Source organism: Sipha flava, unplaced genomic scaffold (assembly GCF_003268045.1).
Source record: "Sipha flava isolate LNK unplaced genomic scaffold, YSA_version1 234_pilon_pilon, whole genome shotgun sequence".
Classification (NCBI taxonomy): domain Eukaryota; kingdom Metazoa; phylum Arthropoda; class Insecta; order Hemiptera; family Aphididae; genus Sipha; species Sipha flava.
This window is the reverse complement of record NW_020272875.1, coordinates 465,796-609,974: the sequence shown is the minus strand read 5'-3', so window position 1 is coordinate 609,974 and position 144,179 is coordinate 465,796. Positions and strand designations below refer to the sequence as shown.

The 144,179-nt window shown below is 37.3% G+C and overlaps 1 protein-coding gene across 1 annotated transcript; it reads right to left on the bottom strand.

Annotated features, from left to right (window-relative positions):
- Nucleotides 1–39,545: 39,545 nt before the first annotated feature.
- LOC112683749 lies at nucleotides 39,546–140,419 on the bottom strand. The gene is made up of 3 exons (XM_025554908.1): nucleotides 140,231–140,419; nucleotides 137,949–138,108; nucleotides 39,546–39,745 (listed from the first exon to the last, which is right to left on the bottom strand). The coding sequence occupies exons 1-3, from the start codon at nucleotides 140,417–140,419 to the stop codon at nucleotides 39,660–39,662; spliced, it is 435 nt and encodes a 144-aa protein (XP_025410693.1). The 3' UTR covers nucleotides 39,546–39,659.
- Nucleotides 140,420–144,179: the final 3,760 nt, after the last annotated feature.

The window sequence follows — 144,179 nt, the reverse complement described above, 5'->3', positions numbered from 1 at the left end:
TATTTAGAACGAGTACGTTACGCGATAAATATTCCCATTGTCGAAATGCCATTTCCGTTTTCCGTACCTTCGTATAAGTCTAACTGGATATTTCAATCATCTTTCAATAAAAAAAAAAAAAAAATACTCACACGAACGAAAAATAGCAGAAAATAATTATTGTAAGTGTAATATCGCTAGAGGGTGTTTATTATGTACAGGTGTGTACGTACATCAAATGAGTTGTTCGGCGGGTTGGTACAGCGGTATACGTCGTAAGAATAGGAAAAAAATTAATATAATACAAAAACGAAGAGGCGAAAATTGGAAATTACAAATTCCATTTGATTACACCCGAGGCAGCAACGGTCTATACTATGCACGAGAGGAGCGGTTTCAATCAAAAAAAAAAAGAAAAAAAACTTTTTTCGACGGCTAATTTCCAATTCTGATGTCGATTACTATTTATTTTTTATTTTTATTATGATTATTATTTTTTTTTTTAATCATTCCAATTTCTTCCCGCCGTAGTCGTCGTTTCGGCTAGAATTAAACTCCAATCACACTACCATCACCTCGGCGGCAGCGGCAGGCAGGCGACAGGACAGTTTTCTCTCTCTTTCTCTCTCTCTCTCACTCACTCTCCCGCTCGCTTGCGCGCATATATACTAATCGGCCGCGGGTGGAACATTTTTCGCCATCAAAAACTCGTTAAAGAACGACAGATTCGATTTTAATGGCCAAGGTAATAATATCTTCGGCGATATTATAATAACGATAACAATAACGATATTAAACGTTACTCCCTCGGGTGATTAATACGGTTTAAATTTTTTTTTATTTTTCATCCCGTCTTTTTCTCCTGCTCCTACCTCCCCCTGCCGCACCCGATACTGCCGACGATCGCTGCACTCTTTCCGCGGGCGCGGGCGAGATTAAAAACTCGGAATACAATTTTTTTCTTCCCTTACCTCCCTCCCCACCTACGCTCCCGGTCTACACGCGGACTTTACGGACTTAACGACGCGCGTTCCGGTTCGATCCAATTCCGCAGTAAAATGACTCGTGATAATAATAATAGCAATATTATTAATAATAATAATACGTCGTACAATGTATAACAATAATAACGGTGTCGGTAACACGGCGGTGTTTTCGGTTTGCATCACGCGAGTGACAACAACATCAACAACTCCATCGCCCGTGTACGGTGTTGTGAGACGCGAGCGGGTGAGCGATTGAGCGGCGCGCGCGCGCGTGTGTGGATTAAATGGGCAACGATTTTTCACCGGAGCAGAAAAGGAAAATAATATATACGTATGGAAAATAATAAGGAAAAAAGGGGCCTCCTCGCCGACGCGCGGTTATTACTTTTTTGTTGTTTCGGTTTGCATTTTTTTTTTCTTTCTTCTTTTCTTTTAAATAAAGCGGCTTCGGAACGCGCCACCACCACCACCACCGTCACGACCGCTAACACCACGCGCGACGGGGTGGCAATAAAGACGTCGAACGCGCGTCCCACCCCCGGACCCTGTGTTTTTCTGTCGCGCGCGCGTGAATTCACCGCAAGAATATATACGTCCACAATCTACACGCATACACATATACCAGTATATATGCGCGTATAATAATATAAATATTCAACCACCGCGCGCTCGGCGCATTATCGTGTGCGGCAAATGACTGGCAATAAACGGAAACGACGTGACGACTTTCCTGTAACCGATTTGGAGAATGATTTTCTCCAGCTCCGCTCCGCGTCCTCATCGCACAAGAAACGCGCGCCCGACATTATGCGTTTCGCTCGATTATTATTTGAGAGACGGCGTACGCACATTCTCGATGCCGTGCACACGACGTGCGTGCGTGCGTGCGTGCGTTTTTCATTTTATTTTATTTTTTTCCCGTTCGTATTGAAATTTCGATTGCAGTCGATATCCTGCGTGCATTAGGGAGAGGGTCTGTGGTCCGAAGAACAGACCGCGGGTACGTGTTTTATACGGGGTGCCTGCTATAAAATATAAATGTCGCATACATCGCACTATCATTGGCGCCGATTTGTCAAATTTTTCGTTTCGTGTACGCACGATGGTCCGCTGATTCGTGGCCGATACTTACATACAATTACATCCCAGAGCGTATTTTTACATAAAAAGTACGTGGCAGTGATAACCGAATGCTACCCAGTGGTGGATGATCGTGCCCCTGATCAACACGACTGTCACGGTTGGAGTTGATTTTCCTTCTTTGTTCTTCTGATAGACAATTTTTTTGAAGTGCCTTCCAGTGAAAATTTCTTAAAATATGGTTTACAATGTATGTACATCGAACGTGTACGACGAAATACTTTATCGTTCAAACAGTTTTCAAGTTTCATTATTATTATTTTTTTTTTAATTTATCACCGCGTTTTAATAAATAACAATCGTATTACAAAATGTACCGGAAAAATATACGCGTTAATGTCTCGCGCGCGCTATTACGTGTAGTTATGCTTACATTTGTACGTTGCGCCGGATAAAATATTATAAAAATAGAATGTACAGTGGGACACGCGTGTAAATCCAATGCAAGCACGTGACGAGAATCGTACGCGCGACGGATACGATTCAAACTTCCGATTGTATTGCCGATTTGTGGTTCGCTCGAAAAGTTCAACAGCAATTATCATAATTTTTGCGTACAAATCGCCGGCAGATCATTATGCATTCTCGATTACACGTTACGTGTACAGGACAGGATTGTAAAAGTTGTTTTTCGGATGAACGTTTGCGTACGCGGTAAAAGGAATCGTTTATCGGCCGAGCAAAGGAATTTTGCGTGACACATTTTACTATAGTAGTCAAAAATATACATTCTAAAAAAAAAAAATAAAAATTATTACTTTACTTTGGTCATTAAAAATTGTTTTCCAGACTTACTTATCATTCCCTTTCGATCTTAAACAATAAGTTGTACTGTAACTATAAAAGTTTCATTCGATGTGTATGTACCTATATAATGGTTATGTATTTTTGTACCTGTCATTAAACGGCGTTTAAACGTATTTCATTTCAGTTGATATACATAGTCTTACAGTATTAAACTAACTAACTACTACTAATATTATGTTAGTAATTCGTAGTAATATTAAAATAATTTGCTTTCAAGGCAATCGCATGTAAATTTAATCAATGATGTAAATTACGCAATTACATTTTTGCAGTTAAATATTTCAGATTAAATTTTATTTTTAGTAATTATTTTCGTACTGTTTAATGTTATATTTATACCTCACAATAATTTCTGTATCACGGAGTATTTTTCATATATTTTGTGCATATTTTCGGTTTACACAACCAACTCACAAACGTCACTAGAACACGAGTTTATTCCTAACTTTTATTTAATTTTTTTTTACCCTCAAAAACTAAATCGGACGTTCAACCAATATTGCTAAATATTAACGATAAATGTTAAAATCGGAACTTTTGATCGATTAAGAAAATAATCATTTCGGATTACCATTCAGATTTCGATGTGTACTGTGAATAATTAAAGCGTACATCAAATAATTGTAGCAAGGCTGATTGAAATATTAGTTAATTATACATTGTGCAACTTTCGGATGGTTCTTTGCGAATCATACGTACCAATGATTCATTGTCGGGTATATTTTACATCTAGTGAAACATATTAAAATATCAATATAAGATACGCGCATTATATTGAACCATAGCCTACACGTATAGATATACATAATTAGTTTTGATTTTCGTTTAATTGATGTAATATTTGGAATACCCAGTTATTTATAGTGTAGAATAAATTGATTAATATGAATAATGGCGCTTATTCATTTTAGTTAATGCAGAAGTTCCATAACGATGACGAATGTACTACAAGATTCATGAAGCCCATATAGTCCGATCGCATTCACCATGAAAATAACAAGCGTACACGTATTATACATTTTTAAAAACGCATTTTACTAGCGGTCAACCATAAATTGCAATTAATATCAAATGTCTGTTAGCCAAAAAAAAAAAAAAAAAAAAACTGAAAATAAATAACTCTGCATTAAAATTTATAATTCAGAAATCATGAGGTTGAATTGAAATTTAAAAATAAAATAATGCATACAGCATTAAAACGAATTTGATTTGCGGGCGAAATCATGACACATACGTGTGGATAATAAATAGTTTTATATTCAGTCTTAATTAAATTTTTTCCTATTGTTAAGCTCTACAATTTTAATAAATTATTATACTTTTATAGATTTAAACTAAATAAAATTTAAAAAAAAGATAACAACTATAAAAAGATTGATTTGAAATTACATTACAAAGTTATACAGTATCGCATTTTTAGTTTTATACATGTATTTTACCCTTTGATGAGAACTAATTATGTTTTTAGAAAACATAATTATGATCTCAAATTTCCTATCAATTCTCTCACATATCTTGTTTTGAAAACCTTTATAAATTGTCAATAAATGAAGATTAACCAAAATTAAAGCTTTAAATATTGAGTTTAATATTTTATATTATATTATATATATACATAGTTAAATGTTTAGATTTGTTTACAATTAAAATATTAATAATACTTTCATTTAAAACATAAAAACAAATTTTGATTGATAATGTGACAACATTTATTTCATAATGATTTATCTAAATTAATACAATTGAAAACACATTTCAACTATTATAATGAATTTCAATGTTAAAAAATAGAAATATCTTAAAATATGTAAATAATTTGGGAAGGTATTATAGTTTAAGCATATAAATTTACGTCAGTGTTGTCAAATATTCTTATTTTCGTCAATAAAATAAATCAACACATTTCTGATTTCGATCTTAAATCCCAACAAAAAAATAATCCAACATTAAAATCTAAAAGTAATAATTTACTGGTACTATTACATTATATCAAAATAAGAGATGTCTTATAACGAATGGAATAGGTGCTTTTATTTATTGTTACATCTGTCGGAGAAATTAACTCGAATATAACGGATTTTTTCAAGTTGGTTTTTTAAAATGGTAATTTTTTTTTTTAATTTTCAAACTGTTAAAAATCGTTTTAAATAATTATCCTAATATTATAAAATAAACGCTGAAAGTCAGATTATAGAGCAGAATAAAATCGATTTATTACTAAGAATTCCAAATAACTAAAAACTGCGAACATTTATTTCATCCTTTTTGAGATAGTTTACTATAAAACTAAAAATGTTATCTGGTTTTGCAATATGAAATTAATATTTTAACTTTAAACACTTAAATATTAACAAAAATGTCATGCATATACGTGATTTTATAAGTTTTCTTTTTTGGCAACTCTATGAGTAGGCAACCCACATTTTTTTCTTGCGGTTCGTCATATATAATACATATCATTTAAAAGTGGCATATATATTTTTTTTTAAAGAGTTTAAATTTTAAATGTAACCAAATTTATTGTTTTAACAAATAATAAATAATTTTCTTAGATTAAAATTTAAAAATAATATTATAAGAAAATTTGTAAACTTGAAAGTTTCATAAATAAGATTATCTATAAATAATTTCTAAAAACCATAAAATAATCAGACATTTTAGTCGCCTAAATTGTTTTACAAACACCGCTTAAACAACAATATAAAAGTACTGTGGACGTACAATTTGTCCCTTCAATACAGTTTTCGATAAAAAATTAATTTTATTATTACAGACTGAAATGTACACATGACTATGGCATTTAAACTGTATTAAGTTTAACATAAAATGTTTTAACTTAAAAGTTATAAATATTCGTGCCACAATTAATTGTATATTAATTTACATGAATTTACGTTTGTAGATTAGTCATCGATTTTAAACAATATTTACTTATATTCCGGTTATCTGTCAAATTCTAGTATTTCATTACGTTCCGAATCGGTATGTAATAATATTTCGCGAAATATTTTGGAAAAAGCCAATTATCAAATAAAATCAAACAATGAATATATTATTTGGGAAGGAAAATTATAAAATAAAACATACTTCCACTCAAGTACTTGATAAGAAAAAAATAATTCAATGTCAATTAACTATCTAGCCAACCGTTCGGAGAAATGGTCAAGATAAACTTTTAAGAGAAAAAAAACATCTCTTGAACTTCGCCGTCGTTCAGGTTGTTTTAAAATCGTATATAGATTGTTCTAAACGACGATTTAATCGTTATTAACATATGTATACTACTCCATAAATATAACTTCATAATGTTACAGTTCAATACCGTTAATCGGTAATGCGCATTTAAAACTTTAATCGAACATGAAATTAAGAACATTAGGTACAGTCAAAGCCACCTGAAATCCACTGATCGCCGTGGGCTTAAAACGTACCCAAACGGATTAATAACCAGCATCAAACACTGAACGCGACGATGGAATTTCCTCACTCATTGTTGTTGCATTCTTGTAATTATCATTATTTTTTTATTTTTTTCCCGTGCACATCAAAAACTATAATACACTGTAGTTAATAGGTGTATAATTATTGGCCCTGTTCCGACGAAAGGGTTACCTCGATTGTGCAACACCGACGTTTTACCTACGTATTCTATCGCACAAATAACTTCCCCGTTCTTGTCACTAATGTCTTTGTTATGTTTATTTTCTTAAACATTTTTATATTTCCATCATCGAAATCATACGTATCTATAACGTTTGTCGTTTTGTAACTTTTAACGTAATAACGTGATAACCTAAAAACAACAAACGATTTGAAGATATGATAAAATGTGTTGTTTCCACCCACTTACAACAAATTTTGCGACCGTCAAGTTTAGTTAGATTTTACATTTTTTTGACTTTTTTTTCACTAATCTGACAATACGAAGATTTTTATAGGTTATATTTACTCTGTCTTACGGTGTTACGAAGTGCATACGCACATTCCATCTATCGTAAACGTCCGTCACAGTCGAAGGAAAACTGCTGAGCTATCTTATTGTTTTGTAAATACTGTACCATACATGCAATTGCGGGTTCGCATGGTGGACCATAAGTTTAAAAAATGGGACAAAATAATTAAATAAATAAAAATTGAATATCCTAAATCTAATTTTTGGAATTTGATAGTAAACATGTTTATCTATTAATTATAATTATTGGTAGCCAACATGTTATAACGTTATTATTATACCAACGATAATTATCTTCATTTTGCGCTTAATTGAATGCGATAGTATTAAAGTTATCGTACCCTTGTGTTAATTCGTTGATCAATGTCAGTAAGTTCGTGTTCTGATTGTATGGTTTAATATTTCAAACATTTGGAAAACCTATCAGGTAAAGCAAGTAAGATAACATATTATTATGATTTATTTAAATTTAATATTTACTAATTATATATAAATTCTTCGTAAAATGTTCAAATTTTTTAAATTAAAATTCAAATATTTATAATGTAAAATTAATTTTAAAAAGTAGCACAAAATCGCACAACCAAATCTATTAGACACTATAGTAAAATTAGTCATTCATTTTATTTTGTAATTTCTAGCTGCAACTACCTGCAACTTTTATTCAAAATAAAGTTTTCTTTAATATCAATTGTAAAAATTGCAATATTTTTTTTGTATTTTTAGTATTTGTTTAAACTTTTCAACTTGTTATAGCCCCGAAGCAATGTGACAAACAGTTCCGAGGCCGTCGTCGGTTAAAAAAAAAAAACTTGTAAAATGGACGTACACATAATATCTCGTAGAGATTTATATACTTAAATTATGGAACTAAAATGTAAAAATAATTATAATATTAACAATATTTATGAATTTGTTAAAAATACACCTAAAAATCTCAAAAAATCAGTACAAGTTTATCAAAATGAATTTTAAAAACGTTGGAAAAAATGTTTAGGTATTGAGTAACGCTTTGAAAATGTATATAGTTCTTGGTTGGATCAGAATTTTGAAGTTTCCGTTTTCGATGTTAATAATATGTGTTCGAATGTTGGATGTCCAAAAACTAATTTTTCTGAAGCAATCACTAAAACTAAACTAAGAAGAACAAATATTTTAAGGAAATTTATAGGTGTAGATGAACTTACTTTTGTTATGTAAATTAGTTGAAAGAAATTTGATTAAAATGAATAATCTAAATTGCTATAAGAGACAACACCTATTCAAGCTTAAAAAAATTGGGACTCTTATATAAAAAACAGTACTTTTCTGTTTGAACTTTTGGCCTTAATGATTAATGCGAGATTTACTAAATCGCAATACATGTTAATTGGATTAAATACTTAACATAAAACTGCTAATATTTATCCCCCTTATAATAAAATTATTGAAACTAAGGCTCGATGTTATTCCAAAAATAAGAGTATGTTAATTACCGAAAAAAGTGCTGAAGTTAAACTTCAAGCCTTATTAAAACATACTGTACGATTAATTTATTTTGTATTAAAATACTGTTAAAACTAATTCAAAATATTAAACTAATCTTTTAAAATTATATTTCATAAATAATTAGGCATTATTTTACTTTTTTTACAATTTTTTACGTTATTTAAATTTCTGGACCACAGTGTTTCGATAAAAGAATATTCTGAACTTAAACCGTTCTGAGAGATCCACTAAATAGGCGAGTAGCTGCACGCTCGCTTATTATTTTTCCTGTACCAATTACGTTTTACAATAAATGTGCACGTGTTTTTATTTCTCTTTTCTCTTTCTTTCTGCACACAACTAAACAGTAAACGTCAATGTCTAAAATTTTAAATTACTTGTTCTACACACTATCTCTTCTGTATAAATATATATATAGAAATAGATGTTGGTGTATCTGAGGTTAATAGATTTAAAAAAAAATACTGAATCGATTTTTACGTGGTTTTTTGCAATACACGTTATCTGGAATAGGTTTAAAACCATTCGAGATTCTTTGATAGTCCGATTACCATCCCAAAATAACCGGTTTTAGATATTTTTGATACCTTGGTAACACGGATGAAAAAAAAAAATAACATTTATTACATAAACTATTAGTACATTTATTTTGTGAGCAATTGTGTCGATTTTAGGCAGATTTTATTCTCTTTTTTATCTATAAGAACGTATGACACTTGGGTGTTGACTATTGTCAATCCACATCGTGTTAGTTATAGGCATCAACAATAAATCTTTAAAAAATAATATATATTCTTTACTCAAAATCCTCTAACCAAATCACCGTATGGTGCATATTTATATTGATCTCGTACACTTTGTCTCTTGGCAACCCGTGAAATGGGCAGTTTACTTAACCGAGTTGTGATAGGTATTCATAAATAAAATTTAGCCATATTTTACTTTTCGCATTTTTCCTCGACGAATTATAGATTCTTGATCACGTGCAAACCGTCAATTTTTATATCTGCCGATGTAAATAGATAAACACAAACAGAACAATAATGCATAACAATGTCGTATAACAGTAACAAAGCATTTCCGGGTCGGCTAGTATTTTAAATAAATGTTTTTAACCTGTGACATATTGGAACTTTGTAGTTAAACACGAGAGCGTAAAAATATTCTGAAAATGTGATCTACACGCATCACATGTAAATGATAAATTTTTTCCTGTACGTTGATTATTATCCGATTCCATTCGTAGTTAATTGCGTTTTCGAATACGATTTAATCACACGCTTTTAAACGTGGTACACATGATTTTCGTACTCCGTTGAACGCTTTTGGTAAAAGTGTAGTTTATTTCTCGAATAACGCACAGGCGTACGGACACATATGTTCAACGGACATGTAGTAGTTATGTTTAATAAAATCATAGGAAAACACACTGATTCTTGTACTGGTATTGCGGTTACAGCCGCGAACAACAGCTGACAACCCGATTTCCTCCTACTACCGTCTTGCGCGCACTTATTGATGTCGTAAACCGATTGTACCGTTGATCGTACACCGCTGATTTTCTCACGTCCAAGGGTTCGTCCGTGTATGGCCATCGCTACAACGTAACGTCTCGTTCGCGCCGAAAACCTAATCGATGAGTACCTGCGGGCGTAGCCCGTCTCGTCCGAAAATGACCCTGCCCGTTTCGCTCAGGTACCCGTCTAGCTCAAATTTTATTACAAGATTCTTGTTTCGCCCAAACTAGTTTAGATAAATTTAAAATTATGTTGGAAATTTTTTATAAATATTGTGTAAATTTGATTTTTTAGTAATACGTTTTTATAAATATTGTGGACTAAATATTAAATTTTACCATTTTTGTGAACTCAAAAGCAATTTTTTTGGAGAACAAACAGTATCGTCTCCTCGTGGAGTTGTCTAGATAACGCTAAATTATACTCAAATATTACAATACTATATAATTTGAAATAATCATAGCCATCTTAATTTTAAATGCATCTAAACTAATCTGGGCGAAACGAGTCCCGCCCGTACCTGCGACGAAAATCATTGTACAAAACGATTTTCAACCTTTACTTGTAGCTCACTTACGTGCGCCCGTGGAAGGCTTGCACGTTGTTCGCGCGCATCAGACCGGTCGGCCGGCGACCAGTCGAACGCGCGAGGGAGTTGGACCGACACGGATGCAGTTGGAAAACGGACTTGCTATTATTCCGGGTTGATCCGGCGTTTGTTCCGGGCCGATCGCGGTGAGTGCACGTGCACGGATGTGATTTTCATCGTGTGGCAGGTCCGAAAAAAAACGTTACCGTCGGCCGGCGTGGTGGAAGACTTCAAAACGCAAACAGAAACGTCACGGTGCCGATAATCCTCTCCGACGCCACCTGCGGAGCCGACGACTGGATTCGAAAATAAAACTCAAAACACTCGACACGAGCACGCGCGCGCTTGTTTGCTCAGTGTCCGGTAAACGAGCGTACAAACCGGCATATCCGCCGTGCATTTGTTTAGTTTTCCTTCGAGAACGCATCCGTTTCGGTTACACCGTGATCTCCGGACGGTAATAAGAAACGTAATAATGCATCTCGGGACCACTACTAAATCGCGGTGTCGAACGAAAATAGAAAAAAAAATCTATAAACTGAATCGTGCGTGTGGATCAAATTTGACGTAAACGTGTTATTCGTGAAACAATTGTGTACATAACCTTGTTCGACACTGTGTTTAAATATACCCACAAAGTGTACATTATAATGTTTCGCGAGTGTAACTATAATTGTAAGTTCCGCAGGGCGTTGGTATTATACATGCATATTCGTGAAATTGCTGATTTCATAGAATTGGTTATTTTTCTGTCAATTTTGTGAAATCAACAACGCCAAGTACACTAATTCGATAATACGGCCACCGATCCGATTTCACGAAAAGGGCAACATTTAATTGCCAATCTCATAAGTCAGTCGGCCATTTTTCGTTTCGTGAATTTCATACAATCTGCAGATCTACGTCTTTACAGATTCCGTGAATTTAACGTGAATTCACCGTTGGTGTTGATGAAATTTCTTGAAATTGGTAATCCTTCTAATTCGATGTAAAATATATTTATAAATGTGCGAACTCTGGAATCAACTATGAAACCTGATTGGCTAACTAAAAATATCCTAGATTCTTAACGAAGAGAATAGTTTATTGATTTTTATTAAATATGTTTTTTTGTCTACACTTTTTCAAATAGCATAGGTATTTGTGCTAAAAGTTTCACGATCATTTTTCTGATAATTTTAACTATAGTTTCAAGCCATTTAATCACTCGAATATTCAAATATTAAAATTTACAATCGGAGTGTTACGATTTGAAATATGATGTAATCGTTTATTTTCACGAATATTGAATTGTTTTTTTTCTTTTTATCTCCTTAAGACTGCACTGTTGTTATTTTTTGGACGTAATGACAATTAATCGTTGGCTTCAAATATTTGTACAATACAAAAAAAATATCTGTGACTTCGTAAAACCTGTGATATCACAATTTCGGATCTAAAGATAATTTTATTTGAGCCTAAAGTAAATTTGAGGGTGACGACAAATAGCTCCCCGCCAAATTGTTGTTCATAGTTCATTCTAGCCTACGTATAATTATATTATATACGTAAGTAAATATATATAACAATAACCAACGTTTTCTGATCTCCACACACACACACACATTTACACACACACATGCATACGCACAAAAACATACATTCGTATAATTCTTTTATACACACATTCGGAAATTTACAGCTTTCCGACTTAAAAGCTCGACCGTTTCCGGAATACACACTCCGAACACGGATACCCTCTTAAGAGCTAAACGCTCGTCGACGCACTCGACGTCTAACAGCTCCGGGTTTTCGTTGCTCCTTTCGCGCGACGTACGTACGAAGATATATTATACAGGTTAGGATATATCGTGTTATATAGGTGTGTGTGCGTGCGTGTGTGCTATATACTTATGTGCGATGCGTATATAGACAATGTATAAGTGTTTCGGTTTGTCGAGGGCCGGCCGGACCGGATATACCGTCGCCATCGCAGGGCCCGGTGCTGCAGCAGGAGGAGGTACCGAAAGTGTGAACGCTGGTTGATCGATTTACCGGAGACATGCTTTGAGCGCTGCGAAATCACATAAATCTTGGAAGCTCTTTCTGCTCTCGTTCTCCAGCCTTATTCTCTTATTTCTGCCATTTCCCTCCCTACACCTTTCTTTTTCCACTGAAGCACTTGTACACGTCTACAAATATTTATGTATATACATACACATACGCGTGCGCGCGCGCGCACACAAACACAGCCATTCGGACTCCACCAAACCGGGAATGGCCGTGACAGTTCACGAACACGAGTGGAAATGTCATTTCTTTTCTTTGTAAAAACCAACAGAAACACATACCGGACGCAACTGTTGAAAAAAAAATCCCGAAAGAATTATAACCCATTTCGTATATAGGATACGCTCACCCGAAACGTTGTCCGGGAGATGCATCGCATGTACGCTATACGTCCGTTTTTAACAATCTCAAGCGCTATCATTGTATTTCAAAAAATTACGTCACAACATTTTTTCGCTCTCAACAATTTTAATTTTAATCACATGGGATAGCAACAGTTAGCGGATTGCAGAATTTTTTTTACCGAAAACATTAACAATTTTGTTTTGACGAAAAAAAATTAAAGTTCATAGACATTTGGGCATGTAAAAATAATGGCTTAAGCTTTATGAAACATATTTATTAGTATTGAGTACGAAAAGCTTATAAGTAAATTAAAAGCTACTCGTGCAAGTTAGTGATGAGTAAAATTGGCTCAGAAAATGACAAAGCAATGACTCTGCAAGATCAAGATCAAGATTACCGTAATCTTGGTTTGCTTATCACTAGTGTACTATTATTTATACAAACTAAGTTTGAGCTCAACAACAAACGATCCTCATTATGAGATAACAACCTTTCAACCCTTCGTCAAAAATAAATGACATTTCCCCGGGTCTAATTAACTGCAATAAATTCACCTCAATCGATTTTAAACGAAACGTGTTGCGGTGTAAATGTCAAATGCGTCGATACGATTTCTCGACGCTCGTTTGCTTGTCCGGAAGCGACGATGACGCGAGCGTGTACGATATCACAATAATAATTGTAATCGCTATGGTGTTGTTCTTTAACCATCGTAGCCGTGACACGGACCACGTGGGCGCTGTGAAGGCGCAAAATCTATGCTGATAGTTGCGACGGTCGATGTTTGATCGTAATAACGGTTTAATAATTTAAATAACACCCGTAAGAATGTAGTCGAGATGAACGAATCAATGACTGATCCGTAATTCGGATCTGGATTCAATCCATTTTATCTGGGGTTTCGGATACTATTTGTGAATTGGCTTCTAGACAAAGCGAAAAAATATAAACAATCGTAAAATAACGAACGATCCATGTTTAAAGTTCCTGTACCCTAACAGACGATAGGAAAATATATTTTGTCATTTTTGAACGATCACTGCAAATTACCATGGTTCAAGACTCATGAGATATCAAATAGTTCATTTATTTAACCAATAAAATCAATCTGTTTCCTTATTTTTTCCGGATCGAATTTGCCTGGTAATCTTTGTGCGCGCGGCGTCGACCCAGAATCTTGTTACTATTTACTTGGTAATTTATTGTTTGAGATTGGACTTTCGGAAAAAATGAAATTATTTTTAAGTTTGTTCTCCGTCGCAGTTCCTATTTAATATTTAAGAACATAAGAGTATACTTGTGGTGAAATATTAACGATCACGGGTGTCAGGATGGATCATTATGATTCGGGATACACGGATAATAGCTCAGCACTACCGTATAGCATGCAATGGGTGTATGCGCACTTTTGAAAATAAATCGTTATTCCGTTGAAACGGGCATGAGCCGAATTGTTGTACATAATCGGACGCTGATCACAGCCGGAATCGAATCTTCGCGCTTGTGTTGTGCTTAATCCGTTTTGTTCGCGCGTTTCGAATAATCGCACCGGACGTCTGTGCACGGGGTCCTGGCCGAGGAGACGTATAGCGGATCGCCGTAACATCATGACGATTGTGGCCGCCCTTTGCAGTGTTACCCAGTGCCGTAGCAACCAAACATTGCGCCCGGGGCGAAAAATCAAAATGCGCCCTTATGTATATATAATTTAAAAATATTACGCTTGTTAGATATTGTTTTCAATGATTGTTTTAATTAATACGAAGGATGTTAAAGATTTTGTAAACGAAATATACTACAGTGACCGTTGTAATTTTTAACATTTAATGCATTTAAACATTTCGTTTTTGCGCTTTCCCAGAAATTTCACCCGGCCGTAGGCACTTCTCGCCACCCCCTAGCTCCGGCCCCGGTGTTATCTATTTATAAATCGTGTGGATTTTCGGGTACAACGCGAACATGTTTATCGTGCGCACACCTCGTCATCCACCCGACACGTTCGTTTGCCTACAACTGTTCCGGTAGGTTTTTCTGCCAAGTCCGTGATTAATTTCTTCACGTCCGAATCTCTTCCGCGTTCGAACGTTTTTGGATGTGTACATGTCCCGACACGCGGCTCGCTACGTTTTATGTGCAGTGTGCGTAGTGTTCTGTTGAATCGTTTTCGGCCGACGTAAACGCGCGTTAGGAGACGAGTGCTTGTCCTATGGCTGCACAGTAATGGTTCCCGGGACGGATTACGGGAGAACCGGGCTCGGATGTGTGTTACGCTATGTACGTATTGAAATACGTCAAACGAGAGAGAGAGAGGAAACGAAACTTATCATGCGCGTAAGTAAATAAATAATGGAGCGGACCACCGAAATCGGTTAATCCTGCGCGTGCCGTTTCGCGTTGGTACTGGTTTTACGTTTCGGGGTTATTTTTAAACGCGTTCAGATCGCGCCGGCCGCGGTCACGACGTTCGACGGTGCGATGCGACGCGATCGAATTTAATTAACGTTCTCTCATGGGCGTATATTAGGGGGGCGAAGGGGCGATCGCCCCCCTGAATCCGTATTTAAGGATTTTATTTTATGTGAGATACACATTTCAAATTTTTTTTAATTTGGATCATATTATAATAAAATGAAATTACGCGTGACTGTGAATACTGAGTTGGGCTTTTTGTCGGGTTCATACTTAGTGAAAAATCAAATAAAATACAAGGTTAACTTTCAAAACACAGATAGTTGTTGAAAAAGAACTACACAAATACGATTCTAAGTGGATCCGGCATTAGATTAAGAAAAAAAAAATCACAAATATTAAAGATTTATCTGATTTAAATATTACCAAAAATTTTACTTGTACATTTTGAGCCTGAATTAAAGAAAAAATTTGAGTCGCCGCCCCCTATAAGTCTAAATACGCCCCTGCGTTCTCTACGCGTACCGAACGCGACGGCCACTATGACGTGATTACGACACTCAGTGATGTCGTCGTCACTCGACGGCCATAAAATCAAAACGCGAACGAAACGACGTTTCAGAAAGATCAACTCCGCAGCGGTCGCATCGTTTCGAACGAATCCATACGAATGCGTCCGTGAGAGAGAGCGCTTAAAAAAAAATTCCGTTTTCGATATCCTCGTATTGTAGTGTTATATAATAAAGACCCAAGAATCCGGATAGGACAGGTCCTAAGATTGTGTGCAGTACGATACACTTTATATAATACGAAATGTTAAGTGTGTAGTACAAAATTAAAAAGTGTGTTGTGGTTCTATTCTCTATATTATGGTATTTGTTTTTAATTTTATATTTTTTTATTACATTATTTTATAAATTTTTAAAATTCCCGCATGTATCACCGGCAAAATCTAAAGTACCAACTATTTTAACTGTTTTACTCATTACTGTTAACGTTTGAAAGGGGAGTATTACAAAATCCTTAAGTGTGCAGTACGAAAAGGTACATATTTTAGCCTTTGGGATACGATCCACGAGAAACGGTGAAAAATTGATATTTATCGTTTAAAAAAAAAAACAATATTAAATCAATTATTATTAAATATAATAAATCATTATGGATTTTTAATTTATATTTGGATTATGGATTTATATTTTATCGAAACGCATTTATATACGTAGGAATGCATCGTTCTGGACGATTTGAAAAAAAAAATGTTCAAGTCACGAATATCCGAGACGTAGTGGTCGTATACAAAAAATCCGTGAAGAATAACTGTCATCCGAATCGTATAATATTCATAATATTTATGTGATAGTGTTTTTTATCACGTCGAATATTGTTGGCCACGTGCAACCGCTGAGTCCGACTGCGCGCAGTCGTCTAAGCGAAACGAAAATCACGGTCGCACGTCGGCACCGCAGGACGTTGTCGCTAGATGGCTCTGCGCGTATACGGTCAGTCATATTTTAAGAATCTGAGAAAAAACGATTTTCATTTACAACGTACGGGTTGATAATAGACGGTTTCGTCGGCAGATTTTTGCGACATTTATTTTTGAGGGTTCTCTTTTTTTTTTCTTCTACTTCTTGTCATTACTTTTATTCGAGTGCAATAATATAATGTGTTCGGTTTTTTTTTTTTTTACATTATATTCGATTGAATTTCGTCAATCGAAAAACAGCTGTATCCCCGTCGCGAAGAAAACCGTCCAACCCTTCATAATCCGAGAAAAATACGTCTTCGCCGTACTACCACGTCGATTGTGTCACTTCAGAGGTCGGTCAACCGTTTAAGTCCCCTGATCAGTCAAAACATCGTCTGGTGTTTTTAAGATCGGCGTAGTAGATAAACCGTACAGGACCAAATAAAGGTAAAAAAAATAATGTATAAGACGCTAAAGAAAATTCAACGATTATAATAACGTGTATAAGCGAATGAATAATAAAAAATAATAAAAATGGCACAATACCTAGTGATTTACCGCCGAAAAAGCAATCCCACAAGTGTTAATATACGACAAAAAGAAAACGAAATAAAAGAATAATAGTTCGATAGATTTTTTGAATGAGCGCCATTGTCCTCATGGATGTTGGGGGAGTTTTCGAACTCTTGTTCGAAATGGATTTTACTTTTCAACCCTTCGAGTGACGACAAAGCTGCAAAGAAAAATTGTTCGTCGTCGAAACCGAAAATCACTGATCCGTTTTTGTACTGCAGCGACGTGTATTCATTGTCTAGATTTTCGTTTATTAAGTTTCAAAAATTAATAAATCGTACAATTTCATACGTTATTAAAGTGAAAGATACAGTCGAATGCAGCCGTTTAAATTTGCGATTATTTCAGTGAAGCATATAATACTTACCACTATAATATTTAGTTCGTGACCGAATTTTTTTTTCTTTTTTTTTACTATTTATTCTTTGGCGATGACTTCTAAGAACAAGCGAAATTCTAAAATTTATAAAATGCATAAAGCATACCGATTTTATAATTTATGTTATTACGTTTTGTATAATAATGTTTCAATTAAATCACAAATAAAATATATTGTCGTGAACAATAATTGAAAGTTATTTGACGATTATAACATTTAAGTATAATACGACAAGAATACTAACCGACATTTTAATTCTACAAGTAAAAAATAATATACATCTAGAAAAAGAACACTTATTAATGTAATTCATTTTAATGTTCATCTAAATTGGGTTAAGGGTTAAGATGTTTTATGATTTTTTTTTTTTATGATAATACACATGTCATTAATTTAGCGATGCAGTTAAACAAAACATAATGTAAAATATGCGGCAGTTATTGTCATGTGATATATTTAAACAATTTTTTTATAACATTGCGAGGACAAGAGGTGCACGAGGGAGAAATTTAATTAAATTATGGCTTTTTGCCACATCGTGAAACTTTTAGTATTTATTGAGTATAGCTTGTTAATATTAATTTTACATTTTGAAAGCATTTTTGTTTTGTTTTATTTATATTTAGTACATTGACTTTTATCATTTATAAAAAAAAAGAAATCATAATAATTATTATATATAGAAATATTGACAATCACGACGAAGTAATTAAAATAGATTTAACCGTTGCATTTTTATTAGGGATGGACCGATATCACTTTTAACTGATAACCGATAAAGTGATATGTTATGAAAATTTAAAAGCTAACCGATATATTTGAAACTTTGAATTTTTCATTTATAAGTATGAACCGATATAATAAAAAAAAAAAACCGATAATACTTACTGATAACTAAAGACTGGATTTAATTGCATTAAAAATATTTTAAAATTGCACTAAAAAGACACCAAAATCGCAATGAAAATTGATCGAAATTGCAATATAAATATGTTAAAATTGCAATGAAAAATACATTAAAATTATATAGTAAAATCATATAAAATATATTCATTAATTACTTATTTAAATAATGTTATAGACATTAATATAATATTTACAAAATATATCATTTTTTTAATTAAAATTTAAAATTATATACATTTCTGAATTGTGTTCTTGAAAATTGTATCGTCAGTTACTTAAAATATGTTTATATAATGAAAAAGTACGTTCAACGTCTACACTAGTTATTGATGCATATTTAAAATAATTTAAAAAAATTGGTGTTATATCTAAATTAACATTTTGATTCCTTGTCATAACTTTAGAGTAAGTTTTAATAGTCTTATACCCTTCATTTTTTTCCTAAGACATACTTTAATCTATCTTAAACTATTTACCTATTGAAATCTTGTATATTTATCGAAATATTTTCAATTTCACCAAATATGTTTTAATTATAAAGTAATTAACTATTTGATTCTTTAAACTTGTGATTTTTGTGGATAACTCAGATAAATATAATTTTAAAAATGCTAAACTAGATTTAACTACATTTAAAAATTTATGTCGTAGTTATATTTTTATTTTAAAGTTACTTTAGAAATAATAATTTATATATTATATCACGTAAAGTATACAAAATTACAATAATTGCAAAAATTACAAAATCGTTGAAAATTCAATAAATTGCATTATTAAATTAAATAAGAAGACTGAATTAATCCGATTCGTAAATATATTTGATGACATTAGATTCACCTAGTATCAATAAAAACTTTCAATATCTATTAAATCCGGTCTTTACTGATAACCATTAATGTTCATAATTTAATATTAATAAACAGTAATAAATGGTAAATAGTGAACATAATAAGTACTAAGTTGTAATACTAGTAATAGTAATATTATAATTGATAATATTAGTATTTTTTATTAATTATTATTAATTATTATATATTATATACATAATAATATGATATTAAATAAGGTATGTCTGCAGTTCATCAGTCACGCTTTTACCACTAGTGGTTAACGGAAAAAATCTTAAAAAATGATAAAATATATTTTCTTTTCCGAGGAATATACAACTAATTGCACAGCAAACTATTCTTACATGAGAACATCAACATTGTTGTAAATACATTTGAAATTATTATATTATGCATATAATGATAAAATAAACCGATACCATTAAAACCGATATTGCTAATATCAGCCGATAATCAATATCGGTTTGCATATCGACCCAGCCCTAATTTTTATACACATAAATTAACGCCTTTTCCTATAAAATTTCAAAATGCATTGTTATATAAGTTTTTGTCCTTAAAAATGTATAAATTATAATAAATTGTTATTTGTGTACTTATATTTTCCATCGTGTTTGATGTCAGTTATTTCGTTAAACGTATTTTAAAATCATCAATTTATAATCTACAAATATATGAGTGATTCATTATATTTTAGGATTTTTTTTTCAATTATTTCAAAAATAATTTTTACAAAGTGTAAGTTGAAAAAAATTACATATTTATATTTGGTACATCTGAACTTATGGATATTAAAACCGTAGTATTGTTTCTTATGCATTGAAAATATATAATATTCACCGAGATAGAAAAGAGGAAAAATTAATATTTTAATACAATTTTAATAGAAAAAAGTATACGAGCAATTATTTTATATTTCTAATTAAATATAAATAATCTAATGCGTGTAACACTGTATATTGTATAGCTAAATTAGTACTTTTATACTCATAAAAACACAAAAAAGCATATAAAAATTACATTTTAATTTACTTTCCGAATTATCCTGAACGATATCGAACCGGAATATTTCCAAGTGTTATACATAATATTTTTATTTATAACTGTGGAGTTTTATTTGAATATAAATGTATTTAATTTATTTGAATTTGTTAGCATAGACCATTTATAACCCGCCCTGTTTAACTAATAAACGTTTCCTTGGACATATTTACTATTGCGCATAAATCATAAAACGAAATTACTTTGATTATTAACATTTAATTCAAAACATCTTGGAGATTAAACCGCTTTAAGCACCCATACTGCCGGTTAACTATAATAAGTCTTGTCGGTGTTGACATATGCAACCCTAATTGTTTTTTACGAAGACGAGCGTGCGTGTTGAACCTATTTTATTTTGGTATAAACCATTCTGTAATATCCGAGAATAACCTTGATGCAGTAACAACGAGTAATGGCATCGACGAAGGGTCGTATCACTCGTTTTGTGTACGATATGTGTTTACGTATGTTATAAATAAAAATTTCGATTTTTTTCCCATATTATAAGTAACAAATATTTAGTAATTTGTAACGTGAAATGTGAAATTTTCAATCAAAAATGTAATCCTTAAAATAATCGTTCAGGGTTGGGATCTCGTGAATTAAACTATAAATTTCAGGTTTCATAGGACTAAAAATTGGTTATAAATTTTCTAAAAAATAAAAAGTCAATATTTATAATTCTAGACGCTGGGTTAACGCAGTTTTATGTGTTTTTCTCGAAGATAATTTCGCAACATAATACGTTGAAGTGTGTAGTCTTAACATATTTTCACTGGATAATCGGTTGTGTAATGTTGCTCTAGTTTAATATTTAACCGATTTTTCGAAACACTGTTGAGTATATTTTGGGGTGTGAGGAAAAGAATACCGCTTTTGCGTAATACACGAAATTGGTATTACATATTATGTCAGTCATCATATAAAAGCTGTGCCTGATCGCGAAAACCACAAATGGTATAACTGTCGTCTGCAAAGTCCTTCAACTTAGAACAGGATGTGGCATCCATGAGCTGCTTAGGGCCTTGGAAGTATGAAGTTCTTGGTAAAGTTTCTTCTTATTTTCCCCACGATCTTCCCTTGACACTTTACGTGCATCTAATTATCAAAACGCATACTTTTTTGCAAATTTAAAATATCATAACGCGCATTTCGTTGTTTTTAATTAGTATACAAATCCTAGCGACTATAATATATACGAATTCATGTGTTTGGACGGCGTCTGGCGCGGGTGTAAACGTGAGCGCAACCGGTCTATTTGATTTGGGAGTCGCGGCCGCCGCCGTTTTCTACTGATCGCAACGCCGGCTAATCGACAGACAAATTATGAATTAAATCGAGAACGTCGTCGACATCCAAACAAACGTAATGTAACCGTAAGTGTACCAGCCGAGTTAACCAAACACTGTCGGCCGCAGTCGATAATGTATTACGCGAAAATAAAAACATTCCGTGCGCTGCAATTGTAACGCCGCAACACGCGCGTTCAATACGTTCTGACGGCAGGCTCGGTTGGATTATTATACGTGGTGATATCTCTTTATGATATTGCAATGTATGTTGCTCGAGGAACGACGAGATTTTCGCCTCGTACATCATTTATCGCTCCCCTTACCCCTCGGTGCCACCGGAGCTCAAGTTTACACACTCTCGCGCTCGCACGCACACGCAGAAGGAACATGCGCGACGACGAGAATCCATCCGAATTGAATGATAGGGTCCGATCAATCTTCGGACGATCACGCGCACACCAACAGCACTATTACAACAACCCTTTCGGTCCTTGCCAAACGGATAGGGACGGACGGTACACTCGAAAAACAACGCGCGGGAACAACACGGCGACACGACCGCGTCTTTAGATTGTCACGGCCGATCCATTCACGTCAGCGGCAAACGGAATTGCGTTTGATTTTTCTTGTCCCTCCTCTTGCGTGGTTATTAACCTCCCCCTCGGCCGCCGTCCGATCGGCTCATAAGTCACAGGAAATTAAATTAAACTTCCCTCCGCGGCCGAGAACGCGTACAAAAACACGCGCGCACACACAAACAGGACGCTGCGGCAGCCCCTCCGAAGAAATCGCGGGAAAACCTTCTATAAATAATAACACAAACGTATTATAGGTCTATACGCCGGTGTGTGTATGGAATACCAGTAGCGAATTCATAACTCGATTCGAAGGGGGAGGCGAATACGTCGACGTGCATCTTTACTGCGTCACCCGACGGTTATGGAATAGGGAAATCGTCGGGAGCTACGCGTTTCACAACACCACGTATTTTTATTCCAACAACAGGCGGTATCGGTACGCGATTTACAATTGGGTTCACATAGTCGATTATTCAATTTTTGGTCGTCACGAAGTGCATTCACAAGACGAATCCGCGAGACGAGACCCGAAAAGTTTGGAAACTTAAGAACTACCCAATGTTTGATGGCGCAGACGAATTATTTCGACTATGCGTCCAGAAAAGTGCGCGAAAACTCATCGTCTTGTATTTTACGTGCAATAGTGAGTTGCAACACCGTAGTGCGTATGTGACGATATAATCGCAACAACAAACAGATACGGTCAGTAATGCGAGGGGCGAAGAAAACGGGTGGGCTTTTCTCGGAATCGTTCTTGTGCGTTTCCCCTCCGACGCCGTTAACGCGAATGCACTTCGATTGTTCTAGATCATGTTTTATAATGTGTTCACGGTAATGCGCGAATACGGTATTACGCATGGAGGGCGCACGCATTGCGCTAACACGCTTCTGTTAAATATATCATCGAATATTTCGTATTAAATATATCAATTTATGCATCATTACGTTCGGTAACACCGATTTTCTACGGATTTTTCCAGAACACGTTGCAGCCACCGCGGTACGCGCGCGAACGAAGAAAACGTCGATAAGTACATTATTTGTCGTCGAGCGTGGGATTACGAACAGTGACAGGCACATATTTAATCAGTCGACGTAAATACGTTAAAATGTTTACACCGTCGTCCGCTTGACAACAACGAACGTAACGTGAAAAGAAACTATATATTGATTGACATACAATGTGGATAATAATATTATTTTTTACGAAAACCGGCATTACAAAGACAAGGAGGAGTCGGTAGTGTGTGGCAAGAGCTCGAGAACACGGGAATTGAAGGAAATTATTTAAGGCAGAAAAAAAGGATACGGGGGAGGCGTTCGAACGCACTATTGTTTTCGTTTTCGACGGCCACGAACGAGTTGACGACTTCAGATCAAACGGTGGTGAACTCTGGTGTGCACGAACGTCTGCGTGTGACGAATGAATACGAGAGCGCAAGAATTCTAGGGACGTCGGCCCGGTGGCGATCGACAATTCCGTCCTCGTTCGGAACGCGGTGCCAGTAGTGGGGAGGAGGGTGGTTCAGCGGTCGACGACGTGCGAGGATCAGGGCCAAGCGATCGACGGCCGTTGAAGCGCGGGTGCAGGAGCGCAGGACACGCGCGGAAGGGTGGACGGCGGCGGCGGTGTATCACGCAGGTTTCACGAATGAATGGAAAATTGGCAGTCTTCTCCGGCAGCGCGTGGGCAACTTTTAAAGCAAACATTTCCCTTTAAATCTTATGAATATTCAATATCGCATCGGGTCCCCTCGTGCCCCGACCGCGCCGAACCGAATAACGGTTCCCGACGTTGATTAGCAATACCGAGAGCCCTTCGCCTCCGACCGTCGCGTAAGCTTATTTGTCTTCGTCTGTATACGTAAAAAGCACCGCCGAATTAAACCGAATTATCTCCAACGGAAAATGTACATATACGTGTATAAGTTGTACGCGAGTATAAAAAAAAAAGGAATACGCCAGTGGTTCCCGAGGGTAGTGCGGTTTTTCTTCGTCTTTTTTTTTTTTTTTTAAATTTATTTCGCTTGTTAAATGACGTACATTTGATAATTCAATCATTCGCCGTCGTCCGGCCGACGTGAATTTATGTACGCACACACAAAAAGAAAACCCTAAGAAAATAATCCCTTTTGATAAACGAATTATAATTTTTTCCATCGTCGTTATAGGAACGTTCTATTCGGATGGAGATTTTTAGAACGACTTTTTTTTCAATCGAGATCTTGTACCCGGAATTACCTGGGTACAGGACCCTGTACCGCTACGTTTCGTTATTTGTACAGAAATAATTAATTCCTAGTATGTGTTGGATTTTCGTTTGGATATACGTTGTATAATGTACGAAGTGCACGAATCGTTTCGTAATTCAAATACTCTCATTTACTGCAAATAATTCGTTTTTCACTGATAATTATAGTCAGTATCAGAAATATCATGTAATAAATGTTGTGTATACATTTATTTCTGGAACAGTTGATAAAAAAAAAAAAAAAACAGAATAATTTGCAAAAATCATTTAAATATTTATTTTATCTGTTTCTGTTGATCATTATTTGGAGACTTAAACATCGAAATGTGAGTTCTCAAGTGTACGTAGGTACGTTACACACATCAGGGGTCACTTATTAATATTTTTGAAAGGCCAAATTGGGAATTTTGAACATTTTAGAGGTCCGTCAAATTTCCAAGCAAATATTTTTAACATACTATATTATAATGCAAACATTTTTCAGAAAACGATTTATGTGAAAATTCGTTATGACGTTTAATATTGAAAAATGTAAAAACGGAATCTGTCCGGTGTCAAATTATACAAACCGGCAATGTCCCTGAGCGGTCCGGTAATATAAAACAATATAATCCTGTGCACTTTGGCAGATACTGTCCATTTTCAAATTCAACTTTTCTTATCTATAATCATATGGTAACAAAGTAAACGAGGAACCAAATTAACACGAACCAAGTAACGATGTGATACGACGGAAATTTTGTTAACGCTGGTCGGCGGTAATTGACGAACTGATGACGACGTGTAATCAGCACGTTTAATCAGCACGTTTCAGCGATCACGCATTCACACTTTAAGATATGCTCGGCAACCAGTATAGTATCTGATTCCGCCCGCAAAAACCTACGTATTCTATTATCGATTTTTTCTTTTTTTCCTCGCATGTGGACCGCTGATGTACAGGCTGATTCTCGAGCTCCGTACACCGAACACAGACTATTAATTTTATAGAGGATAAAATAAATCTCGTTAAAACTAATTGTTTTATACTTAAGTGTACGTATGTATATAAATGCAAAATTGAATTGTTACATCTACGAACATTTTAAACGTGCTGTAGGTATTTTCCAACAAGATCAAGGGATGTATGTATGAATATGACAGTTTTGCTCGCAGTTTCTCTCGTGGAGTCTGAATGCACACGTATACAGTTATTGTCGTTTTTTTTTTTTTGTTTTTTTGCGTTTCAGTTGTCACTTTTTCGGGGAAAAAATCCAAAGTTATAACTCACGGTTTTGCGACGGTTCAAACGGTTTAATCTCTTTTGAAAAATAAAAGGATAAATAATAATAATAATAATGTAGAAGACGCGCCGATGTATACATATACGTATAAACGCGCGTACACGGTTCGTTGTCATACGCGCGTTTAGTATATATATAATACGATAGTAATGATAACAATATATACCATATATATGTGTACGGTATGCGTTTGTATATCGTTGGAAAAGAGCAGCCGGCGAAGGAGTATAGCAAATCGGATGAAAAAAAAAATAAAAAAAAACGGGTTCACTTGGATTTTCATGTATATTAAAAAACATAAATAACCGCTCGGTACTTATGCACGTATAACTAGGAACGAGGGTGGAAATCTCAAGGTCCAGGTGTTCGCGACTAGCTAGTTTTATGCGCGCAAACGTATTATACATATATAATCACGTGACGTACAATATGGAGCGAATTTTTTCTTCACCCTCGTACCACACCACCGCAGTGCGTTTTTTTTTCTGTCTTAACTCCCCATTGTCAACGGTTCATATCACATACTCGCGTATAACTATTATTATTATTATTATTATTATTATAAGTATATAGAAGGTGTACGTTCTGTGTATATATACATATTATTTTTTTATCCGCCACCGCTTTCCCTGGAAACATATATATTATATATTGCCGACAATGTTTCTTTCTTACCGTCGATGACACTCGAACGACTTTTATAGAGGAACCTTTCTCTATACCCATACATACATACATAGGACGCGCGTAGGTACATTATATGGGATTTCGGGTGACAATAGGGCACACACACACACACACACACACACACACACACGTACATAGGTATACGCCGCATGATGAATATCTGTTTCCCCTCCAGTACAATATATTTTACGCGTCTGAATAAGAATATATTATTATATGGTTTTTTTTCTCTCTCTCTCCTTTTTTTCCCGTTGTATCATTCGCGTGGGAGAAAAATATACTATTTGAGTTATCCGCCGTGCAGCCGCGGTGTGCGTGATCGTATAAATTATGGGTGGCAAGCCGTCTATTTCCCTCTCAGCAGTTTCTTTCCAGTTATCCTCGCGACGACGAGTAATCGACACAAAGTATGCGCGTTCGTAATGGCTAATCCAATCACGTTTATTGCGCTCGGACGTTAAGCTCCTGTCTTTAGATACTCGCGCTGCAGGACCTAACTCGCGACGTTTCCGAAATAATAAGAATCGCCTTCATTTGTTTTAAACCTCCCCATTAAGTGCCGGTGCAGAAACTGTCGCGTCGTCGATACGTACAAACGACGAGTAATATATATATATATATATATATATATATTATACCGGACGGCAGTGTTCAATGGGCCGCGAAACCTTCTTCGGCGATGGTTCATTATATATATTATATTGAGGAAAAAGAGGAAGAGCGACGACCCGTGTGTTATAAAACATCCTCGGGTTGTCTTTTCAAAGCTATATACTACGGCCGACGCGTATTTATGGCATAGACAATTATTTCACGTAGGAACGAGCCCACAGGATGCAAATACTCGTATTAGAGGGGGATAGAGGAGGGTAAGGATATTAGAATAGCAGTTGATCTAATTTTAAACTATTTACTTAATTACTCATACCAAGCTATTTTGTGGTAGCACTTGGTCCAAAGTAAGAAATCGAACGTTACTCAATGGTCTATTATTATTTGGAATCGTTGGGATAAAATACTGTTATGGAATATTGTACCGCGTTTCAGTGAACTACCTACATTATCTTCGCAGTTAAATCAGTCTAGTGTGTGATAGATCCAATTAAAAAGACGAGAGCGCTGTTTGAAAACATTCTAGTTCAACGACAATGCCTGTGAGCGGAAAAATGTCAAATCCGACTCAGCTTGCGGTCACTACACATGTGCGAGTCATAATAATTACATAATATAGCAGCTGCTTTTTACGAAATTCAATTTGAATTACTGATTCGTATATTATATCGCATACTTAGCGCAGATACACGTGTGTATGTGTGCGCGCGCGCTCCGAGTACCTATCATTGTCGTCGGTCGACAAATGAGCAAGTGCGTGAACGTGCGCAAGATACGACGTGTGTTCATGAATAATCGCGTCGTCGAGTGTTATACATATTATAATAATAGTAACACAAGAGCTTGTATATCTATTTTTTTTTCTTGGGCGTACGTACATCATTATTATCTAACGATGAACGAGCAAAAAATAAAAAATAAATAAAAAAAATCGTCGGGTGAAGTGTTTGGAAATTTTAAGATTTTCGCGATGGCTCTCGTAGAATGGTTTAATAATAATAATAATAATAATAATAATAATAATAATAGTAATGATACATGAGCGTTCGCGTTTACATGACATAATAAAGTGATACGCCTTATTATCATAATAGTTCCGGGTGACAATGATAACTGTTAGTGTATCTGTTAATTATTTATAATAATTAATAAGCACGCGTACGCCGCGGCCGTTTCGAAATGGTGTAATTTTGTTTTGTATGAATATTACAATAATACTGCAAATTAATTAGAACATGATATATGCATTTACTATGTGTACATTACGTACGGTGAGTGTAATGGCTTGTTTCAACGTACTTGCATATCTTATAGATACAAATGTGCACTGCGCACAATACGTACATGTATACGGACAGGCGATGACGGTTTTGAATAAAAAAACATTCGTATCAAAAGTAATGTATCAACTGATTTATTGAAATTATTATTTTCGCATTCATATCACTTGTTCGCTAACGGTTTTTACTGGTTTACCGAATGTTTTATTATGTCAATATTGAAAATGTTTTCATGACTCCCAGACTTGGTAAATGTATGCTGGGATGAGAGAGACTTAATCGATTTATTCATTATAAATTAAACAAGCATCGGTAAACAGCTAAATGTCAACAAATCGGTTACGTAATGATCGAAACAAACGAATTATCCTTACACGACTGTGTACTCATATGCATACGTACAAGTAAGAATTTAAATTTTAATAGGCGGACGCACGATCAAGCTAACAACCGTTGTTTAACCATGTTGTTAACAGCACGCGCGTATGATGAAGAGATACTTGCGTTTTAGGAACAAAAAATAACCGCATTTATATTTATTTATCGATGCTCGATACATTAAGCTATCCGTAACGCGCTCGGTCGCGTCTTCTACTGCGCGGCACACCAATGCACGACTGTTGCGAGCACCTTGTATCAGCACAATGTATAACGTACGCATGCAGCGCGATCAAAAGCCATATTATAATTTAATATAATTATACATTGTTAGACCATTTATTTTGAACGGAGAGAGTTATTAAAGTCGTCTGCGTGCGCTGTGAAAATAACGTTGGCGTTCATTAGCGCTGACGAATGTATGCGTGAGTGCGTGTGTGTGTGTGTATGTGTGTGTGTGTGTGTGTATGTGTTTGTGTATTTATGTATTCGTGTGTGTGTGTGTTTTCATGTGTGTGTGGTGGTAGCGGCAACGGGTGGGCGAATAACTGAACGGTCGCCAACCGGATAGAATCTGCCTTCTACTCCAACAGCGGTCTAGTCTCGCCGCCGTCGCTGCCAACATTGAAAACGGCTCGCGGTCAAGTCCGTCCCCTCGTAGACACGTCGAATGCGTATTATAAGTTCGTATGTTTCTAAATTCAGCAGATTAGTGATCCGCTGGATTTGATCGTTCCTGGTCGCGTGTAACTGACGATCGAATTGTCGGCGGTGAAGTATTTTAGCGAATTGCTTCATCGCTCGTCAGTAACCTAATATCAATATTCGGACGGTCAGATAAAAGATATAAGATTGGTTTGATTGTTCATATCAAAACGATAATCTCTTGAATTGTCTGATATCAGTAGTCAATATAATTTCCTATTTCACGTAACGAAATTACCAAGTGCCAACAAAAATGTATTTCTCTCTTATGTTATGTTTTTGATATATTTATTTAATATTGTGATTGCATGAACTCTCACCTCCAGCACAGCCTTTGGGTTTAGAGGTGATCCAACAAAAATTTATTATTTAGTAATTTAACTTGTATACATTGTTTGTTGGAGAATTAATAAATATTATTATTATATTATTATTATAAATGCTCGAATTAGGTATTTCTGAATTCGTGTTAAACTACTGGACAAGTTAATATATAATATATTGTTTGCTGAATTAAGGAACATAAGAATTTTATGTGTATAAAGGTTCAGTCGGGCGGGAAGTTAAATCCGTGCGACGTGCGAGGGGACGACGAAGAGAGGAAAAATAACACCGATTACAATGACGATTTGTAAACGTCTCCTATGAGTCCTGTGTCCCGCGATCCGATACACATATATATATATATATGTTTTCCGACCAGGTGAACGACATACATGTTCAAAACGCAGCGTTACACTTCCAAAGACAAATGGCCACCGAAGCATTGTATATTTTCTTGAGTGTCTGTGTGTGCGTGTGAGTGTGTATGTGTGCGTATGTGTGTGTATCCTAAAACGCGATTTATTTCGCTTTCGAAATATCAACGCGAGCATTTTCGCAGACACGGACAAAGAGAGTTGTGAGACGAGGATGAGAGGCAGTATGTGGACGAATAGAGGTTACCTCTAACGGGCGTATCCTACTTGGATTCCAGATAATATTTATAATAAAGATGAACAACTAATGGTGTCCGATTATAAAAACAGTAACATACGAGTTCGGTTCGAATGTATAAACTATAAATTACTAGTTCGGTCCGACCGCTACGAGAATAAAATCTGTAACTTACATGTATTGATACACTTGATAATATTAAAGAATTAATAGATTTGAGTTTGTAAAAGCTCTATCATTTAAATTTTTACCAATACTGTAAATTTTTAAATTTTTTAATCATTTAATTTATTTAATTTCCATATACCAGTATTCTAATTTTCAATTAATCATTATATACTATACATTAGAAATTTAAAAAAAAAAAAAAAATCATACCCGTGTTCTAATTTATAGGTAACTAACAGTCCTAAGTCTGTAAAAATGAGAATCGAAATTTTTTTTTTGTATGGACCCTACTATAGTAGTACTTGTAAAATCATGGGACCTAAATAGAGCAGTACCTAAAAATCACTGGGACCTAACTAGACAGGCGCATGTAAGTTCCGCCACGAGTACCTTTTTTTACTATAAGCTATGCGAGAAAAAAAAAACAGGTAAAATTGGGTTCACGTAAACTCCGCTAGTGAAGAAAATCAAATAGTAGTATAAAATGAATATGATATATTATTAAAAAAAATTATAATATAATATAATATCATATCGTTCACATTAAATATTTAAATCATAGTAAAAAAATCATAATAAACAATCGTTATACCTAATATTATAAAATCATATTTTTCATAATATTAATTAAAAGTTCTCCACACTAAATATTTTAATCACAGTAAAAAAAAATCATAATAAATAATTGTTATACCTAATGATCAAAAAATATATAGTTATGTCAAATATGTAAACTAAAATGATGAGATACAATTTGTAAATATTCTAAGTCTTGTATTACTTCATAAGTGTACCTATTTATATCATCCTGTAACACTGTAATTTTTTTATTTCGAATTTTTTAACTTATTTACTTGAGATGAAAATATTGATGAATAATATGAAAATATTATAAAATGTGGTGTACCTCAAGGTACTACACTATCTCCGGTTCTCTTTAACATCCATTTAAACGATATAAAATCGCTTAAGTTAAATAGCAAAATAGTGTGTTATGCAGACGACACCGTACTGATCAATATTGGTAGTTCTTGGAATGAAGTATTGCAAAATATCGAAATCGACCTTAAATTTATCCATAATTGGTTAAACAATAACAGTTTATTTCTAAATCTTAATATATCAACCATCTTACTCCACTCACTGCCTGAAAAAACTTTACCACCCATACACAATATAAAAATCCACGAATCCAACTGTATTATATTGGAAAGTTGTGATTGTAACTCGGTTAGCATTGTTAAAAACTGTAAGTATTTAGGCATAGAAATGTGCTCTGGTATGAAATGGATAACCAGATTACATCTGTCAAAAATAAACTGAAAAAAATGAAACGCATAATGAAAGAATTACGTGAAATATTGCCTCTCAAAGATAGTAGAACTATATACCTAACACTATTCGAGTCAATAGTATCGTATGAAATAACCGGATGGGGTTGTGCCTATAACAGTGCCCTTCTACCGCTGCAAAAATGCCAAAACACTATACTCAGGATCGAAAATAAAAAAAAATTGGAAATATCAAACTGAAAAACTATTCGAAGACATTAATGTCCTCAATATAGAACTCTTATACATAAAACAATCACCATATATCTGAAAAAACATAATCAACTGGATTCTATAAATCATGGGGTTAACACTAGATATGCAGCTAGTAAATTTTCCTTAGATTGGCCCCCAAAATCTAGTTGCCAAAAAGTTTACCATTTTTTGGGAACACATATACTTAATTAGATGCCCAATGATTTGGTTAATTTACCGCTACCCATCTTCAAAAAAAAAAAAAAAAAATTAACCACTGGCTAAGATATGAATATGTGTGTAAAACTTAAAACTGTATATAATATTGTATGCAGGACCGGCGCTACAAATTGCGGGGCCCCGTGCAAAATAGTTGAAATAAAATAATACACAACAATTAATATTTAATATATACTCTTTATTTTTTAATTATATTTATAAAATAAATGTATACAATAAAATAATATATTATATTATTTATTATATATTTTAGAACGATTTTTTTCTTTACTTTTTGCTAGGATCTGTAGTTTAAAATATTATATTTTTATTAATAATGTAATATTCTCTAAATTATAATATTTATTCAGTAATGATTTGTTTTCCGCGGGGCTCTGTGCAGGTGCACCGGTTGAATTGCCGTTGCGCCGTCCCTGATTGTATGTAACATATTAATTAATGCCTGTAATATTATTGGAATCATCTATGTAATGAATTTATGAAAAACTCCTTAATAGTCTTTTTAAAATGTAATATGTACTTTAAAACAATAATAATTATTTGTAATCTAAGATAACCCTGGGCCTCCACACGAGTTTTTCTCGGTGAGGCCCAGTGATAATTTGTTATCAATTTAAATAAAATAAATAAGTAAATAAAAGATATGCCATTTAGTTTTATAGAAGTATGGGTTTGAAATTCGGTAAGAATTTTACTAAAAATATGAACATTCGGTTTACTTTTATAAAATTTTATAATAAAATTAATTTCTTAGATGACTACGAAAAGATTCACAGGCAAAACACAAAAAAAAAAAACTGGCGGAGTTTACATATAAATGTTACGGCTAAAGCCCGAAACATGGCTAAAGTGCACATTATCCGGATATTATGCACTCTAGCCACACTGGTTGGATAAGGTAAACAATTAACAATTAAAATCATAGTTTTGTACACATTACCCGGCTAAAACAACTTTATCCATCGTGTTATGGCATATAAGTTAAAAATTAAATATTGATTTACTATATTTGATGCAATATTAAATTTATTTTCATCATATACTATTAATACTATTTATTAAACAACATTTTTTTATTACTATTTATTTAAACACGGTAAACTTTGATGACATTTTGAATTGCATAGAACACCCGATGCTTTGCATTTGCATTTATTTGTTTTGCAATTTCATTTATACGCACAACGCTGATAACCCTGACCACCTAACAATGACATATTTTTTGCGATTTCTCTTAATGATTTTTTTTACTTTTGACATCTCGACTACTTTAATAAATGGCTCAGGACAAACATCAAATTGAGACCTTGTGTAATATTGTCCAATTGCCACATACACCTTACACACACACCTGGAAGTCCACCCACAAACTTTTCATCCTCACTACCAACAAATACGCTCGATAGTCCATACACGTACTTATACATCCACTCGTCTCTCATCCATCTCACACATTTCACTGTAATATATTAAATATATATAAAATAACAATATATGATTATATTATTGGGATTTTTTTTTCCATCTTGGCCTACAGCCTTTTTTGTAAAACCACGTTTTCAATCAATTTTGTATTGGTCTTTTGGTAAGTGTCGTTTTACACAGTTATATTGCCATTTTGTTATAGTTCCCATTGTTTCAACGACTATTTTGAATAACGTGACTTAATTCATTGTCGTCGTCCAACGCTATAGACTTGTGAATTTCACCGTGAATAAGTGTTGACAAACGAGTTCGTGTGCTGGTCAATTTTATACCCTTTTGTTGTATTCATTCTTAAGTAATTACAGCGTTCAACTATTTGATTAAATATCGTAAAAAACAAAAAAAAGTCCAGATTAATTACGGTAAATAACTAAAGATTTCTGAGATAGCCTTAGGATTTTTATTTAAATAAAATAATAGATACTTATCTATTTTTTATTTTTATTAATCTTATCTGATTAAATCTAAATACATCACTTTAAATAATAGTAAAAATTGTTAAACACCTGTGCGTCCGAGCTGTCTCGTTCGGGCGCCGTATAACATAGATGACGTGTCGAATTAAAAAGCTGGTGTTTAGTAAGAAATGTATGCTGATAACACCCCCAGGTAATGCATTCCATGTAATGCATTAACTGGAGGCGCCACCAGTAGCTACAGTGTCTTAGAACCGTTAGATAAGGAGCCACGTCATCTTTTTTCTGTTTCTTGCAAATATTCTTTAAGAAATTCGAAAGAAGATGCGGTTCGATTCTCGGTCAGGTTTTTTGTGATTTTTTTAAAAAAAAATTTTTTTGTCACGCCCATTTATTTATTTTTATTATTTATTGATCAGACCAATTACATTAATTAAAATATTACTTATTACCTTAGTTTTCTCACTAATCACCACCTTAACTTTTGAATGATTAATGTCATTATATCACTCAGTCGGAACATAAATTTAATACTTAAAACCGATCAATACTCATATGTGACTATGTTGTAGATGGCAGATTTCATCCCATGCGCCAGGGATGTGACCAATATAATGAATTTAATATAATAAAGACACAGCCCCTGCATTCATGCAAACACTGAACCACAGTCATGAAAGAAGTTTGCAACATAGAATGAAAACCACATTAAATTACAATTGATGCTGATAAATGAAAACCCTGAAACATGGCAATGAAGTTTTGTAGAACAACACTTATTAAACATCAAAATAAAGGAAAAAAATGGCTGTAGAAATAACAACACACGTAAACAAATTAGAGGTGCATACTACGAAAAAAGACATGATACGAAAGATTAATTGTACATCTGAAAAAAAAGACTGGTAATCTCAGTGCCTCGTGACTCTTAACTATAAGAACAATTGATAATTATAAAGAAAACACGAAAAAAAACAGACAGTTCCGCGCAATGATTAACAACCATTCTGAGTCCGTCTTCGATACTAGTGCACTGATCTTTCTTGAACACTTTTATTCCATCTTTTCGCACAGTCCATTCGTTGCGTTTTGAACGGACTTTTGGACACTTGCCGACTTCCTTGTAGTGGAATTATAATGTATCTTAGTTTTCAGAAGTTAATGATTATTAGATGCATTATGTAAACATATGTACTTTTTGTAACATAACTTCTTTCAAAACATTTTTTAAAAAAAATTATCATTTTCATTTTCACATGTATAGGTAAGTAACAATATTATTTTCATTTTCTCGTTAAATTTTTTAGCAAGAAATTGGACTATACACTTACGATATTTAATACGTCTAATAAACGTTAAAAACAATTTGAACATTAATGATTATTTTCTTTTGTTCTAAAAATTACCCGATAATGAAAGAAAATCGAGCTATTCAAATTTTTATGTGATGCATAGTGAGTTGAGTTACTGCAGCATTGGTCGGCGATAGCAATGTGTCTCAGTGTGTGACCGGCCAGTAACGCAGTTGCGTTGTTAATCATTGCGCGGAACTGTCTGTTTTTTTTTTTCGTGTTTTCTTTATAATTATCAATTGTTCTTATAGTTAAGAGTCACGAGGCACTGAGATTAACAGTCTTTTTTTTTCAGATATACAATTAATCTTTCGTATCATGTCTTTTTTCGTAGTATGCACCTCTAATTTGTTTACGTGTGTTGTTATTTCTACAGCCATTTTTTTCCTTTATTTTGATGTTTAATAAGTGTTGTTCTACAAAACTTCATTGCCATGTTTCAGGGTTTTCATTTATCAGCATCAATTGTAATTTAATGTGGTTTTCATTCTATGTTGCAAACTTCTTTCATGACTGTGGTTCAGTGTTTGCATGAATGCAGGGGCTGTGTCTTTATTATATTAAATTCATTATATTGGTCACATCCCTGGCGCATGGGATGAAATCTGCCATCTACAACATAGTCACATATGAGTATTGATCGGTTTTAAGTATTAAATTTATGTTCCGACTGAGTGATATAATGACATTAATCATTCAAAAGTTAAGGTGGTGATTAGTGAGAAAACTAAGGTAATAAGTAATATTTTAATTAATGTAATTGGTCTGATCAATAAATAATAAAAATAAATAAATGGGCGTGACAAAAAAATTTTTTTTTAAAAAAATCACAAAAAACCTGACCGAGAATCGAACCGCATCTTCTTTCGAATTTCTTAAAGAATATTTGCAAGAAACAGAAAAAAGATGACGTGGCTCCTTATCTAACGGTTCTAAGACACTGTAGCTACTGGTGGCGCCTCCAGTTAATGCATTACATGGAATGCATTACCTGGGGGTGTTATCAGCATACATTTCTTACTAAACACCAGCTTTTTAATTCGACACGTCATCTATGTTATACGGCGCCCGAACGAGACAGCTCGGACGCACAGGTGTTTAACAATTTTTACTATTATTTAAAGTGATGTATTTAGATTTAATCAGATAAGATTAATAAAAATAAAAAATAGATAAGTATCTATTATTTTATTTAAATAAAAATCCTAAGGCTATCTCAGAAATCTTTAGTTATTTACCGTAATTAATCTGGACTTTTTTTTTGTTTTTTACGATATTTAATCAAATAGTTGAACGCTGTAATTACTTAAGAATGAATACAACAAAAGGGTATAAAATTGACCAGCACACGAACTCGTTTGTCAACACTTATTCACATTGAAATTCCGGTCCGGTCCGGTCCGACTTTGGTCCACTGGTAAAATTTGAAGTCCGGTCCGGTTCTTAAAATAATGGACCGTGCAGAATATCCGGGTAATGTGCACTTTAGCTATGTTTCGGACTTTAACCGTAACATACACATTACAGGTAAGAAAAAGAAACTGGTGGAGTTTACATTAGACCTTTTATTAGCTTTTTATCTTAACCGATGTTCTGGTGGAGTTTACAATCGCCCAACTAGACTAAATAAAGGTCTTCGGGACCCAACTAATAAACGCCGCCTCTAACGCGCTTTTATTGCGAGCTACAATCGGTAACCGGTTAAAAGTCGCCGAGATAAGTATAATATAGATTAATTATACTTTTCGTAATCACCTTTTTTTCTTAAACGGTCCCATTCATGACAGTGCAACGACGATGGCGATGATGTTTTATCTTTTTTTAAATACTTATTACACGACGGAAGTTGCACGCGCTGCAGAAACCGAATACATATTCGTCGTATCCATTTACACCTATGCACGTGTATTTATATATATGTACACGATTCGTTGGATATCGTAGACTTGTGAGTGTGATTTTGTTGAATCGGGTCACGTTTTCGTTCAAAATGTTGAAAACTTATTTGTTTCGTATTTGTATACGTCGCAATATCATGCCGCGAGTGTATATGTATAATACACATGGTATATGCCGCCACGCGGGATATGTAGAGCATTTGAAATAGAAATTATGGAATACTTTTTACATTGAATAATGAGTGTACGAGGCAACGAGTGGTACACACACACATACACACACACACGTGTATGTGATGTAAAAAATGAATAATTTATCGTCACAATATCTAAGTATATGCAGCATGTTTTACAATTTTTCACGAAATGAGTTAATCGTATATATTTTTTTTAACATATACGTGCGCATTTATTTCAACAGTATTTCACGGAATTTTCTGAATATGGTACGCTTATATGTCAGAGGCAATCACCAATTTCGGTCGGAATTATACGAATTAATAACATTTATTTTCGATGAACGTATGAAACGCATTACTTTCACGTTTTTTCAGAAGTATTATTGTTATCAGTTGATATATAAAGGTACTTCACTAATTAATTGAAAACGTAACATTCAAATTAAACTGTAAAATTTGTATTCATTCTCCTCCTCCCTTCTGTTAAATATAATAACAAAGTAATCTTTTTTATTAATTAATTAGAATTAAAAAAAAAAAAAAACTGTATTAATCTTCTTACTTATTCAACTTTATAAACTTCAAGTTTGACTTATATTATTGACAATATTGTACAACTTTTTCACTTGTAAAATTGAATACTCAAAATATATCCTGTCGACATACTTTTCAATTTCTTTCTAAACAGGTGTACTTATTGCGGGCACCGATTCGACCTAATTATTTAATGATGCAATAATCGATACAAGACCCATTTAGTGATTTGCTTTACATCACAGATTATTATCGAATTACTACTTTTATTAATTTTATTTCAATACGAATTGTGTCGGCAGCAGAGATTGAAAACAACTTTTATCATTTCTCAGCACACCACGAGCTGTACATTTTTTAACGTAATTATTTTATGAAAATGATTACTTCCTTCTTTATGTTATTGTACACGTATGCATGACAAGCATATTGTTCGAAATCTATACCACATATGTAATATCTCTAAAATATTTAAAACTTATACTGAAACGAAAAATAGGTATACTCTCATCTCACATGATTACACTATAATAATATTTTTGCAAATTGACTGCGACCAGTAAAATAATCTATAAATATAACACCGGTATACCATAGATTGATCTACTTAAAAAACAAAAAATAAGGCAATAATGTGTGACCCATCGTTTTACGCAACTTGTTTATTATTTTAAGTTCAAAACGGAAAATATACAACCAGGAATCATATGATAACATATAGCTAACATGCAGTGGCGGTTTTACGGGAGAAAGGGTTAAGGGGGCCAAATCCCCCCCAGGTCACGCGCTTAGACTATAATAAATTATATTTTATATACGGATGTACGTTTATATATAAATCTGGTGATTTTAAACGTATGTCCGTATATTTGAGTGTTACAGATATTGCCTATTAAGGTACTGATATTTTACTTAATTAATGGTTAACATTTTTTATCTTCATATATTATAAGATAATGAAAAAAGACCCCCCTCCCAAAAATAATTAAAAAAAACTGCCACGGTTAACATGTCTTATCGTTGGCAGCCATTGAAAGAAGAATATATAGGGATAAGCCAATACGGGGTACTTGCTCCTCATCCCCGTGAAAACAATTGGATTTTATAAGGCTCATAGGTATTAAAAGTATGACGCGTTGTACTTAGTCGGTTATACATTATAAAATCAATGTTTTATAAAATGTAATACATAAACCATAATATATATTGCACATCCATACAATGAATGTGCTTATGGTAATATGGTAATTAAACGTATAACCTTACCTTCGGGTGCAGTGATGGTCTTGACCGTGGAGCGCAAAAACTTGTTTGGCGCGTTGGGTTGTCACGAAAAACTTTACATCAACTTGTTCATTGTGTACGGACGGTTAATGTTAATTAATAACAATTATCCTTAGGTCTCGTATCACCGTTAAGTCTTGACACCAGGGAAATATGTTCGCTGCTAACTCTACGGTTCACAGCTGGAAATAAGTGTATATATACCACGTGAGAAGTATGATAATGTAATATTGTATGAAACAGTTTTATCGCTATAAATATGTATACAAAACACGATTGACGTATTTAGTTGGGGTGCTTGGGGTACTCACTACCACTAAACTCATTATTAACATCACCAATTTAACTTATGTAATAACGTTATTTTATTCAAAAATGTTGCAATCATTATTGTATGAAATTACATTTCATGAAATTGTATTCAGCAGGGTGAAGTTAGAGTTTCTCACAAGCTAATAAAGTAATTAATATTTTAATAATCTAGATACATAATTAGTTGAATTCGATAGAATTGTATTACATTTTTTATTCTAAAAAAACAAGAACACGGCTGATCTCGGTTATCTGATATAAACCAGTATATAATGTCTCAATATAATCGTATATATTTTACATTTTATGCTATTGGGGTAACGAAAACGGTCGAAGCAAGACGAATAGTAGGTAAACACGAAATAATTAAATTCAATTTAAAATCGTTACCAATTGAATATCGAAAATAACTAAGCCCTAACTTGTTTAATTGAAACAATAAAAAGCATTATAATATTAGTAATCGTTACTAAAAGACTAATAATTGAATTTCTGTTCGATTTAAGAGTTCCAGTTTAAATTATATTACGGAAGTGAAAGAACTTAAAGAAACTAAAAGGTTTGGTTGCTTAACGTTTTACTAACATCGATAACGATTTAAGGGTAAACACAAGTGTTTGTGTAACCCTGTATTTTCCAGGCTCGCGGGGGTATCGTAGTGCTCCCAGCGTTTTAGATCTAAATACGCATCCGATATCAACAGGTGATTTTTACATTGACCCGCGTGGGAAATGTCTGTGTACCGACGAAAAACCGCGTCTTAAACGTCAAACGATCGCCTTCGCCGGTAACGGCCTGCGCGGTTGAACAAGGTGAACGTCTAAAGGTTCGCAACGAATCGTATGAAACGGATTGATTCACAGTTAGGTTAGAGCTAAAAACATATCTAAGAGTTAAAAAGTAAAAAATGTTAGTGCTGTGACTTCCGAGTCCCGGTTATTATGTACGATGACGTGCACGTACGCAAAACGGCTATTGGTGTTTACAATCTCGTAGGGAGTCGGCGAAAGAAAAATAGATAAATACGTAATTCGTATACCATTCGTCCAGCAGCAGCCGTCTAAAATTACACTGCTCGTATTTTCGATGATTCGTAATAATATGTTTTCGCGTGAGTCGTTCGTACCAGTTCGAATGTGTTTCGTCGTGCACTGAGACCCGGCGTGGCGTGTGCACGCGAGTGGTGGCTACAGTAATCGAAAATCCAATACGAAACAAAAAAAAAAAAAAATGATTCGTTGGCGTTTCGCAAACATCGATTTGTCGCGTGTAAAATATTCTGATTTCAATAATAGCGGTGGCTGTACGATGTTTCACGCGTTTACTTGTGCGCATATTTTATATAGAGGTATTAAACGATGTGGTCGATCTTAACGCGCGTACCGTTGTGTTGTTGTTGTCATTATAAGTATTGTACGCCCCCGATTGACCTCTATAATGTTCGCGGACATTGTCAATATTTGGAAAAGCGAAAAAGGTATTCTGACGGTCGGTGGCGGGGGAGGGGGATGAAAAAACGACTGGAAAAACGCTGACACGTGTCTCATCTCTGCGCGTCGTGCGCACACACCGCGTAAACAGTATTACACCACGGTTTACGTGCACGTCGCGTTTACAAATACCCTTTTTCGGTCAACAGCCGTTTGAAATCCGCCGCTTGTATGAGCTTGTATCCGAGTGAGAATTACGAACGTGATCGATCGTATCATCATCGTTTTACCATATCGCGACGGTTTTTTTCTTTTTTCTTGCCGCGAGGGGAGAAAACGAGAAACAAAACCTTCGTGATCACGGTGTTTCGAACGAGAACACTTTTCGTATCGCACTGTTGCTCCTAGTTTTTTATTTACAGCGCGTTTGACGGCAGCCAGTCCGTCGGCGTCGAATTGACGCACGTGTGTAGTAGCGATGCGATAACAAGATGTTCCGATGGCGGGAACACCGAACGCACACACGCAGGCCCAGCTCAAGGCATAGCCGACATAGGTCCACGCCTATAGCGGCATTTATAATTTTTAAACTATGGATAATTTTTAAAAAATATTACATTTACTAGTACCTAATCATAGCAAATTATGTGTGATAAAAAATAAGACTCAAAAATCCGTTTTGTTTTATTTAAATTATTAGTGGTTTTTTACTAGTCTACGAATGTATTAATCTAATAAATTGTTAACTTTACATAAATAAATATAATTAACTCAGAATTAAGTCTATTTTAGTATTTTTAATGTAAAAATAGTATTTGGTGTAGTATTTACATGTAAGGGGCGGCAAAACTTAAGTTTGCCTAGGTATAAGCAAACGTTTGAGCCGGGTCTGCACGCACGTACGTGCGCGCGGACGGTCGGCCGGGGAGAACGGTCTGGGGGGCGAGAGAAGGCCACTACGCTTTTATGTTATCCCGTCACCGAAAAAATGTTATTGGACATAATAAACGACGTCGATGCTATCCGGGCTATAAAATATTATCAAGTTATTTATTTTTTTCTCTCCTTTTTTTTTCCTTCTCTTATTACGTTACCGCGTTACAACCTTGTGTCGACGAATAAAAAAATATTAATCTACGGACCGTACGTGTGTATACGTTCAACCGCCGCCTTAGCCATCTCAGTGTATCCACGTCAATTGGCTGTCACCCCGACTCGGAGTCCCCGGGGCATATTTTTCTGTGTGTGTGTGTTTTTTTTTCCCCATTTTTAATTTCTTACGTCCGTTTGTGTGCACTGCACGTTCATACGGAGTTGTACACGGCGCGGGAGAAAAGGTTATGCTGCTGGTCGTCGGCAAATAGTTCTGTACGCGTTCCGATGTTCGGCGAGTACAAGCCCGCGGTAAACAATAAAAATAATTATGGAACGAAAAAAATAAATTTTCTAAACGAACGGCGACACGGCCGATTCCGTAACATCGGACGGCGAGTCTCCGGTAGTACCGTTTCGATCGCTGCGCGGTCAGGCTAACCCTAACCCCGTTCATTTCTCCGCGAGAACAAGACGTTGCCGTGAAAACACGTGTCCGAAGATCGGGTCGGCCGATTGTGCGGTCGTGCACGCGTCGCTCGAAAAATACAGGGTCCTATTGTTCGGGGAACACACGTACGGCCGCGAGATCTGCGCGACCGATATAATAATTATTCCAAATACGTCGATTGTGGGGAGCGAGCACTGGGAACAATGTGTTTTTTGTCATTTTCACCTCGATGGAATGCAAAAACGATAAATGAATTGAAAAAAATAAAAAAAACGGATACCAATACCGACGGCGATCGGGCGCGCACACAGCTGAAGACGCGCCGGGATCGAGTCCGTACGTGCACGTGTGATAACAGTATACCCGTACGTTCATTTGCATATGCACGTCGTTACGTCGTTGACGTACGCGGTCGGCGGTGTACGAGAAGACGGAACACAAAAGAAGAATGAAAAAAAAATCGATATTTGTGCAGACGACATTTTTTTTTCTTTATAAAAACTTCTCAGGAGAAACGGGCGCAATGTGGGTGAATGAATTTTTGTCGATATTGCTCAAAATTTCGTGCGACTGTACACATGTGCCTGCATAATAAAGCCATCGTAGATAACATCGAAAAGCGTTCATATTTATTGCTCTTCCGATTTTTGTTTTTTGCCCGCCGACACGTTTTCGGTAAACTGGTTTGTAAACATAAAAATGTTCAATACATCGAATTTATTCGATTTACGTATATAATATAATATGCAACGCGTGCACTGACTTAACTTTATAGCATTGGATATTATAAAACGGCATTGTATACTTTGAATACGAACCACTGTAAGTGAACTGGTTTTTTTAAAAAGTTCATCAACGAATGTAACACGTATTATTATGTAGTCGGTCGACTCGGAAAAAGCGAATTTGCATCATTTTGGTTTTTATCGATCTAAAATGCATTGGAAATTATGACGGAAACGGTAATTATTCATCAGACTTCAAACTTAAAATATATAACCATGTCGAAAATTAAATTTCAGTAAATACCGTATCGTATGTAAAATATAGTGTGACCTTGAAATAGATTGAGTTTTGTTACGTGTTGTATGTAAACCACGAGTACAAATATCAGAAAACGTTTCCAAACTTATTATTGGCACTCTTATCCCAATAAATCATGTACATTACATATATTATGCTGCTGAGAGTTAAAACGCTACCATGGCGATATCAATTGACGAAATCGAGAACAAACATTACGTGATTGATGGAAATTACTCGTGGTCTTGACACACTAAACATAACCTACGCCCTAAACGTTCAAAAGCTCCTCGAAGATTATGATTTCTAAGATTTCGATTGCTATTCAATTACTAAACCTGTCGCTTACACTTGACTGTAGGTTTTACTACGCTTTCAACGAGTCTATATTGCGCTTCTCATACCATGGATGGCTTTAATTTATTTTTGAAAATTTACCGTATCAACAGGAACAAAAAAAAAAAAAATAAAAATAATATCTATATGGCCGTACCGAAATAATTAGCACGTTATGAATTTGATTGCGTATACTGTTGAGATTTTGTTCAATAAATTACCTCGAGTTTCAAAAAATATTAGTAATTAAACAACAACGTGACAACGACAATAGGTAACGCATCTTTATTACACCGATGATGTATACAAAATGTATGAAACACGAGCGATGATGATTGTTAATACGGAATATTATATTAACATAATGCATGGGCGTTAATTTCGTTAACAATCGAATTGATCGAGATTTAATAGGCAACCGTATAAATGCAGCGTGCGTGAATGAAACGATTTTTTTTTTTTACATAACTTTAAACGCATCTATGTAAACATATATATAATGTAATATGCAAACGACACGTACGTCGAACTCGTATGCAAGCGAGGAGATGTTACGAGAACACCCCATTTCATTCACAGTTTTCTATTGTTGAAACATTAACTGCGGTCGGTGTCTCGGACACAATGCCATACGTACCTAGAAACGCGTATAATATTATGTATGATTTTTTTTTATCGCGACTCAAGGTGAAACGTAAAAACTAGTCGTACGGGAAGTATCGTATACGCGTTCAAGTTGATGTGGTCTTAAGACGGTCCGATGCTCGCAGGAGTCGCGGGCGAAGACGTAGGACGATCTTATTCATTCGGGCCGGCGGTATACAGACGAGTGGAAAGAAATACCGTACGACGCGTGGCGCGTACTTAAAAATATTATAACATAGATGTGCTCGCGGTGGTAGTCGGAGAACGCGATAATTAATTAAGCGAATAATAGAATATTCGAGACGGTAAACAAATACAAAGAGATGTGTGTAATAATAATAATAATAACACGAGAACGGTGTGCTGTTAGTGCAACACATATTATACGGACAGCAAAGTTTTTCTTAGGAAAGAATCGTTTTCTAAAATGTTACGAAATCACGTTGTTCTCGAGCCGCATGATCAACCAATTTTTTTTTTTTTTTTTTAGCCGTCGTTCATTCCATCCCCTTACTAAAGTCCTGGAATTTTCGTTCCGTCGTATGAACATAACGTTTAGACATTTTTGGTATTTGACACACGCAACACGCATAAAGATGAAACCGAACAAAAGAAAAGCACGAAGACGTCGTTTAGATAAACCTATAACGTCCCTGATCTAACTTCATGCATATATGTGTACGAATGTATGCAATACGTTGATGATAAAGCCAGATAGTTATAAAATCAGTAGACAGAATGTAGGAAGTCATAATAAACTTCTAATTTTAAGGAACGTGAAAGAATTTTCGAAATATATAGACGATTGAAAACGGTGTGTTTGTTGTGGTGTTAAAGTCTAATAGAAGAAGAACAATTATGAGATCGGTAAATCAACCAATAATTTTGACGTTCGGATTACGAAACGGTCAATTACGCCAACTGTAGTTCGGATAAAATATTATCTCTATAGAGGATTTGTATAACGGGGGTTCGGATAATCGAGGTTCTATCGTATTCAAATAATACTATTCGATTGTGCGCGGAGTCCATGGATATAATACGTATAATATAGTATATATGGCTGCGAGATTGTATTTATTTTCGTAGCCTAGCTGCCCACACTCGAAAAATAGATATCATTCGCAATGAAAGCCTCATATTTACACAGCTAAACGACAACTCTTTATATAATATATGCATAATATTTTACCGGGTGATTTTTTCCTCTTTGGAAATTCGTAATAATCGCCTAACGCACATTTTTAAGAAGAAAAAAGAAAATTAAATTTTTTATGGACCAATGACTTTTGAAGTGAGTGTTCTCTTCTAGTCTGTTCAACAATGTAATTAAAAGTAGCTAACAAAGTTGACATTTTTTATTTCCATTAATGAAAATAATTTTTTCTACGTTCATTATATCGATACGCGTACAAATTGAATGCTTATATATTTATAATTTCAGTTAATTTTGATGGTTATACTTTAAATGTGCAAAGATTGGTTTACCGATATTATTGGAGGTATATCTCTTACTAACTGATTATTATTCGTTAGATATCTCATACGGTTTTTTTTTTTTTACTATAAACTCATAAAAATTAAAATCGGTTGTTGGACGCAAATTCGCTGAAAAATGGGCAATGTGTTACTTTTCGTATAATTTTCCCCTGTATAATATATATATATATATATGTAAATAGCAAACATCCGAATTCGACGTACGAGACTGAAAATGATTAAATCGTAATTTTTCTTGCGTAGGATTAGTCTGCGATACGGGCAGCCAGCTCTAGATGTTGAACATAAAATTTCCGTTTTACATAAATTCACAATTAATTTTGAATCACTAAGACTTGTCAATTCGTTTTCGATGCGGCGGCTACGGCATTCTTCTATAACGACGATGACGATTGTATTGGATATTTTAAACGATCTTGCGTGCAATATTTTTCTATCTCCAGTCGTCGTTTCGCTAGCCCGGAGGCAATCGTTTTTATTTTTCGTTTGTGCGCATTCGATGCATTCATCGGTTTACAATCTTCATCACATCGTAACCGCCCACTTAAACGTGCGTTGGTACGGAATACCCGAACGATACGCCACGCGCAGTGCCCTGTACGCGTACTACAGAGCGCGATTCGCGTTGAACGCAACAATTATGCGTAAGAGTACAACGTTTTCATTAACCTGTGTTTTGTAACGCGTTGAAGCCCGCGTTTTTATTAATTTATTTAAAACGGTATGGTTTTCGATCTCCTCTTGTTGGTTTTTTTTTTCTTAATTATTAGTTTTACGAGATGATTAAACGCCCCGCGGGGTAGTGTGCCGGAGTGTCGTGCGGGTACGCGCGCGGAAGAAGGTCGTTTGGACGTGTTAGGAAATTGGAGGGAACCCGTAATCGAATCAAAGGCAAACGTCGTCGGGGGTTAATGAGATTGTTAGATTAAGAAAACTCCTCCGGTGGCCGCCGTTGCGAAAATCGTTACCTCGCAAACGCACGCGGTCGGTGCTGGGTAGCGAACCCTTATTGAAAAACGTGTTTTCCCGTCTCACGATTATTGTCGCGGAAACTAAAAAACAAAACCGAAAACCGTTTCGATATCCGCGCGCGCGTACGACAATCGTATTTCGGTCGCCCGCAGTGACCGCGGGCAGCGACGTAGGAAGACAGCGTCCTCTATAAACCTAGAAAAAGTTACCTGTCTAACCAATTAAAATTTGATGTCATGATATTTTTTTAACCTTTAATTTTACTAATATTTTTAAGTATACAATTTCAACTTGTAAGTTATTATTACAGTGTTAATTTTAAACTTTGAAAATTTGCTTTTCTCGCTTTATGACTGGTAAATTAATCGATAGTTTCTTCATATGAAATTTTTTATTTAAATACCCTATTTACATAATATCATCATTGAATTCACAAGTAGTGTGTACAAACAGACAACATCTACGTATTTCAAAAAGTATAATGGAAAAATTTCGATTTAATTGTAGGATAAAAATACGATTTTTGCACAATTTTGTGCCCCTGGCGTAGGTACAGTTCGTCATATCCTTGCTACGCCACTGGCCGCGGGACTCGGCACCGGACCTGAATATAGGCGCACGCATTCACCTACCTGTACGCGCGACGGGTTCGATGATTTTAAGCGCTGTGAGTACGGTATTTGATGTATTACAACAAGCGAGTGACACCGAAAACGAGCCGTACAATAATAAAATGTGTTCGGCGAACAAAGATATCCCTGTACAGTACCTACACGTATATATCGTCCTAGTCTACCGCGAGCGTATTTCTTTTAAATAATAATAATTGTATAAATTCAAATGGAAATGATAAATGCGACTTCAGCCTCAAAAACTTTATGTTTTTGTTCGTGTTCATTTGTACAATGAAATATAAATTAGGTGCGGAAGACATTGCCAGTGGAACGCACAAAGGAATACGACTGTTATTTAAATCCGTATACGTACACGCATTATGTTATGATGTCTTTTTTAAAAATCGTCTATTTTAATTTATTTTTTGAAAAGTGTCGCGGAGACATTGTTTTACAATACGATTTGTTCCAAAAACAATATATACCAGCGCGTTATATAATAACACGGTTATTTTTGAAATTACCTCCAAGACTATCTATACACAATACACGCACACACACACACAAATCATTTATACACAGATACGTACATAATATGACGTAAAGTCATTTTTTCAGGTACTGAATACACACACACACACACACACACACATATGATGGACGCGCGCGCGTACAGAGTTTTAATTGTTCCAGTAATTGATGCGTATTGAAATAGTATTTCAACAAAAAGGCGTCCCTCGCAACGACCGAGTACAATGTGTATATTTATCTGAACGTACACCTTTGACTGTTTACCACCTACACAATGTACGCGCATAATGCACCGTGGATAAGTGTGTTTAGGTACGACCGTATACCACGGCATTATGTTATGTATGACAGGCGGTCGTTTACTGGTCGTAAATAATACGTTTAAGTAATGTACGCGTCGGTACGTCGACGTAATGTACGCGTGCAGTGTAACTGGGGTGGCTGAACGTTTTTTTCGTGGGTTTAATGTCCCGAATTCGGTCGTCAAACAAATTCAAGCGGTACGATGAGTCTTTGAGTCAGCCCAACAAGGACTACTCTGATAAATCTTAAATTATGATTCACGTACGAAATATCGCTGTTTTTTCGAGAAAAAACAAAAATCCAAACGTGCAGACTGACCGGTTTGGTTTTGATCTATCAAAATCGTCCACACTCGAGGGTTCAAATGTCGCGTTGAGATTAATAGAATGAGGGTTTAGCATGAAAAAAATAATCATCACAATACTGTATTCCAAAACGGAACTCGGATTCTTGCAAATAGAGGTGTACGGTTAATGGTTTAAAAATTAAAAAACAATTTAGAAATATAAACAAGCGGTATGGGTCGAGTGTCAATATTGCGCGGCGGCGGCAAGCAGAAAATAAATTCCGACCCTGGAACACTCCGCATTCACGTACTCCACAATTTTCTCACATCTCCGCTAAACTAATTATATGTTACGATTCGATCGTGTAAAATTAAATCATAAACTGTTGTCTTTCGTAAAATGTTTTTTATATTTTCAAATTTCACTTTCAGGTCGACTGTAGACGATGTTACATTATCGTTTTGACGTGATAAATCTATAATCACCATTGACGACGCTAGCACACAAAAATCCGTTTTCGAAACCAGAGGTTTGCAGTGGTCTCTGTTGTTGTAAGACTTTTGAAAATCTGTGTACAAAATTGAAATTTGGTTATTTGAGAAATGTACACGAAAATCAATCCGTGATTACATTTCAGTGTTCGAGTAAACTTTGAGGTTTTTTAAATAACAGTAATCGAAATGTCCAGAGTGATTGAACAGATTACTTTTCCGATCTGTTAGAAAACCAATTATAATAAAGCGAGGTTTCTCTAATAAACTGCTCAACTACACCGTTCACGAGTGTGAAGTATTTTGAGCAAGAATGGGTTACACAGAAGTCTCAGTTTCTAAACGTACAAGACTACAATTCCCGAGAGTCCAAAACTTTTAATAATTTAAATTGTTCTTTGTCGTTTACTCGAACAATTGGCATTTTCCACAAAACCTTGCTCGATTCGATTTTTACTTTTTTATGTTTTCACTAACCGCTAACCTAAACCAACGGTAGAAAATAATGATATTATATTTGAGTTATTTTACAGTCTTTGACATAGCCTTCGATCATGTCTAAATACATATCAATTGTTGTAATATGCATATATTAGAATAGTATATAAACAAAACCCATGATTTTAAACGAGCCTACGAATTCTAGATTATTTTTGGTTCGTGTTAACTACGGCAAACGTGTTGCTTTATCGGATTTTTGAATCCTATTAATAGTATTTTTTAATCATAAGTTTATCTTTTTTGCTTATAAATTCACGACCCATTATCGTGTTTAATCTGCAGACGACCTGTTATTAATTAATATCTTAAGTTTATTCAATTACCGTCTTGATTTCTTAATTAAATAACTACTTTACTCATAAATGTAGTATTAAGGAAATAAAGAAATAAATGTCTCGCTATCTATACGATTTGATATCTCGGTGAAACAGTTGGAAAAAATTCGTGTATAGTCTGACTCGACTCTCCATCATAAATGAACCATGAATCAAATTATATTCTATTTTTATACAATTCTTGATCAGATTTTCATATTCATGTATGATTTCCGCTATATCTTATTTTGAATATCTAACTGCCTCGATGTGTTACTGTCCACAATGGAATTTATATCCAAAATTTCAGTCATTGTGCACTTCTAACCTAACCCGTAAGCTGAATATGTGCTTCGTTTGCACTGAACAATGTATTTATCGAATCTAAACAAATATATGCCACACATTTTATATTCAATATTTTGTATAGTGGAATGTTTATGTGATAAACCATAGGGTCATTAATCTATAACCGACACCTGAAAGCCGGAGCGTATAGGTTTTTTATTATATAATTAAGAAATAAAAAATGCAACACCATTGGTGGTAAAAATTAATATATATTTTAATTAGTTTCAAATATATATTCATTTTCACTATAATAATCGTTGGTTTTTTGGAGAAAAATTCAACCTAGCGTAAAACCTCCACCTTAAAATATATGTAAAAGAGAAAACATTACTTGACCAAACCAATACTGAAGACCGTAACTCGAAGAGAAAAGCTGTAAATACCTATAAGTTTAAAATGAATGTTTTTGACTATTTAACAACCGCTCGTTCGTTTTTAATGCTTTTTAGGTTTGAAATAATTTTTTTAGTCGTTGTTGATAACTACGATGATAAAACGGTCGCGGCGGTGGTGGATCATGTGGAGTAAAAGGAAGTGGTGTAATTTAGAATCGGCATTTATGCTGCGGCGTTATATTAGACATTTCATAAGTGCATACTATACAAGTTTACTAAGCGCGTAATTTGGGGGGGTTGAACTCCCCCTCCCCTGAAATTCGGAGACATTATTAAATATGTTTTTATTGAGTACAAGTGTGAACATTTACAACCTTAACCTCCCCCCACCAGCCCCCCTAAACATTTTTTTGTGTACGCTGGTGACGTTGACTATTGTTATGCAGCGTAAAGGCACGGGGAGCCGGTGACGATTTACACGGAAAACGAATAAAAATTTGAATATCTTCCAAACAGGCTTTTCGACTTTTTACGCGTCCCGTCGCGGTCCGCGCGAACCGGAGATCCGATTACACACGTCGTCCACCAGACACGATATATATTTATCATTTAATGTTTTCGTCGTCGTCGCCGTCGTCGTGAAAGTCCATGGCCAGCGTTTTCATGGTATTCCGATATCGCAGACGAACCCGTCAAAAACAATCGGTCGCTCCGCGGGAGACGACGGCCCTGCACCGTCATTAGTTTTCTTAATTTATATAAGCGGGTTAGGAGGCAACGTTGGACCGTGCACATAACGTACCCCCGTCGGTATTCCATGTGCGCATTACCCACATGCGTGCGCTGTATGATGTACGCACGGCGTGTACACAAGAGCGTATGTATGTTTTTATGCATTCGATTTATCGTGCGATCGTTAGTCGTCTGCGCGTACCGTGAGCCCCCTGTAGAATTCGATACGTCGTATAATATATATTAAAGGACGAACGTCTATAGTTCTGTGTACGTGCGGGCAACACAACGCTTTGGGTCATAAACTTCAGAGGAAAATGAAAAAAAAAATAAAAAAAATAATAATAATAATAAAAACTCAAACACTCGCTACTAACGCGTCGGGTAGCTGCTGCTGCTGCCGTTGCTGTGTACGGCGTGTGTTTGCATGTACAAACGTGTGTAAGGTGTAGGTGAGTGTTTACGGTGTACGTTGTCAATGCATATTTGGACGGAGAAATTAATTCCGTAAATTCGTGGGTAATTTATTCGTGAGACTGCACCACCACCACCGTCATGCGTACCCGCCTGCGCGCTGCAGTTAACCGGCGCCACCTGACCGACAGCGCAACGTATATTATGATAATACAATGCGTAAACAATATGAGACAAAGACTTCGAACTAGTCGGATTACCTATAAGTTTATGTTTTCACAAAGACGTCATTGTTATAGACGATGAACTTAAATTGTCATTATTATCATCATCATCATCACGAGTACATGTATAGATGATTTTTTTTTTTTCATTACTACGTTTTAATGCATCGATATTGGATGGAAGTGATTAGATTTATCACAAAAATTGTCCCCGAAAGCGACGAATAAAAACGTCTCAGTTCCACCGGCGTATCACGGAGCTACAGCCGATAATATTCATCTTGCTCGTTTTAATGATTATTAAAACTCGTAGGCAAACGGTATCAACTACAGAGGTGATTGGATGCAATGATTTACTGTCAGTTCATGACACGCACAATGTAGCAATTCAGACGTATAATATTTTTTCAAAATACACCGACCTTAAAGAAAACATTTAAAAATCAAATCCGAATTCGCCAGGTGAAATCGATTTTATCTCCCTGAATATTTTGTTGTTAAATATAAATAAATAATAGTCAACAGATTTTCGATCGAGGCGACAAAAAAAAAAAAATGAAAACACAAGATAGATTAGCCCAATAGTACACGTGAATAACGTCATCACGAATTCAAAACTGTATTCAAAACTTTTGAAACAACTGCATCACTATATGATCGCATTGATCGATACGAAATCAAAATAGTTCTAAATTACTAGTCATGTCGAGCGTGTGATGTATTGTGTACGTAGACGCAGCATACCGTCGCATTTAATTCCTTGGAAGTAATTTGCCCTTAGTGTCGAGTCATGTGCATTTATCTAGTCGTCCTCGCGCGATTCTTCATCGCAACGGTCCGCCCCATCATCCTCCGCACGGATCGACGTTTTACCTGCACGTTCGACTGAAATATCGACGGAAAATGTACACGTCATTCGGTGCTTTCGACGGTCGGAATCTTTTTCCGGTCCGACAACGGTAATATTATACTCGTGCGTGTCCTCAGGCCGTACAATATACTGTAAGCGTCGGAATGCCGGATTCGTGAGAATAGCGAGACGTTCGAACCACGGAAAATATTTAATATACAAAACCGCAAATACCGACGTATTTACAACATATTGCGCACGACACGATGGTCGTCATCTCGTTTGAAGTACTACACTGTTAATATTATTATTATCAAAACATATTCCCGCGGTGCATAACGCGTGTCTACATGTGTTCACAATGATGTGTGTGCGCGCACGTATGTATTTACACAACAATATAAAGTAAACTTTCCAGGCATTGTTGGTACAACCCGAATTTCGCGTGATAACAATAAAAATCAAATGACGAATCACTGCTCCGTGTACACCACACGCGTGCGGTATTGCCTAGATGAAGACGGTTTCCGTCGACCCGCAGGATAATGCGACAATGTAGTGCGTCGTTTTTCAACATTTTAACCGTCGCCGCACCCCGAGATAGGTAAAAATCAAGTCGATCGAATCACACTTGTAATAGAGCACGTGCCGGGTTATCGGTTTAACCGGCTACGGATATTTCATAGCTCACGGACAAATATAACTATGGCGAATGGAAAGAAATCCTTTTTAAGTACGTTACATTTTTTTTTTTTTTTTAATCAGATAAATATAACTAAAATAATTTTTTCTTGCACAAGCGTTTGATTATATTTCTCTCTCAAGCAACCTCAAGGTTGGGAAACGATCGCATATGTACCGAAATGCAGATCCGAACGTTTTTTGTGTGTACACTGCAGCCATAATAGTAGTAGTAATAGTTCACTCAGTATGTAAAATGTATATATAACGAGTCTTTTGTTAAAACCGCGTACTATCCGTAATGCGACTTCGCAGCGCCTACATTCGCGCGGAGATATTTGTGTTCACCTGGCGTTCACGAGTAAACGCGTCGCGTCGAATTTAAAAGACGGTTAAATTATTACGTTAAAATCGAACGCGCATAATATTGTTTTTGTTTTAATGAAATTAAACGAGAAAAACGAGAGAATATTCGTTTAAGGAATAAATAATAATGTACCACTCTGTATAATCAGCCCATTGTTTAAAGCGGACGCGCGGTGCAGGAGGTGTACACGGAGCAGGACGCGAGTGTGATGACGAGCAGAGGCCGATGGAAATGCCAAAAACCGAGTAATGAGTCCATTGTGTTAAAGGATTGGAAAATTGTTCAGGTGGGAGGCACCGTCGTCGGCGTTTTGTTCGCTGCGGCAGCAGCCGCCGTCCTTCCCAATTAAATTCCAATTTCGCAACCCTTTCAATAATACGAAAGCGCGCGTGTATACTGCTGATGTGCTATGCAAAGTGTTCGAGGGATTTGACGACGGCGGCAGAGGTGAGAAAAAATAATAATAATAATAATAATAATAATTCAAAACCTTAAGACAACCGTTCATTGTGAATGTAAAATCGTGGGCGCGAATACAACAAAAACGATTTTTCGTCTATTGTCTGCGGAGAAGAAGGGGTGGCTTTTATACATACCTATACGTATATATATATTAAACATTAAAAAAAAAAAAAAATAAATAAAATAAAAATAAAAATAAAAATTGTTCGTTGTACACGTCGTTACAAGACGTTTCCGGTACGAGTGAAGTCGACCAGATACACACACACTCATACATACATACACACGAGCGTATACAGGAATAATATGAAAATACGATATACAATAAAATATTGTATCCAACAACAATAATAATAATGATAATAATAACAGTAATAGTAATAATAAAACGATGTGTTCTTAATTAGAAATCATTTCCCATTTCAATTTACCAATGTCTGTCCGTTTCCTGGACAAACAGTGTGCACTGTACTACACGTACAAACACACGGAATACAGCGCATGGGCTGCAACAAGCGCGTGTGTGCACCGACAATCGTTACGCCGCGGCTGTTACGGTCAGGTCGACGGGTTAGTTCTTCTCCATGGACGTTATTCGATCCGAACAATGGACCCCGTCGACTTGTGGCATTTCACATGATTCCGTGCGGGGGCACACGTTACGCGCGGCGTAACAATAAACGATAATAATAACAATAATAATAATAAAAAACGCAATGACAGCCGGTGGGAATCGCGTTTGATTTGCCGTCCAAAACGTTTATCGAATCCCATTCACTCGCCTATTGCGCGCCGTGTAAACGCGCGTCAATAACGATATTACACGTGAAATGTTTACCGCGCGTACACTCCCGGCCTGCCCACACGTGAACGCGTGAGAAGTCGTATTCTCGGGAATTACCGAGCGGCTCCGCGTTTCTGATCCGTTTCCGCGTCCCGTTCGCCGAATCAGTTGGTCGTTTTGACGCCCTACGCGCACAGGCACATATTGTCAGCAAGCGCGCCCGCAGGATAAAAACCCACCCGGGGCATGATTAAAATTCTAAGGGCCAAAATTACGTGTACCTAAAAACGGATGAGAACAAAATCAAATACCATAGAAATCGGTATTCGGGAGAATTTACGGTTTTAAGCGATATGCAGTCGTGTGTAAACATTGTAAACTAATAAACACGTTCAAGATTATACATTTTAGATTATCTAAAGATGTAATAAATTTTACTGAACTTCATAAATGGATCTCAACAAAATTATGTTATAATTAATATGCGTGGCTTTAAATTAACAAGTTCAGTTTTGAAACAAACATTTCCAGTAGGGGCAATGCCCCCCCTGCAAACGCAACACACGTTCGTATCGTGTACTTCATTACAACGATTTAAACACGTCCACGAGAGCGATAGCTGTCCCGTACGGATGCTGTTTACACTTTCCGTACCGTAATACGCTGCGTACTCCGTACGGGAGGAAAATCGTGGCCGCTATTAAAGTTACGCTTTTTTATCCTTTTTTTATTTTGCAGTTTTTGTTATTGAACCGTATTACGTTAATAAACACTGCATTCGTTCGTATTATATGTGTATAGGTTTAAGTTTTGTGTTTGATTAAAAAAAAAAAAATTACAAAAAATTCACGTGTATACTTTTATCGATACACATCCAAAAAAAATATACATCTTTCCAAAAACACAGCGATCAGATACAAACTTGTATCGTATTAATATAAATACATCAATTGATATGAATATAAAAGGTAATTAGAATCATTGCACTAAATTCGTTAATTATATTGTAAAATAAATATTTAAAAACAATATGCGTCCGGTGTTGAAGAACGAGATACGAACTTGTCACAAGTACGAATTTTCTGCTGTAGGACAAACAAAAATTTGGGTTCAGCCGCTACAGTATTAATTACAACATTATTGCAGAGATAGATCGAACGAGGATTTGTTGTTTTAACTATCCCAGTATTCTACGAAGATCGTAACATTTACGTTCGGTGTCGTTTTTCGTGTGCTTTTCGTCGGTTTACGGAATAAAATCGTCATTCTCGTGATCGAATGATCGAAAAATGTTCTTTAATAAGTTTTGAAATGTGAATCGGAAACGTCAACACGCTTACGAGTACCGCGTCAGTAAATCTTCGCACGGAACGTATGGCAACGGTACGCAATGCGTTCGAATTAAAGCATTCGCGAAGTTCGTGGTCAGTGCCAGGGCTGGGGTGCTTTGATTCAATTCGATTGTAACAGAGGTACGGCGACGTCGTAATACACCGTCACGTGTTTTATTTATTTGGTTTTTTTTTTCTTTTCACATACATATAATGTTACGTAAATAAATGTGCACAAGTACACATGTGTATGTATACTTTTAATAATACAGTAGAATATTTGGAATAGTGTAATGCTCCTCGGGGAGACGTCACGGGCGCGCAGTGCTCCGTGCAGCAAACAACGCGGCGCATACACGTCATAGCAGCGGCGGTCCTTGCTCCTTAGGATGACATATTATGTTTGGCGGTACACGGCAGGATCGTCCGCCCGTCCGCTCTAGTCACAGGTCAAAAAAATTTCACCGGCGCGCGAGATTGTTTTTACGGGAATTGAAAAGGAATAACGCGCGCGCTGGAGGAATCCAATAACGTGCATTCCCCGAGATTTACATACGCGCGCGCACACGTACATGTTTACACGGTGCTCGCAATCCTCACGCGTCACAATGGGCCGGCCGGGCGAGGGACGTTCGACCGCAGAAGTCATATCGCGTTTTATTGGGTCGGATATATATTACCGACGGGTTTATTTTTATTGTGTTCCTTTCTCCGGGTCTTCGCCCTCCGGTCCCTTTATTCCCGCGCCGCCCGTTTCCTCCGTCCCCTGTCATTTGAATAAAATCTAAAGGGTCGGTTTTGTCAAACGTCCACTTTGTGTCCGTTCGGGTTAAGGGCGCCGTCCATCCGTCGGGTCACCGCGACCACCGCCGCATTCAGTCACCGAACATACCGTATGTATACGTGCGCGCGTGTGTGTGTTAGGACATGAATGTCCGTTCACTTGCTGGGGGTTCTGCTCTGGCATCTTCGTCCTTCGTAATATATACATACGCACGGCGCTTAAAAGACACACATTCAAGACTATGACCCGTAAACAACAACGACAACAACAATGACCGCGCGGAATAGTGATGGTGAGGGGGTAGGAGGAAACAATAAAGTTTGTCCTTTTCGAATATCCCGAGGAAAAAAATGTCCGAAAAAGTCGTATGCCGACGTAGTGTCTATAGTATACAACGTATACACTGTATACGTTTACGTCGATTTCATGAAATTTTGCGAATCATGATTTAGGGAGACGTTTTTTTTCACCAGACGAACGCACGAATTCCACGGCATTTCGACGCCCTCTCGTCCCGAGACCGGTTTAGAGTCTACGCGTGCGTCTTAAATTCCTCCCCATCAGTCGAACAGTCGATGCATTCCAGCTCAAAAACGGTTCATATTTCGCGAAATATTTTCATTAAGTGCAAAAAGTGCAGATTTATCGGCGACGACAATATTATTTATTTATTTATTGAATACAATTTAAATTTCAACAATTTTACATTATTACCGTTACAGCTAAAGATAGTTGGTCACCCCCGACCCAATGGCTGATTGGAGATGAGACTTATAATTAATTAAGTTCCAAATACATGCATGAAAAATTAAATTTACTTACAAATAAGTATAAATATAATAAACATTATTGATAAAATGTGTATAATAAAAATCTTAATCGAGTGACAAAATATATGTTACTGAGTATTTTTGTATCTATCTTCGTAAATTTGTAAGATATATTTGATTTTGATAATCATAATTTTTTTCACTATTATAATTATTATTATAACGCTGTTTAAAAATTAATGTAAAATTTTAATTTTATTAAATATTTCGTCTATTTTAAAAATTATCCAAGGATAAACTATAAAAAAAAAAAAATCTTAAATGTTAGAGACCAAGGTGTTTGGATTTATTGATAGTCATTGTTTTAGATATAATTAGTTATATTATTAAATAATTAATTTTTTTTAAACAAAACAATTGTTTACTTTACAATTATGAATAAGAAAATTAATTATTTAATTAATCAAAGGCCTTGCATATTTCATGTCACCGAAAGTTCTACGTCATTACAGTTGCCGAATTCACGAACTCGGTAATGGTGTTGCTTATTTCGCAAATCTATACATTTTCTACCGATTTTATTCACACTTCTGGTATTACAACTATAATACCTAATACATACGAGTAGTTATTACTGCAGAACAAGGTTATAATCAGTGCTTAATTTGGAAAAAAAAACCATTTACGAAATGTGTAGGTATACGTAAGTTCTAGTTTTTGATATATCGGTGTATGATAAATGATGATATTCAAATAACAGCATTGACAATTTTTGTTTGCATACACAATCGCGTACCTATTGCTGTTACATAAAACGTATGTATCTTATTTATTTTTATTATTATTAAAAAAAAGATTTCAGCCTCTTTAGACGAAAACGTACATACTATATTTATATTTTGAAATTATAGTTGAAACTTTGAAAGCGAGTATAGCAAGTAATGGTATATTTGTTGATTTTTGGTAAGATGTTTCGAGGATGTCTAAAGGTTGACCATAGTTATTTTCAGTTTTTAATTAGGTAGAGATGTAAAATTTGTATGTCATACAGAGTACCTCTACTATTTATTTCCCAAAATCAAGCACTGATTATTACAATGTTCTATCTATAACACATATCCTGTATCACCTTCGCATGCATAAAAATATTTTATAAATCCGTATGCACTGTATCATCGCACAATCAAAATAATGAGGAATCATAATTTTAAGTTTCAAAAATATTCCAAACACCAAAATTCCGCATGCGATAAAACAACTGTTGCAAAATAAATATTGATAACCATAATTTGTTGATATTGGGAAATAACATAATTTTATACTATCTACCTAAATGTTTACATGACAAATAAATTGTATGATCGACGTATTAACAGCTAGAGACGGAAACTATGTTTATTGATTGCTTATTATAATATTTAAATTTTGGGACAATTTGTATGTCTTTATGTGTAAACATTTAAATTATTCATTTTTGCGTTTTAAAAAATGAATATTATTAATCTCTTTTGAACTTAAAATTCAAAGTTTATTTATTAAAAAAGTTTCCGCAAAGCCGTAATATTCGTTTTTTATTTTTATTCAACGGTATTAGGTAAAGTATCCTTTCTAATATCGACACACTTTGATGAATGAAAAATACGATTTCGAAATCAACTACGCATACGTGTTGTGATTTTATTATTTGCATATTTACGATTTCCAACACAAAGTACATTATTAGTAGTGTATTAAATTATACGTACGGTTACGCGACGCAGCTTATCTATATTATCTTAACGATTAATCGTTTTACCATTCAAATCAAGTGATACGTAAAGGTTTTTATCATTTTTTTTTCTTTTACAATGTTGCATACTCGAAGTTTCTAATTTCTCATCATGTTGTTAACTATATTATTTATTGCGAACAAACAAAATTTTAATGTTGGCACATCATAATATCTTGACGAATAAACATCCGATTGGAGTACTGAAAATAAAAAAATATATTGTACCGAATAATTATTTAGATAAAACCACCTGTTATAATCCTATTTGTAATCATATGGGCATGAAGCAAGTTTCATACCAATTATACCGAAAATTTGATACGGTCAATCGGAAATGACCTAATAATAATCACGTAACTAAACGGATATGCATTGTTATTCATTATTTAACATGAGCAATGACACAGGATATTCATAAAAAAAGGGAAAAATAATTCAAGGCCTTATTTGTGATTGTTCGATTTCGGTACACGCTTAAACGGCCCCGCGTATGCAATTACGGTGTGTACAAGTTTCGAGTTTAAAAACAGTCCGAACAAAATAATGAACAAGGCAACTTTTGTTGGTACACATTTCGTTACGACCCGAGTCAATAATGTATAGATATATTATGTTGTATGGCTAATGATCGAGTTCGTTTGGTGTATTTACCTCATGATTACAAAGTAATTTATGCTTCGGAAAATAACTTACGATATACTTTCGAGGTGAAATGAAATTAAAATACGACCAAGTTGAAAACTTGAACCAGAGTTGTAATTAATAAAGACATGTACTGCATGTTTAGACTGAGTAATTATATATGTAATTATATTTATTTACAAACGTGTGTATTGCTAGCAGCTCCGTTAGTCTATAACGTGTCCTTATAGTTCCGTCAAAAAGGATATTACACCGAGTTCATTACATCGTACAACACTTTGATATAATATTTAGTATCAGCAGTATTGCGAAATTACACAAGTTGTATAAATAAATATTTCTCTGCTTCGTCAATCATTAAGGATAAATTTTTTATTGTTCCGATAGACTGAAGTTACTGAAAATCTACAAAAAAAAAAAAAAAAAAAAACCGCATTAATATTATAAAATAACAGTGAATAAAGTAATATATGACACTGTGCATAGATGGTCTTTGGTTTTTTCAAAACGCTTTCAAATCGAAACTTTATGTACAGAAATTAATGAACATCATCATTATCTAATCGAATGAATCTCGTGGATTTTGAAAAAAAAAAAACGGTAGGAATTTGTGCATATCATTTGTCGAAGAACAAACGCCATGGGATGCCGGTCACCGAAAAGTCTACGCACACGCACACACGCGTACATGGGACGGGCACATGGAATTATCGTTGTCTACATCACAATGCGTACGCTGTCACGAACAGCACCAAGTCGACGGCGACCGTCCATTGTAAACGCGTATAAACGATTAAATTAATACGATATTGAAATGGAAAACAAATTATAAAGATAACACAATAAAATACAAATAATAATAATAATAAACGTTTTCGAAAACCAGAGAAGAAAGTGTCTTTTCATATGCTCGTATATATGAACACGTAGCGATAAAACGTTCAACGGCGCGCAATGCATTTATATTATTTTAATATTTCGATAAACATAAAAATACGTCACTATTATTGTCTCGCGCGTTTTCGTTGAATTATAAAAAGAAATAATTAAAAGTATTTAGACATTTCGTGTTGCGCGTATAGGAAAGCTTTGTAAAACTACAGCGGACCGAGGTCGAAACAATTACCAAAAACGATATCAACAAATATCGGCGTGGTGGTCGGAGGAGCTTAGCAAGAACGATGGACATTGTCGTGCGCACGTCACACGATATCAACTCGGCTGCAACATTTCGACGGCGTCTGAGAAAAAACGAAAACCGTAAAAAACGTCGTGCATAATTACCGGCGCATCCGTTATTGTAATAGGTATCCCGTGCAGCGTTTTTCGACAATGTTATCGCACCGCTGCAGAGTGTTGTATTTGTTCACGTGTGTGCTGCTCGTGTATTTTCCGAACACAATCAAAAAACGATATTCTCCGTATGCGAATTTTATTACACCGCTGTACGAGATATTTTATTGTGATCGCATTACGACATTATAACGAACAGTCTCCGGGTCGTTACGTCTATACACCAAAGTTTAATCCGGGCTACTTGTGGAGGGTTAAACTTTGGCAATATACACGAATTTACATAAAACCCATGCCGAACACGGCGGAGCAGCACCGAGAACCGTTAAAAATAAAAAAGGTTTTTTTTTTTTTAATATGTATAATAACCTTGCGGAGTGTTATTTGCAGCAAGTGCGCAAGACATACATTACACTAGTTCCTTACGGGTTTACCTACACACCGTTCCGGGATACTTTTTTTTTTTCCTCCCTCGTAATATGCTTCAGCAATAATGTACGAGCAGGAACACCGGTGCCTTGAACAACAACACCAACTTCCCTCGTCAAAAAGCGACATGTCTATACCGACGGCTACTCGCATCCCAATGACGAATTGCCTCTTACGTTGAACGCGACGTGCTTTAAATATTTATCGAGTGCTACTGTAACTTACAACGATATCGATGACGTATGAGATTTTTTGCTTTGAATCTTGGACGGTTAAACACGTTCAATCCGGATTTCGCGTTTCCGAAATCGATATCTCGAATCGTCCGATGATCAGATAATATGGATTTCGTACACAGGGCCGACAAGAACTTCTGAGGGCCCCGGGGCTGCGGAGGTTCCTTTTGCAATTGTTTGACCAAGACGCACCTTGGTCTTGACCACTTGCACATGCTTTGATACAACAAAAACGTTGTATACAGAGCACTCTCGGACATACGGGCCCCGGGGCTCTAACACTCCCTGCTCCACCCTCTCGCTGGCCCTGTTCGTACATTTCAAAACAGCGACTCGGGCAAATGTTCGTCTTCGGACAGCGATAGTTACTTATTAGACGTTTGTTTTCGATCGCATTGGATTATCACGTACAAAAATGTACGTCTCCCCGCACCACCGCTCATCGACCAAACGACTTGTTATAGCGTATGGTGTTTGTACGCTTTTTTTTACCATTGTTATTACTATTATTGTTACTATACAATTATATCGTACTACGTTCATTGTTTTCGTACGGCTTTTATCAAAATCCTTTCAGTCATCGATTGCGCACCTCTCGCCGTTGGCCGCCCCAGTAATTGTTTCGTGCGGCGTTCTAATAAAAATTATCAAAACTTTCATACCAGAAATTATGCACGACGACGATATATGTGTACAAATGAAATGCTCGTAATGTGTGTGTGTGTGTGTGTGTGTGTGTATGTGTACGGTGGACGTCTTCATCGACGTTCGGTGCCAGTCGTAAGGTATCGCTAATAGCCAAAAAACGAAAAAAAAAAACGACGTGAAAAATTATTATCACTACGCTAAAGCAATAATAAACGTAACCGGTGTTTTGCTTAACTCCGTCTACGGTCTTTTATTTTTTTTTTATTAATGAGCTACGTAATAAGAAACGGGGAAAAAAAATACGCGCAGCCGTTCGTTGTTTCAACGTCTGCACCGGCAATACGCACATATATCCATCGCTGATATACGTGTACACAATGTATATTTTAAAACAGTCCATTAATCCGCCGTATTCATTTATGTTTTATTTTATTTGTTTTTATTGTTTTGAGGCACGCGATACGTATTGCGTTATGAATATACGAATACGCGTAACACGAAATAATAATAAAGGTCAATCGCACTCTCGCATCGGAAACCGAAATCCTCATCGATTCCGTAAAAAACAACTCTTTCTCCGCCGATCCCTGTCTCGACAACGCGTTACGTGTACCGTTATATAATGCTTCTATTGTTTATGAAGGGTGTTCGGACCAATGCATCTATAGATCTATTCGATAATTTCTAAATTATTTTAAACGAATAATACCATTATACCATGGAATAATCGTTTACGTTTATTTTATTTTCGGATTTTTAGATTTAAATTAAAAATTCTATTCTATTGTTTTGTATAAAATCGAAACTTCATTAGAACCTAAGGCCGAAACCGATGATAATGGATACTAATATCTGTGATAATGATTATTAGCTCACAATATTTTTAAAAATTTACAAAATAGCTATTTTAGCATTTTTTTATTTTATTTTTAACAGTATAATGAAAAATAAAATTTTAATTTCGATGTGAATTAAAAAAAAAAAAAAAAAACTATTATAAATAAGCGTTATATCAATATATATATATAATTAAAAAGGAAAAAATAATGAATAAAACTAGTTATTTAATCTACTAAACTATACTGATACATTCTTTACATATTACAATATCGCATGCCGTTTTAAATATTTACGATAACGGAAAATCATTGAAAACAGTATCCCTAAATTTGATTGGCCAAATCATTGTGTAGTTCAGAAAGTGCATCCACACACGTATGTTGTACGTGCACAATTTAAAGTATTAAATTGTACTAGAAGCTCTCGGTATATTTCCTACACCAATAAATCCGCATTACTTCGCATGCGTTCGTCAACTGTAAGTCGGATCATTTTCGACGTTATCACAACGCTAAATTATTATTTTTACACGCCGACACACCCGAGTCGCCTTTATTCGCACCCAAACCGGTCATAAAGTGACAATATTTTCTTAATTTTTATGCATTCGAATGCAATTTCACAGACGCAATGGTGATTTGCATTTTAATTGGATCTTTCGAATGGTTTTAATTTATATAGGTACATGTACATAATAATGTGTGTGCGTAGAAACATTACTCTCGAACAAAGACGTGCTTTTATACAATTCGTTTTAAGACTAAAAAAAGTAAATTACAACTATAACAATTAAATTTACTCGGAATTAAGTGCTAGACTTTTGAGTATCGTGTTTATCAGATGTTAAAACTGCTCGCGTATAATTATCGTGACGAATTCAATTTGAATTAATTATGTAATCTTTTTTTTTTCATTTCTGCTATTATGAAGTCCACGTATCGTATGCTGCTTTTTAGCGCTGGGTTATTCATCGCGAAATAGTCTAAACGTCATTACGTATCCGTCGCCGTATTGAACGGAAGAAAAATGTTTACAAAAGTACGCGTTAGTTCGATCGTGTAAAAAAAAAAAACAACCTAACCTGTGCATAACGGTTGATGTCTATATTGTGCGCACGTAACACCGTAATCGCACATAATGTTGTGCGTACACATATGTTTCAAATTTTCGTTCAAAACTTAATAATAATAATTGCGTCTGGTGAAAATCTCACAGCCGATACGCACCGCCGTGTGCCGGCGCTGCGCGTGCGGTTTGTTTGTTCGTATCGTCCCCGTACACCGGGGCGGCGGCGGTGGTGGTTTGCTGACGGGGTGGTTACGACGCGGAATTCCCCCGTCCCCATAAGTCAGGATATCCGAGTTTTATTAATCATCGAACGGCGGCGGCGGCGGTGTTTTGCTCGGCGCGTCATTCTCGGCAAAATAATAAAATAGATGATAAATTATGTCTATTAACATCGACCGAAAGTGGCGCGCAAGGGTGCGGGCGAGAGGCGAGGGCGGGATTTGACGTGACAATGGTTGGCCTCGCGGGCACGGCGGCGGCGGTGCGCGTGGCTGAAGACGTTTTGTCAGCTTGATCGAGCGTGTGCGGTATAAGATTATTATTAATGTCATTAATCAGGTGACACGGCCAATTAATGTTTTAGGTTAGGTTTCTCGTAACGTCATCACAATCCGGTCCACCCTCCGCGCGCTCGGGGGCGGATTGAAAGGACCGGATATTCGCGGGATGCCCCGCCGCCGCCGCCACCGCCCCGTCATCTAGCGACTTTAAACTCGTTATCGCGACGATCTATTATGCTCCAACGGAACTCATTAACTCCTCTTCTTCTTCCGGACAAGTTTTCCATAAAGACGCTAACCAGCCTTTCACCCCCTCCCCCATAGCCTCCGCAGCCCCGGCCCGCTGTCGACGACACGGAGTTTGTCCGGTGCGCGAGCGCGCGTGTGTTTCGCCTGACGGGGTGGCGTTCGCGGACAAGTTTCTGATAAATCCTACCGGCGGCAACAATGGACGAGAATACCGTACGCAGGTATAAGTCACGGGTGTGGGATAAGACGATCGGGTTTCGAGCGCGGCCAACGTTCCGTAGAGGTTTAACGTCATTGTGCGCTACCGTAATATTGAATGTTGCCGCGCATGTTTTTTTTGGCGACGAAAACAGGTAACGGATCTACGCGATCTAACCGTGTAAATAAGTGTATTTCATGAATTTTCGTCAAATCTTCGTGGTCATGAGTCCTTTGTATCACAAGGTCCAGCGTTCGAAAAATAATACGATTCTATTGATCGGCAGAAATGGCTATAAGTTTTGGGTTTTATTTATACAACAAAAAAATAATATATTTTCAACGAAAGACATATTTTTATTTAAACTCTTCGTAATAGAGCACTTTGCTAAAAGCGGTCATGCATAAATAATACACTTTACAAACAAAATGTAATGTAAAATATGTGCACTGTTTAAATTGTATGCATATATTAAAAACACGATGATGTTTTTTTTCATTTGTAACAGCAGTGAATGATTATTATTTCTGTAGTGTTACACATTTTTCTGATAAATCGACTGCCATAGACATTACCGATTCGTGTACATTTAACCGATCTGAGTATATATTTCACGCGACGCTGTGTTCGAAAATATTATACGATAATTGTTAAAAATACTAAAAACCGTGTTGCCAGTAAATCGTACTATATAAACATAGAGAACGCGAATTGATTAATGTGTCCTTTATGTTTAGTATAATTCCGAACCCTAATGCGACAAAACTACATGAAGCCATCAAATACGTATTGATCAGTTTGCTATAAGAAATTGTTGTAGTTCTCATAGGTACGATAAGTATAGTTTTATATTTTAGAATGTTTGTATTGCAGTAAGCTAATATGTTTTAATGGAAAGTATTGTTTACAATGTACACTCGTCATTGATCGATATACAGCGCGCGTAACTAGGAATAGAGGAATAAACACATTGTTTGAAAACAAAACAACAATTAGATGACTAATAAACGAGTATACGCGATATGCGTGAGTGAGAATGAATTGAATATACCTCTGTAGCATAATAACCCCGAATACGTTTGATTATTTAAATTACATAAATAATGGCATTTAGTGGCTGTTTAAGTGGATCGGTTTACCAGAAGATAATCGTCATTGTTTATGCGACTCTTTCGAAAACAAAATTATTACGTACTTCACTTCGGTTCGTAGGATGATATGACGGCCGCGCGATACACAATGCGAGTAAATTATCTGGTCAATCGGAGCCAGTTAAATCGTATTGTGACCGGAAAAAAACGTACAGTTAACGTATATCATTTAATCATGTATAATAGTTATTTATTTTTTGTAAGAGATTTGTGTTTCAAGAAAAAAAAGTCGAATATAAGCCATCGAATGGTACTAATACATATTTATGTATATAGGTATTGCGGAGACATTAGTATAGTCTGAAGGTCTGTACAATTATCTCGTGACGATTTAAATTGTCGGCACTTCGTGGTCGGACGACACCGTAAGATATTACGGTTTAGTTGTATAAATATATAATCGCAGTGAGGTGGATGGGATCGAAAAAGAAAGAAAAAAATGTTGCGTTTTAGACAATACTATATTTTATTTTCCGGCGGCGTATCAACTGTATAAAATCTCCAATACAGTTGTGGCGGAACCGAATAGAAAATTCTGACCGAGACTGGTCTCCGTATTGCTCAAGGGTCGTTTAAAACTACTGGAACATGTGTACATATAAAAATACAACAAATTTTTAAACGACATAAACGGACTTAAACGGACCGTGTAGCGACATGGGATGGACGAAGAGCAATAAAGTTTTCACTTCCTATTTTCTCCCAATCACCCTCTTCCTCTCTGGTTATTTTTAAATTTATTTACATCAATTTGTACGAAAAATGGCGTGGTCAAGCACAAGTGCAATCGGTAAAAACTAAAAACCACCGTTTTTCGATGTTATTATTAGTTCAGGCTCGTAAGCGTTCACGTACACATAGCGAACTCAAGAGCACGGTGTCGACGGTGTCGGCGCAGCAGTTGTTCAATTGTTGCCGTGGCTACAAATTACACGCCGCCGCCGCCAAGTCTTTTGGCATAATTATGCTCGGCCGAACTCTCACTCGCCGCGCGTTTTCCTTTCTCTTGCGTACACATGCACACCGCGCCGCGGAAGCAACAGCGGCACCAGCAGTGGAGTAGTGTATATACTACCGCGTGTACGCGAGAGAGCAAATCCCGAAAGCAAATTGGAATTGTTTTCTGATTAAATATTTAATTAAATCATTCCACCGACCCCTCCCCCACTCATCCGTTCCTACTGAACGGCGTCTCTTCCTCGGCGCACGGTACACGGTCGCTTCGGTAATCGTTAACCTTTGAACGGGATCGTACCCCTATCCTGCTACTGCCACCGCTGTTGCTGCCGGTCGCCCGCCACTGCGTTGCGCACTGCAAATACGGACGTGTACGCGCGGACCCGGGTTTTTCATATTTTCTCCGCCAAGTTTTTCTCCGTCTTCGGCCTCGCGTCAACCCTTCGCGCGAGACGACCGAAACGCGTTCGCCAGGACGATCGTCTCGGTTAGGCCTATCATTGCATATCATTATCCGACAGTGGATCTAAAAATTAATAATCTCTTTTCACCTCGGGACACGCGCATAAATCATTATAACAATTTCGTGGGGGAAAAAAAAAACTTTTAAATTACCTTTACCATTACTCTTCCGACACCACCGCGAAAGCCCACACGCGTCCGAACATGCGTGCACCAGTATAATTGGCACATTGTGCGTCCAGGGATTTTAGAAAATTTTAACTTTCGATCATTGATCGAGACCCTAGGCGTACCTGTATTTCAGGGGGTGTTTACATTACTTCTGGGCACTATCTCAACAAAACGTGTTGGTATATTTACTTAATCGTAATGTATAAACAATTAAATTAAATAAGTTTAGTTTTTGTACGCAGGCCTGCGATCGAAACAATAAATACGCATGCGACGATTTAAAATGAACAATACGGATAAAACAGCATAGGCGGACATCGGGAGAGGGGTCCCAAATATTTTAATAGCTCCCCCTCCTGAATCCGTATTTAAGGAATCTATTGTATATGAGATACACATTTCAAATTTTTTTAATGTGGATCATTTTATAACGGAATCAAATTACGCGAAGTTGTGAATACTGAATTAGGCTTTTTGTCAGGTCCATACTTAGTGAAAAATCAAATAAAACACAAGTGTAACTTTCAAAACACAGACAGGTGTTAAAAAAGAACTACACAAAAGTTGATTCTAAGTGAATACGGCATTAGATAAAAAAAAAAATATATAACACAAATATTAAAGATTCACCTAATTTAAATATTATCAACATTTTTACTTGTAAATTTTGAGCTTGAATTAAAGAAAAAATTTGATTCGCTCCTTCCCTAGAAGTAAGACTAAATACACCCCTGCACGCGCGTTTCCGACGATATTGACCATCGGAGTATCACGCGGCGTTCGCTCGTTATGCGAATAAACTGCTGCCGGTTCGTTTGGTTACGAGTCCGCGTCAACGTTAACCGCCTTGAAGATGGTATTCGATATGTGCGGTCACGTCGTGTCACGCATTGTACACGAGAATACGCTCGAAATCTGTCCGAGGGGTATTTAACAGATTTTTCGTAACGTACACGAGTTGTGCCGAACAGCTTGAGCGTCACTAGAGTCCACATTTTGGTGTAGTAAAGTTTATTTTTAGAAAATGAAAAAATAATTTTTGCAGGTTTGAAACGACGACTGGCTTGTTCAATTGACTAACTCTTCTTCTCCACTTCTCTGTATGACGTAAAGTGTATACATTGTCTTATCATCCGAATCGGACTTACCACAAAACATATTTATCTTGGGTACAATTACAATAGTAGAAAATCGATAATATTCGTACGTACTTGAATAATAAAAATCGAATATATTTTTAAAATCTATGACATTTTTTGGGGTAGCAAAAAGATATTCTTGCTACCCCACGATAAATTTTGGGGTAACAAAGATACCCTTCGACACCCCTTAGTGACGCCTATGCCGTACTAAGCGTGTCCGAAGTTTTCCCACGCGTTCCTGTGCGCACGGGGAATGTTGCGCGCAAGTCCCGGCTCGCGCGTAACGGATGAACAGGAGGCGAGGAAAGCACCGGGTTTTGCGAATAAAGAGGCAGCGAATACATCGAAAACGTTTCCGTCGTCTCCTCGCGAAATATTTTTGAACAGAAAGTCGTATCGTCCGCGGTCCCTCTCAGCCCCTTTGAATCGCTCCTCTTTCTCGGGCGTGCACAGATCCGCGTTCGATCGCAATTGAGAACGTTGTTTTTTATTTTGTTCAATACGTGACCAGACGGTATTCGTGGGGGGGGACCTGTAAAAGCAAAATGTAAACGACGGGAAATGAAATCACGCGAATGAAAGTCAGAACAGAAACCTATTGTTCGGGTACTGTTTACATACATAAACGGATTGGCACCTGTGGGGAGGGGGATGTACCGTGCATGTGTGTACTGTGTGCCAACAAGGGGCGTTCTACGAGTGTGCCGCACGATAGACTTTAATCGGTAGCCCGGTAAAACGGTTTTGCAGTCGCGGCGGCGAAAAGTTCTCTGGCGGACGGAAAGCCGCGCGGGGTAAAACTACAAAAATACGTGGTATCCAAACACACATAAACGCGTAAATATACCCCCGTTGTGTATTATACACTGCGCAGATAAAGATCCGTATTCGCAAAATAAACGATAAAACGTATTATGAACAATATTATTATTACAATAAACGCACATCGATGTCAAAAGTGTTTATGGCGGATATCGTGACGGCGATGCGTGCACACGGTTATTTTTTTAAAATTTTTTTTTGCGAATTATTCAGCTCGCGCGACCGAAAAACAGCCGTGCCGAAGGGGTTATAATATTAAACACGTACACACACACACATATATAATAGCTGCGCCGTGGCGGGACCGAGTAATTTCCGGAATCAAAACATCTGGTGGCCTTTTAATTCGGTTCGCACGACCGTCCGACCGTAACGATACGTGGTGGCGTCAAACCCGATGTGTACGCCATACGCGGACGGTTTTGTTATCAAATTATTAAAAATAAAATTCGCGATCCGTAACATCCCTTGGAAAGTGCCGCGTACTGCGCGTGCGGTAGATTTGTCGCCGCGTACAATCCGTACGCCGTCCACAGTCCCGTCCGTTCAATCACTCGCAGCATTTTCTGTTCTTTCCGGGATCCCGTCGGAGACGTATCTTATTAAAAAAACGCCTCGTTCAAAACTGCCCGCTGGCTGTTTCTGCGTGCTAAGGCGTCAGTAAACATGCGCGCGCGCGTGTGTGCGTGTGCTTTGACGGCTTTCGGAATATTCATTAAAATACGAAACGAGTAAAAAGACTGACGAACGATCGAAATCGAAATGTCGGTCGACGGGGTCGGCGGAAGGGTTGAAAAGATGCTCGAGAAGCGTGTACGGGGCGAGCTCCGGAAGCGGAGGTGTCGTTGAAATGTTAGAAGTCACCGAGTGGAGATGGGGGGGAGGAGGAGGAGGAGGAAGAAAGGACGGACGGTTTTTCGACGTAGAGAAAATTATACGGCGACGATGAGCTCCTCCGCCACCGCTGCCGTAACCGAAGCCGATCTTGTGCTCGCGCGTATCTCTCTCGCGCGCACACGCCACTCTGTACTTGAAATACAGCCGGAGCTGTGCGTGTTGTTGTGTACAGTTTCCCGGACGACGGTGACGATTAAAATGATACTCTGTCAGTCGTTATATTATCCCGGCGAAGCGTTAGCGGTGAAAAGTTCACCCCGTTTTATTTAATCTCGACGAAAGTGCGTCTTATACGGCATATATATATATTCGACACTCGATTAAAAATTTCTCAAAGAGAGTTTGTGCACACCATTATGCATAATACCGCTCGCAACACGCGCCGGCTTGCGCTGTCGAGTAGCAACAGTCTTCTCGTCTTCTCGATCAGCCCATGATAATAATAATAATAATGCATTTTTCGTTTTCGTTAACAATATCGACTTTAAAACCGTTCCCGATCATACGTGCATCGATGTGCCGTTTTTTTTTCTTTTCTATCACACGGGGGTGGACTAATTGACGGATTAATAACATGCATCTCGGGCAAGAGCTGTGCGAACGTTCTTTTTTTTTTTTTTTTTTTTTGTCCGCAATATTTCTATTTCCCCTTTTCGTATCGTAGCGTTAGCCGTGTTATTAACTCGAGTTACAAATCAAACTGCATGTCATTGGATTTCGAGAACGATCCCGTACACGTTTCACTGTCATTCATGCTACTCACTCGTACTCACTCGTGGTCAGCTATCTTGGCTTTAGGTTGTCTTCTATTCGAAATGTTCGTTCCAGAATCAAGGTGAAAACAATAATCATAAGTATTATTAAGAATAGTTTATTATATATCAATAAATACGTTACATATAAAAGTGATAAAAATACGAGTTACGTTAAAAGAAATTAAAGTTTAGCGTGCTGTTTACACCAGACGAGAATTTTTTAAATCTAAACCGGCCGTAAATATTCACATATAAATTACTCCTGGCAAGCATTTTATTTTTAATCGTATTATTTGTTATATTTAATAGCACTTTGTTATTATTTTAAGGGTATAAACCACAAAATTATTTTAAATCATTATTTTTTTTTTCGAAATAGAAACGAAACAATTTTAAAATACTATATTGTCATAATATGTGCACATGATACACCACGTTTATCCATTTTCCTGCGTTCACCATAAGTAAGGTACAATGAGAAAATACGGTAGCCCGTCCTGTGAGATGTTCATGTGATGATATGTATGCCCTATTTGTAAACATTGTCGTTGTACGCATTGGATAACTAACCTTACGAAATATGCCGCCGTACGTTTTTCGGTGCGGTCCCGTTAATCGTATTAAAATTTGAATCGTATAATGAACCAAAGAAATTATAATGTGATAGGGATTTTCAAAGCAAATAGTATAATGAAGAGACTATTGCGCGACGGAAGAGGGAAACGTCGTTGCCGCTGGATCTGCGTGTTTTCGACAAACGAATTAGTCTTAGGGGAAAAGTCATTACGAACATAATAATAATATATACTTTTATATTCGACAAACTGATTAAAGAAAAAACAACAACGGAATATGTCAATTGCATGGCAGTCGTCGCCGAACGCGCGTATTCAAGTGCGGAATATTATTGCTGTGGGTAACGGCGGCGGAGGCGGGTGCAGCGGTACGTGAAAAGAATAAGTCACCAGCGTTTGCGGCGGTATACACGGTATAGCGATTTGAAAACGAATCAAAAGTGTATTTTTCAATAACGTAGTCGGGGCATAATTAGAGGGGGAATTGAACGCACTATAAGAAAAAAATATAATAACAAATAAATAAATGAATAAAAAAAAATTAATGAACGAAATAAAATAAAAAAAACGAAGAAAAGTTTGTTCGAACTTAATGGCACGTTAACGACAAAACATTCGTCGAGTTGCTGCGTTCGCTTAGTCGAACACAATACGGAGCCATTCAATTATGTTTCAATTTCCCCGAGCGAATTCTGCGCGTTCGGAATACTGTAAATAACTTTTACTTTTGCGGCACACACACGCGCACGCTCGTCGTCGCCGCCGCAACCGATAGGGATGCGAAATGAGCATCGAACGGTAAAATACGTGGGATATATTATGTCGTCCCGTATTTTGTGTGCGAGCGTCTGCCCGCGCGTGTGTGCCCGTGTACGCATATGTATACGTACACAATTATTGCGCGCGGAGGGGAGAATCTCAGCTGCAGACGGACACGTTTTTCCTTTTTTTTTTCTCCTCCGTACACCAAACATGCACACAAAACATCGTTCCACGTCAATAACTCCTTCGGCCCCCTTCAGGGAAAAAATATCTTCATTATATTATTATAGATTTTTGAACTCATCCAATTGAAAATAAAAAAGGATGAATTGGACGTCACTTGTGCGGGAGGTATTTTTTTATTTATTTTTTTTTTAATTCGAAAACTGTAGAAACCCAGACGCAAACATGACGCCTAAAGGGATCATATCTGAGTTATTAATTTGAAAAAAAAAATAATAGTAATAAAAGTACGTATACATAAAAATGAACGTACGTGCGCGGCTGTTGAAAAGAGATCTGGCCGCGCTCGTATAGGGTTGTTCGTCCACGCGTAAAAAGTGAACGCGCGGGCTGGAAACGGCTGCGCAACAACGGTTATGTTATTGTTGCAGTTGTAAATCGATTTACGCGCAGCACTTAGAAACGTCTAAGCGATATAATTGATATACAATATCTTCCCTGCACACGTATACACGCGTGTTGGTACGGTTAAATTTTATTAAACTCGTTCCCGCGCGTCGTTCCCTATTGTAGAACAGTACGTTATAAATCGTGCGGAGACCGTACACTTGTACATAGCGCAGTAGCCGAGTGCATTTTCGTTTTATTAACTAATGAGTATATCGTAGGGTCATAAAGATGCACGATGCATAATTACTACTGTTGTGTACATGCGCGCGCGCTGCAAACGCTAATGCACTGTGTACACATTGAAATCGGGTATAAAATAAGTTGTTAACGCAGTAGCCGGGACTGCGTTTAAGATTTGTTGAAAACATAAAAACCTAACCGAAATGCATGTACGCACTCGTTTACGTACTCGTCAGACTCACTACGTAGGACGGCTTTGATGTAAACGCATTTGTAATTTGCTGAAATCGGACTCGAGTCAATATATATATATATATATATATATATATATATATACGTTTTATGCACCTGTAAGGCGTATAAATATATTATTAATTGCATCGTATACACATCTGCAGCATTGACCGGGACGGGGGGGACGTATAATGTATATATTACGATATAATCCAAAACAAATCCGTAAAGTCAATACGCACAAAGCGACTTTCGCCGACTTAATTCGTGCTCAGCATAAATCATGCGCTCGACTAGTCCGAACAAACAGAAGTATATGGGAAATATAAACGGAGAGAGATCGATGTGCACCGAGTGCGACCGTACGACGTATTATATTTATACGAGGTAGCTCTACGGAAACACTGTCTCTGCACGAAATAATGTTAATGCTTTTTTGAGAAGTTAAACCGAACAAAATCGTCTTGAATGAAGACGGGCATATACATACCGTAAACTTTGCTCAAGACCATTTTTAAAGGACCACTTCACTAGAACGTCTTATGCGGTGATTGAGAAAAAAAATAAAACTAATGAAATATCGAGTTTATTTTTTTATAATTGAATATAATATATCGGTTAAGTTAATTTTGTAAATTTTAATTACGTACATTTATGTTTATTAAAGTTATCTATTTTTGTTTGCTGAAGATCCTGACAATGCATTTAAGCAAGAAACTTTTCGATTTTATAGGCATATTCGGACATTTTTTTGGAATTTTATACAGAAAACAATACTTTTCGAATTTCTGATAGATGTAGCAACAGTAATGGTAAGAATCGATACTGGATTGTCTGAATCTTCTTCTTCGTGATCATCTTAAACTTCATAATACGATGAAAAACTATTATTACTACTATTACATATTAATTATATATATGCAAGTATATTATTATATTTTTTATTTATATAAATTACGGGTGATCATCCGAAATTCAAACAATTCAGGCGCAATATACGCCGTTATAATAATGTATTTCAGATGACCTTTTTAAAGAATAAGCAAGTCGTTGAACGTGGTTTATTGCGTACATTTAAAATTCAAAGGCAAGTGTATCGCTTAACTGGGAGCTTGCTATCACCTCGACCCGATGATTACAAAGACGATCGCGTTGAGTATGTTATGGTTATCACGCTGTATCATCATTGATACAACCTGTTTCGCGTAACGGTATTATTTGCCTTGTTGTCTAATGTTTACCACTCGATGACTTATACGTGTGTCACGGGATCCAAATTCCCGTTCCTGATGAAATTATGCTTTTCAAAATGGTCGAAGATGTGACAAAAGTTCGGAGACTTGACCTCCCTGATTTTCAACACCAAGCAGCGCAACATTCCATGTCTGTTCAACAGATACGAACACGACTCGAACACGGTGGAGTATAGAGTATCACGGGTAACCCGAGCGACCAATGATGACTGGCCCTGAACGCTATGAGATATGAGGGATCTTGCTACGGAAGCCACTGACCCCGATCCCCGAATCCCAACAGGCATCCAGTTGAAACACCTAGTGTTACTCGGGTACGTTGCAGAACCCGCAGAGAGGACTATCAGTTGACGCGTAAACGTTCGGAAATTTTTTTTTTTATTCATCCCATTCATGATGCATGTCGATAAATTATTTGAACTTATAGTAAAGCATCATACCTATAACATGTATTATACTTCTTTACGCTTTACTTTCATTCCGTCCGTATTCAAGTAAATAATAGAAAATGAAATCAATAAAAATGTTATAATTATAATATGCATTTTTCAGCATAACCGAGAAGACGTAGGCGGGAGTTAATTTATTTGCGTTTTTTTTTTTTTTTTTTTTGATACGTGCGGCCCAATTTAGTCCTCTAACTAGGATTAAACCCAGATATTTTGTTTCGACAAAAGCACAAATTGGGATATTATTTGAAGTGGCTGGTGGACATGATTTACTTTTAAGGGTGAATGTGGTGTGCGAAGATTAGAACTCGTTTATTTTTTTTTTCCTGCGTTTGGCCCAAAAACAAATGTTGTTCAGATGATATTGGATCATACGAGAGACTGTAATTGGATTTTCGTTAGAAGCGGTAATAGCGACGTAAATTCCGATGAATAATTTTTTGGGGATATCATGCGTAAATATATTGCATAAGAAAGGAGCTATGTCGCTCTCTTGAGAGAAGCCGGCTTTAATAATAAAATATTTCGATCGATTAGAGTTTTAACGAACTACTAGATTCATAATAATAATAAAAACTTTCTCCATGAATACAACAAAGTAATAAAATAAAACAAAAATTAGTATATTGTTAATATTTCTAAATAAATAAATAAATGCTTAGCCTTGGAGTATTATTACAATCTTGACATAAGTATGATAACACACTAGACTAAAAATGTATTTATTCATTTGTTTCTATACATAAAATATTTATTTCATTTTGTTTTTTAAACCTTCCTCTTCAATCACTGTGTCAATTAAAAAAAAAAAAACCCGCATCGAAATCCGTTGCGTAGTTGTACAGATCTAAGCATGCGACTTTGTTTTATACTATTTACAGATAATTTATTATAATCAACATAGGATTTTGTAATTATTGTAATTATTTTGTATTTTAATACTTGTTAAAATGCTTCAGGTAGTGCAATAAAATAAATACGATAGATACACGTAAACGAGTAAAATGTTCAATTTTATTTTCGCCCAGTTACTGAACTCTATCGTAATCTGCTGAACAAAAAAGCGTCTCATCCAATTTGACGGAGAAAATCCGAGCCTCCTAACAGGTAGTTTTTACATCGAATGGTGTGCAGGAAACGTCTAGAGACCGACGGAAAACAGAGTCTTACGCGGGAGAACGTCGCGAGTTATATCTATTCGTACGTATATCATTCGATCAACTGCAAACGCGGCGATTATGTAACACCTGCAGGTTTCACCATTCAAAAAAGCATTTTCCCCGGAAATCATCTGTCGGCGTAGAGAGCATGTACTCTTAACGGTTATATTTTATTATTGATACAAGTCATAAATATATATCCGTTAAAGATTTATATAGCTCCGCGGAAGTGGTTCGCTCGTTATACTTCCAACAGTGGGGTAGAACGTGCAATAATAATTCGTTGTCGGCATTAATGTCCTGTGTACACGTTATCTAACCTGTAACGAGACAGATACCGGAGGAGACGAAATAATAATAACGATAATAATGCACGAACGCGTCTTTCAAAATCAAACGTCGTTGGACGCACCTCTAACCCATTACGTTGCGCGACGGTGATGACGACGATGGAATAATAATAATCTCATCCGTGTTTATAGTACGCGCCGCAGCCACCCCAGCGACGGTCGGTTATATTCTAATAGCTGAACACTGCGAAAACGGTGGTCTACACCGACGACGAGCTGTAGTTGACGTATTACGGCGTGTGCGCGGTGTCGGGGTCGCGCGACGTTCGCAAAAGCCCCGGCCTTTCTTGCGGCCGTCGCCGTGCATTATTACGTATAGGATAATAATAATCGTAATAATTATTCGATTCCCGTCGCGGAATCGTCCGCAAAAGTGACGTGAACGTACACTACCGTGGCTGTGGTGGTGGGCATATGTGTGTTATTAATTTCGATTCCGACAGTGTACAGTAATATATGGTTCGGCGGAAGGTCTCGGCGGGGCAAGACGACATAACCGCATCTATTGTCCGAACACACGCGAAACGCTACGATTTCTGCCACCGAATGATTACACCGCAATTTCCGCCTCGTTTTCCAATTCGGGATTGTCACCACCGAACGTATTTGCATTCCACCGCTTTCTTCAACAATGAACGAACATATCCTGCGTTCCCTTCGGACCGCTTTTCCTGACGATAGTAATAATAATAACAATAATAATGATGCGTGTGTATACGCGAGCGTACGATTTCGCAACAACACACGCGCGTTGCTGAAGTCCAGCTGACGATAAAAAGGAGCTCTGTCTGTGTTCGATATGCAGAGTCGGCCGAGAAAACAGGAACGTTTTGAATAACGGAATTGAAGAAAAGTGTACTTATATAAATGTATTGTTAAAAACAGAATTTACATAACGTTACACTTACCGAATAAGACATGTTGCGGTAAAGATAGAATTTATTTGTATACGTCTCTGAAGTAGAATGCTCACATTTTGTGCATTGCTCTTTCACCTCCAAAATTCAAATAGCGCAGAAACTGAAGCCCATCGAACCACCTATTGTTACGTTTCGATGAAAAACCGTATTTAGGTACGTTTCCGGTTTCGTTTCATTTGTCGACTACTTATTAATATCGGATGGGGCTCATATGATTATATTATATGGTTTATACGTATACACGTACAAATAATGGACAGCATCTGACAGACATGCATTTTAATACTACCTATACTTTTATAATGTCACGTGGACACAATAATACGATATGTGCGTGTGTAAATTATGTACATTTAAAGGGCCGAATATATTAATTCGCTCTCTGTCCAATGAATTTCCCAAACGAATATCTAGTCGAGTTCACAACGTAGACAATTAAATAGTATTATTATCATCCCGTCTGTGTATTGTAAAAGACGGCCACTACACGGGTATTTTTTTTTTGATCTGCGTTAGAGTTGCTACTTCTTCGTCATCTCGGTCAAGATAAAATTCAATCGATATTCGAGAACCACTTAAAATGTATATCTATTTCACAGTGTATCGATAGGATATCAGAGGAAATTTGAGCACGTTTATTGTCCTCTATGTTAATGATATATCTACATATAGTATAGGGTTACCAGATTTTGAAAGCACTGAATCGGAACTTATCGAAATGATCTACTTTACTTTGTTTTGTTTACATGTAGCGAAAAAGATGATGATTGTTCGATACCTATTTATCGACGATCGTCATCGAATTCGGGTATTTTTTCTGATGTAAACTCCGTTCCGGGACATTTGTTGGTCCCAAGATGTCTCAAGTAGATCACGAGACCGGTAGTGTTTCGGCAACTCGTGCCGACCGTATTACATACGTTTACACGGACATCAGCATCATCACCTGCACAAGGTTGATCTCGAACAGTCGTCCGGGGGAGGAAGGGATTCTGAAATATATATTATAATTTCATTCGGCACGATCAATTCAGTTCAGTGTGTTAGAAAAACCGAGACGGTGCTGCGTCGAATACACGGATTTCCGCGACCGATATGTGCACCCCCCCACTGACCAAAGTGGACCATTCCCATATTCGTCTTACTATCATATTATATGTGTATATATGCACACGCCCGCGCGCACAGCGGCGAAAGGGTTGGTGGCTGCCGCCGGTGAGCATTTAATATCGTCCGGGTTCTGAATTACGATCCGCCGGCGTTCACATTAGTTTTTGAGGTTAGGTCCCCCGTCTCCCGTTTGATTTATCGCCGCCGGTGGTCAACGGTACACGATTTTCCAAAAGGGCCATGCACTGTACATGTATATACACACGTTGGCACTGTACACACACACTGCGGCAGCCATATTACTACTACTACTACTACTACTAGTATATATCCTTCTATCCCCTCGAACGTTTCCTTATTAATTCGTAATTGATCCCGGTCCGGTAATTAAGCGCACCTGGGGGACCTGGCGGCGGCCCATCGCAGGATTAACGCGCACGCTTTCGCCGGACCTTAAGCGCGAAACCATTCGCACCCTTTCCCGCCCATCGTTCCCGATGCTCGGCCTGCCCGATGTATTAAGGACTCGTTTATTTTGATCAACACTATATTAATTTCGTTGCTTTTCCGCAGGTAAAAGCGACTCGCCTCCGCCGGCACCGTCGCACGATACGACGAGTGGGCGAGGAGTGGTGCCGAATTACCGATGCAGGGACGAGTGGAAGGACGGCGGTGGTTTCGCCAAATTGCAAAGTCTTGTTAACGGCCACCGCAAAGCCCCAATATTGGAAACCGTCATCGCTGCCTGTGCTGCAAGACGCGCGGCTGTCCCTCGGGGCATAATCCGGCAATAAAACCGACTAATCAACCGGTGAAACCAGTGAAAATTGATTTAAATTTTTAACTAGACAGTCTCGTAAAATTGATCTACGGCCGGATCTTCGACTCCCAGACCGATTATTTACGGGAAAACACAAATCACTGCCATTGTTCAATTACCTAGCGTGCGTGCTATCTACAATAAATATGGCGTGACAAGTAAACGCGCGTATTAATCAATTTTTAAACGTATGAACGTAATGAAAAACAAAAATCGTCTAATTATTATTATATTTATAATTCAATGTAGAATTTATGTGATTCGTTATACGTCGTCTTATATTGATTGTGGATAGTCTTACAAATACTTGTATATACGTTATACGAACCGATTAAGAATAAATATGTATCCGAAATGTCGATGCAAGTATTATAATGTCACGTATTAAAAAGCAAAGCGCGTTACAGAGCGATCGCTTGAAATACGGATACATCGTAATTTGTATATCGCCAAAAAAATAAACCAATTACAACGTACCATCCGCTAATATCATTTAATATAATGGCACAACCCCTTCTAATGACGGGTAGTTTCGAATTCCTCAGAGTTGAGTAATATGGGTTTATATGAGGCCAAAACCTCCCATTAGTGGACATTTATAACAGGCACAATTATATTATATTATTTAATATTATTACACACATACACATGCATTAGGGTGTCTTAAATACGGGGCACTCCCTGAACCTATAACTGTCCTCTTCTATGGAATAACTGCACATGCTTTTACATACAATTAAAATGATAAATACGTGGAGATGTTTTCGTTGAGGTTGAAGACTTAACGCATGAGTATTTTCACGTTCGTTTATTTCGAATAAAAATACATATTTGTGGTACGCATAACATATAAAGTATTTTACAAAAATACGTCGCGATATATAAATATATAAATATTCTTTTAAATTTTACGTGACTAAGGAAAAAATAATATAAGTAAAAACAAATTTATATGAAAACGCGTCATAGGTCTTATTAATTATACACGATTTTCTACAGGATTATGAACAGTACAAGGTTCTCTTAGCAATATTAATACATTCGTGGAACACTCAGTAAATAGATGCATTTATGGTGCATATGATTTGCTATCCATAATTAAAATTATCGGAATGATTTTCGAAACATGAATGGGGTGCATGGTTCTTACACTGACCACCGCGATTTGTTTAAGGCCAAGTTATTGTACGATGAAAAATATAATTACTTCTTTTTCGCGTGAACAATTTTAGCAGTTGGCACAATGTAATGATAATTAAAATCATACGAACGATTTTCATAAAACGAACATATTGTACATTCGCAGCAGCGTATACATTAACTATTCTTTTTCGGTACGTACACACACACACACACACACTCATGTATTATAAGATTGAAATTTTGAATACACTGTCTCAAATCGCGTTTGTGAAGCACCTACAATACTACGTACGATTTGCGTGCGATAATAATTGTAATCATTGCGTACCGTGTGTACCGCGCTCGGTCGTAGAGGATTCGGTCGCCGTCCGCCAGTGCGTAAGACCTTTAATTTCTATTCGTTTCCCTCATTTTCCGGTTCGTTAAAATCGACATCCAAGCGCAAGAAAATGTAATTATTGCACCGGGAATCCCGAGATCGAGTGGCTGCTGTTGCAGTAGTCGTCGCCGAGAGGGCATGAATAATTCGTTGCGGCGGTCGTGTCGATTTTTTTCCACCCCCCACCACGCATATTTTATAATACCCAACGCTGCTTTTACCCCCAACCGGCCGACCCCCGACGACGGTCTTAAGTATATGTTCAACGCACCCGCTCGCGCACTACGTGTACACGTGCGTACTAGTGTATAATGTGTACGGCCGTCGTCACCGCCGTCGGGTTTCCGGAAAAGTCGACGAATTAAAAATTCTCTTCGTCTCCCCGGGGTCCGGGTTTCCGGCGCAGGCACCGTTGCGGCAGCGTAAGAATCGAACGGAGGTTTAATAAAGTATGACGGAACGAGAGAGTCGCTGCCGCGGGAGGCGGAAGACGCGAAAAGCGGTGGCGACGACGACGACGAATAATCGATGATCGTCCTCGTATATATATTTATATAAATAAATTATTATCATCATTATTATTATTCATTCGCGTGTCCTCTCCCCTCACGCGCGCGCAGCGATATTTTTTTATTTTTTTTTTATTTTGTTTCGTCTCCGTCCGGGCGCGCAAAACAAACGTCAAAGGCGAACGACAGCTCCACCAGCGGATAGACAGACGGACAGACAGATGTAAAGAAAGACAGACAGACAGACAGACAGACAGATAGACCGGCAGTAATCTCGGCTCCTGGCCAGATTAGTATTAATAATGTACGACAAGGTTTCAATAAGCTACCGTCGCCCTCTACGCAATCATCATCATCGTTTTCCCCGACGTGGAGCCGACTCGGAGAACGTCAAGCGACTATATAGTAAATAACACGCGCACACACACACACACACACACACACGCACGCAATGAGTAAAAATCGGATTGGAAGGAAAAGCGAAAAAAAAAACGAATTTACTTATCGAAAGTCGTTTCGTCGTAACTCAGAATTAAATATTTGTTTTTCTAATTTTGATACTTTGAAGTTTTGATACTTTATCCTATCGATTGTCGTTATTGATCAATCAGTATAAGTAACAATTTTTGTGGTTAACTATAAGGTTTTTCCACGTTTCACAGCGTGCACCTTCCAGGCATAGCCGTCAAAACACAAATATCATCTGAAAAAATGTACTAACTGTATATTGAATGTATTATAGATTTTGAATGTCGGTAAAAAAAAAATCATCAAAAAACTCGTAGTTTTTAGCTTATTATTTATGTGTTCGACGACAACGCGTGTGTTAATATATTTGGCAACGTTTCCTGAAATATTAAAAACTGAACGGGTGTCGAAAAGGTTGTAAAAATACATCTCGATATAAGGACCGTTCTCAGCCGTATTTCAACAAAATAATGGTTATTATGATGTAATAGGTTTGTTCCAACACGCGGTCAAACTATCATAGAACTGGCGGGAGAATGCGCAGTAGAATTTTTTCAGTTTCTATCCACCCTAAACGCAAACTTAAACTACTGGACGATTGTTCCAACACGTCTTAACGCCAGTTTTAGAATTGATTGTTGACAATCAAAACAGTCCGCTGATCCCGACGGGGACTGATAGTCGGAGAAAGTATTATCATTATTTATTATTATGCTATCAATATTTCAGTAATATTTTTTATCAAGAATTTTCCACGTTTGAATTTTCATGCACCGTGTAAAAACAAATTTTTTTTTGTTTCACGCCGTATAAAAGTTTACTATAAATATATAAATACAATAAAACAATTATCAATAAATATAAAGTTACGATAAAGGATTTCATAAGGAGTGCTTCAATATGGGTTTGAATGTTCTGGGTTTAAAATTTGATTTATAACGATTAAATAGAATTTTCTCTCTTTATTTGAAGGATATTAATTCATTTTAATCCGTCGTCAGATGAAGAACTCGATTAAAGATAGTCATCCGTGTCATCAATAACGTTCAATTTGATTTTATTTAACGACAATAACACACCACAGAAATATAAAAACAAACATATGTTATTATCATTGACAGTCCGAAAACCGTTCAGAGTCCGTTATCGACCCACGTTAACGCATGCGTAGTAAATCAATCCCTGATCAGTCAGCAACTAATCCGTGGTGGAACAAACCTGATAATCTCGATGACCGACACGGCTGTACGTGCGTATAAAAATATATTTTCTTTCAACAGTATCGTTTATACCGTCACAAATGCGAATTAATAAAATAAAATGCTAAACGATCAACGGATAAAGTTCAAAATTCAAAAACAATAACACTATATTGCTTGCGTCGTCGTCGTTGGATTTTATAATATTACCAACAACAACCGTTTATCGGCGGCCGCTGGTTTGAGAACTTTGAATAGTAAATTTACGATTTACCCAACTCCCTATCATCACGCCGCCATATTTCGGTATTAACTTTTTAATTAATTGGACAAACGTGTGTTCGCTGTGTTAGGATTTATATAACTTTCACATAATACTGTATCAAAGTTTGTAAATTAAATTGTAAATAACGGAAAACCCATTGAACATTGACTTCATTTTGCCGTACGGTGGAACGTGTTGCGCGTGCATAGTATATTTTAATAGTCGTTATGCAATATTATTTTTAGAAATATACCGTTCCCCGCGGTATTATAATAGTAAGTATGACCATGTGTTATATTACATACAACCCCAGATACATTCTAAACGGTAATAAGTACCAAACATAATCGCTAGAAAAGTTACGGTACTTTACAAAGTATAGATATTTAAAAAAAAAGTATTAAGTATAGATATTTATTTATTTATTTTTTATGTACGATAAATTCTAATAGTCAATTCGTACTCTAGTGGTTTTAATAACCTCTGAAAAATGATTTGCCTCGTAATAATTGTTGTTCAATCAAATAGCTTTTACAGGACATATAAGCCTTTCGTTGTCTTTACCGAGTCTTTGCATCATTGTCTACCTCTCGAATCCTTGTTAAAATATTCGAATTGGTCCTGTTCTTAATATTATACTAAAAACGAGAGGAAGAAAAAAAAAATGTTTAAAATCGATATTATTTTACATTTATTATTCATTCTACTGCTGATTTGCATCGAAAAATATATTTCTACATGATATAGTAATAATAAAATGGTATTTTTTCAAATTGAAAATACGTTTCATTTCAAAATACTTATATAAGTATTATAATATAACATAAAAACTTTTACCATTTTATTATTCAAAAAAATATCTCGTCCAGATATCGTTTCAAAAGACAGCCTCGTATACGGGAACAATGATCGTTTAAATTATATTATTACCTTACAGTGCCTTGTACGTTTTCTGAAAACGCGACTGTATAATAACATGTACACGTCATGCCAAAGGCGGAATTTGGAAGGGTGCGAGAGGGCAAACTTATCATTTTGTCCCTCTTCTAAGTTAAATATTATTTAAACAATTTTTAAATTTTATAAAATATTTATGTTAAAAATTACGTTTGTACAGTTATATAAGAAAAATATTCCCCCTATTAAATCAGATCAATATTATCAATAATATCAGTATTACTATAAATTAATATAAGCCAATTTATTAATGTATATGTATATTGATTGACTTTACAATATAATATGTTTAATCAATACTTTTAAAACATAACAGCATATTACATTGATATACTTATCGTCTTATCAGCAGTTATCATACACATAATAAGTAAGTAAAAATGTATAATAAACACATAAATTGTATGCGAATAGATTTTTATATTGGTCGGTAAATTGTGATTAATTTTTGCATCCCCCCCTCCGATAGTAAGATCCAAGTGCCACGTGATGCAAATGCGATCCTTTGTACGGAATCATACGCCGAGACGCGTTTAAGACGAAACATTCAAAGGAGTTTTATTGCACTTTGGTTTCGCTTTGTAAATTAACTCTTTCGATTCATATATATATATATATATATATATATATATACGTATACATATATACACCGTACAACACGCGCGTCTTAATCGACGTGTCGCACTAATTCCATTAGACGCGTTTTCTTGTCGCTTCCAGTTCCGCGTCCGAAACGTTTAGACAATGTGTCGCGCGCCCACCCAAACCGATCGAATCGCTTGTGTTGTATAACGCGAACGAGTGTGGGTGTGCGCTCGTCAGTTTGTACGTGGGCGTATTTGTATGTGTGTGTGTGTGTGTGTGTGTGTGTGTGTGTTTGTGGAAGGGGATTTTGATTTGATTTCGTCTTTTTGCAATTAGACAGCGCCCCTCCTCGATGGCAACGTCAATCTTACGCATTCCTTTTTCGATTCATAACGACAAGCGAACAAGGAAACATTGAAACGTGCGACTGTTCAACAAAATTCATTAGTTCTTCCTGCCTTCAGAAACGTTTAATTTTCAAGATTTCTTATCATACGCTCCACGCATAGTTCTTTACAGACCGTGTGCGCGCCACGTGTTCAACAATAAACTATATTGCACAATAAATGGCACTTTTAAGACGACGAACGTTCGCTGTGGACCGAAATAATATCCTAACTGTACATTATTTGCTCTTCCGATAAAAAGTAGATTTCACTATAAGTTGTTCCGATTTAACCGTGCACCGCGTTTACGCTAGAAACTCCTCGGGCGGTGTAACACAATAACTGCGTAAAGAACGTTTCCTCCGATGGTTTAAATAAATAAATCATTGTTTCCCGCGTTCCGTATGTTAATAATGTATTTTTATGTGCATTTTGTTCGCAGTTAAATAAAAACGATAATCCGGTAAATATGTTCAACACGGTTAGTAAACGCGGTTCATCCGGGTAGGTCACTGGAGCGGTTTCGTTTTCCGATTTGTTGACGATGGTTACGCGTAGACGGGACAAGAATTACAACTCATAAGACCGAAATCCATAAAAAACGTAATTGTTTATTTATTTTTATATCGTCTACGTTTGCGCGGTTCGGGCGAATGAACGTCGACGCGTTTAAAAGGTTCACGACTTCCCGACAATGCGAAAAGTCTGAATCCGTCGAATAACGTTCCGAAACCAATCTGGTCGCAGACAATCCGACAAACGTACGCGGTACGTTTACACGCGTAGTCTTTTATAATACCGTTTAGGTAACGCGAACGATACGAAAACGGCTACGAAGTGCACACCGGAACAATTTAAACCCGGTCACAAGCGCCTTCGTACGTAATGACTCACGACGATTTCATTTATCTATTCGTTTTTTTTTTCGATTTTTTTTCGCTTCCTCCGCGGTCATGCACGGATTCAGAGACTTACCTGGGGATGGGGGAGGCATTTTAAGTATTAACTGATAATAGCTGTTTCCACAAATTAGTACTGAGACACAGAGTCCGAATACATTACTATACTATGATACACATATTAATGTCATAATATGGTTTTTTAGGCAAAATAAAATTGTAAGGCAGTTATCTAGTTTTATAATCGGAATGTTACTGTTCACGAGGACGAAAATGTATTGATAAATTTAAATTTTTGAAAATCCTGGGAGGGGGGCATGGCCACGGTGGCACTCCCCCCCTTGGAGCCGTGCATGCGCACTTCCGCGGAACACTGCGCGGCGTCAATTCCTCACGTTGGCATCGAAAACTTTGCGCAACCTTTTGTCGAACGAGACGTGGATGACCTCTGTGCGTGCGTGCGTGTTCGAGCGGCACACGCATGCGACGGCACGACGATGTACGTGGACCACGGATTGGGGGTGGGTAGTGGTGGTGGTGACATTTTTCGCGAAAACTTTGTCACCGAACGGAAGTGTCGCCGAAAAGAGCGAACGCGCGCACGATTTATTATTGTTCGAGCATCGGAATGATGCTGCATTATACGATATTATACATTACATTGTGCGTACATCGCGTGTATCACAAAAGGATACTAAACACTCGGTCGCGGAGCAGGACGACTCCGAACGCTATATTATATTTCCAGTCGTCGAGGGTTCGATCAGATCTCGTCAAAAGTTTTGATTGTTTCCAAAACGTCATAAAAGACGCGCGCGCGCGATATAATAAGTTTCGCACATTTCCAATGTTATTGCGCGCGCCGTTGTTTTCACAACTGTACATAATACGTACACGCGCATGTATGTGTACAAAAGACTCGGAACGTCTTTATTATTATTTTTCGAAACCATCCGGATCCGCGCGTTTCGTATAAGCGTGGCTTGTTTTGTTTTATGCGAACACCATATTGAGACTACAGTTTTAATATATATTTTCGTTTGTGCGAAAGTAATAAAATAACAGCGATGGGCGTGTTGTATGTACGCGCAGTCGAGTACTAACAGAATGTAAATACATAAGTCGTGCACGCATTGATCGCGATGAGGAGTAAAAAAGTTATAAAATTTTTGTGCGTCGCACGAAGTACCCGGTCGGCAATTGATTTCGAAAAAATCGTACGTAACACATAACAGTAATCGATAACAGTGCAATAAGTCATGATTCGTCGGATGTAATACACTCTGGGCACTAGTGCTGAGCGAATCCGTTCGATCCGGATTTCAATTTCAATCGATCTGAATTTCGGATTCTATCCGTCTATTAAATTTTTGAATTCGATCTACGAATACGGTACTTGGATTCGATCTACCAATCCGAATTTCTAAAGATGTGGATGCAACAAAAAATAAAAAAAACTATAATAATAATCACTAAATAACAATCCTTTGATTCTATTTAAACGATAAATGATGTATTTCTTATTTCTTTATTTTGGAATCAATTCTCCTTTTTAGATTTAAAACCGACCGCTATAGTTGCGCATATGGTTAGGTTATCATTAAACATTACATTTCCAAACATTATCTTTATTTTCTTAGCGATCCGAATTGGGAAGATTTGGTATACTGAGTATACATCGGTATTCAGGCGGTTTGGTTGAATTGGAAGAAAACACACTTTTAAATACCTAATAGAGTATGTTATGAAAATCAACAACCAACCTATTTCAGACAAATCGAAATGTATTTCGATTATAAATTAGCAACGGTCCGCGAATAACGTACCGGACTCGCACGAAAGGAAGTGACTCGTTTTTTCTTATACACATCTGTACGAGTACATATATATTTCGGCCCACCGACGTGGTACACCTATTACACGGTTCGGACTGATATGTTTATGTGCGTACGGTGTACACACCGATTCGGTTTAGTGCAGCGGAAGAAGTTTTATCTGATTGTTTGAGTTGAAATTATGTCCGACGTGCAGGTAGCTAATATCGGCATTGGGCGGCGGTAGGAAACAATATATCCGACGAACGCCCTATGCACCGTCCGTGTTCGGACATCGACTAGTATAAATATATACGAAACACACACATGTATATAAACAGAAGAGGATTGACCCTACTTTGCGGTGGCAACGGTTCGATGTAATTGGCTCGTGTTAAGGGTTGCTTTACGACTTAACCCTTATGCCGGGCGAGCGGCGATCCTTTTTTCCCCCGCCACATTATACACCGCGCACGTCGTCATCGTAGTCGTCGTCGTCGTCGTCGTCGTCGTGTACGTAATACGCGCACATACACACTCGGACTTTTCCGTCGTATCTCTGCGCCGAGCGCTGTGCGGTCATCGCCGAAACCTCCCCCTCCGCACGCCGCCGGAAACGCACCGCGCCCGGAGACCCTTTTATTGCCGGACATTAGATCGACCGTCGGCGGTGGTGCGTGCGCGTGTGTATCGTTAAAAACGACAACATTGATTGCACTCCGCCCGGGGGCCGAAAACGGCGAGACGAACGCGCGCGGTGGTCCGAAAGAAAACGACGGGCCGAGCGCAATAAAAGCGGTTGACCGGCCACGCACGTATTATAGCGCGCACGTATATCGTACACGTATCGAATAAGTGTACAACACAACTTTCGTTGCTCCGTACGTGTATATATATATATATATATATATATATATATATATATATATGGCCGGTGGTGTACACGAACACGCGAGACCGAAACGATCACGCGGAATTTATTAGGCAACCACCTACCTCCCGAGTCCCTGCGCCACTCGCCGAACCCTAAGGACCGCATCGGCCACAAGCTCGTAGGCACTCGTCGTCTCCCTTCGCACTGCGGTGGGTTCTCTGTCCGATAATCTCGCGCCGACCAGGCGTCTGTATCCGTTGTCGGGAGGTTGCCCTCGGCCGGCCAAACCGTAGCGATTTTCGCACGCGAGGTACCAGTACGCCGTCGATCCCGCCCGTTTAAAAACCTTAAAAGCGCCGGCCGATTCTGTAGTCTACCACGTGTAAATATTTTTCCGTACCGTTTTCGGGAACCGGATCGAATAACGGTGACGACGGGGCGTTGGTGCGCGGAATATAATATCGTATTATGTAGTAGCGAAAACTCACCAGATGTTACGCACGCAGTTCATGTGTGATTCTCTCCCCATTCAATAACATTATATCATGTACAAACACACATGCACACGCGTACATTTATAAATGTAAGTATAATATGAGCGTACCGCTCCCGCTCGTAAGTGTGTGTATATAAAAGCAACGGAACCGGTGTTGCGCGCGTGCGTGTTTATGTGCGTGTGTACGTGTGTACACGTGCAACGGAAAAGGGGAAAACTGTGTCTAAGAGGGACTAAAAGCCCGCGGTTAATGAACAATCATAAATCTCTTTCCGTTCATAGATTAATTCGGCAAACGCGAGCGCGCGCGAAGACGGTGACGGGGTGTGTTTTAGAAGAAAGGATAAAACGTGTGCTTGTGTGTTGCGCACAAGGCGGTGGTGGAGTAAGCGACAGAATGAGATGAACGGAAAGAAAAACGGGAGGGGAAAAAAACCGAAAGGACAAAAAGAAAAGCCGATTTCACACACACACACACACACACACACACACACACACACACACACACACACACACACATATATATATATATATATATACATACTCGTATAGATACGCCACAGCGCAACGCGTATAATACTACTCGGTGTACATCCACTTTTAAGCTGTGGGAAAAACGAGGGATGAAATATATCTCTGGTACGCGCGCATCCCTTAGTTTTCAACCATCGCCTCCGCCCCCGAGGTCAAACTGTCTGGATTTCGAAATTAATCGAAAGCAATAAAGTGGCCCCCGGCTAAGACGGTACACAATAAAGTACTCACCTGGACAAAGGACAGTCAATTAAACATTGTTCTTCTGCGAGAGCGGGACACCGAGGCGGGGAATCCTGGAGGTGATAAAACAACATCAGCGCAGATACTAAGGGCACGACGACAATAACGAGTGAAAAAAAGAACACAAAAATTAAAAACAAAAAAATGAAGGGAAAAAAAGGGCGAAAACAATCGGCTGGTAATGACAACTCGGCGACGACACTGCAGAAATATATATGTATTTTTTTTTTTTTTTTGGAAGAAAAGGAATTAAACTAGGGAGTTTGCAATCAAGATTATTTTCTGTTTTTTTCCCTCCGTTCACGCACACCACCGCGTGCCGTTGTCCTCTCTCCGAAGAATTAATTAACAAGAGACAACCTTTGTTGTTTGTCTTTATTATTAACGTTATTATTCATTTTCTCGACCATTAAGTTCGAGCACGGCACAATATCGTCATTTATTTTTTAATTTTGTTTTACTCCGTATTGTCTATTGTAATGTCATTACGCGCGCGCACGCGGCTTTTTTTTTCCTTTTTCGCCGCGGAAAGACAACAACGACGAAAAAATTAACCGACGGATAGGTGACGCGCGTTGCCATGGATTTCTCGCGCGTGGGTCCGACACCGGTGTGTACATAATGTTTATCCGCCGAGGAAGAAACGAGAATTTTTGTTCCGTTTTTTTTCATTTCCCGACAATTGAATTTCCAAAGGCGCCGCCGGGCCCATAAGCAAATAAATTACACGTTCAATTCCGTACTGCGATTCGTATTTTTCGTTCCGCTCGTATATACACCGAACACTTACATTATGTTTGAAATGAGTCCAAAAATCCAACAAGACTCTCGCTCGGGACGCTGCAGCCGTAAAATATGACCAATAGATAACCGTACCATTTTTCGGATAACATACGAATGGTATTACACAACGGCCGAAATGTACTCGAACAGTCGTAAACAAACGTTACCCCACATATTACGCGTAGAGAAAACCGTATTAGTTTACAAACTCGCTGCAAGTCGAACACAATAATATTATTCATATTTATTATATTGCGGTACATACCGCTGTGGGTTACACGTATATATTTATTTATTTACGAGTATGATGTATCGTTCTTAGTGAAGTATATCGTCGTACGCTTGGCATGCGCTTTTAAAAACTAAAAAAATCAAAAACTAGTGTTGTTTCATCGACAAAACCTTGCCGCGTGGTTTCCTGTGCTCACACGTGTACACCACCTGCGCATCCATGCACAACGTCCGTTTTCGTAACAAATACGCAACGTGTCAGTCACTATTTTCGATTTCATAAATAAAAAAAAAATAATAATAACAAAATACTAAGCAATATGACGAAGGCGATTATTAACGTCGGTATCTACGTTATTATACGATCCATCACATCAGTTGTCTGCTGACGTATCGTCGAACCGACTACAAGATCATAATATGATCTCTCGGTACGCATAACCGTTTGGCTGTTAGGGGAGAAATACCGATGATATATGGTTCGACCGGAATCAAAACTGAAATACTGAAAAAATTCGATCTATAGTACGTACATTTATATTGTTATAAGGTTATTTTTAAAGTTCGCAGTTACTAAAAAGTTCTTCATCCTTGGAGTATAAAATGTTTACATAAACATTGTACATCGTTTCCGTGTTTTCACGTATATGTTGGAATTTGACGGGGCAACAAGTGGAATGTACCTACAATATTTTGTACAAACTACACAATTAACTTTCATTGATTTTTATGCTTTCACTTTGTTTGATTCTGTTTTGTGAAATTTCGGTAGAGAAATTCGGAACAGTGAGAAAGCCGATCATCAGTAGACTTAAAGACGAATTCAAATCACTTTTTAAAATCCTCTTCGTTTCAAACGATCCATTGGAAATAGAGAGCGCTTAAATGTTTGCATTGCGTGTGTAATGGATAAAGACCGATAACCATGGCTGCGAATTGTCATGATAAAACGATTCGAAACTATAGGTGGAACTCGACCCGTGTTTGATTACGATTCGCTTTTCCCGGACTGTTAAATCGTTGTTTTTTGATACATTTTATACTACGCGTAATGTGCGATATGGTACTCGTCCGTCTCAAATACGAACTGAAGTGTACTTCGCGTACGATTTCGACTTCTCGTACGAGTAAACAGACTTCCGGCAGGTTTTCGTCTAACATTTTTTTCCTCAAATGTCTACGCATAGATGTCGCGGCTTGGTTAACGCATCGCATTATTATTCATAAGTCGTAACACACACGCTCAATAACGTCGCGCGTCGTACTGACTTGTGTTATCGACAGCGAACGGCCGATGTCGTTTAAAACGTTGTCCACTCGCGAATCGTTTGACGTTGTTTACAACTCTTGACTGTAATTATGTGTTTTTTTTTTTTACCACTTCAAACGTAATCATCCCATTTGACTGTTCCGTTTTCATGGTACCATAAAAAATAATGTCCTTTGAAACCAAAAATAGTATATTTGATATTTTTCCCCTTCCCGGCTTTAACGACTTTTGTCCAATATTACATAGGAGGGTGAACCGCCGCCGAAAAATACAAGACGCGTTTGTGTAATCGTAATTTTTAATAAAGACGCTGTTCATCTCGACTGTAATATAATAAATTGTAAACGCAATACCCGTTTTTTTTTTTTACAAACTGAAAAAGTAATTTTTTGTTCGAGAAGTACCAACAGAGTTCAATATTTTACGGTGCGTCGTATACTGTGAACCCAAAAATAACACACACAGTTATTGCCTAATCGTTAATTTGGAGTTATCTTTAGAACCCACTCAGACGCAAGAGCTCTTCAATTTAGACTATTTATTTTTTCTCGAATCTAATCCTTAAACAACATATCCATGTATATGTTTTAGTTAATTTGCTTCATTGACAAGGTTATATTAATAATGTTTAGGTACGTTTAATATAATCGCAAACGATCGTCTCAGTACAGTTTTTTCGTTATTGACTGACTTGTAGAATTGTATTTTTACGCTAAATTTGATTACTAATTTCTAGAATTAGGATGTTGATGACTTTTAGATTTCTTTTCCTATGATTCTATATAATGCTCTCCAAGTTAAAAATTTGTTTCATGATCCCTTGATGCAGAATATTCTGATTTTATTTTGTATTTTTTTGCATTTTTTTTTTTTTTGCACTTTTAGGCATTTTCATCCATAAATGCATTTTTCTGTTTTTATCGTTATTTTTTTAACATTTTTGAGTCAATTTTTCATCTTTAAGGTTATTTTTTGTAGTTTTTGTACGATGTGGGGCATTTTTCTCAAATTTTAGATTTTAGAGCAAGTGTTAAACCCAAGTTTGGAAACAAATTTTATAATTTATAATTTTATATAATGCTTAAAATGTAAATGTATACTTTTGTTTATTAATATTATAATTTATAATTCATAATTTAAATTACTATTATACCCATTATCACACACATATCTCTAATAAAAATTATTATTTATAATTAAATTTTTTTCACTTACCTACTTAATTAGTTTTTTAGATAATTTTCAAGGTAATTGTTTGAATTTTTTAGGGCATTTTTGTGTGTTTTTTAGGTCATTAACATTCTATCTCTACTACTTACGGACGACAACATTCGGAGCCGGACAGAAATCTCAAATAGCTTACGGTTGTAAATTATTTTTAATATTTATCTTAATCGTTGTGCTCGTGTTGGCGCATTAAAAATGTTAAGTTCGCCGCATAGCCGTTCACAAATCAATCATGACTTTTATGACAATTGCGTTATTTACGATTGAAAATCCGAAGAAGCGAAATGTTTATTTATATTTATAAAAACATTAGGTTGTCATACATCGCGTGTGGTTTAGGGTGTGTGAAGCGTGTGGGCCGAATCAAATAATATCGTACTAGTAATAATGTGTGTAATATACACAATGTACGTGGCAGACGTGGACAGGCGATACGTGGTGGTATAGATATTGAAAATAATACGAACGTTATAATGTACCAATAATGTTATTTATTTATTTCGCATATGATTACTGGCTGATTTGAATTTATATAAATGTAATACGATTAATACTAGTGATATAGGTACAAATAAAAAATAATTATACTAAAGCACTAAATAATAGTTATACCAACAACTAAACAAAAAAAACACATAACTAAATAAATAACATAATTAAAACGTGTAACCATTTAAAAAAATTTTAAATTTGAATACGACAATTACGAGAAAATTAATTATAATGGCAACTCCAGGCTGTTTAATTTAATGCGTTCGTCCCGGCTTCGTGCAGTTTCCCCACACCATCTTCAAATTTTGTATTTTGGCACTCTTCGGCGATATGTCGAATCGTTTGATCAGCTCCGCATGAACAAATAGGAGATTGTTCCATTCCCCACTTGAAAAGTTGGCTTTTGCATCTTCTTTGCCCGGTTCTCATCCGGTTTTATTTTGTCCACGCCATCCGTGGGAGGACACAATCAGGGACTCTTGACTCTGGATTTTCAATCAAGGTCTCACGCCCCCGGAATCCCTCCAGCGTATCTTCCATGTCTTCGACAAAGCTTCTACCTGTAAATTCAAGATCTCATATCAGGTGTCTTGGCTTTGGTTTCTTCTGAGGATATTTAGTAATATATCCATGCAGTAGGAGGTCTGGGTTGCTTTTTATCTTATCCACTGTTAGTTCTACACGTAAATACGGTGGAGCTATGTTTGCAAGCACCCTTGGGTCGATCTTACCGTACCGGTGATTACTCGGATGGTCTGGTTGTGTACCGTATCCACTTTTTCTCAGTGTGTGCTCCTGAACCAAACTGGGATGCGGTAATCGGCCACGCTGAATGTCAAGGCTAATGCAGATGTACGTAATACTGTTGCTTCACTATCCCAGTTCGTTCCCGCTGGTTTTATTGTGATATAAATCCTCGTATTTATTTTATTTTTTACCCCGTCTCAGTGATTTTTAAAAGTCAAAGCACTGTCTATTTTTACTCCGAGAACACTCTTCATTTCGTATGGCTGCGTCATTGATTTGTATACATAATTTTCTATTAGCTAACCGTTAATATTGTACCGGATTGAACGGTTTAAACGGAAGGATAAAATCCCAAGGACCTTCCCAGCCGCATAACCTATATACTGTTCGATAGCGAATACGGGAGTAAACAAAAATAAAAAATAAAACCGTGTGGTGGACGCGACAACGATGGGTCGATGACGACGACGACGTGATGCGACAAGTATTATTATTCATAAACGTAACATTATTCATCGACGACGACGTTACAAATTATCTATTGCTCGGTCTATTTGCAAGTCGTTAATTGCCGGCTCGACGATGATTATAATATTTATTTAACTCGGCGTGCGTTATTTCGCATTACGCGTACACGTATTCCATTTGTGCGCTCGTGATGTATACGTATACGCTTGTACGCGTATTCACAACCATCGCATTATCTCGTCCTGCGGTACGCGATTTTTTTTTTCTTCTTCCATTTACACACGGGCGCGTTTTGTCATAAATCCAACAACATTTATACAATACGTACCGCAAATCACCGTACACACGAACATCATATTCACATATTAACATCGGGTGCTGATTATTTTGCTAGATAATTTCTACTCTCTTCGGACGACACGCCGCGTCCGTAATCCTATTACAAATACAACCGAAATTACAACACGACAAAACAGTGTTCGACGACATTATAATATTATACATTACTACGGTGTATTTTGTTTACCGCGTAATACGCGCAACCGATTACGTTTCCGTTCAGGATAAAACGAAACAAACATATTACCTAATAGCGTTTATTTACAAGAGATATTCTTTTCGTGGACTACAGCAACATACGGTTAATCCGAGAGTTTTAAAAACGATTAATGTACAATTTAATAATTAATAATGGGTATTGTAAAGCAGCGATCTCCATTGTTGGCCTGACCACAGGCATACAGATTTCCAACTGTCTACAATCCATACAGTTGCGTCGGTGCGTGTTGTAAACGTGAAATAAAATGTGAGTAGATAAAGAAATTGAAAATCGAAAAACTTAATAAAAGCTGAATACAGGAAGAGCTATGAAAATAGCGTTTCATTTTGTCAGTACAAAAGCATATAAAGATGCTATAAAGTTTCGATTAAAGTAAAACATACTCAGCAATCGATTTCGGTATGAGTAATGAGCACGAAAAGTTAGTAGTTTTTGCAACGATTAAAACCAATTATACCACTGGGGTGTACATATAAATAATTGTATTTCGAAGTATTATTGAAAATTAACTGATAAGACAATAAAGGAAATCGACATTTTATTTGAACTTTTAACCATCGTGATGATAAACATTCGGCGATCCTTTTGTCAATCACAACCAATTAAGAGGTGCTTGGATTACCCTATACGCATCCGATCACGTACCACGATTTAAATAATCGAACAAGAAACAATGTCAACCTAACGGTTAGGTTAACATCGTTTAACATTGTCAACAGCCGCACGAGTGGAATAACACCGTTGTAATGTAACACGCTGTTACCGAACACTACGCGCTTATAAAACACATTTATCACGTGGTTTCGCGCACTCGCCGTCGGACGTAATCGAACGTATCTAGTTCGAGAACTAATCTAACCCAAGCTGTATCTCGCCTGACCGTGGAATTTCACTAGACTTTTTGTCCTTTTTTATAATAATTTTCCCGGGAAAACACATTTTTTATTAAATTTCATAATCATAAAATTATATTTTTGGAAATAATTTGAATGCAATTTAAAGACGTAATACAATTTTAAAATTTTAGGGGGACACATTTATGCGGGTAAAAAGAGTGTGAGATTCCGAGATAAGTGCGAGACAAAATGCGATTTCGATAATAATAAATAAAACTATTGCTGTGTCGCTGTCGGTGTACATCATGTGTTAACGGGATACCTACCGTGTACGTTGTGTCATATGGTTCACATGATTTGTACACCTACAGCTGTTGATCGAATCGTGAACCATTGTCGATTTGTCGTGTTCAAAAGTACTTTCGAACGATTACGAGGGAAAGGAAAACGATCGTGACCAATTAAAATCAAAAAACGCTCGTACACGAAACGCACGCTCGACATCATTAAATATTGTTTTTGCCGCGTGTACGATCGCGTTGGAAATCGAGCCATCAGACCTAACCGTTCGAACAGAATATCGTTTCGAGGGAAAATAATCGTTTCGGTCCACCCGTTTTAAAAAGATATCACCGCCACCGTTTGCGCACGTCTGCCGAGCATACAGAAAGAGAAAAAAAAACCGCATAATAATATCGAATAATGTTTTCGGTCTGGCCGTCAAGAGAACGACGGGAAGTCGCAACGGTCTTCGCGTGCGTCGCAGAAAGGCCGAAGAAACGAATGGTACACGTGCGTGCGTGTGCGCGGGTCGGATGAGTTACTATTATTATAAAAGTACGCGTGTGTGCGCCGTACACAAGTACGAGACGTGCAGGCCACAGGGTACGGGGTGCAATATGAAATTTATATACGTATGCGGTGCACAACACGAGTCGCGTATTAGTTTTATGGTTGTGATTTGAACGGGAAGAAATTAATTGACGTTCAAAAGGTCTCTCGGAACGGCGACGAGGGCAAAAAGACGTACGTTATCATCTAGTCACCGTCCCGCTCCCGGTGGCGGCCCTTTTATCCCCCGCCCACGCGCACTCTCACATTTGAATATATACATATGTATATGAATTATAATTATTATAATCGTGAAAACGACAAAATGTTTTATGCAATAATAATAATAATAATAATAATAATAATATTAACAGCGTGTAAGCGATGGGAAAAGCCGTAAATTTTCCGTTTCGTCGAACACCGTCAAAAGGTCTCCGACGCGAAGTACCCGGCAGCGCTTGTTACGCGCTATTATTTTCGCCGATTTTTTTACGCAACGTTCGCGCGCGCACCTCCGACAACCGGGCCATCCTCGGGCCGATTACGTTGTACAACCAGACGTGCGCGGGCACCGCAAAGGATCACGACATAACATTATACACAAGCAGTCTTACAATCAAACGAAAATAAACAAATAAACAAAGAGATGAAATGCTGCCTAACAGAAACCCGCATTCGTATCTTTCTGCGATAATTTCTCTCTAGCGCATCATTTTAATTGCACAACGTTCCCACTCGCACACACCCCGGTGAATACGTGTTTAATGCCGTGATTTATACTCGCGCACACGTATAGAAAAAACGGCCACTGCGGCGATGTTGATCGTAATAATAATAGTAGTAGGTAAACAAGGCGGCTGTTCCTGAGCGCTGCACTTTATCGGCACCCGCCCCGTCCCCCCCACACCCACTCATAGTATATTCGAGTTCGTACGGTATATCTCCGATAGCGGAGAGATTTCAGGTCTACAATTATCTCGAACGGATTAATTTATGTATTAATGTATTAAACACTACGAATAATTCCACCGGAAACAAGAACACGCGAAATCGGTCGAACGTAGACCAACATATTGGTATTTCGATTTCCAGGTCGATCCCCAATCGCTAAAGGGCACCCCTTTGACGCAGCGTGAAAAGTTCGGTCGGTAAAAATAAATATAAAACAACACCATGTGACGTGCAGGTGCGTATTTTAGGATGGGCGAAGGGAGCGATCGCCCCCCGAAATCCGTATTTAAGGAATCGATTATACGTGTATGTGAGATACGCATTACAAACTTTTTTAATGTAAATAATTTTGTTACGAAATCAAATTTCGCGTAGCTGTGAATACTGAATTGGGCTTTTTGTCGGGTCCATACTTAGTGAAAAATCAAATAAAACACAAGGGTAACTTTCAAGACACAGATAGGTGTTAAAAGAGATCTACATAAAAGTCGATTCTAAGTGGATCCGACATTAGATTAAAAAAAACACCATAAATATTAAGGATTCACCCGATTTAAATATTACCAAAATTTGATTTGTAAATTTTGAACCTTAATTAAGGACAAAATTTGAGTCACACCCCCCCCCTCTAAGAAGTAAGTACGCTCCTCTTGGTGACGTGCGTCCGCGAACGTTATAAAAAATACGAACAGTTTGTGTCGGTTAACAATCGATCGGACGAATGTGCGTGTACGATTCCGCGTAGGTGTGCATCGCGGATTCAACCGAACACGATAAATAACTCGTCGGCGGACGGCGAACGTAAAAACGAAATAAAAACGCGTCGCTGCCGCAAACCGGAAGAATTCATTCGTGCGCCCATAATATATGTTCGTTTACGCGCGCGCTCGTCCATCCGGATTCGGTGCAGATGACAGAGTAATGGACAATCGACCGCTGATATATCGCGTACGTGCTCCGCGCAAATGTGTGAAAGTCCGATTTTACGAACGGTACGCGTTTTCGAGCATTGACAAATTTATTGCGCCCGAAATAAACAATACGTGTTTTCACGCGTTAAACGCGCGCGCCCGTATCGATTCGAAACGCTTTGGCTACTCAAACCGCACCGGTTCAAGACGAACATCACGCTAGGAGCACCATACGCGAATTACGTTGTTGCAGATAGAATTGTTGTAGTCGTTTGGTTTTGTAAACGTATTTAAACGGTATGCAACGTCGGGCGAATTTCAAGACGCTTTTGTAGGAAAGCGTGCGCTGGATTACCACCGGAAATCCTCGGCCGCGCGGGATTATTAACGTTTAGGTCTTATTATTTAACGTTACCTGTCCTGTTCGTGTACGCGCACGGACCGAATCTGGTCGTGTACGATATCATACACGATGTAATAATAATCACGATGACGAAGACGTTCCGTACGGCGGCGAATAACGGAGTGTTTAATGGACGTTGAGTACACAGAGGAGTAGTCATAATCAACAGCAAAGCGTCTTTCGACCAAAGAAAAACGTTCTTTTGACTACACGTCGCGGTACATACATATGTGAACCCCGGGCTTAAGTAAAGGGATTAGATTTTAAATACCTTTCCGCTATGCCTAACGGATATAATATTATCTAAACAAATACGCACACTCGTGTGTATAAATAAGGATATAAACGACTTCGGATCGCGTGCGAGCTTCGTCTTTGATGTCCTACGGGGAATACGGGACGAGACGGATTTATTAATATTTAACCAAATGATAAAACCGCAAATTGAAAGATAATAATATTTAATGGCCATGAGCGCGACAGACGACCCGTCGGATTTCTGGGCACAGAATCAAACCTAACTAATATCACGCCTAGTACGTTTATGTTTCGTCTTTTGCGAAAAATTTACCTTGTACCGGGTGAATTTCTAAATGCGTTTCGAGCGTTATGCTTTTCTGTTGTACGCATTATCATTGTTATCGGTTAATTAATGAGTGAGCTTACTCGTCCTGAAATTATTATTTTATTAATAACCCGTAACAGTGTTCATGTCGAGGGCGTTGTTATAACGTGATACCGATTTTGGAAAAAATCTAAAGTCCAAAAACGCGACCTTAACCTAAATGTTAACGTGATCGTGCGCCATACGTACAACGAACTATGCGCCCTAAGGACGCGCGAAAATTACCCACTGATGGGCAATTGACCTGATTTTTATGCAATGATTGTGTGTGCCGATAAAAAAATAAATAAAGGAAATCACCCCCAAGATGAATATTCCAACCCTCCCCAACACAGTGAATTGGTACTTAAGGAAACGTGGATATACCTATATATGCATGTATAAAAAAAAAGCGCAACCCAAAACTCGTCAAAAAGAAGGATACGCGTGTTACGATATTAACTTGCGGAGGCGAATATTTATTGTTATGCTACGATATTGAGGATTTTATCTCACGGTCTTGGAACAATATAACGACGTGACGATTAATCGAACAATGTACAACAGTAAGGTACTAGATATTATACAACAAGGTTAGATAAATGATTTAATCACGATATGTAGATGTACGCCAGTTACAGGAGAAAACGGAAAAACTCGAACATATCAAAATGTGACGTAGTTTTTTTTATTATTATTACGTGAGCGTTTACCGATTCTGTGCCTTATAGCGTATTTTGCTACAGCAAAACTGTTAAATCAAGATCCTTTTCGGAATCGAATAATTCGTCAAATATACGCGTTCACTCATAGAAAAAATTGTCGGTTTGTTCTACACGCATACGTCAGTGTCGGAACAGTGGTGTATTTGGAGGGGGGAGGGTGGGGTAATAAAGATATTTGCCCCGTCGAGTCTTTTTTTTTACCGTTTTGCTGAAGCTGTTTTTTATAAGTTATAGTCCATTATTACGACTGTTCGCCCATCCTATGTTCCAACCAAATATGGCATCCGATTTCGTAATCATAATAAAAACAGTTTGTAAAATCAGTCTACCAATTTCTGCGTTATAATCACGAACAATAAAGAAAAATCCATTGCCCGTAGTTACTATTGACTATCAAAATTCCGCGTTAGTTGTTTCAATATCTTGTCATGGGACTGGAACAGATTATTTTGAAACGATATCTCATTATATTCAATCTAAAATATAATAATTTTGTTTGTATCAATATTACAACATAATATAAATTATTAAAAATATATAGAAATATGTATATTTTAATTATTTCATTAATTTTCAACTAAAATGTTTAACAGTATATATATATATATATATATATATATATATATATATATATAATTAAAGGAAAGGATGTTTACGAAATTAAAACTTAAATCTTTATCAGGATGATAAAGAATAATAATAAAACCGGGATATCCTCTATGGACAAAAATGCATCAAATTCTACACTAAATACTGTAAGTGTAACAATATTCATATAAGCGCAATCAAATAAGTACGAAATGAGTTAGTATACAATGTATAAATCATAACACGATTTATCGTATATTATATATATTACAAATAGCGTATTTCATTTACGCAGTACTCGGCAATTAGTACTTTTTATTAACTACAACATTTTGGAAATGTGCTTCAACCATAACTATAATTTCAAGCTTCTCCGGTTTTAATAATATTGGTTTTTGAAGTACATTAGAAACTCCATTAACCTTCACTTTGTTTTTCGTCGTCGCTTTTTTTTTTTTTTAATGAGGCGATCGCGATAAACTCGTTGCGGCGAATATCAAGCGTACACAGTTTTATTCTAATGTTCAACAACATATGCGATAAACGCGACGTGAACGAACAAATTGAATCATTTTTAATTAAATTTAATCAGTGACTGACAAGTAACCCGGTCTTACGGCTACGTGAAATACGAAATATCGCAGCCATTTATCAAAGCGACTCGAACGTCGAAAAAAAAAAAAAAATAACAGATTATTTTGTTTAAAATGTTAAGCTTTGCCTTAGTTTAATACGGTATATTATATGTTTTATAGTATGTATTATTTTTTTTTCCTAAAAGTACACGCGTTCTATAGTTTATACAATACGTTTATTGAAACATTTCTGTTAACCGTCTTATAGTCCCGACAGTGACGTTTGATCGGATTTCTACTATACTCGAAACATCGATATTAATACTCAGATTACATTTTTGATGATAGCTCTACATAGTCGGTGATAGTAATTTTTTCGAATATTACGTTCTGCGCTTTTAGCCCGATTATGCTTTCATTATTATTGTCTTACGAAATAAAACGCTTCGTCGCCAACCGTGCACTGTACGATGGGTTTGGTTCTGCTAGCTAAAGACAGTCGAACAGATTTTGACAACCGTGAGTTGTTCAAAACATCTAATTCGGCGACCCTTTCTTGGTATCTACATTAGTAGTCGAAAAACTTTAAACCACGGCTTTAGTGAGAAGCTTGCAATGCACGTTTTCCGTCTCCATTGCACCCAAACGACTAGTTTAAATTTCTTCGGAAACGTAAAGCCACCCGTCTTGTAGGCACTCAAAACCTTTAGATAAAATAAATGCGTTCGCCATAAGTTATTTGATAAAAATATACCCGATCACGACAACATCTTCGTAAGAAATTATTTCCACGAACCATCGTAAAGATGATACAAACACGTTGTTTGCGATGCAATGCGTTTACGTGCACGTCGTTAAGAACGAGGCCGTTCGGTGTGGACGCGAACGAGCTCGTCTTCCGACGTTTTGCCGACCGCGAAAACCGATACGCTCGACCTGGCGCACGCGAAAATCGATAAAAAACTCACCGCGCGCGTTACGTATTACGCGCACGCTAAAAACGGTTTCTCGGCGAAAACACGTTCGTCGTCCGAGCTCGGTCCGGATTCTCGACGATCTGTCGGATCGAAACACCGGTACAACTCAACACCGTGTTGCGGTTAAGTCAGCAGGTCGCGCGTCCGCCGCAACGGCGTGAACGCACCGCGACTGATCCCGTTTGCTCGCGTCACGAGTCCCGGTTGTCGGTGAGACGTGTTTTTTGAAAACTAACGAAAATTCGAGCCGATCGCGGGATACCGACGAAAACGCTCGTCGATCGACGTGCGCGTCCACCGAATCCGGTGCGACGCGTTGCCCGTAAAAATCGTTGCGTCGTCCGAAAACTCCCGTTGCGCCCATTCGCGCGGCCACGTGCGCACCGATTCGAAAACACCGTTGCGCGACCGTGGCGTACGACGACAACGATTCGGTCGCGTACTCTCGGCGGGGCGCGCACGAATCACGGCCTAAGAGTTATGATATCGATCTCGTTAACCGCGCGTTGTTACCGCGCGGTTACTTGCGTTGGATTTTAATCCGCGCGCGCTCGCGACCAAAACCCCTCTCCCGCACGTTGCGCAAACACCGCGACGCTAAGATTTTGCGCGCACATATCTACACGCGCACCGCGTGTATTGTTTTACGTGCCCGCCGAAACGCGCGGCTCGCCCCGCCGCCGAAACCGTGGGAACCACCGCGTGTTTGAACGACACCCCTGTTTTTCGTGCGTATAGATTGCACGCGCCGACGGGATCCCAAGTAAGTTATCGTTCGGACTACCGGGCGGGGTACTGCAGCGTCCGAAAGTGTATATTAGTTACCGTTACGTTTACGACCGCGGCCGGAAACCGTGCCTAAGTAAACGTTTTCGCACCACCCCGTCCGTCGGACGGAAATCGAGTTCGATATTGTATATTAAATGCGCGCAAATTCATACATGCGATACCGTTTCCAATTACCTTCTGATGCGTCCAACGACTAAGAGGCGCATTAGTTTCGGACCACGAACGTGACAGAGAACATCGCGAAGAGCAATTCTACTTTTGTTTCCGTACGGTACGCATTACGCGATCGTTCGGGTGTGTGCTACGTGACTGCAGTTATATTGCGTATTGTATCTCGTACAAACGCTGTTAATATAATCTAACCGAACAAACTGGAATCGATTTTTCATCGATCGAACGGTCGGTCGGCACCGGTATAAATATATATACCCAAATGAGAAAGGCGAACGCGATGGGCACGAAGAGTACGATGACGATTGCAATACTCGTAGACGGTACAATACTTGTCCGCGTGCGCGGCGGACTTGTATCTCTTAATTTACGTTGCCGACTGCAGTGGGGTGTGCAAACCGGGCGCGTGTGTGTGCGTATTTCGTGGGGAGGGGGGGAAGTTTTTCCTTTTATCCGCGCATGGTTATTGTTATGGGGTTCTGGAGGAGATAAAAGCGACAGCGAAGAGAAGGAGGAGTAGGAGAAGAAGGAGAAAAAAAAAACATCCATCGGAATCGTTAATATTAATACAAAAAGAGAGCGAGAGAGGTTATGAGCAATATTCCTCCGTGCCATTAGAACCACCCGCCTACCGCCACCGCCGCCGCCGGAATCATTTTCCCCATTGACAGAAGATCCCGGACTAATAACCGACCCCAGCGAAACGTTCGCGAGCTCGCGCGCGCGCCCGGCCTTATGATTTCTTCGCCCCTTCGCGCGTGGTCCGCGCGTTATATTTTCCGCCAAAAACATATAAACATATTTCAACATTACCGCTAATGTGGTGATAATGGCGCCTTCGGCTCCGCAGACCGGCTATAACTAATAATATCGAAGATATATTTATATACGCGCGGGCTGTGCGAGAACGACTCTCTAACACTCTTTCCTCGTCCTCTCTCTCTCTCTCTCTCTCTCTCTCATTCTCTCACTCTCTGTCTCTCTTTCGCAGTCTCATTCCGTCCGTCTCCCTATTTACTATATTTTCCGAGCCAATGTCCTACACAGCGAGCACATATACGTATATATATATAAATGTGAGAGTGCGAACGGGATACGATCCAACTTATTAGCCCATTATCATCGCCAAGATATATTTCATACTTATTATTATTATTTCAGTACGCACTGCGCGATTATTGGCGCGACTAATTCTGGAATCAAACGCGAAAAATCCCCGAGATCGACCTACCGATACATGTATAAATACCGTATACCGTGTACCGCCGAACGATGACCCCGGCGCCGACCGGAGAAACGCGCGTATATTAATGATTTGCATATTGCACGCGTACGTTACGTAGCTCGTACTCGCGGGACGAAAATAACCACGTGCGGTACAACGCGTGTACCTACTAATGCTCTGCACGGTTCGTTATTTAAAGGACCCGACCGGACTTCAAATTTTATCAGGGAACCGAAGTCGGACAGGACCACACTTAAACGTTAATCGAAGACCGAAATTGGACCGAACCGACGGTTTCGTATAATTCTTAGACCAGACCGGACCAGTCATTAAATAACATTTAATAAAGTAGACCGTGGACCGGACTGTCGGTTCGATCTTAAAACATTTTGGAAAGTTTACGGATCGATTCGTAAGGTTCAGCCTGTATTAGGCCAGACCGTACCGTATGATGCGTTCAGTATAACACTGGACCGGACTACCCGACTTTATAAATAAATATATACCTAAAGCTGTAGGTTTTTTCTCGTTTTATTTATTTACATAACAATATCTATATTTAGATTTTAAGTACCATGATTGGCATCGGTCTGAGACCGGATCGGACTGATTTTTATTATTATTATTTTTTTTTTTTGAAACCGAACCGGACTGAAAATAATGTATTTGATCTGAGGACTGGACCGAACTACTCATAAAAATTATTGAACCGGACCAAACCGACGGTTCAATAGTTTTTGTATTTTAGGATCGTACTAGACCGGACTGATTAAGACCAGATCATGCAGAGCACTAGTACCTACGCGTTGTGTACGGCGGCGCAATCGAATCGAGTCCGACAGGGCCTGGAGAATTGGAACGCACGAAACCGCATCACCATCGTTATGGTTATCGTCGTGTCCCGTACGTAGCGGTGTTTCGCGGTTTTTTTTCCGCCCTACTCGTCGTGCGCGGGTTCTACCTTCACACGCGGTAGAAACTCCAGTACGGATCGAAACGTATCAAACGAAGAAAAACGAATATTTTAAAAGCTATTCGTCCCTTTTTGCTGGCTGGCAATTGGACCGAAAATTGTTTCGCTAAGCACTAATGAATTAGTTTGAAAATTATGATGTTTACGCGATTATTTAAACAAAATATTTGCTTTGATCCTGTTTCGAAATTACGTTAACTTGTTTTTCATTTTTTATTATACAAATTTAAATAAATTAAAATAAGTTTTCGTGAATACACAAAAATTAATTTAAACGACTTTAAAAATAAACAATATCATTTTTTGATTCAGAGATTAAAAACACAAACAAAAGTTAAGTTATCGAATTTTTCGTCCATTTAACTTCGAAAGTTTCAAGTTTAATCAAACACGTTATGACACCGAAAACCAACACATCATTCAAAACGCTTTCCACAAAAACTTATCTAAAGAAATATTGTGATTGTTTTTGTTATGCATAACTCTGCTACATAAACTTATACAATATATACCTAACGTATACGACGTGACGTTGTTTTTGAAATTATTTTACTTTCGGAACACATATTCATGTATCACACTGTAGTTTACTAATATCTTTCAGAGTAGTCAAATGCTATCCTACGAATGATAAATGTTTTCTAATAAACGCAAGATACATAAAATATACTTGTGGGAAAATTTTTTTAAAAAACCACACTAAAACAGTGAAATTTTGCTTCCAATACTGTACGATTTATGATTTATCTCAGATAAAATATAGGTACATCTCGACGGATTTCGGTATGTAAACGTTAAAATACTACTGTAAGCTCTTGTTAAGATATAAATATTTTGAAAACCAAGTCGAAATTCTAGAATCCCATACGATAAATCTTGAATAACGTCATATCATATTAATATATTTTATAATTTTAATCGTAAAAATATTATTCCGACAAAAAAATCACGAAATAATTAGTTTCCATTTATTGTGTTTGTACAAAGTCAATCATAATATTGTTGCGTGTTGTTCGACATAATTCAACGGCATTGGTGTATTTTCTCTATTCGCATCTGTTTAAATTTAAAATACGAAAATGTTTTAATCGAGGGGCAAAGCTTAGAAACGATATTATATGGAGTGATAAAGATGAACGAAAAATAACACACCGCAGTATTTCTTTATAGTAAAACAAATACAATAAACATATAAGTATATTTGTATATATGGTATAGCAGAGGCGTTCTCAGGATTTTTTATTGGGAGGGGGGGATATGAAAATGTATGAAAAGGTGAGTCATGGAGACAAAGCCCCCTCACCCTCTTTTTTATGTAAAAACAACATATATTAAATTAAAATTAAAAAATATTATATTGTTAATTAAAACATTAAATTTATAAGATAATATTGATTTTTCTTGATTTTTGAGCCATTATATCAAAAACTTCTTTGGCATCAATTGGGATTTCTCTATAGACGGCCAACAAGCTGTTCAGACGATTCTAGGAATGACATAAAATTGTGAATAATATGAAGTTATAATGTCAATATTTGAATTAAATCGTTTCATTTTGATTAAAAATTAGAATACAGGTCAGTCGTCAGTCGTAACTCGTCAATACACTATACAAATCTTTAAAAACAATTGATAAACTTAATAAAAAACTCCTAAATCCGGGCTTGACCGTACGCGGTTACCGATCACTCGATTACTGATGTGACCTCTTAATTCGCTTCGTTTGAAAAGGATCGATGTACGAATCACTGTGTCCTGAACACGATTGCTCTACACGAACCGTTTAATCCAAAAATCGATTGGGTTTCGCGGGCCATCGCTACCACAATAATAATAATAATACACGCGTGAACACGTACGGCGACAACGCAGAAAGTGTTACCGTTCTGCGCGTACGGGGGTTATATTTTCGTATACAATACCGATATATGTACCGAATCGATTCAATAAGTTGTGGTTATCTTTGAGACCCTTGTAAAAATCGTCTGCCTCAATACAGCACATCAATGGATCTAAAATAATAAAATAAGTTAACATAATCGATACACGAAATCATAATATACCCGTATCATCTGTACACGTCGAATCGAGTTCGTGACTCTACGTGGCATTACAATGATACATCTTGGACATCGCAAAGCAACAACACCGCAAAGCCCGTTGACAAAATATTAATAAATATTAGATAATAAAATCGATATTTTTGGATTGCCTATGTGAATCGATTTATAAAAACAATGATTTTACCGTCCGACGGGAGAACGTTCAAGTTTTTCATTTGAGTCGGCTGTTATTACCGCGGACAGGTGGTGTCCGTCGGCCGCGACCGGATGGGTTGTAAAAACGAAAATAATCCCGATGACCGCGGGTTTTTACGTTCCGAAAATGTTTTTATTGCAACGCGGCGCAATTAATACGAGCGCAAGTCGCATTATATAGAGGTGTATTAAAATGTTTACAGCGTGTTCGCCTACTGCGCATAGGGCGCGTATGCGCGCCAATATAATGTGACGCGTACAGGTCCGAGCGCTGCGCGGGAAAGGCCGACGGAAATTAGTGACCGTTGAAGAGGTCGTATAACGAAAGTAACACCAAAACGTGTAACGACGATCGGGACAACTATATTTCTACATTTTTGTTTTTTCTTCATTCCTTTGACTATCGATTTTATTATATATTTACGTTTGGATTTACGGTCATGCGTCACGGGTATACGTGCACGGTCCTCCGCAGGGGAAAATGCGGTTTACAATTTGATGGTTTCATGATTAAAAAACTCGTCGGCGCCCGGTCCGAAGGGGAACGGGTGCGTCGGTTGGATTTCCACTTCTAACCCGCGTTCACGAACGATTCGATCGACCGGCCCTACGAATCGACGTGTATTCGCCGGGACGACAAGACAGAACAATCATGCAGGCAGCAACAGCAATCAACAACCGTAGTCGGAGAAAACGTACGGTTCTGTGAACATTGTTAAAACACCGATTATCGCGTTGTAACAGAATGAAAAAAAAAATTGTTCGCTATTGCGTTTCACCGGGACAATAAAACGTCGCACTGTCGCGAATCACTTTCGCGACGTAGATGTATAACAAAACGAAAACGTTGAAATTTTCACCCCAATCTTGTTGCGTTATACGTATGTGTGTGTGTATGTGTGTGTGGGATAAAACATTAAACAATAATTGTTTCGTTGAAACAATTGAAATATGAGGGTATGTGAGGTAAAAGCGCACATAATGCGGGACCGTACGGAAGTAACTTATAATCAATAGTGGAAATTAATTAAAAATTAAATTTTATACGGTACACGTAAGCATGTATTAAACTATAAAGACGGTATAATTAAATTAATACGTTTATAATAACCGCAAAGCCAGATCGGTAGTAGTCGCTGGTACCTATAATGTGCAATGTAACGGAAAAACTCAAAATCAAACAGTTTTGAAATTCAAGTTTAAACATTACCTCGGCCATCGACGACGAAAACGACTCGTGTGTTTAGGTCCGAGAGTTCCCAAACTTTTTTACCTCGTAGGCCGCGTACCGATTTTTTCTATTTTCGTAAACTCCTAAAATTAAATGTTTACAATTGTTTCATCTAGGTGTTTATTATAACTCATACGGAACTGTTTACCTGAATAGGCTTGACTATAGGTATATTTTTTTTAAATAAGAAAACGTGTTATTTTTAATAAGGAAAATATTCAAATAATTTTTTTAGTAATTAAAACGAAAAGAAATGCAAATTAAATGTAATAAAATAGAAAAAAATCAAGGTTGGTGTTAAAAAATATAACTTTAATGGGAAGGATGAGTTTGATGTTTTGATAGTAAATTTTCATTATTTGGCTTCAAATTAGTCAGGTTTAACCTCAAATCTCCTTTATCAGTGATTTCGAATCTATTTCTTTTTTTTTTTTTTTTTTGTAAGAAGATTGACAACAGTGCTGAAACCCCTTATATTATAGCAGGATAAGTAACAGGTATATTTCTCTGAAGCCAGAACTGCTGATATCCATTTCTAAATTGTATCTTAAGTTCATCGTTAGTACTTCAGTTCTTCTTGTAAGTTCTCGCTCACATATTTTTCGTAAAAATTAGGACACGCATTTTTGACTTATAACTCTCGGGGATCTCTATCTACACATATGATGCACCACCCAATTTTCTTTTTAGTCGACATAAAAACCTTACTGGTCTATATCAACCCCAGGGGGTCGATTTAGACCACTTTGGGAACCTATGGTTTAGGTCATCGTAATCATGTGGGTGTTTTGAGCAACAGCATTATTTTTTCTAAATTGATTTTATCATTATTAGTCATTTTGCTGCTGCGAACACAACGATATTAAGACAATGTCGGTAGTTTCTTTTTTATATTCCGCACGTTTAAGGCGCTTCGCTTTTAAATCGCAATAATACAAACTGTTTCACGAACACTAACCGAAATAGATTTTTTTCCGTTTTCAAAAGTTACGAAACTTTGGCGTTTGTACAACGAGTTTATACATTATACGCGCAGACCGAAGCATGCAAGTGTACACGTCGAAATGCACAAGTACACACACACACACACACACACACACACACACACACACACACACATACGTTGTGTATACGTAAGCCGCGAGTAAACATTAAACAACCTATCCGACGCCCAATCTTACGTTTGCGCCCTGTCTCGTAAATCGTCGAATTTATACCTTTATTGTCTCGCGCATTTAACCGTAGGACGTTCAAAAAATATCGTCGTCGTCGCCTGTGCAATATTTGTGTGAACGAGTATCGTGTTTTTCGTAGTCGTTCAACAAGACTACGGGGCAATAAACACGCGCATTGTCGATACCAAAAGATATTATTTCACTGTGTACACATAAATACTTAACGTCATTCGGTTTGTCGTATTCGGTGTGCATGTTGCATGTGTGTGCGTCTGTCTGTCCGGTCTGTAACTACAGTGTGTTAACGTTCCCGGTGCCGCATACGTACACACCGTATACATATATACATTACAATATCCATTCGACGGTATATTTTATCGCCGTCGTAAAACATATATTATAACCCGCTGCGGCAATGATTTTTTAATATATAAATTGGTGGACTATAAACGCTTGTATGTGATTATAACAATACCGAATAAAATACACGCCCGGCCGGTCACACAGTGCACTCTGTGTGTGTGTGTGTGTGTGTCATTCCGGACGTCGTTTGAACGCGATACGATGTAAATATAGTTTTGTGTTCGTGATACGCGCGGGCATATGGTTTTCGAGTTTTTCGTGTAAGACACGCTGTCGATACCCCAATGTCAAGAAAAAATGATTTCACACAATAATTGGCTTCATTCTTGCTCACCCCGCCACCAGAAGCTTTTCCCGAACTTACTCGTGCATGCGCTCCTGGAAACTAAACTGTTTAAACGTTCAATTATTTATTGTACGTCCGTACGTTATTTATAATATATTTATCAAAGGCGAGGTTAGTGATTATGTACACTGATTTCTAATTTTAACAAATCCAAAACATTTCGAAACGTTACGATCATACACTAAATCTACAACGCTTGGGGTGGATTCAGGTTTTTCATGCTAGCTCACGATTTGCAGATGTAGTATAACTATTAAATGCAACAAATATAAATCATTAACGATTAATATATTTTTTCTCTTCTCTTTTTCCGGTCGTATTATTTGTATTATAAAAATTAGAACTTCTCATGAGAAGCATTTTTTTTCTCTTGAATTTACGTCTATAAATATTATATTATAATATATGATGCGGAAAATACCTTTCGGTTACATCGACTTCCCCGAGTTACATATACACTTAGAAAATTTTCTTACCACGCGTCGAGAATATTTCTAATATCAAAGCTCAATATTTATCGCATTACTGTATTTTTTTAAAAGTACATTCGAATAGATTCTTTGTAATTCTGATTTTTTAAAAGAATATACTAAATTTACAATACCGTACCAACGTTCAGTAGTCGCTTGAAAAGTTTTTACAACCCCGTGAAATATTCAACTGGTAAATTAATTAAAATTCTTTTATTATAACTTTATGGGTTATGTTTGAATTATAATGTATTATTTGCGTTCTTTTCGGAGTGAAATTCTTGGTAAAACGCTTTTATTTATACATTGTAATCGATTATTGTTGTTAGCGTGTGAGTAGTAGATATATTTGCTTATGTATGAAAGGAAAACTCACGTCAAATATGAAAAATACAAAAAAATAAATATTGTTCTAAAGTTTATTTCATAATATTATATAATACCTTTATATTTTTATGAAAAAGAAAATTGTGTTAATAATGAATTTTAAAGACCATTGACCGGAATATGGAAGAAAACTATGCAACTATAGAACATCATTTTTTTTATATTACTTGAAATGTATTAAAAACATAAATATAGAAAAATGTTCGTCTACAAAAACTGATTAATATAATGTGTCTTGAAAGTAGTGTGTGCAGTTGAACAAATTCCCTTTCCATCAAAAACTGTTGAAAAAAAAAAAAACATAATTACTCTAGAACATCATCGTAAGATTAATGATGAAGGATCTGGCTTTGGATTCGGTCCGATTCAATTTTAAAAATTAATAAAAATCAAACGGCTTATTTCAGAGCTTATGAAAACAAAAACGATACGAACTATTCCCACCGCTCATTCTCTACAAGCATCTGCAATTTTTTTTTAATATGACCTCCAACTACGCCATGTGTGTGTATGCATGCGCGCGTGTGTGTGTGTGTGTGTGTGTACATCAACAAGATCCTAGTCAACGCAGCAACTATACCGGGTGTGTATCACGATCGGACAACATGTCATTGGGCTACGCTGGCGTTTTATTTTTAGCCGGTGAACGGATTATTTGTACAACTATACAAAATAAATGTGAACATACAGCTCGGACTTAAATTTACAAAAATCCAATACTCACCGATATTTCGCACATGTTTTTCGTCCTGGCGAGCTACCGAAACTATACACCTCTTTCTACCGTAAATCGCGAAAAACAGCCAATAGAGACCGACTCAAAAATTAACGAAAAAATTTTCCGTTTGTCGGACGCTGACAATACAGCCCTGACCCACCGCGTATCTACCGAAAATATTGTTTGGCGAAATTAATCGAAAAAATGAACGTTAAAAGAATAGTTACTGTGTTTAGAAACGTTCGCATCCCGGATTCGTGAAGGTTAGGACTCGTCAGCTTGATTTAGGGGGGCCAACTTCACGCACAAATGGATGTCAACGCTAGTCGCGACGGGCAACTCGAGGTTTCCTGGGAGCGTCGACCTTTCGTTATCAATGGTAAATGCTCTTCTGTACTTTACGAAATTATAATATATCAAGGTATGATTATTGAAAAATTAATATTCACAAACTCTATTATACTAGTTAGTAGTTTTGATTTAAGATTATTTAAAATCATTTAAGATCATTGTTACTATTATAAAAATACAGCCGATATAAAAAAGTGTTCTTCGACAACGAAGTCGCATGAGATTCAAATAGATTCAAATGAGTACGTTCTAGGGCAACGCACGTTATATTTTCCAATCTATTGTGCGTACGTCGCGCAGACATGTTCGTATTTTGTCACTTGTTCATGCGTTGCTTTGTATTTATACGTTCGATGTTTAATTAAATTAAATTTGTGTCGCTATTGAACTAACACAACTAATATTACAAAATACGAGTATCGATGACGGAATCGGTCTAAATACGAAGAACGTACGTAAACGCGCAGGAGGTGCAGAAGGAGGTCCTATTGGCGAGCTCACCGACTCACTAACCGCCAGTGTCCGATCGAACACGAGACACCCTGTATACTTTTTGTATTCTACGCGATATTATTCGTACGACCGCGAACGTACACGCACTCCATCATCATGATCATGATTATTATTACTATTGGGGCCACGGCGATCGAATTTATTAGATTAATGAACCGATTGAGAGCGGTGGCGCGCGGCCCGGAAATAGGCAGTTGTGACCTATTGTGGACCTATCAATGCCGTTGATTGGACTAAACTGGATCGATTCGGTCGCAACATCGAAACCGGGCGGATACGGTTTTTATTGGTTTCCATTTTGAGACGAGAGCGGAAACGGCCTTAAACATTATTATCTGCAGCAGCCTACTACAACCGTGCACAATTCGTACGCGTAACGTACGAAACGAAGATCGACGGTGACGGCAGCGGAGACCGCAATCGCTCGTCGTTTAATTTTATCGCGCGCGCGAATAACGCATCCCAGCGCACGCACTCACGATCAAAAATACATGCACACGCGCGCACGTTTACGATTACCGCTCTTGGCGAATCCCGAACCGGCTGCGATCTGCCCCCGCACCGTCCGTAGAGATAACAACCGGCGTTAAGGGATGAAAACGTTTTTACCGCCGCAAAAGCCGTTCGTGTAATTGAACGACGGACCCCGGAGTCTCTTGAATCGGAAACCTTCGAACGCCCCTCGACGGCTGCTCGGGATCTCACCGACGGCCTTTACGCGCTGTACGCAGGCTTTTTTTCATTTATTAATTTAATCGTGTCAATACACCAAGTATTTTTACAATTTCACTATATTACTTATAACAATTTTAAATCATTGTAAAAGATGACTCGACTGCGAGTTTTCCTACACGTTACTCAAAGCCGTTTTCATACTATTTTATTTATACCATATCATATTTATTTATTGTATATAATGTACAGATTGTAAAATATCAATAAACGTCATTAATTCGAAAAGAAAAAAAAATGTTAACAATCATATTTAGAAATTTTTGGTGAGCTTACAAGTCTATATCCGTGTCTGAATCTGAAGTGTTTTCTTTGGATTCCAGTAAAATACCCTGCAGTAGCCGTGGTTTTAACCTTAGGCTGACGGATCTTCTGTCAATTTTGTAACGGAGTGCTCCGTCAGCTTTGTGAAGCTTTTCGTGGAAATTTTGAAATTATTGCATTATTCATACACATGCGTATGGTAGGCCCATATCATTATGTAGTTGTTTGTTTCTCACGAACCATGGGTCCTTTAGGGCTGTTTTTAAAAATTTATTTTAGACGGTTTGTAGTTTTTTAATTTTTGCTCGTGACGCTGCTGCCCATACCGGGCATGCGTAGATCATGTACACAGGCTTACGCGAAAGCGTTTCTCCGCCGTCACGCTGTTGAGTTCGCCGCGAGGGCTGTACAGGGCGAACGCGGACAGTCTTGCGTTACAACGTCCGGTGCACGATAACGTGGGGGAAGGTGGAGGAAGGAAAGGATTTCGACGGATCGAGCTAGACGATTCGTGTACCTTCTAGTGAATAGTCCTGAAAAATGTCATCGTAAATAGCGAACACTAAATCGGATCTGATCAGTACGCGCATACATCATCCGTGGGCGTGAATTTTAAGATCGTTGTTTCGTCAACGAAATGCGAATCGGTTGGATCCACTCGAGGTTCGAGTTGCCGTCACAACCGTAGCCTACACGTGTTAAAAAATCTAACGCGATATGCTGTGCACTAAAAGAGGTATCTAAACGGATCGTATCTTAAAGCAGTCGACTGGTGCCAGATGATCATTAAAAACACGCACCGAATGTCGTTTTATCCGAACAATTATCGCATTACCATCGTGTACGGCGGTCGTACGACCGGCCGCGGAATTATGATTTCGTGCTGCCACCGACACCGGGAGCCAATTATAACAGGATATATGACGTATTTCGTTTTCTTTTGATACGTCTCTTTCGAGGAACGCGCGCGCCCGTTCGAGGTGCACCGTTAATAAATTACACCGATGTAATTTTAGACTCTAATGTCGCCCATTACACGTTTTCGATATTCTGTCGTTTCGAGTGCATTTTTAGAATTGGATAATTTACAAAAAGAAACATCACACTCGTGATAATGCACGTCTCGACGTTTTTATAATTCGGTTCATCACCCGCGGCCGCACGTGTACGATGAGCGTGCAGTGTAATAATATTACGTTCTCGGTCGCGGTGGGCGCCACGGTCCCACCGACCGGAAATCAATGCGTAATTAAAAACGACAAAATTCTTTATTTTCGCGTCTCTCGTGTCTTCCAATTGTAAAATTATCTTACGACCCGCACTCGTCGCGTTTCCTGGCCATGGATATCCTGGCTCGTTCTCGGTGCGGAGGATTGAGTACCTCGATTATTTCTCGAAATACGTATAACCTACCCTCACTATTATGCGAGGTACGTAACGTAAGATTATTGCGTTGGTAAAAACGCGTGTTAAAATGTTTCTAAAATAAAAGTAAAAATTATTACAAAAATTCGGGGTTTTTTTTTTTTTCATTTATCGATTTTATTTTCGAACAGAATAGAAATTATAGATATAACCCGGTGCACTCGAAAGAGCGTATTGAAAAAATGAATTTGTACCTCCTACAGCGTGCACGTCAATCTATAACCATTTCGGTAATCAATAAAATATTCGTTAACCGTGCACCAACTATGTGCAACAAAACAACATTATTATTAGAATAACGTTGATATTGTTCGTATTCCCACATATCTGGTGCACCGCTCCAAGACGGTTGATCGCCAAAGTGGGCCCGCCGAGGAAAGAATGTTGGACATCACTGGTCTGTGCGGTACAGGGCGAAACACGAAAACCGCGTTGAATACCGCACAGTATACCGTAGTAATGTACGCAGTTGAACTACGTATCGCAATGGCTATTAGTGTTATTATCACATAGATCGGTCGAGCTCTAATTGACGCGGTGGCAGGGGCCAATAGAAATCTGATGAAAAACGAATCTCGAATTACAACGTAATAAAACGTTATTATGCTATACGTAGACGAACGCGAGAGCCGTGTACTCTGTATGGGATTTTATTACATCGGTTCACAAGTGGATCTAATCGAATCAAATTGATTTGATTGTACACAATTGGATTTGCAGCTCTACCGCGTGCCACCGCGCGGTCAACGAGTTCCCAATGCAGTGGTACCACGCGCGTATGCGGTGCCGCGACGTGTGAGCGCACGCGTCGATGTTTCGTCATCTCGACGGATTTCCGGTGTTAGACAGACGTCGGTGATCCGTTTGGAATGATCCACGGACGACCAAAAATCTTGAAAAAAAAAAAAAAAAAACGATCGGTGGACAAATTGACCCGACGACGACGATGGTTACAGCCTGACCACATAACACGTTACTGTTGTCGTAATTATTATTATTGTTGTACAATACAAGTTAACCGGTTCCACTGCTGCCGTGGTATCGCACGGTAACGTGAAACCGATAACCGAACGGTCTCAAACTGCGTGATAATAATGCGGTTAATTAAAATGATGCGTTTATATATGCGCGCGCATGGTATGTAGTAGTAAATATTTTACGATAATCATCTTATAAAAATAATGTTTTCGGCTATAAAATGCAGTCTTCTAATTCTAAAACGACTTATTAACGACATTACTAAAAATACGTTAATAAAATATAATTTATCACCGCCCAATAGCAATGTGAAACTCTCGTCTGCGACGAGTGTAATTAATTATATTAATTTTGTTAATACAACAAGTGGTAAAAATATAACGCAGCCGTTGGATTTGATATAGAAACACAACTGTGTAATAAAATATAGAATTATATGAAGTAAATGCATTTTTCTGGATGTGCCTATATATATTATAATATTGTTTTTACCAAAAAAAAAAACCTATCCATGCCATCAAAACCTAATGGTCAAGTTTAAGATATGATAAGAAATTTGAACGGAAAAATGTAATATTCATATGATAACTATTAAAAAACTAAGACGTTAAGAGTTATTACGACGGTATTTATACTGCGTTAAACTGATGTAAGTACTACAATTTATTTAATTCCTTTTTATTTCTATACATATATATATAACATAATAGAGAAAATTACACGAAAATTAAGAATTACGACACGAGCAATATATTATGGGATTCTGAAAAGAAAAAAAAATAACAAATAGTATAATATCATCTTAATAATTAATTCGTTTCATAACATTTATAACAAAAAGCAGACATCAAAGTACTTTAACAGACTAAAATATTATCAATTGCATAACGTCAGTATTATGAAATCTGCAGCAACAATCTTATGAAGACTAATTTTTGTGAACAAATACAAAAGTACGTGATTGCGTTAATTGTGTGGTAAAGAGAATTTCACGAGCGTATTATAATGGATTGTGAAAAGATTGAACATACAAGTAATCGAAAAAATTTTGCTTGAGAAATTTCCAACAAAATTGGTTTTATTGATCCTTGAAATTCATAACGTTCGAAAAGAATTGTTATGAAAAGAAAACATTAAAAAAAAAAAAAAAAAAAACAATGTCTCTTTTATGTTATTACGGATGACTTCAGATCTCGAAATTCAATACGTTTGAAGCACATTTAATCTGAAAAAAAACAGCTATATAAAAATTAAACGGAAAATAACATTCCTGCAAGAACAGTGATTTCTTTGGTGTAAAATCGAATTCAAATATGAGAAAAAATAGTGAAATTGTTCGAAAATATAGGATTAAAATCAAAACGACAGCATTATTGTTGTTATAATTTTTTTATTTTTTTTTTTCAATTATGAAAAAAAAAATATTTAATCACATATAACAATAAAGACATACGGTGGATAACATTGGCATATGAAAGATATAATGTCTTGATTATAATATTATATTTAACATACGACTCTGCGGTTACGATCTTCCTTGATTTCGGATGAAAGGAATATTATTATTATATTATTGCGTATAATAATCGAGTAATTTTTGTTGTTGTATATTGTCATAACGGATTTTTGTCTTTGTTTTTTCCCCCCTTCAGACTTTCAGCTAAAACAGATAAGCGGACTGTAATTGACTATGAATTCTCTGAACGTATTTTAAGCCCTTACGATTATAATATTATTAAACAAACTATTGTACGGTTCCTTATCTCCTTGTAATGTGTGTTTGCGTGCGAAACGCAGAGAATCGTTAACGCTTTCATAAACAACAACCGTTTCCATTTTATAGTTAATTAATTCCAAGAGAGAACAATAAATATGCTCGTACGTTGTGTTTTAGAAATGTCATTCAAAACGACAAGAAATTCGCTAACGATTTCAGTTTCAGATGTTTTTGTGCGTGTGTTAATGTAAAAATACGTGTACACAATACAATGTTCACGACGTCGCACACGCGAATAAAATGCGAAATTGTTACGCGATAGAAATTTTCAACAATATAGTCAATTGTAATAATGTTACATATTCATAAATACAAATACATCTCACGCGGTATCTCATAAGTTGTTACTTTATCAGCAATCGGGCTGAAGAATAAGACACAAACGAGGCCCGGCGTATAATATTAAGACTTTTTGCAGGAATATTTTGCGAAGAAAATCTTTCTCGTCCCTTTTGAACATTAAATTACCCATAATTGTATTGTTATTAACTGCTAATAAAATTTCACGATTTAAATGAAAATTCTAACCGCACAAAGTTTTTTTTTTTAACGGAAACGATAGTCGTGAATTCAAAATTGGACAATTCGTATTTCGAATCAACATCTGCAAAAATGTGTGCGGTCAAGACCGAACTAATGGTCAACAGAGGAGATTTTGTTGTAAATTTGCTACATGGAAAACATGTTATTATAACAACTGGTACGAGTGAATGCATTCGTTCTGCAAACGCGATCGTTCGATGCACAACCGTCGGTGTTTTATTTTCTGTTACGATGTTTTAACGGACTTGCGGTTTGTAATTGGACTCGTATACGTGTATCGACGTGATTAATGAAAACGTTATGAACAATAACGATCCGAACGTGCGTGCGCATGCAAGTCGATCGATTCGATTAAGTCGTTACGCGAACGACTCGCTTAACTGTTATTTCTATCGTTGTGGTGTGTAGGAACCCGAAAACCGTCCGGGGAGAAGGAAAACAGAGAAAATCACGCGAACGCGTTTCAACGCAGAGAGGCACGCGTGAGCTCTCGACAGCAGCGTATTATTACAGCAACAGCACTACAACTTTATACGCACGCCGTACACGACGGACTCTTCGCGAAAATCTTATTTCCGCGTCGCGTGCGCCAATCGATTGCGGGGTGGTAGTTAACGATACAGTGGTAGTAGTAATGGTGGTGGTGGTGGTGGTTTCTCGTTCACCCTGTTTCTCTTCACGTGCACGTGTGTGTGTGTGTGTATGTGTGTGATATACGAACGATACTCATGCGGGTACTTCTGGCCCGGCACCGAGAGAAGCGGATATAACGTCCAATTTTCCCAGGGCGCAATAACAATGCCGTAATGTTACGATGATAATAATAATAATAACAAATAATAAGACGAAAATCGGCAAACCGACAACAGCACAAAAGCGACAAAATCCAAATCAAACGGCGAAAACATTTCCTTTTGTGCGTGGGCGTTACGCACGATCATAATGCAATAATAATAATAACAATAATAACGATATTTTATATTGTAATACGTAGTACGATTCCATGTGAATTATGTGCACACACCGAGTGCGCGGCGGTTTTCAACGAGTAGAAGAGCGAAAAACCTACGCATAATAATAATGCGCGCGGAGTACCGTGTATAATGATACGGCATTTGTATACGCGTACGCGCGCGCGGACGGGGAAAGTTTGTTAAAACGAACACGGTTCATTTGTTCATTGAAATACGGGCCGGCCACCGGGAATCCTGCGAACAACCCTTAAAGAAAACGTGCGCACGCAAAACGCGGACGAGAAACAACGATAATATACGAGTATCGGTATCATTCGGCCTCGTTACGTTATTCGAAAACGTATGCGTAACATTTGTCGTTACATTGTTATCCGGTGCATAAATAGTAATAGGAAAATTATCTCGAACGGCGATCCTGCGATATCCGCAACTCGTACGTCAAATTTCGCAACACTGTAAGAACGGAAAATTTCATTTTTACAATAAAACTCTTCTCCGCGACGAGTCGTTCTGCAAACTCTCCACACTCGCCCCCCCCCCAACCACACTTCCCCCGATGTAATTCTTCTCGTCGATTCTCGTTCTCCTTCCGTCATCCTCGACGCAGGTGTTTTCTAATTCAAGTAAAATTGTTTTCATTGTAAAAAATCCGCACCTTATAACGCGATCAATCGGTAATAACTGTTTTTCCAAATGAAAAACAAAACTTAATTGTCAAGCCATAAAATTCTCGGGTTAAACAAAAAGTATAGCGCAATGAAAAACATAAGAACTTGTTCGTGGTGCTGATGATATCGAAGAGAAAACCGTTTCCGCGGTCGTTGCGCGCATCCTTACGACCAGGACTCGGGATATCTATCCGTATCGTCGTTATAACATAACCGGCACTGCGAACACGTGCACACGCGCACGTGCGGCTAGTGAACCGTGTCGGTAAGGAGGAACCTGCTTACGCGAACGGATAAGACGGAGATGATGATGACATTACCGACGGCGATGGTCGGTTAATTTTGTTCCTTTTTAAACGCGTACACGAACATGTACACGTGATGCACAAAGGCGGACAACGAGCGTTTTTGATTTTTATTTTTAAATCGCACTGCGAAGACGGCGAGATAAACACGCGATACCGTCGTGCGGGCTCCGCGGGCGCGAGAAGGGACGTGATTACCGCGAGGTACAACGCGAGGAGGTGCGCGCACATGTGCGGAGAGACGGCGACAATCGTTCGACCGACGCGCGATCCGATACGCAGCCCGTATTACACGTGTACACGTTGAACGCATGTGAACGCGAACGGGATGTGTGCGACGTCGCCGTCGTAGGAAATCCTAAATCTTCGATCTAACCGGACGACGTTCCCGATGCCTCCGTGCGATCGTCGACAACACGCCCTGTGCCCACATACCAAGGGCTATTAATACAATCGTGCGCGCGAGTAGGTGGTACGTGTGACGGGCTGCGAGGAGTCGGTTCTAGGACAGCGGTCGCCTGGTGCGCGTACGATTTTAGAACCGCACGCCGTGTACCCGAACGACCGGCCGCGGGTGCAGTGATCGAACGACGTCCATCGATCTCGTCACCTTCCGACGGCACGTATCTGCTCGTTATACGCGTCGTAGTGCACCGGGCCGGGCCGGAGGAAAAGAACAAAAAAAAAAAAGAAAGAAAATCAAGCGTTCGCTTTCGTCGATATAATTAGTGCGCGTACTACGGCGGGTTTCGGTTTTTTTTCCGTCATCCGTCGGATTCGAGAAAAAAAAATCGTCTAGGCCGCCGCGTAGACGAACGTGTGCGGCGGAAGATTTACTATTTGTACAGCCGCAGTCACACATACGCGCTCATACGTATGTTTATACGTAATGATTAATAAGAGCGCGCGCGCGCACAGAAATTATATTTTTATCTTCTTACGTTTTCGTATTAATTCTCGCTGCATTAATGTACACATCTAGATAATACGCGTGTGTTCCGTCGGGGTTGAAAGTTTGCGTACATAAATTATAAACGGTTATCGCGGTCGGGAAAAAGTTGTTCGTAAATATGCATGTGTATAAGGAGTACCCGCGCTCCACAATTGGGTAAAAAGTGAAAACACGTGATATTATTCGAAACTTTTAATTAAATATAACGTACAAATAACAACAACTGCTAAATGCACTGGCGTTTTATGCGCACCGCGCGTACAGGTATCGTTCGGTTTGTCCTGGTGAACAGAAGCTGAAAGAAAATAACATTTAATATTCTTCAATTCAATAATAAAACACAGTTATACTAAAACATTGTGCACTGTATCGTAATATTATGGTTGTCTAATGGTTGTATACCAACAATAACAATGTGTTTCTGTATTAGCCAAAAAATATTTCAATTACAAAATGATTTATTTATTTTTGCATCCCTTAGAACGTTAAAAACAGAGAAAAATTGACGTGCAATATGATGACTCTCTGTTTAAGGATTTCAAAATCTAAACATGCACTTTACACAGTTGCTTGTGACGCGCGTACGTGCAAATCGGTAAAAGGTCGATTGTTGCGGGTTCACGAAGTATAAGTCTACACACACGTATCGGAGAAGACTTTTTACGGTGCAAGTCAGACTCGCGAAAACGGTTATCAGGGACTTTCCTACACATCCGCCGTATGGCGTACACCTACGGTTCGCATAATAATACGTGCGTGCGTTAATGCGGGGCGTCGTGCACACCCTGTGCACGGGTTACCGGTGGAAGAAACCGCACAATATACGAAGAAGTTCGCGAACGACGCCGCAAACATTTAATCGCCACGCGTGATGCGCGGACACGTGGAGGGACATAGCGATCACACCCCGCCACGGTTACGGTATCGTGTTCGGGCGTGCGCGTTTTATTATTTCCATTGAGCCGCCGTACGCCGATGTATCAGATGAACACGGGGTTTCACATGGCTTTTTCGCCACAAAAAATTAAAAAAAAAAAAATAATTAAACGTCGCGTTTCGCCCCGTTCGAGGATTTCCCGCTGCGGCGGACCCAGAGGGAGCCGGCGATCGCCGAACTGTAAAGACAAACAGGCGAATACGGATTTTTCGAGCGCCGCCACCGGTCTACGGTTTTAATAAGTGAAAAGATAAAAGGGAGACCCGTTCGGTATTAATTAAAAATCAGCCGCAAACGTCCCGCGAGAAATGCGTCGCCTCGTTCACTACGCACACATACACACATATTACACGAACGTAAGCGCGCACGTGTGTGTGTGTATGTATGAAATCCGAGTGAGTCGGTTCCAAGTCGAAGGTTGCGGTTGTAGCAGTAGGGTCCTTATCTGAACTGGGAATTTCGTTTATCGATCTCGAAACGGAAAAACGGGACGAACAGCGCGACGAATTAAAAAGGATCCGGTCGCCGGCTCGGGTATTATATTGAATCACTTTCGCGAAAATCGTATACGCGCCCGTTGTCTCGGCGGATCGAACTCTACAAACGCTATCGTGCATTTAATACGTATTATGTTATTGTACGGGGACGGCTATTGCCCGGGAATCCTAATACCAACCGATATATAACCCTCAGCTTATCATTAAAGAGTTGGGGGCGTGTGGCAGTGTTTGAAATCACGGAGCGGCGAAATCAAGAGTCGAGGAGCGTGTAAAAAGTATATATTAACTTATAAATAATTATGCGAGTAGTTTATGTACAGAAATAAATAAATAAATGCTAAATTATACGTATATGTTAGGTATTATCATTATTTAATTGTATTAGCGTTACGATTTTCGTTTAGAGCTGTATAAGTAAATTTCGTAAATACGATTCACGTTTTTCGTAACCGTTATTATAACATAATAGTGTTGAAAGATAAAAAAACCCGCTCATTGCAATATTCTCGCACGTATATTATTTATACTTTTACAAAGCGTTTTCAGTGTCGTAATAAAATCACATTCCCGCGAATACAAAAGCAAGAAGAAAATATTTATAATTTGCTCTTTTAAATATATTTATATATATATATATATACATGCAAAAGATACATATTTAAATTTCCAAAAATAAATACGCGGTGTTCATTATGTAAATTGTGCAATTTATGATTTACTAATATATTATGCGGAGACGTATTTTATGTTATAAAATACTGTTTATGTTTATGGAACGAGGAGTCGTGGGATAGGGACGTTTCTATTATACATAGTTGTCCAGGGACGTCGGATTTCCAAACACGTCCCCCCGAGCCCACCTTGTGCGTGTTATAAAATATACGATCCCGCACAGCGCGCGAGATTTAAGGGCGTTCGATATAGGAATGTGCGCGAAAAATTATCGGTTTCTGCTGGCGCACAGCACACATTATGGTTGGTTATGTGTGAATTGAACGCGGACAAATAAAACTAATTTATATCACCAAGCGGTTAATCCATCGCGTTAAATTTGAGTTTCTAATTTTATATTCAGACCGTCATCAGCGCACGTGTTGATTTATTCGCGGGGAAAAAATAGACGAAATTTTAACGGATCGTTATACGTAATAATATTATTATTACGCATCAACAGTGGACGTTAAAGTGAAACTGATTAATACGTTCGGATATCGTGCACGGGCGAGTTAATTTTAGCGGAATTCCTTTTTTTATTCTTCTTCTTATTTTTTCTCCGAGCACATTACGCATACCGCTCGAGAGTGTGTAGGCTTTATTAAGCTGACCACAACATATCGTGTCGATTAATTCGCTAAGTGCGTCCATTTGTCTTGCGACGGCAGGGTAATGTAATATTAGTCACACGAGTATACGCGTAACGGCGATAACATTAATTTAATGCGAAAAATATACTGGGATATTATAGAACGACGGTCACATCATTTCTTCGGTTGTTCGACTACACAGATTATGTCAGTACCCACTGAAGGGATGTGCATAGGGTGTGATGCGTAATCAAATATCAGAGGACTTTGTGCGACGAAAAGGTTCAAAAATCAAAAATGAAACCATAGAATTTCGGGGAAAAAATACCGCCAATTTAAAAACAAAAATTTAATATTGTCGATAACCGGTATGTCAACATTTTGTCGTTTCTTTCATAATTGTTTGTTAGTTTTTCGCAATTATTAAGAAAATTGTTGTCCGTTCATCAATTGTTGTGAATGAATGAAATGAACTCTTCTAAGCAACAACTAGACAACATTTCCTATCAGAAATTTCTTATAATGATTGTGATGGTCGAAACAAACTTTATAGTCAAAATATTAAGTATTACTGTACGTAATGGATTATTGATATAACTGTTTTTTCGATGAAGATTGTTACTAATTTGCTTCTTGGATAAGGCGAACGAAACTAATCGGTTTGAGTGATTCAAATTAATAATTTGGTTTTTTATATACGCTTATATGATCAGAGTATTTTGGATTTTATTAACCGAAATATTATTTATAGTAAATGAAAATTATACATTTGTCAGTAAAAAAAGAGAGAAAACGCATTATTTAATTTATATTTTTACCGTTATATGTATGAATTATTCCAAAAAACGTGGAGTGATCAAAGTGGGAACGAGAATAGTTTTTTAAGAAACTTAATTCCCATTAATCCACTTCTAGATATTATATGCCTGCAGTAAAAAATGAGTTCTTGTTCTAAAAAAAATAAAAATCTCACTATACGACCCGTAAAACGTTGCGTTAGCTAGAGCGTAAAAGCACTAGACGTTATTTTTACTGTCTCATTCTGAATACAAAAAAAAATAAATCGAACGTGAAGTACCTATATTTTACGGCGATGTCCTTCCGTTTCTCAGCCGAAGATGGCATATTTGAGGGGGAGCGATGTGGGAAATTCCACTTCTCCCCAAGACTTTTTTTTTACCGTTTACGGAAGTTAAATTCCATTATTATGACTACTCGCTTATCTCGCGTTCCAGCCAGATACGTTACCCGATTTTTTAATAATATAAAAACCGTTTCTAAAATCAGTATCACGTTCTGTACAATAATCATAGGTCATAAAGAAAATTCCATAATCAATAGTTTTAACTAGAGCTCGGAAGTTAATGCATTTTGCATTTTTTTTTTTTTCATTTTTTTAACAATTCTCTCTTGGCCACAAATATGTTCCAATAACATATGAATTCAAATTACTCATTTTTTATTTTGCATTTTTTTCGTATTTTTTGGTGTTTAAATTTAATTTTTTAAGTAATTTTTTAATGATTTCACACTAGTTCACTTCTTATCGTTTTTTTGTCGACCATTATACTGATAACTTAAGACTTGTCAGATTTTATCTACGTTTTATTATTTTTTCCTAATATTTAATTAGTATCCGATTTTATCTTCTCGATTACAGTCTTCGCATCGTTGTCGTGTTACAGTGAATAATACCTAAATTTTATTATTTTTTCGTAATATTTTTGAAAATAAAACGTCGGTTAGTGCTCGTATAATCTTAGTGCTATACTAATTTTACAATGCAATGACTTTTATTTTTGAATAATATGTAAGCTTTGTTAAATGTATTAAACAAATATTTGTAACTTTTTAGATAATTTTTTAAAGTTTTTAAAGTCATCAACTTCCGAACCCTAGTTATAACCAATAATCAATTTTCTGTGATAATCGTTTATTTTTATTATACTTAATAGTTTATAGGTGATCCTTTGAGATTCGTATTGATTAAAATATTTTAAGTTTTTAGTCTAGCGAAGAACGTTTTGACGTTAACGTATCAAAATCAAACGTACATAATTTGACACCCTCCTTCCCACTAGGAAATCACAAATACACAACTGTCGACCGAGGGCATCGGAACGCGGAGTTTAAAAGTCTTATCGATCGCGACTACAGTTCGTGTACGGTGTAAAAAAGAATATTCGTATTATAAACGACCTCTTTCAAAAGATTAACGATTACGTGCACCAGATGGATGTGTCCGTTATTCGTACTCACGCCGATCAGAAGTATTCGTTATTGTGTTATGTGAATTCGCGTTGCGAGTCGCGAGGGAACTCGTGGATGACACGATTTTTGTTGCAAACTTATAGCGATGATAATTAACTATATTAATTATTCAATTGTCGGGCCTTATGCGACGAACTAAATCACAAAGTGAATATTCGACGTTCGAAAATCATTATGATTTGTATATATGTACACAATAGTGTATACATGTATAAACGTTACGGCGACGTTATCTCGAAGGAAGTTTCCACGATTAAAACAGTGCAGGTGTATAAAATGAGTAAACAACGAGAAAGGGAGAATTATTGGGGTGCAGGTATATTAATAATTAATTTTTGATTTCGGGAAATCGTACCGAAATTGTTATATACATACATACATATATATTTATATATATATATAAACCGAATCGAACATTCTTCTCTCGACGTTTTACAGTTTTATGACTGCGAGTCGTTTGATAATTAGTAACCATAATGTACCGCGACCTAACGGCCGATAATTTATTCACTTTTATTTCACTTACGGTGGTGAGGGCCCGGTTTTCTGTACCGTCACAACTAAAACATAATGTATTATTCCGCGGGACGTTGATTTGCTCACCATAATGAATTCTATCCTTCGATGAATCGTTTATACGACCGATCAAAAAATCCGAATACGCATTGATATGTAAAATTCGAATATTCAATTGCAGCCCATGACATTTTTTAAGTTTTTTATCATTCGCGAGATGAAATATCAAACATTCGTAAACGACATTGTTTTACTCAGTACGATGATTTCAATTCAAACAGAGTAAATCCTATTTCAAAGTCGAGTCGAAAACTATAATAATGTTACAACAACATTATTCGTGACAAATTTACCATTTTACAAACGTTTAATTGCAAAAATGTAATTATGTTTTAGTTTATGGCGCGTGTAGACTCCGCGCATTATAATATGATATATAAATCACGGTAGGTACGCGCGGTCGTGACTGCATCCTTGAAACCAATGTCGTTCCCCTGTGTCTAAGACTAATGAATTATCTTCGTTTCTTTTGTTTTTCGATTTGTTCATGTTCCAAAAATGAGTTACACGTGATAATTATTCGTAATAAAACAATCGCGGTGTAAGCATATACAGTATCAAATTTATATTGCGGTTAAATTGCCTACATTATGTTAATCAAGTCAATTGGAAACGTTTATTACAATGTCATCAGTACCTCGTTGATTAGTGTTGTTGGACGAAAACAATGGGATCTCTAAGGGTAGATAAAAAGGACGTGGCTCCGCTCGCAATAATATTGCAACTCGCGAACAATGGACTGGAATACACTGTGTACTTCTGGATGATTTTAAAACTAAACCGTCGCTGAAAGCTTTCTGTCGCGCGCAATATATTCGTTCGCAGATGGAAGTATATTTTCGTTTTTATTCACGGTAATCGGTCCATCGAAACTTATTAACTTTTGAAACTTATCCCATTTCGACGTTTCGCGAAGTGACGCGTAATAAAAATCATGTATCAGCCATGTATCTATGGTATAGCCAAAGCTCGATCGAATTAACATTTGTCTCACGTTAATACGATATAAAATAAATGCAATCAATAACTCGATGTCGGTTCAAAAATAGTCGGAACACCGAATACAAAAGCTGTATTGAATGTATGTACGCCGAACGTTATTGCCGTTATGATCATCGAATGTAGAACTCGATTTCATCGCAATGCATTAGATTAGCGGTTCTCAACCTTTTTGAGTTGGCGACCCTCTATAATGTCACCAAGATGTCTAACGACCCAATTGTAATTTAAGCATTAAACAATTTTACAATCTGATATTATTTTATTCATTTGTGTATACATTTTACAAAAAGAGGTATATTATAAAGCCGATTGGCGTTAATAAATAGAAAAAAAATAGATATAAATAAAATTAAAATTTATGTAAATTTGATCCTGAATTTGAAATAAATGTGGAATTCATATGATAATTATAAACGTCTTATTGTCGAAATCGGAACTTTAAAACCAGCATTAATCGGTATTACAGTTAATGTCGAATTTTGCTGGTCGTGTCCATGCATGAGAAGCGCGACCCATAGACACGACAATGAAAATGGCTTCGACTCAGTGGCGTATACAGAAAATATTTTCGAGAAGGGCTATTATGGACTGAGATAAATTACCATTGCTATCTAAGAATTACTAACAAGATACAGTAGGTACTTATCTACATTTCATTTACAGAATGTCCCAAAATGACTTGACGTTGGATACAAATTCTAAATACGCATAAAGTACCATTAAAATATAACAAACGTTTAAAATCATTTTTAAGTTTTTCAAAACATTTGGGGGGGGGAGAAGCTGTAGACCACTAGGCTCATCTATATAAGCCATTGCTTCGAGTTATTTCATTACTATACTAGACGAGTATATAGAGGTTCTCGAAGTGTTAACCTATGGGTTCTTCAAGATACCAATATAAAAACATACGAAAGACATTTTATTCCATGGTATTCGTTTTAAGACTAAAAGGAAAACATTTTCGTACATTTGAAATAGATAGGTGCGGCATCGTTGTGAAACGGAAGGAAAACATACGTGGTGAAAAGAGTGTACCCCGAATTTAGATAAATTTCAAGCCCTGGTCATTGGGGTTCCACGGCAGCGAACTGTTTTCTAATAGGGTGCCGTTGTCGTAAAACTTTGAGAATCGATGTTGTATAATGTCGTTGCAAACACACGCAGATGTTCCTTTTCAGATCCACACGCGAGAACCCGCTCGAAACCAATTATTATTATATGCGCATTGTTATTGACGAGAAAGCCGATATCAACGCGTTTGCAACGTCCCTCGCCGTAGACGACCAAGGTGCGGTAAACGGGTAAACTGTGTGCTCACACCTCGACTGTCTGCGTACATTATTACAATGTATACAAACCGCCGCCGCCACCGCCGCAACCGTCGAGAGTAAACTAGACAGACAATGCAAACATTCTTAACAAGTTCATCCCATGGCGGACGGTACAGTTGAACCCCGGGGCGAAAGGCGAGAGGGAGAAACTATTAGGTATGCTGTTATTGTTGTACCGCAGCGTTCGTCTACCCGTAATTAATCGACGGCCGAAACGGAATTATTGAACCAAAATCAAACGTCGCGGATCGCGGCTACTAATAACAGTGACAGAAACTATAATGTAATACGGATATGAAACATGATTATTTATAAATCGTATCCGCGGTGGACCGATCGGTGGTTTCGCGGAGCATTCCCCACTACTGCCCACCAAATCAGCCATATACGCTTGTCTCGAGTGGAGACATTTTTTCAAACGCAACATTTTCCTCGTGCGAAGCGTTATTAAATTAATTTATTTCCCGGTAAACCAATAATAATGAATCATTGCGTTTCGAATTTTTCGAGTGAAACGCACGCGTCTCGGTTTTACACTCCGACGGAGCGAGGAAAGTCATCCCTTACGGTACAAATTTTGTGCTGAACACGTGCAGCTGTGCACTTGGCAACGATTTCAATAGCCCGCTGGTTTACGAACTTCCGAACGACCGTTTTCAAAAAACGTCTCCTGCTGCAACCATTGCCACCGTTATGATAACGATTAACCATATACCAATACGGTTTATAACGTTATTGCTTTATTGGACTGCGATCGCAGCGCTCACGGTAAATTGATTACCGAGCTCATTATTGAATAAGGGATTAATAGTTTTATCGGATCCACAGCGTTACGTATCGTTATTGGACCGTTATTAAACCGCCCGCATGCGCGGCAGTTGCGTCGTCGTGTGGATCGGTCTGGCGTTCGCGTGCGACCAATTTACAAATCCCATAAAACCGTATTAAAAATCGGAAAACGAAATCTTATCGACGGGATCGCTATTTATTTTACGAGACGGACCGCGCGAAGGACCCCTATGCGCTGCGGCGGCTTCAAATGCGCATCGGTCGTCCGTTTCCGTCGCGGACGTATCGATAACGTCCGCGACGCCGAAATTGATTTCGTTTCGAAACCGTCGTTGGCACCGCGTAAACGCAAAACCGTTTCGGGATCGCCGACCAGCGATAAATTTCGTGACGGTCGCGCAGTGGCGTAGAAGACACTCGCTAACGCCTCTGGCAAACTTAGAAAAAAAAAAACGCCTGTCGACCAATTGAAATTTGACGTCACGATATATTTTTTAACCTTTGATTTTACTAATATTTTTAAGTACACAATTTACACTCATAAGTTGTTACAGTGTTGATTTTAAACTTTGAAAATTTGCATTTCTCGCTTGATCACTAGCAAGTTTATCGATAGTTACTTGAAATGAGATTTTTTACTCAAACGTCCTTGGGCTGTTTTCATAATTTCATCATTAAATTCACGCGCAGAGCGTACAAATTGACAACGTCTAAGCATTCAGCATTTCAAAGAGTGCAATGAAAAAATATCGATTTGACTTTACGATAAATACACGACCTTCGCACAATATAGCGTCCCTGGCGTAGCCGTACCCTTGCTACGTCACCGCGGTCGCAGCTCGATCGAAACGTTTCCTGCGAGCCGGTGCGACGGGATAAACGCGTTCGAACCGCACGGATTATTCTGTGGATCGGAAACCGCGTCAGCACGTGAGATAAGTTCCATTTTATTTCGCCACCGCGGAACCTATAAAAAGGTGTACCGCACGGTTGCCGAGACCGCGGGAGGATTTCATGAAACTCGGTTACGGTTTTTTCCCCTTTTTTTTTTTTTATTTTATGTCCCGGACCCCCCAAAATATTTTGTCGGTTTCTTTTTTTTTTTTTTTTTTACGATTCGGAAATCATGATCAATCCGGGCCACTTTACGACCCGATGAACTGTGCGTATTATTTTATTTATTTATTTTATTGTTATATTATTATATTCCTCGGCGTACACATCGTATATACCTCTATTATACTACCTACTCGGGGATTTTTATATCGGAGATATTTACGATCGTGTAAAAGATTTACTATCTATTTCGGCTCTTGTCTCGTCCGTCGTTCACCCCGAAACGTATTATTATTATTATTATTATTATTTGTACTCTGTTCCTTTCCCCGGCACCACCACCGCCCCACGTATAGGTATCGCGCGCATCGTACACTATTTTTTATGCCCGCACGGGGCCCATCGGAAAACCGCCTAATAACACCGTAATGAGAGCACATCTTATACGACGGACCGCGGCGGCGGATTCCTCGTCGTAAACCCCGAACAACACGCGCGTTTACGGCGTTTATCCTCTTTTATTCCGTAGCGCGTCCTCGCGACTCCCCGTCCTGCCGTCGTGCGTCGCGCCCTTATTAAAAACCCCGGAGGGTTACGTATAAAAGTCAAGCGAAAACCTGATATTGATAAATTTACAACCCATTTCGAGATGTACGCGCGCGCAAACGAACGGTCGTAAACAATCGACGTGCCGTTGCGGTGGTGATGGCGGTGCCGGGACAAAAAGCATTTGGAAACGCTGCGAAAATTCATAAAAACTCGCGTAAGCGCACCCCGACAATGTCTCGTTCGGCCTCCGCTCGTGTGTCCGGTTAGAGCCGGCGAGTGTTGCACACCCAAGGGCTAAAGCTATTAATACTGTACACCGTATTATTGTGATACACGTATAGGTGTCAGCGCACCCTTGTCCTTTGTGTGTACGCGCAAACCGTTCGTGTACACATTTATCTACACTACATTGTAGCTTTAAAATACACTTTTTCCGTGTGAACAAAACGTGCGGACAATGACCGCGGTACGGGTATAAGCACGCATAAAATGTCCACCTAACGCACTGCACCATGTGTGCGTGTTTGTGTGTGTACATTTGTGTATTGTAACGCGTCGAGTTAATTTATCTGCAGCTGCAATGCGAAGTAACAAATCGATAATTCGACGGTGAATCCACGCGAGGTATGTAGCCTAACCGAATCGTGTTTCCATAAAATATCATTTTTTTTTTTTTTTTTAAAACTGCAGACATAGCCTATGGGTTCCGCAAAATACTAATATAAAAATATATGAAAGACATTTCTAATAATATTAATTATTACTATGATTACTATTTAGATAGTTCTACTAGCACTACAAAACAAAAATTGAATCATAAAACAATTGGAAATGCATGTCCAGTATTTTGTTTTGGTCATATTTTCCCGTACTAAAATTTAAAAATCTGTAACCTTTTCAGTGGTCAATCAATTATTTAAAAGCAAACTCAATATGTACATATGTGTACTATTTGAAACAAAATTACATTATTAGATTAATATTGATAATATTCGCACTGTTATATTTGGTTTCCTTCTCTAAGATAATTGTTTACCAAAGTGGCCCGCTGAGGTAAAAAGGTTGGACATCACTGGCCTAACATAGAACATACAATATTATAACTTGTTCGCGGTGCAACACGATTGCGCAATTTTTTCCTTTTTCAACCCGACTAATTACACCATGATTGCGCAAAAAATTTGTAACACGATTGCGCCCTGATCCCTTTTTACCTGATAAAATCACAACAACATTGCTTTTTTTTTCGTAGTTGACGGCCTTTATGACCAAACTGACAAAAATATGTCATGCCATCTCTCTCTATCCTCCGCTAGGACTCGCCAATCACCATCCGGTTCAACCCGCTTCACATCTTTTGACACTTGGTCTTCCCACCTCAGCCTTGGTCTACCAAGTGGTCTTACGCCTTCTAGAGAGCCACTTAGTACCTTGTGTATAAAGGCTCTTTCTTTTCGTCATGCCCAAAAGAGTCGCCTCTTTCTTTTATCGTTGACTCTATTTGGTTTCTGATATAGCTCTTTGATCTCCACATTATGTCTGATTTTCCAATCTACTGTATTCCTATCTATGTGTATTTACTATGTATAATAATTTCTGTACAACATAAAATAATGCATACAATACATACTTTCTATAATTTGTATATACATGCTCTCAAACTAGTAATTCACAAAATGCCCTTTTTAAAAAATGCAAATTTGATTGAGCTAATGATAGTTATAATAAAAATATCGACTAATGACTATCAGTATAGAAAAAAAAAAACACAATTTTTAACCAAGCCAACGATGATAATTTATCGACAGTCCTAAGCCTGTAATAATTGGGAAGAAAAATTGTGAATTAATAGGTAATACGTTTGAGTGCATGTATATGAAAATTATATGTAGAAAGTATGTATTGTATACATTATTTTATATTGTACATAAATTATTATATATAATATATACACATGTAATTTGGTGCGCAATGGTGTTGTGATTTTATCAGGTAAAAGGGGATCGTGGCGCAATGGTGTTACAGCTCTTGTTCGCTACTCTAGGAGGATAACTTTTCCAAACATTTTTAAAAAAAAAAATAATATAATATTGTTCTATATATATTGTTTATGTCTGGATAAATGACCGAATTAATGAAGTTAGAATAAAAATTCAAATTATATTATTTATAAAAACATTTTTACGCGACCTCTCAAATGGGTCTAATGTAGACAAAATATTATTTTTACACCAAAATGTAAGTTAGTTTTTTTTCGTTAGGCACGAATAATATTATTTTCAATACATTTTGTAATAATGAATAATAAATTTCAACGGTGGTACACAAAAAACAAGTTATTTTTTTGAAAGTATAATTTCTTTAATACCTATTAATTACATGTAGATACTAGTTATACTAGTTATTGAAAAAAAAAAAAAATCTTTTTTTTGTCTGAAATACAGATATTTTTATCTTACATGTGTTTTTATAATAAATATGTTTATTTTAGAGAACCTGCATGTATTGTTTTCATCTGATATACGTATAACATAGTAAGTTTGCTTTCATTAGTTCAAACGTAGTGAAGTTAACTTTGATATTAAAATAAACTGACCCATAATCAAATTTTAAGGGAAGAACATTATCTGTATTTTATTGGTCGGTTTTTTCCGATATTTTAATTTTTTATCGAGTCAAGATGTTTTTTTAATTGTTATATTTTACATACTCATAACACGCTTAAAATTAAAATGTTAGAGAAAATTGACTGATAAAATACAGATAATGTTATTCCTTAAAGTTTGATTACAGACCAGTTTATTCTAATACTAAAGCTAACATCACTATATTTGAATCACTGAACGCAAATTTACTATGTTGTACGTATGTCACACGGAGACAGCATACGCGGGTGTAACATCCTTTAACTAATTATGAAAACTCAGCAGCTTATCGATTGTAACTATTAGTGATGTTTGTAGTTACCCTCACGGATTATTTTACCATAGTTTATGGTGTAGGAAAACAACAACGATCCAGTAACAATGTGGATTAATGGAGCAACCGTATCACGTCTTGGTTGGATGTATTTGTGGGACCATGGCCGGTAAGCACGAGAAAATAATCCAGCGATTGCTGATGGCGACTTATTACGACGTCCAATCTATTGAGTTACCTAAAACCAATATTTTTTAAATTAATTATATATACGATTTATACTTCATTAATTTTAATATTTGTAAGCAAAATAAAATTTGAAAAATGTTCATCAAACCTTACAATTATACTATTATGAATGTACCATTTAAATAGAACCATAAACAAATGGAAATTATATTAATAAAATAAAAGTAATTTTAGTTTTGAATTCAAATATTAAGAATCACTTTATTGTTTTCAGTTAAGATATATATATATATATATATATATATAGATAAAATTTGAGTTAAATACTCGAGGGTTCCATATTTTTATACCTAATATAGGTAGTATAATAGTAACATTATATAATACACGATTATTTACAAGGAAAATAATTTAAATTAATAATTTTAGCCGAATACTATATTGTAACTACCTTTTTTATTTAATAGGACTGTATACAATTATATCTGTGAGTATATATTATATTTACATAGTTAAACTAATTATAATACGGTTTTCATTATCAAAATTAAGTATTTACAAAAAGAATTGATTACCTAAATATTTTATCCCTTACGTTTACTTTTATATTCCAACAGGAACATGTAAAACCTCTCAAGCAGGCAGTAGTTTTTTTTTTTTGGGGGGGAGGGAAGGATCTTGGGTCACGGCCCTCTTTCCCTAGAAGAAAAGGTCATTCGAAAATCATAGAGACTTACTACGAAGGTACATTAATTTATATCATGTGTTTGTAAATAACTCTTAATTTGTATTTATATTAATAATAATAATAAAATAATATAATTGTTCATTTAAACCTTTTATATGTATTTCTTAAAATTTTAAAATACTACTTATTTCTTAGAAACATTTTAAACCCCCCTTCACAAAAAATTTGAAAACGCGCCACTTCACGTAGGTATCATTTTTATTTCATGAAATACATATCTTAAAAATACTGAAGTCGATAAGACGATCAAAGTCGTATCGTTCAATTGCGGTATCGCTATTCTTGTGTCACCGATATTTGCGTTAGGGAATCTTTGATCCTTTAAATTTATTTTTAAAATGATTGTCGGAACATAAGCCAAAACTTCATTAAAAAAAAAAAAAAACCAACCACGACAAACGTCATCCAGCTTATTCGATTTAAATTAGCTTTTGAGTTTTGAAAACAGTTAATATGCATATCGTTTATTTTTGAACAAAACAACATTCTACGATAATTGGAAGACCTCGAAATCTCATTAAATATGACAAATTATAAATGTCTTCAAGGAAGACTAACATCGAAATATTCTGTTTTATAATGCAATCCTGCAATGAAATTTAAAAACAAAAACACAGGTTTCATTTCACACGCTGCCACGCATATGTATATTACACATTCGTTACACAATAACATTTGAATCTCACTAATAAACAGTGTTCAAAGTTTCATAATCGATTTTTAATTCGATTCCGTGTAAGTGTATTGGACAGACATAATAATTTCAGAAGATGTAATCACTATGGAAACACTAACCAGTGACAAACGTAATTCAATTATAATAATATATATAAATTATGTGATTAAAAAAACAAAGTAGTAATTAAATTGCTAAACGATCAAAAAAAAAAAATAAATAAATAATAATAATAATAATAATAATAATAATAGAAACCGCACGAATACGGATATGGGACTGGGTACTCCGTCACTGCTGCTGGAGCGGACGCTGGACCGTAAATGGTATACTGTTCGACCAAAGGCGTATTTATGATGGGGCCAAGGGGAGTCGAAGTCTGCTTTTACCCCATAAAATGTAAATCTTAGAAGCTCAGATCGTCATTGTTTTATGAATTATCTTTAAATTGTTCATGTTATGTAATGTACTCATTAGTTTTCTATTACGATGTAGGTATTTTATTTCATTAATTTCGTAAAAAAAAAAAAGAGTTATAATTATATACGTACATTAAAAATTAAAATCGTCCACTAAAATTCTAGTTTTTGCTTTTGATCGATTGAGCTGTGATATTGTGTTTAGAGGAAATTACCCTCTCACCAGAAAAAAATCTAAATACACCCCCCTCCCATGTTTGGGCAGTGCGGGCCGTATCGTAGCCGTCGGCGTCGCATTCCGCGTCGTCCAAAGTACGGGAAACAGCTGAAGAGAGCGTGCCAAGTACGGGCCGGCGTCCGGTCCAGCAGCAGCTTTTTGGACCCAGCCCACCTCTGCCCGTCGACCGATCACTCGGGTCGGGTCATCCACTGCCATCCTCTTGTCCGACAAGGGTCCATCATGTTTTTCTAATTTTGCACATCGTTGTGGCCTGCTCGACGTCATCCGAGCAACTTATATAGTAACTTATAAAGCAACTTCTATATATATATATATAACTTTTATAGCGATTTTGTCACTACTTTGCTTTTGTCATTACATAATATCATTATTATTATTATTATATAAACCCGTATAATACTATATGTTACAGCATGTATTTATTTTTTTCAGTCTATCGTTGATTCTCTATAGTTTTCACGGTAATTATCATTTTTAATACTTTCGGTCATCGTCTATAGGCTGCCGCCTTGTCGCGATGTCCATATATCCCTGTCGTTCGCAAAGTTCCCTCAGCCGCGAATAGAATATGACGTCCATTCCGTAAGCTGCTTGATGTCTTGAAAGTACGAAGTTGTTGGACGACCTCTACTAGTTTTCCCTAAGACCTTCCTTTGAAATATGTTGCAAATAAGTTTCCTAATGATATCGGTTTCATTTTCAATAAGTATCTCGTTACATATGTTTTTTTTTTACTATAACTATTTTTGAAAAATTATGCTACGCCACAAAGTTTTTTCACCGTTTTCCATCGAGAAATACAAAATCAAACAATGATACTCGAAAGCTACTGTCGGAAACAACGGTTGTCACGTCTTGTAACACACGGTTCCATTCGAACACATTTAAGAAAAGCGAAACAAAATTAGAACGCACGAAGGTGCTTTTAACGGTATAACCGTAGGACGGCGGCAGTTATAAGGGCTACTGGACGTAGTAGTCGGCAAATCATGGCATGTCGACGTTTCGCGTACCAACCGCTGCAGTATAATTTATAATATCGTAACCATGTATATACGCTTACATCGATGCGCGCATAAAGTGTCAGTTCGAAATTGAAAAACGCCCTCCTCGCCGTACCGCATTCGTTTGTGACATTATACACCCTCATCGGAAAGAAAAGACGGCTGCCGCAACGACGATCTTTTATAGACGGCGCTCGACATTAAATAATATCGTAATATAATACACACACACACACACACACACACACACACGCACACACGCACGCACTTAAGACGTTTCTCGACGAACGAATGTGCGGGGGTGCGGGCTTCGAGGGAGAGAGCCGCTCGCTCGTGTGTACGTACATCCGTTTTGCCCTTTTGTATCGGTGTACTACGATTAATAAATCAACAGTCGAATTCCGGCTGAAAAAGATGCGCCGCGACAACGATGAATATTCATAAAACGTACCCGGTGCCGTTGCGCTGCAGTGCCCGACGGCGTCGTCAAACATTCGCCCGTAATAATAATACGTACCCTCTGCCGCCGGTCGTCGTCGCCGCACACTGCGCCCGCCCGTTCGCACCTCTACTACGCGGGTGTTGCTCGCGCGGACGGAAAGCCAATATCATATTATCTTTTACGTACAAGTGCGTACAGCGAACGTGCACACGCACACAGTAGCCGCTACGTGTGCTTGTAAGGGTGGATTGTGCAGTTTGACGACTGTATACGAATCCCGTCCGCCCGCGCACGCACCGTGTATATATTATAATATTTCGTTTAATAACACATCGGTGGCGGTAAGAGAGCGCGCATGACACACTGCCGGCATCACGGATCGTCCATCCACTCGCCCCTTCTCCCCCTCCAATCATTATTTAGCCCTCTGGATCATCCCCCCCTCTCTCTCACTCTCTCTCTCTCTCACCTCCGTTCGCGATATATCCGAGTGGATAACTTTGGCGAATATTAAAAACACTTTTATTCGTCGTGCCCACTTGGTACCCGCGTACCGTGCGTACAATATTAAACCGATAATTGAATACGCGTAGTTTATTTCCAACTATCGGACGGTAACGTTTCGACCCAAAATCCATCGTGTTCGTCATTAAATCTCATCGTTTCCGTTCGCCACTTCCACGCCGATCTCCGGCGCGCATATAAACCGACGGCAGGCCAACAGTTTTATTAAACTCCGCTGTCCGGTGGATATTAATTATTCATTTTTCGTATTGTTTTCGTGTACGCTTGACCGCTCGCGCCTCGACGGAAATAATTGCGTACCGAGAGTCGTGAATAATCCATGGGGATGGCTTCGCTTTCCCTTAGCGTGCCGTCGAAGACGTGCTTTTCGCTTCGTTCGGGGTCCGGAAATCACCGTTGTCCGATAGTTTTCACTCGCCGCGACGGCTAAACGGTAATAATATAAACACGACCGTAAACGGGGACGAGAAAATATCCGATCACATTTCAAGCGCAGCGTACCGTCGTCGGATAGAGTCCGAAGTTTGGTAATAACCGTATTGATCATTAACAGGCGCCGCCGACCGTGTTGGGGTGTTGCTCCGACGTTTCAACGGCATGTGTCTTAGGACACATATGCGGGAAGAAGTGTACCGTAACATTCATACACACACACACGTATATATATATATATATATATATACACACAAAGGGAGGAACACGTATACGGTTATATACGAATGAATAATGGATGTGTCCGTCGGCCGGTAGCTCTCCGGGACTTTGGCTACCGGAATGAATGGAGGTTTATTAATATTATTATCGAACGTTGCGTACCCTATACACTACCGTCGCATGTGCACGTGTGTGTGTGTGTGTGTGTGTATTTATTATTGTGTATGATCGATTCATTCGGCTAACGTTACCGAACGTTCGCCGCCAACCGGATGATAGATGGTCCGCAATTAGACGGCAGCCTCTACATCTTTTGTCCGGACTCTCTGGCAGCCTCCGCCGCTGCCACCGACCGAGAACCATCGTCGTCCGATAGCGCGCAGACATATTGTACACGTGTACTCCTCTACCACCAGTGGTCGGGCGATATCTGGATACACTTATCTGATTGAATAATTAATTATCTTTTATCTTAGATGATATCGTAGTTATCTAGATGGTCGAAGAAAAAATTATCTATCGTATTACCTTAGATCAGTTGTCCTCAACCGGGTGACGTGTCATAGGGGTGACATCTCCAAGGAGAAATAAAAATAATAATTAATTTTAATGAAATCGTATTATTGCCACAACTGCTGTGTAAATAGCATATATAGTTTAAATTTTACATTATCAATTATCTTAACCGGGTTCGTTAGTCACCTATTATGCCGTAGCTAGATATGTAATGTTATAGCTCTACAACTCTAGAAGACAATATGAGACTCGATATTTTCACTATCAGCCCTCGAATTCCTAAACTTTGTAAAAACCACTACGGGCCAATTTCTCATAAGTTTTCATACAAATAATTATTATTTTTTCTCTTTTTTTTTTTTTTAATTCGCAAATTTAAATTTTTAACTGACCATGTTTATTGAACCCTGCAACTCGAATAAATTGTAGGTGTACTTACGTATTTGTATTTTTTATTGTTATTTCAAAAATTATTCCAAAATACACAGTTAAGATTATTTATTATTTTGATGTTAGGATGACGTGGTGTTTTATTCTAGTGGCTAAATGTGACATGAACGAGAAAAGGATGAGAACCACTGCCTTAGATGAATGAAAGTGTTATCTAATGGGATTTATCTAGATAGATGAAATTCTTGTGATTTTTTTTCTTCGCAATAATTAAATAATTAAGAATTATCGTATTCTAATCTGTTTTAATTATGTTAAGTTGTAATGAGACGGAAAAAAAAATTAATTAAATTTGTTCTACACCCATAAACATTATTTTTATTCCCTTATAACTTATCAGACATCAATACTAAGTAACTACTTAGGCCACACACAAGATATTATTGGCTTATGGCAAAATGGCATTGTGTCTCCATTTATGTTTATATACATT

Excerpts from the sequence above, each read along its gene's own strand:
- LOC112683749 (XM_025554908.1), bottom strand. The coding sequence starts at position 140,419 with ATGACGTCGAGCAGGCCACAACGATGTGCAAAATTAGAAAAACATGAT. Across the intron at positions 138,109-140,230 it reads GCTCTCTTCAGCTGTTTCCC|ATTGGACGTCGTAATAAGTC; the intron begins GTACTTTGGACG and ends GTAACTCAATAG. Across the intron at positions 39,746-137,948 it reads TTCCTACACCATAAACTATG|CTGTGAACCGTAGAGTTAGC; the intron begins GTAAAATAATCC and ends ACTTATTTCCAG.